Source organism: Anoplopoma fimbria, chromosome 4 (genome assembly GCF_027596085.1).
Source record: "Anoplopoma fimbria isolate UVic2021 breed Golden Eagle Sablefish chromosome 4, Afim_UVic_2022, whole genome shotgun sequence".
Classification (NCBI taxonomy): Eukaryota; Metazoa; Chordata; class Actinopteri; order Perciformes; family Anoplopomatidae; genus Anoplopoma; species Anoplopoma fimbria.
The window spans coordinates 16,679,103-16,787,991 of NC_072452.1; the positions used below are offsets into that span (position 1 = coordinate 16,679,103).

At 41.0% G+C, this 108,889-nt stretch overlaps 6 protein-coding genes and 1 long non-coding RNA gene across 11 annotated transcripts; 4 read left to right on the plus strand and 3 right to left on the minus strand.

Annotated features, from left to right (window-relative positions):
• The first annotated feature begins 42,555 nt into the window (after positions 1 to 42,555).
• On the plus strand, positions 42,556 to 43,944 carry gpr101 (G protein-coupled receptor 101). Its single transcript, XM_054596920.1, has one exon. The coding sequence runs from the start codon at positions 42,556 to 42,558 to the stop codon at positions 43,942 to 43,944; it is 1,389 nt and encodes a 462-aa protein (XP_054452895.1).
• A 2,671-nt stretch (positions 43,945 to 46,615) lies between these two features.
• On the minus strand, positions 46,616 to 55,659 carry LOC129090180 (transmembrane 9 superfamily member 2). Of its 2 annotated transcripts, XM_054597721.1 has the most exons (18): positions 55,375 to 55,659; positions 54,618 to 54,685; positions 54,409 to 54,502; positions 54,184 to 54,311; positions 53,887 to 54,016; positions 53,100 to 53,227; positions 52,823 to 52,937; positions 52,633 to 52,712; positions 52,418 to 52,523; positions 51,855 to 51,905; positions 51,360 to 51,492; positions 50,548 to 50,667; positions 50,388 to 50,445; positions 50,050 to 50,209; positions 49,767 to 49,918; positions 49,541 to 49,652; positions 49,094 to 49,265; positions 46,616 to 47,307 (listed from the first exon to the last, which is right to left on the minus strand). In XM_054597721.1, the coding sequence occupies exons 1-18, from the start codon at positions 55,510 to 55,512 to the stop codon at positions 47,240 to 47,242; spliced, it is 2,013 nt and encodes a 670-aa protein (XP_054453696.1). In that variant the 5' UTR covers positions 55,513 to 55,659; the 3' UTR covers positions 46,616 to 47,239. The 2 variants fall into 2 exon arrangements, with proteins under 2 accessions (XP_054453696.1, XP_054453697.1); XM_054597722.1 differs by lacking the exon at positions 51,855 to 51,905.
• A 1,881-nt stretch (positions 55,660 to 57,540) lies between these two features.
• rbmx (RNA binding motif protein X-linked) lies at positions 57,541 to 62,969 on the plus strand. Of its 3 annotated transcripts, XR_008531169.1 has the most exons (10): positions 57,541 to 57,906; positions 58,013 to 58,138; positions 58,698 to 58,804; positions 58,891 to 59,056; positions 59,199 to 59,342; positions 59,440 to 59,557; positions 59,828 to 59,956; positions 60,043 to 60,134; positions 62,550 to 62,642; positions 62,827 to 62,969. XR_008531169.1 is itself a non-coding variant. In XM_054597210.1 (9 exons), exons 2-9 carry the CDS (start codon positions 58,030 to 58,032, stop codon positions 61,263 to 61,265), a joined length of 1,182 nt encoding a protein of 393 aa, XP_054453185.1. In that variant the 5' UTR covers positions 57,542 to 57,687; positions 58,013 to 58,029; the 3' UTR covers positions 61,266 to 61,592. The 3 variants fall into 3 exon arrangements, 2 of the variants coding, with proteins under 2 accessions (XP_054453185.1, XP_054453184.1); XM_054597210.1 differs by lacking the exons at positions 62,550 to 62,642; positions 62,827 to 62,969 and adding an exon at positions 60,949 to 61,592 and having other exon boundaries at positions 57,542 to 57,687; XM_054597209.1 differs by lacking the exons at positions 62,550 to 62,642; positions 62,827 to 62,969 and adding an exon at positions 60,949 to 61,592 and having other exon boundaries at positions 57,543 to 57,906.
• Positions 62,970 to 63,698: 729 nt separating this feature from the next.
• arhgef6 (Rac/Cdc42 guanine nucleotide exchange factor (GEF) 6) lies at positions 63,699 to 87,565 on the plus strand. Of its 2 annotated transcripts, XM_054597098.1 has the most exons (22): positions 63,699 to 63,973; positions 64,993 to 65,076; positions 66,894 to 66,978; positions 69,690 to 69,811; positions 70,113 to 70,317; positions 71,182 to 71,234; positions 71,702 to 71,796; positions 72,035 to 72,130; positions 73,010 to 73,132; positions 75,051 to 75,189; positions 75,534 to 75,593; positions 77,359 to 77,505; positions 78,718 to 78,804; positions 78,995 to 79,076; positions 79,897 to 80,012; positions 80,168 to 80,347; positions 81,669 to 81,689; positions 84,442 to 84,538; positions 84,706 to 84,804; positions 85,027 to 85,126; positions 85,358 to 85,412; positions 86,667 to 87,565. In XM_054597098.1, the coding sequence occupies exons 1-22, from the start codon at positions 63,809 to 63,811 to the stop codon at positions 86,787 to 86,789; spliced, it is 2,334 nt and encodes a 777-aa protein (XP_054453073.1). In that variant the 5' UTR covers positions 63,699 to 63,808; the 3' UTR covers positions 86,790 to 87,565. The 2 variants fall into 2 exon arrangements, with proteins under 2 accessions (XP_054453073.1, XP_054453074.1); XM_054597099.1 differs by lacking the exon at positions 81,669 to 81,689.
• Positions 87,566 to 89,856: 2,291 nt separating this feature from the next.
• cd40lg (CD40 ligand) lies at positions 89,857 to 92,633 on the minus strand. The gene is made up of 4 exons (XM_054597974.1): positions 92,307 to 92,633; positions 91,737 to 91,779; positions 91,530 to 91,628; positions 89,857 to 91,393 (listed from the first exon to the last, which is right to left on the minus strand). Exons 1-4 carry the CDS (start codon positions 92,505 to 92,507, stop codon positions 91,014 to 91,016), a joined length of 723 nt encoding a protein of 240 aa, XP_054453949.1. The 5' UTR covers positions 92,508 to 92,633; the 3' UTR covers positions 89,857 to 91,013.
• A 2,082-nt stretch (positions 92,634 to 94,715) lies between these two features.
• On the minus strand, positions 94,716 to 100,739 carry tmtops3a (teleost multiple tissue opsin 3a). The gene is made up of 4 exons (XM_054597755.1): positions 100,303 to 100,739; positions 99,043 to 99,371; positions 95,607 to 95,840; positions 94,716 to 95,068 (listed from the first exon to the last, which is right to left on the minus strand). The coding sequence occupies exons 1-4, from the start codon at positions 100,688 to 100,690 to the stop codon at positions 94,844 to 94,846; spliced, it is 1,176 nt and encodes a 391-aa protein (XP_054453730.1). The 5' UTR covers positions 100,691 to 100,739; the 3' UTR covers positions 94,716 to 94,843.
• On the plus strand, positions 100,703 to 106,298 carry LOC129090206 (uncharacterized). The gene is made up of 3 exons (XR_008531186.1): positions 100,703 to 100,787; positions 105,964 to 106,081; positions 106,215 to 106,298. It is a non-coding gene; the product is annotated as an uncharacterized LOC129090206 (long non-coding RNA).
• The last annotated feature ends 2,591 nt before the right edge of the window (positions 106,299 to 108,889 follow it).

Here is a 108,889-nt window from a genome sequence, read left to right on the forward strand (position 1 = left end):
GTGTACATGTAAATTCAGAATCCTGCATGGATTCATCACAACACCCAGATGTGCTCACACTTTGGAGCAGGTATCTGCAGACACCCTGCACATCATGTATGTATGTGTCTTTGTGTCTGTCTGTTCGTTATTCTACTTTTTTCTCATCCTCTGTCTGTCAGTCTGTCAAGCCATCTGTGTGTATTTCCCCTTCGTGGCAACCTGCCTGCCTGCATTTCTCTCCCCCCTTACTGTCCTATTTGCAGCAAAATGACTCCTGTCTAGATCATTGCTCAGGATTTTCCTCGCAGCAAAGAGCACACATAACCCTGTGTGTTATTTGTGCATTCCCTGTTGAACGGACTCTTTTGAGTCGAGGATGCTGCGAGTTGAAGAGATATTGCCAGAGATAGAGGTGTCAGCAAGAATGGCAGCATTGTTAATTAAAACATTCCCCTTGATGGGTCTCCACCTCGGCTACGATATGTAGGGCAGTAGTAACATAAAACAGATGCCTTTGATTGTAGAATACACACTCTTTCTCACACACACACACACACACACACACACACACACACACACACACACACACACACACACACACACACACACACACACACACACACACACACACACACACACACTCAAGAGTACTATACTGAAACAGCGATGGAAATAAAAAGATTTAGAGACTTAAAAAAGAAAACAACTCTCTTGAGTCTTTCAAAGGCTTTGTCTGTGTGTGTGTGTGTGTGTGTGTGTGTGTGTGTGTGTGTGTGTGTGTGTGTGTGTGTGTGTGTGTGTGTGTGTGTGTGTGTGTGTGATGATAAGACTCTTTTAAGTCTCTTCCAGCATCATTGAAGTTCTTGTATTCGGTGCTTTCCCTCAGTGATCACTGTCACTCACTTCCATCCATTCAGGCAAAAATTGACATTTTTACTAGAGCATTCATACCAGTAATAATAACAAAAACTACGACAACAGCAACCAGGAGGGCAACGAATAAGGAATGGCAGCTGACTGTTACTATGGAAAACGTTTGGATGAAGTCAACCATTTCACCTCTTTCCAGTCATTCTATTTTCTTCGATTCCAATATGGAAGAAGTGAGTTGAAACAGTGAACACGATTCAGCTGACTTAATAATGAAAGCTGGAAGAGAAATTTGATTTTTTTAAGGAAAACCCTGTAGGTAAATAGAAACTGTATTTCATAGAGGCAATGAACTCAGAATTTTAGCTACACTCTCTAAGATCTCTGTTTTGTTCTCTTTGGCGGCCCCTATGGCAAAGAATGGTAGCTGCAAGCAGTTTTTTTTGCTGCTTGTGATATTTCCTGAGAATGTCGCCACAAACACCAAGCTCGTAATGCTGCAAATGCAGCCTTGTGCTAATTTGCTCGTTCTAGATGAAAAGTGATTTAACAAAATGTTATTTGTGATTGTGGGTCCCCCACATAGAACTACAGTGTTTTGCAATCTGAATAATGTACATTTTAGTGACAACTGCATGTGACACATTTTTCCTTTTTTAAAGATTTTTCCAGAGACCCAAAGAAATTTTGCTATTGAGGCTTCCAGGAGGTCTCAAGTGTCAATCGGGGGAGTCTCGGATTTCACACCCTGCATTTGACCTTGCAAATTTTGAAGAACCAAATGCAAGACAAACAGAAGGTCAAAGCAGTGCAACAGCTGGCTCCACAGTTTACACATATGTCTACAGCTGCTCTAATTCAGCAGATGAATACACCCATCAGTGATACAGTCAAATAAACAAGCCTCAGAGACCAATGAACTTTATGTCATTTATTGTTTTTGCATGATTCAATTCAAATTTAGTTTTTCCTTTCCGAGTTCTCCTCCTCCAAGCTCTCATCATACACGGAGCAGGTATCGAAAGTTTACACTTCCCTAATGGTTGCCTTTTGGTGCCCATTAATTGCCCAATGATTATCTTTACACTCGGCAAACAGTCACACGTCACCTTGTGTCACCACAGAGCTGACAAACTGGCCAGTGAGGGAAAGGGGCTGGGAGGAGTGGGGGCAGGCTGACCAAATAAAAATACCTGGATTCAGTTGGTCACGGAAATAACTAAATAATGCAAGGACTGACTGAAAGTAGATGCTTTATAGTTCAGGAGGAGGTCACCGAGTAGAATGGTTGTACTGTAAACACTAATCTATTTAACCTATCGACCTGATCCCTGTCTTGCCAAGAGGTAGATTGACTTCACTCTCATGTATGTGGGTTAATTATGGAGCTAAATACGGAGTTAGTAAACAAAGCATATCATAAGACTGAAAGTAGACGCTTTATAGGTCAGGAGGAGTTCAGAGTAGAATGGTTGTACTGTAAACACTAATCTATTTAACCTATCAACCCCTGTTCACTTTCTTGCCAAGAGGTATAAGATTGACTTCACTCTTAATATCTGTGCATTAACTATGGAGCTAAATAAGTAGACAATAAACAAAGCACATCATAAGGACTGGAAGCAACATACTCCTTACTCAAGTTGAAGTACTCCTTTAACACTCTTTCACGACCCTCTCGATAGGCAGTGAGATTTGGAAACACTTTATCCAAGTTAAGTTCCGTAAGTCTAAAAAACAAAGAAAAATAAGAGAGATGAAGATTTAACCTCCTTGGTGAAAGGATTTCAAGTAAAAGGTAAATGTTTACAGATTCAAAACACTCAAGTAGAATGTATCCAGTTAACGGAACAACTCAAAGTACAGCTGTAACTTTGCTCCTGTGGAGGCGACAGGTCGGCATGACACCTCTATCTGTTGACTCTACACGTGTGTAGTGCTTAATTAGCTGTAATCCAATTGAGGGATGCGGCTTCCTTGTAAGAGAGGTGCAAAGGGTCGAAATAAACAGCTTACAAGACTGTTAAACACTAAAGATGCAGTCTACAGCCTATAGGAAGTCAAACCCCTGACCTTACTAACACACTGAGCATCAGTCCACTTCACAGGTGCGACCTGACCTCCGGGGGCTGCTTCATGTTTGTGCTACTCTGGCTTTGTTCGCTCTATAAAAGACTCTTTCCTCATTATTAAAGCAGAGAAAATAGGAAAAGGGACACAGAGAGAAGGGGGGGAAATTGAAAGGGTGAAAGAGAAATGACATGCAAGATCGGAGTAGAGACAATTTTGGGCGTAAAATATATTGTCTTATCTTGTTTTTATCGTATCTTTCCCCCCAAAAAATGGCGTTTTCAAGAGAGATCAAAAAGTATGGCAAGCATGCGATTCTAGCTAGAACTGCTGCGCAAGCAGAAAAAGACTGATGTTATTAGGTCACTATGATAGTGACCTCTTTCTCTCATCAAAGCCCCTGTTTCAAAACTCATCCATGAGCCAAAGGTGTCAGCTTGTAAAGACTCTCTCCAAACCGCATCCAATCAGGCTCAAATCATCATCCAACCCCCCCTATCCTGCAGATTAATGAAATTCTAGTATATACATGATTTAGAACAATTGGTCTGAGAGGAACAACAGTTGGTTGATGCAGAAGGCATGGGCTTTTTTGAGGAATAAATAAAGCTGAATGGTCAAAAAAAAAAGACTGATTGGAACATGGCTAAAAACCATGGCAACAGACTCCTTAGTAAACAGTTTATGGAAGCCCAGTAGGATCCCCGGTGGTTGGGTAAAGACAGCCTTGTGCTAATCAGTGCATACCAACACCTCCATCGCCCAAAACCTCCATGAATTTCTCAGGAACAGATGTGTCAACTGTGCCGGCCTCTATACTGGGCCGCTGCAGTGTCTGAGCCAATCAGAACTGTGTTACTCTAAGAGAATGGTTGCATAAATTACTGTGTGTGTGGATGCATGTGTGCATTAGTGGTGTACAGTATGTTTTATATTCAGACATCCAGTTAGAATCAAAAGTTACTCTTTATCAGTTAAAATCAAAATATAAAACTTCTGTATTTTTTGCAGTCGATGCTAAAGTCTGCGATGGATTCAAGTTCTCTTTTGTCTTTGTGCCACCTGGAGACAAACAAAATTTTAATTATTGTCCAGTGAGCTCTGGCATAATTGTTTAATTCAAACTACAAAAAAAAAAAAAAAAAAAAAACGCAACACAGAGTATTACATACGATTCCTATAAAATTCAACATCAAAGAGATTATTTTGTGTCTGGCAAATCAGAAGAAGAGCAAATGGATAAGAAAATGTGAGAGATACTTAAAACTATAAGTTCAAAGAAAAAATGTAAGAAGAAAAAAAAGGCATCTTGATCTTTCTGCCTATCGTGAGGAGTCACGTCGTTAAACATAACGTTGCCACTCGCTGCACTGTGATCAATAGGCCAGCAGCAGAAAGGCCGAAGCAATCTTGCAGGGTACACTACAAACACAACTCATCTAATCATCTTCAAAGTTTCGTAACCCAACACAAACCCTGAGACCAGCTCTGAATCAAAGATTATCACTCTCCAGCCACCGGGCCGATACAGCACAAGTGCATCCATGTGCGTACACACATATGCGGTTGTGCACGCAGACATGCACTCACACTCACAAAGCAACTTTTAGCCTCAGTCACAGCCCGCTCTTCTTCCAATGTAACACAAGATGTATAAGTCACTCCAATCATCTATCAAAATAATCATCCGCAGGGGCAAGCGGAGAAGCTTGGCAGTGAAGTGACACATCTGAGGTCAAGGGGAATCATCTTTCAGGGGCTGCTCCCAACTGTGGGTTGTTGCCAAGCTGCGGCGCTGGATGATGAGGCGGTCATGGCGACGGTGGACGGGAAAAGGGTGGTGTTGGTGGAGGGGGTTGGGGGGGGGTCTGCCAGTGCAGATGCCCGCAGACAGACCGCCTTGCCTGAGAGGCACGAGAGCTGCCGGAGCCTCAGACAGCTCGCTCCATCACCCCCTCCAACTACCCCTCCCCTCGCATTGCCATCTGTGAAGCACACACACACACACACACACACACACACACACACACACACACACACACACACACACACACACACACACACACACACACACACACACACACACACACACACACACACACACACACACACACACACACATAAAGGAAGACGGCACCACTAACTAAGAGGCCCAGGGACACTTAGCCACGTTAGCAGCCTTACTAAGACTGCTGTGCGGGGTAACTGCTGACAAGCTTTTAAAAAGACTAAGAGAGAGTGAGAGTTAGTAAGGAGGGAGGGAGGCAGGCAGAGCTGCTGAGCCAGAAGGTTAGTCTAAGCTAAGCTGAGCGCCGAGGAAGATTGAGATACCAGCCAGGTGAATTCTCCTCCGGATTTTTTTTGACAGGTGGGCAGAGAAGAGCCGTCTGTGGTTGACTGTGCTGCCATGTTTCCAATAAGCACTGCTGTGTGTCCTACCGTGTGGCATGTGTGGCCGCGCTGGTGGTGCGGCCATTTTTGCGTGTGAATATGTATGTGTGTCTGTTGTTCTGTTTCTGCGTGTCCATATGGGAAGTATGTGTGTGTGTACGGTCACATTGTTTACTTTTCAATGCATGTGCCTCATGTATAGTATGGCAAGCCGTGGCAGTTTAGCCGGGCACTTGCATCAATTACTGCGGATGGTGTTGACAAGTGTAATGACAGAGATAGGGCCTCTAATAGGCCAGACTGTCACTGAGAGGATATGAGCTGTTTTCAGGACTCCTCACGTCTCTTTTCTTCTCTCTTTTTTGTATTCTTACTTTCCCTCTCACCTTTTCTACCCTCGGCTTTTATTTTTACTTCTCTCCTTTCCTCTCGTCTGTTGTCATATTTAAAAAGGTCATGAAAGATGACAACAGAAGCTAAAAGTTGACTCAAATTATCGGTATATATTTTAAAGTTAGTGTGATGAGCTCTTGACTGGTTTTGAAAACCTCAATTTAATACTGATGCGTCTATATGACCTGCATGAGTAAAGGATGCCATCAGTGAGAAGATTGATATTAATCAATCTTGTCATCGACGCCACTGGCTCGGATTCTGAAAGAAATCAGATTAATTCAGGCAGCTTCCCCAGAATATCCTCACGTCCAGATTGTAAGGGGCATCCGGCAGGTACCAGCCCGCCACAGACGGACCCAGATCCAGCTTCGACCTGCAGTCGACCTTAAATGATGCAGCTGTCCCTGAGCCTGGTGGTGCGAGACCAGATGCTTCAGTACCATCTGCCGGATTACAGCAGCAGATCATTTTGTGGCGGGTTTTATTTGGGTGTCTGATTTTCCTGTTGCCCTTCTTCCTACACCACTGGGTGTAGAGGTCCTCCCTGGATGACAGCTCTGGAGATGTGCCGAGCAGTTTTCACAACCTTCTGTAGAGACTTATGGTTATGGGTGGTGCAATTGCCGTACAGGAAATACTTTTGATCATACACCTGTAGAAGTTGTATCTTGGGGTCCATGTTGAAGCTATTACCACTTTTTATTTTTGTTTTGTATCCATAGAGAGTTTCTGTCTGACTGTCAAAGATGTAGACACACTTTCTTCTTTTTAAGTCCTGATCTGGAATCAGTCATGTAGACTCATCCATCCAAAGTGGTTCAAGAAGCCCTGCTTGTATCCAGGGATTGTGGATTGGGATCTTAATATTTTCACTTTAAATCTCGCACTGATGTTGAATCTCTTTGATGACGGCGTAGGTGTAATGGCATTTCATCTGGAAAAAGTATGAAATACTTCTACACTTTGATTTATTATTCAATCAAAGGAGAAGGCCATGACAACTGTTGCAGAAAAAAACAACAGCAGTAAATTTGGGTTTTCTTTTATCACAATTTTCTGATTTGGGACATCAAAGCTAAAGGTACTGTAACCCTCAATTACTGCTCAGACTTCAAACTGCCTGAAAATCCTGCATCTTCCAATCTGACTGAAGACATGATCTTGAACATTTGAGTAAGGATGGCTTGCTTTGAGCTAAATTAGTTCACAAACTCTGACGTAAAACTTATCGTAATTGTCAACCGTTAACTGAAGAAATTTCCAATAAATTTGGATTGTTTGAAAATGTATTTAAGAGCAGTCTTAATCGTTTAACAGTGCATAGCTACTGCATCGATCTGGGACGGCGAGTCAAATCTGCCATTATTTATTAATGATTACTCTGGGAGAGGCAAATGCATTTCGTGATCACTACGGTGAATGGAGACAGTGCACGCAAAAGTGCTCTTGCACAGATGAACTGTGCAGACACACAAACTTGCAAACACACACACACACACATTTGTGTGCACACAGTTGCATTGGCTCTAATCTGTAATGCATCCAATATGTGGAGCTGTTGGCCAGCGCTCTGCTAGGCAAGCTACATGGCACACAGAAATCTGCACGCTAGTCTCCATACATCTATCCAATCAGCATTTCGCCTGGATCCCCGTGCCAGTGGGCCAATCAGATGCCCCAGATGCAGCCCACTCCCCAACCCCCCACGGACACACACACATATCTACAGTAAACACACATGCACACACATCAATCCAGCTGTGACTCTTGGACATAATCCAAGTCGCCTGTCTGGTTTGTGGTGCAAGGTGGCGTCTGCGTGTGTGCGTGAAAGAGATGATCTTTTAACATAAATAAAAAAGAGGAGAATCAGCAATTATTGTTGCCCACACGCAAAACAGAGAGGAGGTGAACACTGTGAGAGCGCAGGCCGCTCTGAAAGATGGCAGAACAATAGACGTACAAGTGAGAATTGGAGAACAAGAGAGAGACAGTAAGTGAGGGAGAGAAAACGTGACTGAGATCAACGGAAAAGCAGTCGTTGAATCATTCTCACACACAGAGCTTTGGCCCAGATCAGCCAGAGAGATAAAGGAAGAGGATTACACTGGCTGAAAGACTCGGAAGTATCCTGAGTCTCCTCTGACTCTCTGCCACTTCTACAAAGTCACCTCTGACAATAGAACTATGTGTTAGCAGAGTGAAAGATCAAAAACACACAAGTGCATTTGGGAAGTATGCTGTAGTAATGTGGAGGCCTTTCAAATGTCCCAAATCAAACAAAGAGATCTATGTCACTACATGAATAGGCAGATGAGCAGAGTCTGTGGGGTTGACTTAGGCTACATCCATACTAATACGTTTTCATTTAAAACAAAAACAATCTCGGTCCACACTAATCAGTACAATAACGGATGCTTCCTATGCATGTCGGCACTTGCTCTTAAACTGCAGAGCACCGTCTACGCTCAGTGTAAACATAGTAAAATATATGCGTTTTAAAATGGAAATGTAGTAGTGTGGACGGAGCCTAAGCATGTCCATGAGAAAATGGAGGAAAAATGAAATAATTTACCGATGTTTGTTTAACGTGTGAGCAGGACTCACCGGTTCGATGCTTTCCAGAGCTGTGCGTGCCGCAGGAAGACAATCAGTCTCTGTTAGGGTTAAGGACAAAAGTATAGTTAGTTTCACCTTAAAGGGATTATTTTACAGATTGGGTCTTATTTAAATGGCTTTGGCCATCATTTGTATCAGTTAGGATAGCAATAGAATTACCAAAATAAATGCTGAGGTTTTGGAAAAACCGCACATTCGGTACAACAAAGTTTTACAAGGTCAGAATGATCAGAAAGATTGTAAAGCAGGTAACAGTCCAGCCCATCTAAAACTATTTTATTTTGGAGAGACAAAATAACTGCTAACGAGCTAACAATCCCTTATTGTACAGGAAAACTGTGTGTGCTAGCACAGTAGGTCAAAGTTAAAGTTAAAAATGTCTTCTGTCTTCCAAATAAGTGTGGCTAATATGTAAGTTTGTTTAAAACATGTATGGATCACAGCATGTTTATCCTGTAGTTACTACCAACAGAAATGAAGGCCGCAGCCACAAACATGTGACCCAGGTAGCATAAAACCTTCACCCTCTGAGCTCTAATCTGAGTTTTTCATGTCATCTACCCAACATTAAAGAATCTAGACAGTGTTCGATTTGGTAATGGCTACTTATCGTGACTGTGTGAAGACATTTGTCAGGAAATATCACATTATTTATGGTATATTTAACATATTTATTTAATTAGGATGTTTGATTTTCTTACTTCTCCTTTAGGCAGCACATGAATATGCTGTTTTAGAACTAGGAAGTGCCAAACCAGGCCAAGCCTATTTGGACTCCTTTTATGGAGGTGTTCCTGGGGGATTGCACCAATCGTGGTATAGGTGGGGGGGTATTTTCTGGAATGCATTTTGGGAAAAAATATTTTGAGTTTTTGAGTAGTTCTGATTACACATTTTTACATGTTTAGTGTGATTTGCTGACTATTAATTATCATATTTATCTGTTGAGAAACTGATAAATCACAGTTATGAGTTAATTGATTTGTTAATTGGTATTTACTGAAGTGTGGGAAGGGTCATAACTTAAAGGGCCTTTTCTAAAAAATATAGATTTCCTTGTGTCAATAATATTTCAATATTTCACAGAACTGTCACTTGAAATACATTTGAAATATTGAAATATTAGTGATTTATATATTTCTGCTTGGATTAACGAGTAGGATTTTACTAAAAAAACAATATATAGACTCATAAAATACCTCTTTAAAAACATTTTAACCAGGTGTCAGATAAGCACACAAAGAGAAAGCTATGATAACGGCGCAAAAAAACCAAACACAACACACACACATTGAGGCATACAGCTTCTTATTTCAACACTGGTATTAGATCGGTACTCAGTATCAGCTGATACCCAAATTGGCATTGAGACTGAAAAAGTCTGATAGCCGCATCCTTTACTCAAATATAGCAAATTCCAAGAAGAGACTAAACTTGTTCCAAAATGACAGAGAATCTGGGGTTTGCTTTCACCCGGCGAGGAGCACCCTACCCGTGGCCATGGGCGTATAAATCTATGAGGTGCCAACTTTGAATGTTGTGTTTACAAATCGCAACCAACAAATCCTACTCATTCAGCCTGTAAGCGAAGTAGTGGCCTGACCATCAGTGCCAACGCAAAATGCCACACTGCTAGTGATTACCTACAATTTATTTTGTTATATCCTGAATAAATGAGCTGTGAGTAAAGGGTTGCATCTTTTCCAAGTCACTTCTTGAGGCGGCATTGATATTTCGTATGCTTTCTCCTCCGGTAGCAGCTGGGTGACAGTGATGTTGCTTTCTGATGACCCTAAATAGCCGTATTGATTTCTGTAGAAGCAGGAATGGACAGACTGCAGTGTTTTTTTTCCCTGCCCACCTCCTTTTGTGTTTTTCCTCTTCCAAGGCTTTGGAATTATCAGGGTCAGATTTATTGTGGTATAAAAAAAAATACTTGTTTACTCACTTTGCCTTCTGCTGAAATAAAAAACACACACATATTAACTGCCCTTGCTATGTTGTCAGTCTGCTGTGTGTGTTAGTGGGGCAGCCTTGGAGTTACTTATCCCAAAGGGTCAAAGGCATAATGGTTATAATCTCCTTGTGGACCACCTTCTCACCCAACAACACTGCTACTTGTAACAAAGAGCTTGGCCCCGGCCCTCAGCTGTCGCTGCCCCTCCTTGGCTTCCACCAGCAGACCTTAGACGACTGGTCCATTGTCGTCCTGCCTATCGACTAGTTAGATGAATTCAAATTTCACATGTCAATTAAATGAGTGTTGCCCTAGTGATTAGCAGATCCCACTAATTGTCGCTCCCTCAATCCCTCCTCCTCTTTCCTCCACTTTTTTTTTTGCCTCCTTCCCCTCCTCCTCTTGCTCTCCTGCCATTTTCCACATGGAGGAGCAGGGAATGGGGCTTTGTGCTGCCGGGCCCCATGCCCCATGTCAAAGATGGCTCCTCAGCCCCTTTCCCCAGCACGCTCCTCCTCTGAGACTCCCAGATCCCCTCTCTCAACTCTGGGGTGTAAGGAAGATGGACATAAAGGGTGTGTGTGTGTGTGTGTGTGTGTGTGTTTGGGGGGCACATATAGATCGCACAAGCGTGAATAAGTATATAGGGTTGAGTGGATATGCATTTCATCCTGTTAGGTGCCACAGCATCAGGATGCAGGACAGGATGCTCGGAAACATCCAGCGCTACAATCCCTTGCGCACCTAACAGGCATGAGCACAGAGACGCGGACGATGTGATGCACACTCCCACACGTGCACCCTGGCAGATAATTACCCAAACAGCCTCTAGAGAGCAGAACGCCCATGTGGGCCCCATAACCACTTTAGACAAGGGCCATGGCACACCCAAGAACCCCCTTCTTTGTCTATCTCCCAAGCTATGTGTTTGTTTTGCTTGACTCGATGAACTTGATTTGTGGATCTTCACAGCATTGTGTTCCCTGTGCATCCCAGCGGCGTTGAAAAATGTCAAATCAAGCCATGAAACAAGTCTAAAAATGCAATATGCAAAAGCTGCCACTTTACATTTATCATGATATTCTTGGACTTCTTTCTCTCAGATGCAACCCTCTTGTGTTTCCAGGTACAAGAAAAGTATACACCTTCACTTTTATTTATTGTAAAAAAAAAACAACTTTAAAATATCATAATAGAATAATTCCAGAAGTATGCATTAATGTGTCATCCAATTGCACAATATTTTTCTTAAAAAGTGCACACTATTTAATAATATTTCCATACTTTCCTGCTTAGTAATATTTAATTCCTTGAGCAAATAAACAAGTTGGTCACAAAGTTGTTTGCCTCCAGCTTGCATTGCTCAAATTCTAAAAGCACAAGATCTTCATGAAATTATTGCATATTAAGTGAGTCACCCTTTTAATTTACTGCAGGTGTTGGATGAATGAATTGAAGTAAAAACTGGTCTATATCCCGCATGAACATCAATACACCCACGCACATATGCCGAGTGTGTCATGTCGGAGCTGTTTGAGAACTCTCCAATATCGGGATTTTAATACCTTTCAAAGCAAGCAAGACGGAAAACTCTCCTCCAGTCTTAAGAAGAGCTCTAATCATCCCTCATCACAATTAAACACAGCGGACAGCAGCTCCAAACACTGGGTGACATCTTAAAACTGTGTGAATGGTCCCTACCCCCAGCAGCCCCCCCCCCATCACCTAATGTTCAACACTAACCAAGCATCACACAGACCTACATTCACAACTACAATGGAAAACACTGCAGAAGGCCAGTCCAGCCCAGACGGTTTCGTTTGCACTTTATCAGACCATACAAAACAGCAACGCCTCATTGAGCCACAATTTGCTGCTAGTTTCCGACAAGAAGCAAAACAAAGAATGGGGCGGCCTGGCCGTCCTTTTTGTGCCAAAGTAGCAGACCAGAGAGAACACACACACATAAACACTCAGCCAGACTAGGGGAAGTACAGAGAGAGAGGGAAACAAGTGAAAGCAGCAGAACAACAAACTCAAGACCAAGTCTGTCACATCCTTCAAAGTACAACACGAGTACGAATCGATGCTCCGCTGAAGTGAAAACAGTGATTTTACGCATCTTTGACACAACCAACAAAATGAGTGCAAAAGGTATGGAATGAAAGACTTTGCTTATAGAAATGCATGTTCATCCCTTTAAATGAATAACTGCTATATAACTTTTATTCCTTACAGCAGCCTTGCTACAGCAGCTACGGGAGAGAACAATGGCTTGTCCTCATGACGGGTCACGGACATGGCAGCGTTTATAAACCGCTTGGGGATAAAATACTTCTGTTGGGGCAATGGTTCTCCTCTTTCCCTCCCTCTGCTTCCCCCCGTCTCAGTCCCTCCTCCTCTTTCGTTGTCTCTCTCGCTCTTCCTCTCTAGTTTTACTACCACGATAATTCCTGAGTGAGTAAGCGGGTGTGTTTTGTGTGCGTGAGCCAGTCGAGGCTAAAGTCCCGTTTGTGCATTTGTGTAGTCATGCGAGAGCCCGTGTGAATGAGTGTGTTGCTCGTGGATGAGTGCTGCGGCAGCGAGTGTGCTGAGGGAGACAGAAGTCTGCAAAGCCAGAGGGGCTTACTTACAGTCCGGCTATCAAACAGGCAAAAATAAATAAAACTACAGTTAGGAGTTTGGCTGTGTCGGCCTCTGCAAACACAACACGGGCAAATTAAAAGAAACCCTGCAACCGCCGCAATTATCTTTGGAATGAGGGTAATGCAAATGGCACAATAACGTCTGAGGGAGAAGGGCTCCACATATCTAAATAAACAAAGGCAAAGGGTTGCTTTACAATGCATTCACAAGACCAGATTCATTAGCATGCAAACTGAGATCAAAAGGCTTTCTCAAGTTCAGCACATCATAGCCTTCTCCTCAAAGAATTCCTTATCAGAGTACAGTCAAGTGCACCCTGCCCTCCCTCTCTTTACCTCCAACCACCACCAGCATTACACTGCAATTTGAAACAGAAGAACAGTCCCTCTGGAGGACAAAATGACATTGCCATGGCAACGCTGAAGAAGTTCAACTATACTGACAAAACAGTACAGATGATGTGCTGATTGTTACTTGTGTGTGTGAGTGTGTGTCGGCCTCCCTTTCCCACCTGACCCCACCCCAACCCCGCTGTAGCCTCTTCTAGCTGGCAGCTGTTGGTCCTGGTAAAGGATGGGCGTGTGTTGTTTTGTCTGCCTGCGTGTGGATAAATAAATGATGAGAGTTGGATCTTTGGGACAGGGCTCGGCCGCTGGTCTGTCCCGCTGCGGCTTTTCTGTCCTGTCAACAAGGCAAAAAAAAAAAGGGTCTGAAATGACTGCTAATTGGAAGTGGCGAGGTGATCTGATGACACTGCAGGGATACTTTGGTTTGTCACAACGTGTAAAGGCCTTCACATTTCAAGGGTGGCTGCCTTCAAGGAGGAGTTAATCAATGCACAGCTTAACGCAGATGACTCAGGACAGAGCACAGTTGCTGGTCCCGGGGTAACCAAGGTTCAAATCAGCAAGACATTTTCAGGAAGACAATTACTTCAACTTACCGACTTTGAAGCTATTACAACACACAAAGTGTACCTTCAGCGATACATCACACAAGAAACTGTACCAACATTTTATGTCAACACTGTCATCTAAAGGGGACAAGGCAGCAGACAAGCTCATGATTTGGGTATTTTACCTCAGCCATAACTGGATCGCAGACAGCAGCACATCCTGCAGACAGTCATGATAGAGAGCCTGTAAAAGGGAAGATAAAAATGCATAAGCTCGGAACATCAATCATGGTCCGAAAAAAGTGTTTCCATACAGAATTGATTTCCACGGTATCTTCACTCCCTACAGCACATATGATACTGGTCTCCAACGACTTTCTTCACACACAGGAAGACATTTGATATGGGAGACAGGAAGATGGAGCAGAAAAAATATATACGAGTATACCTAGGTTCATGCCTGCGCCCATGTCATATGTTCCAACTAATTCCTTTCTAAAGTAAAGAGCATCAGACATAACATCTGTTTCGAAACCTCTCTCTCTTTTTTCTTTTTCACGTTCTCTCTCTCACTCACTCACACACATGCACATTAACCGACCACCATTTACGGTGCGCTACACTGACTTGTAAAGTTGTGATTTACACTTGTGTACTAAAAACAGCTTGAGACAAACAAACACATTAAAATCACAAATGCTGAGGTCTTCAAAGTGTGCCAGAAGTTGGGCTAATTTATTGAGGCACCCTTTATGTAATAGGGAGGAAAAAAGTAATTGTTGAAAGTTTGTGCACCAAACAACTGGGTTTTTTTTTTGTTTGTTTTTTTTGTTCTTTACATAATATACTTAAACTACAAGGAGAAATCTGAGAGTTAACAAAGTTTTTCTGGAACCCTCTGTCACACATGAACCCTGGGTCTCATGCATGTGCTCCCAGACCACCTTCGGTGCATCCCTAGGTGAAATTAAGACCTTTAGAAACCAATTTACATTGTAAACACACCATGCAAATCTTGTTTACCATGATGGGGGTCTGCAGACATGGTGGTTGGTTGCAGGTCTGAGGACGGAGATCTAGGGATTCTCCCTGGACCACCACACAGACATGAACACACACAGGACTCACCCTGCACCCACTAACTGCATGCCCCCCCGGAGAGAGCGCCCACCTCCTGACCTCTTCCGACAGGGGGGGTCAAAGGGAATTTAACACAAGGGTCCCACATTCCTCCAAGGTGATAATTGATGTAGCTGCTGGCAGGGGGTCACCAGGCGCAGGGTAAACAAGCAATGACTTTCTATACCCCCTCCCCATCCCATTCCCACCCCGCTAAACAGTATGCATGGCTGTGACCTGTGTAAATTATGCCATCAAGCCTGGCGTGACAGCGTGTCACCCATTACAGTGAACTGGGTCTGCTTGGTGTCTGAGAACCCAGGTGTTTCAGTGGACTATAACTAAACCATCAGCCAGACAAGCCACTTCACACATACTGTCAACGACACGCTAGAGGCTAAAGAAGAGCTGCATTTAATAGACTGTTGGCTAAGTGGAAGATCCACTAAGAACAACAGCTCAGTAACAGACTAAAAAAAAAAGCGTTGCAGCCTAATCAACACTAAACACCTCTCCATCTTCTCTACAGCAATGCAAACCTGGGAGCAGGTAAAGAGATAGTGATGGATGGAAGCAGGGTACTAGTGAGGTCTTCCTCCTGCTCTCTGTTGCATGGGGCCTCGCCCTCATTTCCACGGTGTCACTGTTTAATAAGAAGAGGCTGACTTCTGTATTTATAGGTGCTACTCTGAACCTGCTGTTCAATTCAAACTAAAAAAAATCATGCTGCTTTAGCACAAAACAAAACAAAGAAAATTATTCAGGCTGGTAATATTTTGTTTTTCTTATTGTCCACTAATCTCATCAAAGTCAAAGTCATCACGGCTGTGTTGCCAAAACCCTGATATATCTTATTCCTCTGTGCCATGGTCCTCCATTGTGGCCCTGAAACTATTAAAAACACATCAAGGGGCCACACCATTGCACTGGGTTACATGCTCAATGATTATGATGAACATGGGCTCTGTTTATTTTGAGTCCCACATACACCATCCTGCTGCTGTAAATACACCAAATGTGTATTAATCCATGGCTGAAAATAGTCCCCAACAAAGGCACAGTTTCATCCACATTATTTCAGGAAATTTCTTAGCCTTTTTAAAAATTATGAAACTACATATTTGTGATTCCTGTTCAAAGATTTCCATCTACATTCAAAAAGAATGCGCTTGAGACTAAGAGCCAGAAAGCTGGAACGACACATTGTTGTAGGTTTTGGTCTTTTCATGGCGTTTGTTGACAAAAACAAAAATATACTTTTTATTATAGGATAACATGAGCCAAAAAACATCAATGAAAATCATTATTTAACATAAAAGCAGAATATGTTTCATGCAAAATGATTAAAAGGAGATGATATATGCGCCAGTGTCCTTTGCGTTGCTAGTGGTGGTTAGCTTTGATAAGGGGAGGGCCTGGCTGTGCGGTTATTTCCTGGTCTCTGCCCACATGTGGTTCCCCCCCAGCCACACAGTAAGGCTTGGGGAGGTTATAAAAGCCGAGGGGGTGATTAAGAAGCAGGAATAATGGCCTCCACAAAACTAGGAATGTGTTTAACTGCTACAGCGGCTCCGGAATCGTTTTAAATCGGACTGCCGCCTTTAATATTAGGGAATTATTCTCCTGCTCTTTAAGCATTGAACGTTACGGGGGCTTTAACATGCATTTTTAAAAGGAATTGGCCTGGGAAAACATGAGAAGCATAGGCAGGATGTTCTGTAGGGTTATGATTTATGTCTGAGGGTGACCCCGGAGGATTCAGTTTAGGTACATCTACAGCTAGGCCGACCTACCCACCAGTCCTGCATTGTTGGAGTTTGGCGGATCCTTCTTAATCCAGGATTAGAAAAGTCAAATATACAAACACCTTCACCTTTCCTCTCTTTCTCACATACAGAGACAGCAAGAGAGATAGAAAGAGTTACCGTTGGCTGCTACCTGCCTGCTAAGCATGCCCAAACCCCAAACCCCATCACTTTCCTCATTACTGGAGCTTCATGGCTTTTTAGGGCTCTGTGCTTTATCTGGGATTTCACATTTCCCAGCCTGCCACTTGACATGGCTCACCCAGCTGCCAGCAATCAAGTAGCAGAGGACAAGCTGAGTCTTCAGGCTGCACCTTGATTTGAGAATTGCACATCACAGCCACTGGCCCCGCTAAGCTTCGGTAATTACAGGCCACACATCCCATCATGCCCCCAACCCTATTTCTACCCCACATCATACACTGACCAGGCATAATGGGTGGAGGGGAAGGGGGAAGGGGGAGGGGGGAGGCACACAGAGAGATAGAGATGGTCACGGGTCAGGGGGATTCTAAGGATGTGGATCTGTGCCTCAAAAGGCATAAAGTGTGACAGTGTTAGTAAAAGGGTTGGAGAATGTGCCCCATTAAGCATCCTTCCTGTCAATAGATTGTCTGCGTGTATGAAACATCCTTGTATGTGTTTTTATGCATTTCTTCGTGCATGTACGTGTGCGCTTGCATCTACAGTACACACATTGTATTTGTGTGTGCCTAATTGAGAGGTAAGCAAAAAAAGTTGCCTTTAAAGTTGCCAATAAATATCCTGCCAGTAATGTTAAACACCTGCCCGTAAAGCCCAGAGGAATGCTAAATGAAACCAAGTTGCAGAGCCTGTCTCCTGTCTGGGGTCTCAAGGCAAGACAGCAGGATTTGTAAGAGCTGTATCCCGGATTATTGAGTTCAAGCAGAACAGCCAGGAAGCAAGAAAAAAAAAAAAAAAGACGCGGCCGACAACACTGCTTTTCCTCCCTCTAACGGCCAGTGCAGCAACTCTTTGTGCCCTCTTTACACTAAAGAATAGTCGTCAATGTGATTGCACAGCAGAATAAATGCTACAACTTTTGGCATCAAAAACTTGTCAAAACACATCACGGCAAACTTTCTTTTTTTTAACCAGCCCTCTCACAGCTGAGTGATCAAAGCTCCTCATGGAGTGTTGTATAATACTAGTGGACATATGGGTGTTTAAAAAAATAAAAAAGTGTTCCCAGTGTTCTTTGTGCAAGTGTGAGCTAGATAAAGTAAGACAGATGATTACCGCAACTCAAAACATGCCCCCCTTCTTGCCCCAGTGTCACACACCCATAAAACACTCCATACACACACACACACACACACACACACACACACACACACACACACACACACACACACACGCATTAAAGGCACACATGCCTGTACACACACAAAGATAACCATGCACACATGCACTAATGCACATACATTCACAGAGATATAGTGTCAGGGCAGGAAGAGGCTCTCGCTGGGCTTTGGAGCCTCCAGGGGTGAAGGAGAGCATCTGACCCCAGAAGCCAGAGACGCTGCCGTTTGGCCTCATCTCTGGTTTCGATTCCCTAAACTCCTGACGCCTTCCTCCCGCTGCACCTGTCGAGCGCCAATAGACCCCCTGCCCAGACCCTTTCACCACAGAGAATATATGGCCCTGCTCCCTGGTCCAGTCTGGCTAATTGCTAGTGGCCTCAAACTGGCCCCCGAACGCCACGACGGAACGGTGCGTTTAGCTGCTGTTGCCACCCTGAGGCCCAGCTCAGCAGTCCTCCCTCTCTCTCTGGTGCCCCTTCCGTTCCTCGACAAGTGCCAGATAAGGCTGACCGAGCACAAGCATTTACTTCCAGAGTCACAGGCTGCCCCATTCAACTCAGAGATTAAGCACCGCTGTCTACACGCAACCATGAATAATGAAGCTATCACTCCAGACAGGCAGGCAACAGCAGCGTGAGTTATATACACCGGTTATCCCATAGGCCGCTGCACACACGTGCCAAACCTATGCAGTAGCAGCACAACTGTATAACTCATGCATTATTTCGCATTGCAGAAGACTCGCTTAGAGCCAATTATAGACCTTCAATAGCCTCAAGTCTGAGTACAAGATCTTTAACGTAGCTTTACTGTCATCTTACAATAGGGCAATTCATTGACGTGAAAAGCCGAGGGGCCCAGGTGCAAAGAAGATTTACGTGGCCCCACTACACGCTCATTTTGTACAAGTGCCTTCAGAAACTACCTCAAATACCAGTGTCTTCAGAGCATGCACAAACAGAAGATTTATTTGTGACTATCCTAACAAACAGCTATCAGCACTGAAATGAAGCATGGTTTTATTGAAAGACATCAACACAATATATCTCTGGAAGCACGACTTGTAGGAGCTACTCATGTTTATTGCTGGCATATTATATTTTTTATTAGATATACCTTGCAGTATCTTTTCACACTTGGTGGTGGTCATTAGATACACAGGGTTGTATATGTATGGGGCATAGGTGACAGGAAGTGGAGGGGTCAGGTAGAGGGAGCAAACACAGCTCTTACCAAACAGACCAGAGGAACAGAGCAACACGCAACTCCAGAATTGGAAAACCTGGTGTGTTCATTCATCCGTTTGTTCAAACGACTCCAATAACCCCAAAATTGCAAATAACGACGGGAGAATCTATTTTATTGGGTTTGTGTAAGATCATCCCTACCTACCTTTGTATAAGGTGACTAGTAGTTCTCTTGAATACCTATGTTGAATACACTTCCTGTAAGTCGCTTTGGATAAAAGCGTCTGCTAAATGACTGTAATGTAATGTAATGTAATGTATAATGCAAACTGGAAAAAAAGTTGAAAATTGCAATTACAGTGTTAAAATTTCAGTTCATCTGTTACATTTAAGCTTGCTTATATGAAAATGTGGCCTGTAGGGAAAAATGCAACATCTGCCAGTAGTAGCTGTATTTATTGGACAGGTGTAGTTAAATGCATGTCTCTATATTATCATAAATAATTATTAACTGTAAAAATCAAACTATGACCTCTTCACCCCATGTAAGGCTAAGTCCTGGCAGTCAGGACAGCAGGTGTTGAAGTGATGGAAATAGTCTTTTTCATCATCTTCAAAAATAATGTCAATCTGTTTGTTTGACGGGCAGCTATTTTTGTGATAAGAAATCTAAACTGGTTTTATTGAATCAAGATTAAATGTAGTAGAAAATACATTTTGGGTTGTGCAGTGTTCAGGTTAAGTATACATTTATCAACTAAAAAAACTATTATTTTGTGAGCAATTAGATTATCAGTGTAGATATTATACTTATTTAAATGCCATTATAAATAACTTGTTATTGGGTTTTTTTTTTTTTGTTTCTTTTACCTTCTAGTAACAATTGTACCATGGTACGAAATCATATCAAAGTTTTACGCAATTCTCTGAACATCCCATGTGTAATTGTAAAATAAAACCCTCCCTCGTGCTGCCTCCTCTCAGCACCTGACGTGAGGTTGGATAATAGCAGACACCACGTGACTGCAGCACTTTCTGTCTGGACACACGGCAGGGTCTGTCAGAGCCTCCCTGGTGAGGACGACACACGCACTGGAGGGATAAAAATAGACGCCATTCATGTTTTCAGAGGACGCTCACAAAGCAACACGACAGAACTTGGCAAACTTGATCACAACCGCTGGAGTTTGACCAGTGGAAGGACTACAGATCACTTTACACAATCTGTTAATTGTCTCCAAAAATGCGCGCAAGAGCAGCAGCAGAGCAGCCCCCCCCTCCTCCTCCTCCTCCTCCCTCCTGCACTTGACCATTCCAGTCCAAACAGTGTTGTTTTCTGTTGCATCGCACCACACACCACACACCTCCACCTCCACCTCCACCCCCCGTCTCTAAAGAGCGACACCGACACAATCCGTTTCTTTCACACAACAAGTCATGCTGCTATGAGCTGCGTCACCGGCTCCAGAGAGGGGCAAAGAGTATGATCACCATAATCTGAACTTGCATGGATGAAAGTGACGGAATTTAAAGCACTCAGTCAGCAGGGCGACTCACTCAGCCTCCAGTGCGTCTGTCTGTCTGTCTGTCTGTCCTGCATCCTTCAGATGAGCATCACTTTGTTGGAGCCGGTGCGAGGCATCCTCCTTTCTTTTTTTTTTTTTTTTTTTTTTTTCCTGGACATCCAGCCCCGTCCTGCGACATATTTTTGGAGTATGAACCCGTTGATGTCACTTCCTGCTTGGGTAATAGCCTGTACACACCAAGCACAGGGATGTGGAGGGGTGCTCGGGGGGAGTTTTTCGAGGTCACGCAGCAGGCAAGTTCACGAGGTCAGGCAGAAGCGACATCTCCAGACCCGGACAAGAAGTGCGTTTAGTCTTTAAAATAGACAGGCACTGGCTCGTTCCAACTGTGCACTATACTTTTATATAACCGGTCACATCCACATCATCCTACCCCCCCTGTGATGCGCCGGAGAGTTTCAATTCCTGGTACGCTGTGCGCATTTACGGCTGCGGTTATGCAATGATGAAGGCGGCATCATCATCACTTTGGCTGTTTAGACTGTGTAACACAACCGGCGGGAATACGATGAAGCAAATAATGCTCTCTAAAAGGAAGTCCATCACAAAGTCATGGGACACCTGTTGAAGTCAAAATGTAATATGTTTTTTTTTTTTTTTTAAAAAAGACTCAGATCCAGGTTTCCTGTTTTTTTTTCTTCAGTTTGGACACAAGTTTACAGCCTATTTGGACTTTTTAACTGCTGAGTTTAAGCTTTAAGTCACTCATTGCTTTAAAAAGTCTGCATGTCCTTTGACACACATTCAAACAGCCTGGAAGAGTCATAATGAGGACCCACGTATTTCTACTCTTGATGCCTGAGGAAGACTGATTGCTCTTGTCTGATGAGACTGATCTGCAGGACGGGTGATGGAAGAACGTCCTGCTAAGAGCGCTATCCTCTTTCCTCGCCCAGGACGAGGATGCTCTCTCCGCTTTAACTTTGAACCCAGGCCCAGCAGCCCATCTCTGATCTACAGAGGGTCTCCTCTTACCCCCGTCCCCTTCTCAGGGCCCCCGTGATAGATGACCATCAGCATGCCAATACTGCACAATATTTCAATTTCCTGCCCAGGAAAGTGGAATTTAAGGGGTTGAGTGAAGTTCAGCGGCACAGTGTGGTGCCTTCAGCTCACAACCAGCCCCCCAGCCTCGCACCACGGACCCAAGATCCAAACATTCAGCCGAGAACATTCCAGAAACCAGGTCCTCTCCGTGTCAACAAAACAACCCCTGCTGCCATCATCCTGACTGACAGACAGCGGAGCAGAGGACACCGACGGGAGACCCAACAGTCTCTCTGAGTGCAACATTCAAAAGAGAATTTTTATTTAAAAGAGAATAACCATTCTGCAGGGGTAGACCTGTTTGCCTGGGATTGGCCAGTTGTGCTAATCACTGCTGATATATTTTGAATATATTTAACAATAATTTGAAAGAAAAATGTGCCCACACTGTATTACAGACACGTGGATAATGAAGCTGTGTTTGCCTTTGTTATATGGATTAGTTATATTTATATGCCACGGTGATTCGAACAAACAGGATTATGCACATTTTATCAATGTGAGTAAGGCGGGCAAATATCCAGTATGTGTATATGTGTAGGACTGTAAACAAGTATACATGTATGTGTGTAGTGTAGTGTTTTTTGATAGGAAGAGTCTCTCATGTGGCTCTGTTGTAAAGGTCTACTATTGGTTGGATTAGTCGGGGGGCCACGGTAAGCATGAGGAGAGGCTGCGAGGCAGGCAGTGCGACCTAGTGGTAGAAGAGGGGTCTGTGGTGCAGAGGGGAGGCACACTGATACACTCACTTCATATTTCGCTCATAAACACACACCAACACGCAAACACAGACTCACAATCAAACACAGACGCTTTGTTAGTTTGCTGTATAGTAATTTATCTCCTTGAAACACATGCTCTTAACCTCGAACCCATGTATTTGATCTAATGTCCTCAATACTCAGGATAGTGTTCCAGGTTTAAAAATAACTGATAATTCCCTACAACCCACCCACGTGCACGACTTAACGCTCTGTAAACATGTTTGTACGCATTTGTTATGTCGGCCCACCCTCCTAGCACCTCCACCTTACACACACCCCAGCTTTTACTGCTGTCCTCCCACAGCCAAGCCCTGCTCTTGAACCAAATGGCACTGATGGCAACTTCAAAGTCAGGAGCTCTGTGACTACCCAACCTTCAAAAAGGAACATCCCTCTGCATCCCTATGGAATATTAGGACAACCAGACCAGCTGACTAAGCGGTGGTGTCCACCTTTTTCCAATCCACCAGCTGACACTTAGACAGGCTTTTGTTGGAGATGTTCTTCCTCGGATCACACTTTGCCCCCCCTCAACTCCGCCCCCCAAAAATGCCAGATTACCCCACCCTTCCAGATGTGTTTTTGCAGAGATTGAGGGGGCAGAGGGAGGGGCTATTAATAAAGAGGGGGCAGGTTAGTTCGGTGGGTGGAGCTGGTCACCAATTTGGGGAAAAAGAGGAGTACAGCATGGACAAGTAAAGTCCCAAAAGCAGGGTTTAGCAGGGGCCCGGCTCTACCAGAGTCACGGACCGTTTTTTTCTTAAAGGGGATTAATAATGAATTAAGGCACTCCCACCCCCTTCTAAAAAGATATTCATGCATGCTAATGCATCCATTATTTATAGTGTTCATAGAGACTGGCTGGTGGTGGCCACATGCAAGTGGGAGGGATGTAAGGATGGAGTGAGGAGGTGGGGGTCTCTTCCCCCCGAATGAAGCTTCGAGGCTCTGGAAGCAACATCCGCCCATTGTGGCTGGGCTGGAGCTGGGTGGGGATGGGATGGGGACTGGATATGGACAAGTAGGAGGAGGTGGGAGATGAGGGGGCCTCGCTGCCAGACAGGCAGCTCGTGCATAGGGAGAGGGCCGCCAAGTGTAATGGGGGGAGGGGTGGATTAAACAAATAAATACATGATAAGAAATAATCATGCCAGGGAGGGAGGGCGCGCTGGAGACAAAGAGGCTAAGAGGGACGGGGCGGGGAGGTTATTTAAGTCAGACAGGATTTACTGTCTGGACCGACCCATTCTTGACCAAAAATGAGGTATTAGATATGCTAACTTTTTAGGTTGTTGTTTTGATTTGACAGTTTGGTTTGTTAGTTTGTTCAGACGATACTCTCACAGAAAAGCTAACTAAAGCTTTGTTACTTTGTCAGGATATCTGGAAATTAAATAAACTATCTCATTTAGCGCTATTTGGGATTTCAATGCCAGGTCTAGCACATACAGCAATACAGTAAGGTAGCAGTATGTGATAATTTAATAAGCATAACAGAAGCTGATGCGGTGAAAGCAAAAGTTGAAATGTGGAAAATTTGAAATAGAGGAAAAGTGTGAAGGTGAGAGATGGAAGAAGAGTGAGAGGAGGCTGCGCTCTTTTCATGTGCGCAGCATGCCAGGTATGTGGTGATGCGGTGAAGAAAGGAGCAGGGCGAGTAGAGTGATAAGATAAAGCGAAAGCACGAGCCAGATGAGCTTTCTGCCCGACTGATCCCCATATTAGCATAGATACAGTCATCAGCATAGCAGGGGACCGGTGTTGTGGAGGTGACACCAGGGCCACGACACCCCAACTCATCTCCATAGATATGACTGGGGCCATGGAGGTAAATCATCCATCAGGCTTATCTACGATACGTCTGTAGTACATGACATTCTGCCAACAAGCTGCCACCTTAAGTTTCAGTAATCCTTGTAAGAGATTCATTCCTAATACTGCTTTGGCTGTCTCCAAAAGGCAGAAATGAAACACAACTTTAAAAAAGGTTGAGGCTACTAAGAGTTCAGTGTTTTTTTTTGTCCTTGCTTCTTAGGTGCATGAATACTCATCTGCCTGAGATGATCTGGGGTAAGAGGTTATCAGTGTGGCTTTGTAAAACCTGTTTCAATAGGATTGCCCTCCAATTTCAAAGTGTTGGTCTGGCATTATACCTGTGACATGCTGGTGAGGAAAATCCCCTGGTATGATGGAGCTACGAATGGTTGTACCATAAATGCACCAAATATTGTTACATGAACTGTATGATTCAGGAACAATGCAGGGAACAGCCAGACGTCCATTAATGGCAGACATGCAACATGTTTCTCAACAAGTAGCACCGGAGGCAAGACCTCCCAGAAGTGACAATCTGCATTGTGCAAACATTGAAACCTTTGTTCCCCCAACAAACACAAGGTGAGGCACTTAACTGTTTTTTTAATACCGAAACCTCAACCACACACAGGAAAATCCATAAACATTGGAATGATGTCAAAACAACATTGTGAGGTTTGACGGTTTTAATTTTCCACTGCTCAAAGTAAAAAATGGCTCCTACAACATTTCCTGCACCCCCGGTGATTTTTATGACAAATACAACAGCAGCTTAATTATACATGCGACCACCGCCATAAAAGCAAAACCATTAACTACCATCTTGTTAACACAGAGGACCTGCCTTGAAAGTGCTAGAGTCGCATTTTAAAATCTTTTCACTCAGCGCCTGTCTGTTGTGGCAGATTGGCACCATTTAGAGGAAATATAAAAATGAACGTGGCAGTGCATTCTAAACATACACCATGGGCATCTGTTTAGAATGAACAGGAAAGTGACCACTGAAGGGTAATTTTTGATGACCTGTTCTTGATGTACTGGCAGTAACGTGATGAAAGAAATACAAGTTAGTCGCATACCATCTAGACACCGACTTATTCAAAGAGAAAATATTAGTACATAGATACTTTCCATGACTTTGAGTTCATTCTACAGCTGCATGGATGCAGGAATAAAGGTGGCTGCTGGTGTCCCTGACCCACCACAGTGTGTCCAAGAAGAAGGCTTTGGAGTTTCCAAATAATAGTGAACTTCCAACCTTTTCCTTTGATTAAGTTTCAAAGGCTTCCTGGTTTTACGTTACTGGCCAAACACGCCCCAGCTGTACACAAAGTGGCCACTCTCAATGAGACCCTATGGAGGCAAAGGGAGATCAGACACCCCGTGACGTAACCAAACATCCCAGTTAAAAGCAAAGTGAACAGAGGAGATTCCATTGATGTTATTGCTTGCTTAAACAGGTCAGTGTTCACTCATGGCAAGTGTGATATTACAGAAAGTAACATCACACTTGTGAGCGATTTTTTTCCAGCCTCTACAAAGAGAATCCAAAGTTTGCCACTGTCATGGAATAGAGCGGTCATCTGAATATTTCATACTCAGTCCTTTAATCTACCTTATCCTTAAAACGTCCATATGGGCTTCATAGAATGTGTCAATCTCTTGAGTGTTAGAATTTAAAACCCACAAAACACCGCCCTAAAGGCAATCCCATCAAGCAGCATTCACTAAGAGATGTATGGCCCTATGTTAAGCAAATGGGCAGAGAAATGGTGACCCACTGAATCCATTATTTCTCCTCCTACGTCCATTGTCTTAAAGCCTGCCTTATGTGCCCGGAGTGCCTTTAAAGACATGTTAAGAGAAAAGAGCTCTCTGCCTTGGAATGAGCTAACTTAATTATCATAGCAACTGGCAGTGCTCTTTAACATGTCAATGGTACTTGGCCTGCATGCATAATTTTGCTGTGTTATTGTGGTGGCCTCTGCGTTTTTCACTGACAAAAAAACCTAAACCACAGGCACGGGGGCCTATTGTCATGGGCGCATCCATCTGGATCAAGGCCATTAGAGGATATTTGCACTTCCTCTGTGGCTCCTGGCTCTTTTTGACATGCGGCAGAAGGAGCAGGCATCACCCACCAGTGCAGGGCCAATTGAGGTGCAGATTGACCAGAGGGACAGTGAAGAAGGGCAGCCAGCAGGGCAGCGCTGCTGTCAACTCCGATGATGGACACCCACGTGGGGGCTGCTAGTTGGCCTGAGGTTTCTGAGGTCCTATAGCAGTTGATGGGACATGACGAGGCGGGCGCCCTGGTTTCATTCTTTTGTCCCTGGGGACGTTGTAGGGTGTATCGGAGTGTCAGAGGCTCTTGGCTACAGCACACTTCTGGTGTCAACTGCCTACGATATACAACTGCCCCTTGCCTGCCCACACATACACGATAGGAAAGAAGATATTGAAGCGGCTGTTACTTACAGGTATACAGCGCCTAAGAAAGGATTTTCTCTTTTTTGTTCAACCTCAAAACATGAATAAAACATGAATGTATGGAACCTACTATATGTTGTGAACAGAGCGCAAACATTCTGAACAGAAATGCATAAATGATGCCCTTTGAAGCAGTGGAAACATGCTGATAAGGCACACAGGTAGGCCTGATGTGGTTAACGCCACATCATTCACAGGGACCCTGACTGTTCCTTCATATGTGTACGTATATGTATGTATGTGTGTGTGTGTGTGTGTGTGTGTGTGTGTGTGTGTGTGTGTGTGTGTGTGTGTGTGTGTGTGTGTGTGTGTGTGTGTGTGTGTGTGTGTGTGTGTGTGTGCCGTTTAGCAAAGGTGAGTGAGACGATTCATAGTAAAAGCATAGATCTCTATACACATATGGGAAAAGAGCTCTCAGACACAAATCAAACAGAACCAATTCAGATCCAACACATAAACACCTTAGCTGTCAATCCATAACTCCCCACATGTAACTTATATGCTTGTCGCGGCACAGCAGCCCCTCTGAGCTGTGTTGGAATGCTGACAGCACAGAGATATGAATCTTGATCTGATTAAGAGTCAGAGTTGAGGGTCTAAACGCTGGAGCCAATATCAATTTGAGCGGGTGGGCAGGGAGACTGTTGTGGAGGAGGTGAGGTGGAGGGGAAGGGGCAGAGTGTGATGTCAAAGGGGGGGGTTACCTGTGGCCCTGGCTCCAACTGGGAGTAATTTGGAACAGACTGCTCCCAACGTGTTCATTAGGTTGTGATTGGGCTGAGCGCAGGTGGGGAGGGCCTGCCCTCCCTGACGCTGAATAGTCCTGATTGTGCCCAGCATAAAACGCCATCTGTTTCAATGAGGGAATGAGGGAAGGAGAGAGAGAGAGAGGGAGACGGGCATGAGGAAGGAGGAGGGAGTTACCGGTGAAAAGTCATGTTTTATGATGTCTGGACAATTTGTGTACTAACAAGGAAGAGAAAGAAGAAAAAGTAATATATGGCGACATTTGCAACTCTCTTGCTTGTCCTAAATTTACAACGAGTACAATAAAAAATGCTGTTCCTTTCAAAGCAAAAAAAGTCCATTAAGTTAATTAATAACTGGTTGTGAAACCGCAAATGGTGACTTATTCTAGACAAGAGGTAAAATGGCGTACGTTTGCAGCTTAAATGGCAGGTTTCAGTCTAGCTGTGGCCTGCCACTGTGAGCAGACGGCTGAAGAGACAAGGGGATTTGAGATGGGGCAGCAGAGTTTATTTATGGGCCTTCTGCTCCAAAGCCGGGATGTTTTTGGTTAATCCTGTACTCATACCAAAAGCAGACGTACAAATGTTAATCTAGATGTTTACACCCGCATTTACACTGACTATTTCGCTGCAGACACAACATTGCCCAAAATCCACATTCATAAGTCTCATGTGGGTAAAAACACAGACGACAAAAAATATCTTTTAACTCAGTCAGCCTCTTTTTTTCCCCTCTATGTAACTGCGAGGTCCTGGGAAGAAAAAGAAGAGAGCAGAAGAGAAGAAGGCCACTGTTTGCTGCTCGACTTTTGAAGCGTCTTTATCGGGCTTGGCAGCGTGGTCCTGCGTGTCCAAGCCTCGTCGTGCTTTTCATCCTTTGTGCTGTCCAAGGTGTGTCCAATGCACTGGGGCTTTGTGTGGGGAGGGAGACGACACATCACATTCTGTCTTCTGTCCCGAGCTGGGGGATGGGGGGATTCGGGGGTGGTGGGGGGGGGACAACAGAGGAGGGACAAAAAGCAAACTTATAGAGGGCCACGGCTCTTCAAAGCTGCGATGCACAAAGGCTTATAAAGCGTTACTTCATGTAGAGTTGTGCCAGATGTAATTGCGGGGTTCCTGGAGATAGAGAATCACATGCAATGCTTAGCCCCGCCCCTGACACCATGAAAGGACTGTGAAGCTTCAACTGCAAAAGGGGTGGGGGTGGGGGGCAGAAAAGTTTGCTTCACTTTGATGCAACGTAAACAAGTGAGTAAATAAGTTATCTTAAAGGTCCGGGTACAAATCCAAACCCTTGCTGCCTCGGAAAGGAAAATTTCATGCACGGAGCTTGATTGATGCAGGAAGACTGCCTGTCCCCATTAGAGAATCAGGGAGGGGGGAATCTGAACCCAGCGACAAGTGATTCCCCCTCCCCTTTTTCTTGCTCCGCCATCAGCTTCATGGTATATAGGCAGTCTCAAGTGTGAACACAGCTTTCCACAGAAAATTATGTTGATTCATTGTTAATAAGCCCAGAGGTGGGAAGAGTGAGCACGGTGCATGGCAAGTATAGGTAGGATGTGGTTTTCCTGATCAACCTGACTAGTCCTCATCTGTTTCCTGTGGCCTCCTGCTGAGACGGTACGAGTGAGGAGCGTGCATTGTTTAATCTGTTCCAGGGCACAAACGCTGCCACTGTCAGGTACATTTGCACAGCCTCCTCCCTGTTCAGTGTGTGTGTGTGTGTGCGCAGGTGGGTATGTGCATGTGTGTGTTTGTCTCACTGACAGTGAATGGTGATGGGTGTGGAGGAAAGGGTGGTGCCATCACTTTAGGCCCGCAGATGGGGCTCCCAGAGGAGGGACACGCCCCGGTGTTTACCGAGACAGAGACGAAGGCAAACATGGCGGCAGATCCAATCTTTGCATCTTAAAGGTTCAGCAGATACTTCTATAGCCAGAGAACAGTAAGTTATTGTTGTCTCTTCATGTGTCGTGTCCAAAGGCCTCCTGCTAGGGCTGTGAAAACCACGGCGTCTGTAATCCACAAGGTCAAGGCTTAGATGTCTTGCACAAAGATTTTCTTTAGCAGGCTTCATTTTGAATGTAACAGAGTACACAAAATCATGTAGAGCTTCATCAAGGTGCCCGAGCACAATAATAGCATATAAATGCACTTCCTCTTTGGAGGATGAGTTTACTCAGGGACCTGTGTTTGTTTTACAGACTTCTTTCTCTCTACTAAGGATCAGAACTCAAGTTTACTCTATGTCTTCATTGCAGTAAAAGGCCCGTGTTTGCTCTATGCTAGCAGAATTACAATGGCTGTTCGTGGCAGAGTGAAACCTTGCCCGTGATTAGAGTGGAAATGAAGGATCTTGTGTATATCCAAGTGATATTAAATGGCACCTGGCAGAGCAGGGGCACCAAAGCCTTAGCCGGTACGCCTTTGCATATCAATAAGTAGGCGCTCCCATGAAATGGAATAATTGAACCACGCGTGTATTTGACTACAATAATTATTTGGAATGTAGGAGACACAACTTGCATGCAAAACAGCTAAGATAACATATATAAAATAATCATCAAAAAAGAAAAAATTAATTGCAAATACAACTGGAAGAGAGAATTCAAACACATTCCCTACCCTTTTTTTGTATGGCAGGGCAGTCAATAACAATAAATGTTACATGCAAATACAAAGAAACATGTTTAAAAAACGTGCACAACGCAACGATGAAGCCGGGGCTAAAGTGTGTAGGACTCATTCGGTGATTCACCACTGCAACGTGTGTCCAGATGAAACTTTCGGATCAGCTCTAAGCTGGCCAGTATTTCTCCACATGTACGCACCACTCTCAGGTCAGAGAACAAAGCACAAGGGCCAGCGAGCAGGTGTCAGGGGTCACGGTATCCCAAGGGGACCTTGAGTCTCATCCCGAAACCTTTAACATTTTTCAAAGCCCTCCTGCAGCCCGGGCCCTCATCAGCGAGTGCCCCCGATGGCCCCGTGAACATATGCACTACCGCAAACTACTCTCTGGTGGTTGAAGGGGGAACCTGAGTGCATCACCTGGAGCCCCCCCGTACGTGAGGAACAGGCTCGGTCTGTCCAAAACCTGCCTGAGACCCGGTAGGGGGGGGGCAGTAATGATGCTGAGGGGCCAGAAACACATACAGGGGGCAGATTTCATTTTCTTTATATTTCACAAAGGCTTTTTCGCACATCTTGTAGGACTCAAACCCCAGCTAGAGAGGGTTTCACCCCATGAGAGATAATTACTCATAACCCACATGGCCCTGTTATTTTGGGTTCACATACACGTTCACTCAAACCTTAGTTTTACTCAAGTAGAGCCACAATAAAACATTTCAGTTTGCTTGGAGTAAGAGAGTGATTTTCCCTTAGATTTCCAACTTTTGACCAGTGACATAAAAATAAGTCAAACTTGAACAACTACGGCCGTTGAAAACAAGGAGAACCATTAAAAAAAGGTAGGCATGGTACTCGTACTTATCCTGCATCGATTTGATATGTCTGTGAAAGTGTGGGTTAGTCCTTGATAAAGTGGTAAAAACTGTTGATGAAGCAAATCTAAACCACCCATCCCCTTGTCTGTCCAATCAACCATCAATTAAGTCTCTTCTCTTTACCACTGAAGACCATTACAACACTGGCCTAGCCCTGCCTTACATAGGGGAAGAGACACCAAGGCCCCACTGTGTCACATGCAAGAAGCTGAGAAAAATTAAGGTGCCCTATCTCTCAGCAGATTATACTTTATCCGAGATGAAGGGTTGAAAAAGAGCGAGCGTAGTTCAGTCAAACTAGCTAAACGGGTGAGAATTAAGATGTTGTAGCGTGGGATGAGGCAGTTATGCATACATAACATGTTGAGGCTGGGACCCCCTACTGGGGAGAGGCACGACAAAGCCTCTCAAACAGCAATACCTCTGGGACAGCTAATGATTAATTAGCTTGTGTCATTAAGTGAGGCAAATGTCACCCGAGCTTCCTGGGGAAGCTGTCACACCATGTGTAGGCTACTCACAAGTTTCCCCCTCAGGTGTTGGTGAAGGATGGGGGGTAGTGCACTGTTACTAGGCAAATCCTGACATCTAGTGGTCAAATATAAAACTGCATCAGTCACCAGATGCTAAAATAAAGCCTAAGTCCATACAGAAAACTCTTTTTGTCCTTTGTCTTGAGCAATCTATCTCCATCATATGGAGAAATGGTAGCTTGTTAACATATAACGTATACCTAACATTTCTAACAATAGGCGGTCAACAAAGAGGTTATCCAGATTCAGCTTTGGGATTACTCCCTGATCTCTGATCCCTGATTACTAAATTAGGTGAGGTGAGGTGACCTTTGACCTTTTAGTGTCATTTACCTCATTGACCGAGGCGCTGACGTCAAAATTAAAGAGCTGATGCTTCCTCACAACCAAGTTTTTTTAGAGGTGGGAGCTGGCATACAGGCGTGCTTGGCAACACAGATATTTTTATAATTGCCAGATCTGGCATCGCAAACAGTTTAGATACAGCTTGCCAGATATTACATTACAGTTTAAAAAAACGTTTTTTTTCAAAGCAGACAATTAAGATTTTCTTACCCAAAATCCGAGATGCAACCTGGGATGGACAACTTTCCCGCACAGTTTGGAACTAATCCAGACAAGAGAGGCTGCCGAAAGGGTTGTAAGGAATCAATTTACTTACTTTAAAGGCTGATTAAATTCTAGTTTCTCCATCAGCTAACTTTTCCCTGCACACATTCTCAAATGTTCTCCCTCTCTCCTTCTCAGGATCAGTTAGTTTGAGTCTGATGGAGGTCTGCATTAAACTCTGTTCTGCTACAAGACCAGACCAAGAAGAAGTGAGAAGGCCCCTCTCTTAACCAGAGAGTGGCAGCGCAACGTGGAGAGGCTCAACGCGCTCACAGACGCACACACATACACACCTCACGTCTGTGCTTATTCCCGTCGGCAAGCACACACACACACACACACACACACAATCTGCCTCAACCTCACATAGACATACGCATACAAAAGCACACCTGTCAGGGCCTTTCCACTGTGTGAGCAAGAGCAAAGAAGTCTGGCCCTCCCTCTGTCTCTCTGTATGTGGTATCCCATGTCTGTTATATTAAAGCAAATCCATTCAGTTCCCACTTTCTCATCTGAAATAATGGCATGAGTAATTTTCACATTTAGGCAAGCAAGGACACATGCAGTCTCTCGCTCTCTCTGTCTCTCCCTCTCTCTGCTTAATGAATGGATTCGGATCTGGGCCCCTGTGGCTGCGCTTTAATCTGCCTTTGAAGATTTCTACAATTTCCCGATAAAGAAATAAACCCGAACCTCCTTACACAGATGTACTCGTTTGCAAAATAACGCCAGGAAATAAGACATTTACTCATACCCACCTCAACATGTACTCATACAATAAGTGCATGGGATTTATGTGTTATTTACCTCAGCTAAAAGGGCCCAGAGGCCCTGCCAGGAGACTCCCGATTGTGCCAGTCTACTAGGGTGTGACGTCCATTTGAAGGGAATAGAATGATTGAATTAAAGTGCACTTTGGTCCGGAGTGCTCTCTCTTTGCCACTTTGCACCATAACATGTCTTGTCCTAAAATAATTAGATTGAGGCCTTGGGTGGTGGAGTGGCCGGATCCTCAATGGTCAAAAGAAGGAATGGCTTTGAATGGAAGCCTCCCATCCTAAAAAAACACTTTATTTCTTTACACTTGAGGTTTGTTGTCTTTTGTGACCATTATCCCCATTCACAATTTGCTTTCATGCAGCTGTGCCCCTCTTAAAAAAAGTCTTTGTGCCGGCACCATGAATACAGGGAATGTGTCCATGGCAGGTAGCCCTTATTGCAAGTTAATCTCCTGAAAGAGCCTCATACAAGTACTTTTAAATTCTCCCCGAGCCACAGAAGGGCTCATCATCAATCGAGCACTTCTCCCCTTTGTAGGGCTGATGAGTGTGGTGCCCGGCCGGTGACAATGGCTGCCAAGTGTGGCAAATAATCACCTTCTGGGGAAAACACTAGTAATTACTTCTAAACTGTTTGGGCTTCGGAGACAACTGCTATTGTGCAATAAAATGAAAGGCTCCCTTTAGAGAGCAGTGCTGTGATGGTTGCTCTCAATCTTTTTGTCATCTGTTTGTTTACAGAGATTTCTCTTTGCAGTTGGCCACTACAACCATGCTTTATCATATGTGTCTGAGTGAGTGCGTGCATGTGTTTTCGTTTACGTTCGTCCCCATGCCTCACGCACTTCTATGCCCGTATTCCTGACCAGAGAGAGAATATAACGACATCATTCATGCTTATAAAAAGTCAGGTTGCATTGTATGAACTATAAGAGTCTCTTAATTTCAATTACATGATTAAACAAGAGTTATGTCCCCCCGTTTCTAAAGAGTATGTTAATTGAGCACATTCCTGCATTCAAACCGTCCTGTATTCATCTTCAATCGGGCTCTGAATGAGAGCGAAGGAAGAATGTCTGACTATTTCCCACTGATGAGATAGTATAGTTTTTGTTGATCAAGCATATGTCCTTTTTAACTCATTATGGGTGGGAGCACTACAGGAGAATAGCAGCAAGATTGAAAATAATCGATATGTATTCTGATAAAAGGCTTTTAAAATGACACATTTCAAAATGTTATAAATATTTATTCCTCTAGCTAAGATATTCAAATGTAATGTTTTTTAGAAATAGGTTAAAAAAGTATTGAATGCGTTATACAACCTCCCACTTTTTTTCAATGATTTTCAGTAACACTCAAGAGCAAATCCATCGCCACTTTAATAGCTCTAAAAACCTTAATGCTTACCTATCATAGCTAACAATGTCATTGTGCCACAGCATAAACAAGTATGCTACTAATTTTCTTTCCACAAGAATACTATATATACTAAAAAATGTATCTTACCAGATCCTGAGCTGGTAGATCAGCAGAGCAGCTTAGATGAACTCCGGTCTCACAATATGCCGACACTGAAAATGAACACAGTATTTATTGATTGGATTGCTGGCACCGCCATATTCTATAAACCAAAATGCATACTAGATCCACTACACATAATATTAGGAATTGCAATATTTACTAGTAAATCCTAATTGTGTTTTTATCACCTTATTTTCTACAGTCAATTTACAGCATAGAAAAAATATATATTAGTATATGTGGGAACATAGCGATGCTGAACACCAAAATTATGTGACATTAAAAGTAAAAAGAAGCCTCTGTGTCAATGTTAACTTTAATAAAACCTGTTGGCCTCTTCTGTATAACTGTGATTATTCTATTTACCGATAACCAGAAATTTGATGCATCAGTTAGGAAAATTGTTGAAATGAGTGTGACAGAAACACAAAGAGGTAATATTTGTAATTTCTAAAATCGTTCTCATGACAACAAGAAAACGGCTCATATTTCAAAAGACCATAATTTTCCTTGCAACCTCTATCAGACATCAAACACGGGTTCACTCTCAAAATAAAAAAATATTCACATGTTTTATATGTGCATGTGTGTGACATATAGAGATTATCAGTAACAAGGATTTTCAATATATATGGAAATAAATGGTATTTCAAAAACAACCCTGGTTTTAGGGATGTAGCTTTGATTTTACTGTTGAAGGTAACACCACCTTCACTTACCTCAGCTTCACCATTAGCTCATCTCATCAGTTTGACACGGCCACGCAGGGCCCGACTGGAAAGCCACGCAGGACTTCTCATGCTGTTAGGAAAAAAAATGAAATAAACACATAAATAAGATTTTTTTATATACAACTTGTACTTATAAAATTCAATCAATCCTGTAAGGCAGTTCATTCTGTGGCAAAACTGGTAAAGTTAAAACATGGTTTTCAAAGGGAAAAATATATTTGCATTCTTAGGTAATTCTTAGGTAAGAAACGGCTTTCCTGCTCAAAATACATTAGAGAAACATTTCCAAAGTGACTGAAATTTTTTTTAACTGAAGCTGTGAAGAGCAGGTTGGTGTGCTGTTGTGTTAAAATGCATCTGAATCGGCAAAGAGAGAAATTAACTGTCTAATGATACCATCGTAAAATGTACAGAATGCAGTCTATGTGCATATATGCATGTAAATAGGATGTGTAATTGTATACTGTATATCTACATATATATGATGCATTTACAAGTTGACTTATCCATATATTTTATCATCATCAAGTTAATACATTTTTGGGTTATGTTTGCTCTCATTTCTATTATCATATTTGTTTATGTTGTGGCTTGTTCTAGCAGCAATAGCTGAAATTCATGAATACTAATAGAGAAACAGACAGAGTTAAGGCCCTTTCTCACCTGCAATAATGCTGGGTGATGTTATCTGGGTACATGGTAGTGGTTTTCCTGACATAATGCATCATCCACTCAAACTCAATTTGACTTTAACGAAACCCTTAAAGCTGCATGAGTCCTGTTTTGGCCACCAGAGGGCAGGAAACATAAAAACAAGCTGACGGATAAACAATCAACAACAGCAGACTGACAGTGTTAGTGTTGTAAGAAAGAACATTAAGCAAGTGCACTCTACTTCTTAGAGGCAGTAGGCCATTTTAGGCAGTGTCCAATAGACAATTGTTTGCTAACATATCAGCCATACTCTTTTCTCTAGTGGCGAAAAAAATGAATAATGCAAACAATTTAAATGAGTAATGTTAGCAAACAATACTTTCACATAAAGCAGTCATGGAGCAACATTTTGGGTCATGTTTCTGGTCACTTGACAACTGTAAGTTTAATATTTACCCACAATATAACGCCAACCTTAGCATTGTTTTGGTCTCCATCAGCTCCTGAGATATCTGGGGCTTTTTCTTGTCAGAGGCCAGTCTTTGTGTCCCCTCTGAATTCAGGCAGCTAGATACCATACAACAAATGGTAAGAAAAGAAGGAACAACTATATTATTTCTCATGAACAGGGGACTTTTAGGGCATTAACCAACATACAATTGTTTGCTAACCAGTCAGCCTCAACATTGTTTTTATGTGGCAATGTGTCAGGGCTTTGTAACTATATGCTTGTATGTGTTAGTTCCTCTGCTCCTTAGTGGCCAAAAATCACAAAATGCTAAGAATTCAAAATGGCTAACACGCTAGCAAACAATTTCCAGTACTTTCAAATGCAGCTGCCACAAACCAACATTAGCATTCATTTGGAGTCCCTTTCTGGTCACTCGACAAATTAAGTTCAATATTTACTCCTTTTAGCTTAGCCCTCGCCTTTATTGTCTCTGTCGCCTCCAGGCTTGAAAAATATCCGGCTCTTAAGCTTGCTAAATAGAAGCTGCTGTGTTTACCATGCACTGAGACATTTTGTCTAGTGCTGGGCAGGAAGCTAGCTAACTATGATGAGTAAAAGTCTAAAAGCTCTTTCTGCCTTTTTGTTTTCATACCAGCAGCACAGGGGGAGCCTTTCTTGGCAAACAGTTTTCAGTTACTACTGTAGGCTTCACTGTACACTGAACCAAACAGCAGTCACACAGTGTTAGTGATGAAAGAAAGAGTAGGGTAAAGACCTAGATTTTTCTCAAAGGAGAAGGTCATTTAAAGGCAGTGTGAGCACATAGGCCCTTTTCACAGCACACATTTTGTCATAGCAGGGTAAACACAGCTGTAGTTCATGAAAAATAATTATTGTCCCCTTCTATTTAGTGTGTCACAGCCATTCCAGTAAACCAGCACGCATAACACCAGGGGTGTGGCCCACATAATCGAAACAGGTTCGTTAGGTCAGAGTTATGTTATTAATTACACCTGTGTTTACCCAGCAGTGACATGTCAATGGGGCCACTGTGAGAAGGGCCCTTTGTTGTCATGTCAGTCCTAATAAGGCAGTACGTCAGGGCTTTATATCTGTATATATATCCGCGTGTTTTCTATCTTGTCTGTTTCACAGTGGCCAAAAATCAACAAATTAAAAATGCAAACTGGCAAACAAGCAATAAATACAACACCAGCCTGATCTTGAATTGTGTCAATCCATCTGTCTCTTAACTTGAAACATTATCTGACATTAAGACCTAGATTAAGTACTAAACATATTATGGTGATCACTTTTAAAAAGCTAAAGAGGAAAGAATATAATGTCCCCAAGGGAGCAGAGACGGCGTTAAAGGTGTCAATTTATGGAGGATAAACAGATAGAGAGATAGATTTTGAGAATTTATTTAAAGTTAGAAAAGAAAACTATGTCAGTTCTGCAAGGTTTATGTTTAAATTATTATTTAATTATCTTGAACAGATCTATAATGTATAGTTTCTCCTTTTCTCCTCATCACATGAATAGACTCATACATTATTAATTGTACAAAATTGTACATTTACAGTCATGCCTGAAGAGCAACTTTTAACTGAAATATAAACTAAATTGAAAATAGACACAGAGAGAGAAAAAATGAGAAAAAGTTGTGAGCTTGCAGGGCTGGTCCTTCCTGCCCATTGTGTGTTTGATTTTATTGGCCCATAGGTGTCAGTGAGTGACAGTGAATGAGAGAGAAACTAGAGCTAGAGACAGAGCGCTGGGCACCTGGTGCCACATTGAACATTCATACAGTATTAACAGTCTAATAATCCCATGAGGCAGCGGGCCTGTGGGTCTGCCTTTGAACCACAGTCCACTCAACAAAAGAACAGGGAAACATCTCCCCATCCCTTTGCAGTCACCAGCATTTCATTTGCAATCTAAATCTAAAACACAGGCTGCTCTAGACTCACATCAAAGGGCTTTTTGATAGCTTGGTTAGAGCAAAGACTTGAAATAAAATGGCTAATTACGAGCGTTGATTAGTAGGCCACGTAAGATACAGACTAATTGGATTGCTATCAACATATTCATAAACACTAAATGTGAAAGCTTTTTTGTGTTAATAGAAACGTTGGAAGTTCCTTGTTCCATTTGAGCTTGGTACAATGGGAACCCTATTTATCTATCAAGTCACTGTTATTTTTAGAACGAATCGAGGTCTAGTTTTCAGCTTCATCCTGTCAGGGTTGTATAATGACACCTGAAAGAGTTAACTGAATACATGCAGTTCATTCCCCTTTTTTACATCAGTAAATAAAGATTTAAAGTTGCTTGTTTGGGAAAATAAATCGTTTGCTTTATGCCATTTATTTTTTTAAATGTTGTCGTATTGATGTAGCAAGTCTGGTACAGTTCTGTTACAGTATAATAGCAAATATGTAGTTTTAGCTAAAACTTTGTAACTGTAACATTATAGGTCAGGTAAACCAGTGCATAACTAAAACAGGTATATACAGCGGGTAAAATAAGTATTGAACACGTCACCATTTTTCTCAGTAAATATATTTCTAAAGGTGCTATTGACATGAAATTTTCACCAGATGTCGGCAACAACCCAAGTAATCCATACATACAAAGAAAACCAAACAAATAAGTTCAGAAATTAAGTTATGTGTAATCAAATGGAATGACACAGGGAAAAAGTATTGAACACATGAAGAAAGGGAGGTGCAAAAAGGAATGGAAAGCCAAGACACCAGCTGAAATCTATCAGTAATTAGAAAGCAATCCTGCCCCTTGTCAGTGCAAATTAATATCAGCTGATTCAGTCCCAACTGATGGCCTGTAAAAAGGTGTCTCATTACCAAGGTGTCACACAAGAAACATCTCATGATGGGTAAAAGCAAAGAGCTCTCTCAAGACCTTCGCAACCTTATTGTTGCAAAACATACTGATGGCATTGGTTACAGAAGGATCTCTAAACTTCTGAATGTTACGGTGAGCACTGTTGGGGCCATAATCCGGAAGTGGAAAGAACATCATTCACCATAAACCGGCCACGACCAGGTGCTCCTCGCAAGATTTCTGACAGAGGAGTGAAAATAATTATCAGAAGAGTTGTCCAAGAGCCAAGGACCACTTGTGGAGAGCTTCAGAAAGACCTGGAATTAGCAGGTACAATTGTTTCAAAGAAAACAATAAGCAATGCACTCAACCGCCGTGGCCTGTATGCACGCTCACCACGCAAGACTCCATTGCTGAAGAAAAAGCATGTTGAAGCTCGTTTAAAGTTTGCTGCACAACATTTAGACAAGCCTGTGAAATACTGGGAGAATATAGTCTGGTCAGATGAGACCAAAATTGAACTCTTTGGATGCCATAATACACACCATGTTTTGAGGTCAAATGGCACTGCACATCACCCCAAAAACACCATACCAACAGTGAAGTTTGGAGGTGGGAACATCATGGTGTGGGGCTGTTTGTCAGCATACGGCACTGGTAAACTTCATATAACTGAAGGAAGGATGAATGGAAAAATGTACCGAGACATTCTTGATAAAAAATCTGCTGCCATCTACCAGGATGATGAAGATGAAACGAGGGTGGACATTTTTGCAAGACAATGATCCCAAACACACAGCCAAGGAAACTCTCAATTGGTTTCAGAGAAAGAAAATAAAGCTGCTAGAATGGCCCAGCCAATCACCGGACTTGAATCCAATAGAAAATCTATGGAAAGAACTAAAAATCAGAGTTCATAGAAGAGGCCCACGGAACCTTCAAGATTTGAAGACCGTTTGTGTGCAAGAATGGGCCAAAATCACACCTGAGCAACGCATGCGACTAGTTTCTCCATACAGGAGGCGTCGTGAAGCTGTCATTACCAACAAAGGCTTTTGTACAAAGTATTAAATAAATTTCAGTAAGCGTGTTCAATACTTTTTCCCTGTGTCATTCCATTTGATTACACATCACCTAATTTCTGAACTTATTTGTTTGGTTTGTCTTTGTATGTATGGATTACTTGGGTTGTTACCGACATCTGGTGAACATTTCATGTCAATAGCACCTTTAGAAATATATTTACTGAGAATAATGGTGACGTGTTCAATACTTATTTTACCCGCTGTATTTCTGTCCGTATGAATCCTTGGGATAAAAGACAGGAGACCTGATCAGAGGTGGCGAAATAAGAAAGATGAAATCAGCGTGAAAATAGCTGATGAAGATGAAGTGATGTGACAGAAAGCACCTGAGCAGCTACTAAATGGACCTAGTGAGAGCATTTTTGTCAAATGCTGTTTCCAAAGTCAAGAATGAACTCTGAGGCTCAACATTTTAAGACAATGAATGGAAATTTGAACATCTACAACTCTTGGTGAGAAATGGGCAAACAATATCTGCCAGTGAAGATAGTGTGATATGATCAAACGCAGTAATTGGACCTTGAGGTGGGATTGTTTTGCCAACTAAATCTTAGTGCTGTGATATTACAAAAGGATTAAATGAGCCAATGGAAAATTGTGGTGTTTCAAGGCTCTTTCAAAATGCTGAAAACAAATCTAGTTTGTATTATAGTTTTGCTATTTTCTAAGGTTGTTGAGCTACAAAAAAAACATGTGACCAAGTGACAGATGCACCAACTAAGACTGATACAAACTTGATATTATGATTCCAAACCTTAAGTGCTTGGGGCTCTGCAGAGATGCATGCAATGGAGGTTGACTTTAGTCCTATTTCGTTCTCCCCTGACAGCCATCCAATTATGTGAAGATCACATAAACAGCCTCTAATTGAATCACTTGTTGTTACTAAGGAGATCTGTGAGACTTGTCAATCAGGCTTTTTTTTTTTTTTTTTTTTTTTTTTTTTTTTATTGTGCGGAGCAAAAGACTGAATTAAAGACATTTCTTGTGAACTGATTATAATGATCCCTATTAATAGGACCATTGTTACATGTTGTTGAAAGGAACAGATAGTAACATGTTCAACCATCATTTTATTTTATTTTTATTTTAATAAGATAATAAGAAAATGAAAGATTTAAGATCATGAAAAAAAAATGGGATAACGGTTGTTGTTGTGATTCCAACGTGTATAAAAAAAAAAAAAAATAAAAAAATGTGTCAGACAGCATCGTGTGAACGCACTTGCACATTCACAACAAAAGGGAAAACAGCGGATGGGAGGGGGTCGATGACAAGCTCCAGCAAGCTTTCAGTGCAGGTGTCCTTGGCTCTTTTTTTTCTTCTTCTTCTTCTCCTCCTGACACCTCGGAGACAAGACCCGACCGTAAGTAGCCTAAGACCGCTGAAGGAGGAATCAGGGCTGATGAAATAATAAATGTCTAATCTGCCATGAAATCCCAAACGGAGCGTCGGAGGAGCGATGTGCTCGTCTGGATGAGAGACCCCCGCTGGGCGAAGGCACGGAGCCTACGCTGGCTGAGCCGTGAGAGCGCGCTGCCGTCGACTGGCGCCGAGACGATGAAACCCGCGCGCGGCGGAGCGAGCATCCTCGCATCACTGATCACTTCGAGGTATTATACATCGTTCACAGATTAGCAGTCCGCGATATATCTCTGACAACTGTCCGGACGTCGTCGGTCGACGCTGACAGCCTGAACGACAAAATTCCAATTTTTTCATTCTGCAGATGTGGGGCTGCTGCGAGGAGAATAGGGCCTGTTCGGTGGGTGAAGGGATTAATCAGTGATCACGATGAACACTGAAATCGGTGTTAATCATCTCCAGCATTACAGGCTGAGGCTTATGGATGAGTCTACTGGACTGTCTTCACGTGTAATGGATGATGTGGCAATGTTTTAGGTGAGGTGTGAGAAGAATGAGAGATGCATGTTGAATTTTGCACCTGAAATCCACTGAAGGAGAAGAAGGAGCAGCTACAGCGTCTTATTGTTGTTTGCACCGTCAAAGAAACACAAACCCAGAGCTGGTTTTACTCTCCTGTGATTCTGCTGATCAAGATGGGATTAACCTGACTGTATGTCAACACGCTGTTGGATGTGAGGCCACACATGCAGGCAATGCCAAGCTCTCAGGCGCCCGATATGGGCACGAATTTCACAGATGTGCCCTGGGAGCCTGGTTTCACCGGCTCCGATGGAGACCTGGTCTGGTCCTCCACGGTTAACAGCGTGGTTAAGATGTTGCTCATATCCCTCATAGTGTGTGTGTCCTTGTTCGGGAATGTGGTGGTTCTGCTGGTGTTCCAGAGGAAGCCTCAGCTCCTTCATGTGGCGAACCGCTTCGTCCTCAACCTCCTCCTGGCAGACCTGCTCCAGACCATATTAGTCATGCCTTTTGCGATCGCGGCCACCGTGCCAAGTGTGTGGCCCCTGGACGCCCGACTGTGCCAAGCTCTGGTGGTGTTAATGCACCTTTTTGCATTCGCCGGGGTCAACACCATCATAGTCGTCTCCGTGGATCGCTACCTGGCCATCATCCACCCTCTGTCCTATCCCACCCGCATGACCCCTCACCTGGGCACCAACCTGATCATCTGCACCTGGGTGCTCAGTTTCCTGCAGAGCACGCCGCCCCTCTACGGCTGGGGGGCCATCGACTTTGACCGGCGTCACCACGTGTGCTCGGTGGTGTGGTCCTCCAGCCTGTCGTACTCCGCTGTGGTGTCCACCTTCTCCTTCTGGCTGCCTGTGCTCATCATGCTCGGATGCTACTGGATGGTGTTCAGAGCGGCTCGGAGGCAAAACGCACTCGTGCACCCCATACAAACACAATCCTACTCTCAGCCCTGGCCGCAGGACTTCCAGGGACCCACCAGTCCACAGCCCCAACCACAGCCCCAACCACAGCCCCAGCCGCCACCACAGCCCCAGCCCCAGCAGGTCAGTTCACCTGATGGTCCCTATTCAACCAGGGGATACCCAGTTCGAGTTAGGCACAGACGCTTCCACTACCACTGCAAGGCGGCTCGTGTAGTTTTCGTGATCGTGGCCTCGTACATCCTCAGCATGGGGCCTTACAGCATACTTAATACTATATCTATGAGTGCCAGAGCGGCTGTACCCCCCTGGCTGTCCTCCCTCGCCCTCGTGCTCTTCTTCTTGCAGTGCTGCCTCCACCCGTACATTTACGGTTACATGCACCGCAGCGTGAGGAAGGAGTTCCTCGCCCTGCTCTGCGGGCTGTTCTGCAAACAGGGCCGCCCCAACCAGAGCTCTGCCGTGGAGAGCTGCTTCACAACTACAGAGGGACGTTTCGGCGCTCACTCCCACCTGCCCAGTCTGACCGCTCGAGTCTTCCCTCTGCGGACTTGGGAGGAGTGCACAACGTCGTCCTCGCCCACTTTTGAGAGGAAGTCAAGGGACAGCCGTAAAGAGACGATCTCCACCAGCGTCAGCTCTGAGAGGGAGCTCACGGTCCACAGCAAACAGAGCACATAGACTGTTTTAAGGATGCATCGGATGGACCGTGTACATCATACAGTGTTTTCACACATATACTAATATGCCTCCTTTACAACAGGGTCATTCATTCTGAAGTTGCTGGTATTAGGAATAGTGGTATATTTAGTTGATCACCAACATAATGTTAATAACTGTTCCTGATGATTGAATAATCCTTGTCGCATTACAAATGTATAATAGACAGGCTGTGTGAAGGAAATCCTACAACAATGACTTTATTTGTTCAAATTTAGAGAAACACAATTTTAGGAGGGTTTTATATGTAAAAGCAGTTTTTAAAGAAGAAAAGTCATGTAAGCAGCTGTTATTTTTGTATTTTAGCATTGCATTATGTTTTGTCTCTACAAACCATTGTTAGTATATTTAAATGTATGCAATTATTGTACTAGCTACTTTTACATTAACTAGGCATTTAGAGCAGTCTAAATTTGTAAAAGATTCAAACTAATGTCAAACCATGAAATGCATTTGTATTTTACATCCTTGCTTATAGGTCACATGTTTTGGGTTTTTTTCAACTTGACTTGCCATGTTGAGACAGAAATGATAATGTTAGATCAAAGTGGTTTGCTCTAATCATGGGCTGTAGATGTCTCTGATAAAGCATTGATCTGCAGTATCTGCACAACAACTATATCTGCTATAAACTCTCTGTGTGATCCTGCCTGAGGGCACAGGATGTACTGTCCTTGTGTAACTGCAAGCTTCGTCTGCAACTAATGAACTCAGGGTATGCGTGTGGTACGATGTGTAGTGTTTGTTCTTGAATCTTGTAGAGCAAGTGAACATATATGTGTGTTTACGTCCCGGTCGCGTTTACTGTTCTAGGTCTCAAAGCGCCTTCTGGGTAACTGAGTAGAATAGTGATTTATTGTTCTCGCCTGTTTCAGAACACACTAGAGTTAGTGACTTCCACCACATTGTCTTAGCCTCTTAGTTACCTTTAACTCTCACTCAACCTAGGTGGAAACTCTGCATCTTACTGCAGTGTGCCACTGTCTGTTTGGACTCAGTATTTGCTGCCTTTTCAATGTCAGCCTTTCTTTGAGGTAGCTCAGTATTTTTAGTGAGAGAATACAGAGCATAGAGAGCAGGGTATGATAAAAAATAAAAAACACCACTCCAGTGGACTCATTGGACCAGTTATTTAACGTAGGCTGCATGCCGCAACATCTTATGTAACACATTTCATATATTCCACTGAACACATGTAGATTTGTAAAGATACCTCCTGGTGCAGTGTTTGTAATGGAAAAAAAACTGTGTGCTTAAAGAGGATAGAGAGTACTTGTGTAACTGGTATATTGCAATGACTCATCTCAGAGAAAGGCAAACTATTGAGTTGTTGGGTAGATGAGGGTGTTGCCAAAGGATGTCATAAAAGGTGCATCACAACAATATGTGCATCATTTGAAAAGTGTGTCAAGTCCAAAGTTTGTCAAGTTTTTGTAGCCTTTTGAAAAGGAGAAAAAAAACCAATTTAGACGAATGAGCCAGGATGCTCTCATTGTGTTATTATTGTAAGACTAAGATAGTTTTCTTGGAAAGTACTCACAACGTATTGGACCTGACTGGAATGGCTTTGATTTTAGCCTTGATTTATTGAAAAGGTCACTGTAGAAATCCATACTACAGTATTATAAATGACAATCAAACTTGTATAAAAAGTTTGTCTAAGTGTTGCTCTGTAAAGCAAAGGGGTACAGTACAGTATGTAAAAAACATTAGAGAAAATAATGTCTTTAAGTGCTTTAAAACTACATATTTTTGTGATTTCTATTGTGCTTTTGTATTATTTATGGTTACCTTATCCAACATCAAAAGTTGTCTGTTGTTTAATAAAGGTGAACTTATTGTTATATGTGTAAAGTTTTATATTCAATTTGACATATCTGTTTTTCGTATGAAACACTTCCTTGAGACTTAGTTTACCACAGGTGTGAATGAGCATGTCAGCGTTGTTCCTCGTCCCAACATCCAATGCCTGGTTTTATAAATCTGAATCACATGTTGGGACAGTTTTTAATCCTCAGCTAAATAAAAGCAAACCTGTGCAGCACTTTAAAAAACTTGCCAGAAATTAAATTAGATGTAAACATACAGTTCTTAACTAGAAGTTTTGTGCATATATGGTATACACAAAGTTCTAAAAGTCAGATGCACTACGCTTAACACCGAACACCATAGCATTATTTCTTCAAACAAAAATTAAGGAGCGGGATTAATTGTGTGAAAAATGTTCATGTAGCTCAAAGAAAAAAAAAAACGTGTGACCTTCATTTTGAATTGATTGCATTTATTTGTAAAAATGTTATCACCTTGGGTGATGACTCCACACTGCTAGAAGCAAAATGCAGCAGTATTTTATGTAGTTACAAGTCAGAAAACTGCTTATTTAAATCTAAACGGGTGACTCTCAATGGTGCATATGTACTTAATCAGTAAAATGATGAACTGTGTTATGATAACTACATGAGAATCTCTCTTGTGGCCAAACAAATCAGGCATGTCATTGAGAGATCGTCCTTCATTTGGAACATACTGTAGCATAAACTTCTATGATACAGATGTGCTTCTTAACCAAGCGTACCCTTTGTTTCTATGCAAACTTAAATGTAGCCATCAAAAACAAGAGAATGGACATGTATCATAGCAAGGTCAGTGTTTTATATATAATTTCTGAACTACATTACAGGCTGATATTTAAGGATGTATAGCCCCATCTTCACCTTACAAAAGAAAAGAAACTCCTACAGATGACTCCATACTGATGACAATCTTTAAGTAGCATTCTCCCGCTCACGCTTTCTATACAGCATATGTACAAACATTTTTTCATCCTTACATTACTGGTAATGGAAAACAAAACATTTAGCGAAAGGGAATAGAAAAGCAAAAATACAGAACATTTTACTTTCTTTAGAAAATGAAAATAAACAAAAAAACATTTCCGCTTTTCTTGTTAAACCCACCAAAACAAAATGCTCACTATGACAGATAGATAGATCATTGGAACCCACACTGATTTACAAGGTGCCACTCAAAATATTACTGGTCAACAGTGAAGACAAAATTATATATATTAAAAAAAAGAACAGAAAACGATAGCAACGTAGGTTTAAAGCACAAAAGAGGACGGGCTCTGCTCTTCGGGTCTTTTCTCTGATAAGTGATGGTTTCAGTTCAGGACCATTCAGACCACTTTATCACCCAGCCAGCACTGAGGAGGCCGGCACTGCGACAGGAAGGAGTCAGTCTTTCCCTCAGTCCTCTAGTCCACCTTGACCACACTGTAGATCTTATTTACAAACCAGAAGGAGGCGAAGAAGCCAATTGTACCTGAGAGGAAAAGAAAAGGTTAGAGAAATGATTTGATAAATGCTATATACTATATAAAAACAACACAAATAACTAACTTAAAACACGCAAGAGAGACAAGCTGTCATTGAAAGTCTCTTTTCAAATATGACAAATATAAGTAAAGCACAAATTTAATAAAAAGGCCACAAGGTCCGGAAATGTCTGTACTTCAGGAGCACAGACACAAAAACTAACCAAAGTGTAAAAGTGTACAGCCAGCTTGCTGTTGCAGCAAAACCAGACTCCATCCAAGAAAAGCTTAAAAAAAACAAAAAACTTTTGACAAGTAAAACTGTTATCTCCATAAGAACGCAATATCACTTGCACTTCATTTTGTCAGGGAGAAGTGCTAAATGTTGAGAAGTCACTTTGGTCAAAATCCTGGATCAATTCTAGTGGGTATAAAAGTCCTATCTGACGGCTCAACAGGGGCCACGCAGCCCTATCCCAAATGATGTTGTGATCAAAGTTGATGAGGTAAAAAAAAAAAAGACAGACAAAAAAATTAAAACTTTAAGATGGGGTATGAGAAAGATTAGGATTATTTCGATCAAACTGGAAGCAAGGAGGGAAACTGATAATCTTTTACTTGAATCCTTGGATTATTTCCTAGTGGTAATCTTTTGACATCTCGTCCCCTTGCTACTTATAGCTCTGTCTTAAGATAGTGTCAAGCAGCACTGCAGTGACAAGCGGGGCTACAGGCTAACTTTTATCTGGCCTAATGACAGTTTAACACCAGAAGAAAAAATGTCATCGTCTGACATCATGGTGAGCAGTCTGTTTTTGGATGTGATAAAGACGAGGCTGTTATCTAGGCCTGTGTGTTATCCTTTTTCTGCACACACCGCTACTCTCATCTGAGTGGGCATGCAAGAGAGCTGGACAGGGCTGGAGAGTGCTGTTGCCATGTAAACACGTGTCAATCTTTTTCCTCTTCTAACATGAAGACAAAAGCAGCAACAATGTTGTGTTCATCCCAGCTTTGTGATGACGTGCGTGGTACATAAATCTACACAACCTCAAGTCACATGAAACGGAGTGCAAGCACAGAGAAATTCAGCAATTGTCAGGAATCCTGAGAGCATATAGACTCATTATCATCCATGGCAACGAGTAAAAGAGGTGCCTGTATCTTTTGATCTACAGAAAAAAAAAAATAATAATTACAAAAGCAGAAGCACCCTGATAAAACTAGGCTCTGGCTTGTCAAACAGCAAATCGTAGAGTAAATAAGTCTGCAAAACTGGATCTGAGTAAACATTCTAGTCTAATTTCCTACAGTCTCTCTGATTTTCATTAAACTTTAAACAGAAATGTTCAAACGGGATCCTTGCAAATGAATGCTCGTTAACTTCATTTGACACGATGCTTACTGCCAGTAAAGAAATAAAAAGGCCAAAGCTTGGCTTCAACTAAATGACAAGAGAAAAAGTATTGCACAATAGTGTGGACTGCTTCCTGGTGTTTTAGGTCATAGAAACAGGATAGAGGTCCTGAATCTTCTACAATCACACCAACAGTGAGCAAATAATGACTTAACACGCCTACAAACGAAACACACCGTTGTGGTGGCACGCGTAAAGTATTGGAGCTCCCTCACTGGTTATACAGACATATGGTTATTCATTTGTATACACCCACTGAGCACACCAATAAGAGAAAGTACTTTATGATAGCCAGGTGTCATTGCAAATGTGTTAAGACAAGCAGGAAATTGTTGTGGCCGCCTAAAGAGCTCACGACACTTATCTCAAAGCCTCACCTGTGAAGAGGAAGAAGATGAGGACCATAATCATAGTGTATCCAAAGTAGAGGATGGTGCTGGCAGCTCCAATTATTTGCAGCTTCGAGAAGAAGTAGTGCACAGCGTAGACAAACAGATAGACTGCTGTGAAGCCGCTGGTCAGGAAGGAACGCCACCACCAGTGGTAGTCCTGGACACACATTACAAAAGATGACATGTAAGGACACGTCAACTGAAACTACACTGTTTAGACAAGTTATTTGCATAACATGTAATCAGGGCTGTGCCATGAAATAACTAACAACTAATATATTCAAAAGGAGAGTTCAAGAGGAAGATCATTTAGTTATTTGCATTTTTATTTCTTCCTTTGTCCACACGAGTAGGACATGATATGACAGATATAGTCTGCACTATTAACAGTGAATTTATTTGAACTGTCATTAGGCCAGATATATCAGTTACCTCAGCACATAGGTGGAAGTAGCAGAGCAGAATTGTGGCCTCAGAGCATGTGATGAGTAGAATAATGAAAACCAGGAACAGGAACCCGAACATGTAGTACATCTGATGAGACCTAAAAGATAAAAGATAAAATGTGTCAAAGAGCCCGACATGCTGCAAGAGTGCAGGCGGTTCAAAAACAGGAAATACAGGCCAAACAGGAAAGACACCATTCCTGTCTTCTTACCAAATGCTGTTGAGAATGAAGAACAGTTGGATGAAGATGCAGCCAAAGGGCAGGATGCCCCCCATCACTATACCAGGAATAGGCTTTGTAAAGAATGACTGCTCAGGAATTTGGCGGGGGATTTGGTTTGTTCGCACTGGTTGCTCAATTGCCTGCAAAGGAACAGAAAGAGCGTGAATAAAGATTACAAACCCTAAAGCACACACATACACATATCATCCATAATCAATAACTTCAAGCTACACAATTTGATCAACTCGATCAACTCGGAGGCCTAACTCACAGCTTTCTTGAATCCAAAGTAGGCACCAATGAAGGTCAGGGGCACAGAGATTCCGAACCACAGAGCCAAAATGGCCACCAGAGTGCCAAAGGGGATTGCTGCTGATGATCCCTCCACCCAAAGGATCAGGTTCATCAGGAAGAAGTCTGCAAACACAATCCTAGGGAAGAGAGATGGATGACCGACAAAAACAGAAAGAAAGATAACTGTGAGAATGATAAAAGCGGTGTCCAAGACAAAAAAAGGAGCATATGCAGCGCAACATGTCACTCCGGGCCAGAAACAAAGAACAAAGATGAGACTGAGTGAATGAAAAGTGGCCGAGCCAGTTGACTTACCCTGGGCAAAGGAGTGCTGTCAGCAGGACGTTTGTCTTCCACTTTTCACCTCCAAAAGCTGAAAGCAGAAACAGAGATGGATGAGGATATCATGAAGAGATAGATCACACTGACGGCAACGGCTCTTGAAATTTTGCGACAGTTTTCACAGGACTCTTACTTTTGTAAAGGCGTGCAGACACATAGCCGGCAGGCGTGCCCAGCAGAACCCAGAGGACCACAGCACAGGTCATGAGCGCCCCTCTGTTCGCCGGTGACAGGAAACCCAGACAGGCCAGGACTAAAGTGGACGAAAAGTCATCAGTGCACTCATTCACACATAACAGCACCATTGCAAACAAGGTACTGGAATATCAATGCAAGACTGCAGTTAATGCTTCTCCTCTATGCTGCCCCCTCACTTTAGTCTGTGAAACCTAAAACTGGCTCGACAATGTATGGGACTTTAAATGCATCTTCTTGGTTGATAATGTTGTTCAATTTATTTCAGAGGCCGCAACAGATTCCTTCAATTTTGTTTTGAACTTGAATCGTCAAGTAAGGGATGTCCGTTACCATGACGGCAAAATAAAACTCTGCAAACAGGGTATGTTTTGGGAGATCATGCAAGTTCAAACTCAGCTGGGTGTTCTTGAAAGTTCCACATCATTTATTTAAATTCAGTTTTCACAAGCCTACAGTTTTATTAATTAATGCATCAATTTTTTTTATACATTTTAACTAAACTGACTGAATACAACAACCAGGCATAATTTAATGTAATGCTGACAGCAACTATAAATAAACTGCTGTAACAAGTTTGTGTGAAAAGAATTTGTGACACTGGTGCCACTACTTGATGTCCTTTATGTGGTGAACACAAAAGGAAGAATGAAAACGATGATAAGACAATAATTAGAAGGAAACTCGAATGCAGTATGTGTTACCATTAGATGTATGGTATATCAAAGCCTAATGTAAAATAGTCCTTACAGAGAGTGATGAAGGTCATGATGAATATCTGGGTGCCCTGTCCGAGGAACACGGACAGCAACATGCCTTTCCTGGGGGGACGGAAAACATCGCCGTGCACCTGCTTCCAGCCCGACTCCTCCTGTGCGTCCTCCTGGGAAGGGAGGCAGAAAGCAGGACAGCAACAGTCACAATCAAGGAAGTACTTAACATTTAAACAAATGATAAAAGTTACGGGTGAACCCACCACCAAGCAGTGACTACTACCTCATCTGTTAGCAAGAAAAAACAAGGTGAGGACAGATAAACTTAGTGAACAAAAAGCTGTAAAATTTGGTGTGAAAAACTGCTTAGTCAATTAATGAGTGTAAACCCCTTTCTTTACCTTTTCACTTAAATAAGTATTCGCACCATATTTTACGTCAAGCTATAACGTGCCGGTTTAATGCAATCACACACCCAAACACCTGAATAAACACAAAAGATTCTGTTCAAACCAGCTTTCGATAAGCTTACGTAGAGTACAGAGGCTTTTTCCTTGGTCGTTGGAAGCTTTATCAAGTCTGCCTGTGAAATGTAACAAAATATTCATAATTCTGGGTACTGTGCACCCAGAGTGCTGGGTGGTATTTCACACTGCAGAATTATAGCATTGTCACAGCCATCAAAATGACCAGTAAACACGCACTTACTGCCAACTTCTGATATTTAGGAGTTAAATGTTTCAGCTAAAATCTAATAATGTGGAATAAGAAGAATGTACAACTACAGGCATTAAGTGGCCTTTTAAAGCCCAATAGCGTAGTCACAATAATGTCTGCTCATTAGCTAGAAACAAGGCTGCTCTTCAAAGTTCCTGAAAAGTTGTTTACACAGAACATGTACCATTTACTTTGAATAGCTAATTTGCCTGGTGGCAACATGTTGGAAGAAAAGGACAGGAACTAATGAAATTAAAATTGTACCCTTAAAAACAAAAAGCTCTATCTTCAAGAAATCTTCACTTGTATGCTAGTGCGTCATATAAACATCTGGATCCGGTCCAACTGAGACTGAGAGAGAGTTTTCAATGCCTTTACCTGGTCCACCTGGTTGTATCTGGCAATGTCCTTGTGCAGGGTTCTCAGCATGATCATGGCAACCATGCCAGACAGGAAGAGGACAATGACCAAGGAGTTCATGATGCTGGACAAACACATAAGAAATACCATAGCATCAACCAACAAGCATCGAGACCCAGGAGGTTTTAGGGAGACTTTTGCTGTGGTGCACAATGTGAAAAATATCTTCATACCTAAACCACTGGATGTTGGTGTGAGGCATGGAGACAAGGATGTAGTCCCACCTTGAGGCCCACTTGATAGAATGGTTTTCCTAGAAAAGAAAGTAAAATAATTGCAATAAAAGATCACACACAAAAAAAGTCAGATAGAAATTGTTATATATTAGTTATAGCACAATAGGTATTTAGTTTTGACGCCTACCTCAAACGTGACTGAGTAGGTGTAAACTATCGACACATCATTTTCAAACGTCCCAGGGACCTCCATCGGATTGCCTCCTTCACAAACTGGTTTTTTTTCATCTGTTTGTTTGATACTGTTGTGCACAAAACACACAAATTCCTTCATGTTAGATTATTAACAAATCTAGTCTTGATTTTGAATGACGAGTTGTATTTTAGTTGGAACATGTTGAGGTAGATAAGACATAAATCGAAATATGTTCACACCATATTAAACTTCTACCAACCACACTTACCTCTTTGGCTCCAGAGTGGCAGCGACCAGCCGAGCCCCTCTCCAGTCTTCTTTTGCTCCACTGTGGTAGGTGATCTTGATGTCCACATGGTTAAAGACGTAAAATGTGTTCTTCTTGTTGAACTCGGACTGAAAACAATAAATAAAAAAACGTTATTCAATATCAGGTTATCAGGTTCCTCAGGGTAAGATTTGTAAAGAAACAAGTATGTTGTTGAGTAACGGTGTTCAGGACAATTGTCAATCTGTGATCCGTATGGAAAAAATATGCGAGCAGGAAATCGGAAAATGTAGTTTTGAATAAACAAAGTTGTTTGAAGAAGATCATTTTAAGTATCTTCTATACTGTAATTGTCTTATTCAAAACATGTCTTCCAACTTCCCCTCTAATCTACGTATGTCAGTTGCACTCTTCTGTATCCGTGGGGCCTCGGCCCATCAATACTGGTATTATCATATTTTAAGTTACATTAGTAACCTTAAACAAAGTGACAGTTAATTGTAAATTATGGATATCATTTGTATTCTTTTAACACAATAAGCTAATATGCTCTATAAATACTCACTAAATTCAGAACAATTATGTTTATTATCATTAAGACTAGAAATTTGAAATTATTACACTAAGTGATTATTTAAAGAAAAAATTATGTATTATTCTCTACATCTTTCTTGGAGAACCCTTGACAAAAATCAAGGATCCTGCCAGAATGAAGACCACTTCACAAGCAGATGAACAATCATCTTAAGTCGACTACACATGTTCAAAGACAGAAATCACAACCCACATTGATAACACAAGCATCTTTCGCTCGGCCATCTGTGGTAACAAGGCAGCCAATGGGGAAGCCGGGGTTGCAGTACTTCTGTCCATCTTCCACATCATAGCACCAAGTGACCGGCATGTTGTCAATGATCCTGAAAAAAACAATTGGTTTACCTAAACAAACTACTTGATACATAAAGCCGGTGCTTGTATCTGTTAGCTTTCCTACTGTTAGCCATCTTTCAAACAAGTCCAACCCTACCATACATAAACTCACAAGTAAAGACTGAAAGGACAATGCAGTATGACATTTACAAACCAGTGGTGCTGGTAATTCAGCTGCATTCCCATTTTAAGAAAATCCAGTTTGGTGGCATCCTCCTGGTTGCCTTTCTTGTAGTTTTTGGTGCACACCGTCTCGCACTTAACATTTTTATTGAAGTTGACCTGTAATAAAGGCAAATTAAAGTTATGTTGTATTAATATAACACCTTTAACAAACAGAAAACACCATGCTGGCTTTTATTGTCTGGTTAACACCCACCTTGTATGGTGAAGACTCAATCCGTTCACCAAACAGCACCTGTCCAAGGTTCTCAGAAGGCCTAATTTCCTTTGCATCTTTGCAAAAGTCAAACCTTTAACAATTTCATAGACGGTCACACACACAGAGAGAGAAGATGTCAATGAGCTGGGAAACATATATCCACACATTTCACAAATGGCATCAAGGAGAAACGAACTGTTACTTACACATCATACTCATAAGGCAGGACTGACTCCACCGAGTCCAAGCGATTTACAAACAGCTGAATAACTGACTGTAAAGAAGCAAAAACAGTTATTCTTCCGGTCTATATTTGTTGTTTACACAGTCCAAAAGCTGACAAGTTGAAGTAACCCATTGTGATCTTGGTGACCTCAAACTTCCAGTCAGTGCTCATATATGGAACAACCTCATGGTGGGTTGGTGAAAGAAACACGATAGTTTATATCCCGTTGCCACAACATCAATAGACAATATTATTGGTAGCTAACGTTATATATATATATATAAATATTTATATTTATTTATACATATATACAGTACCAGTCAAAAGTTTGGACACACCTTCTCATTCAATGGTTTTTCTTTATTTTTATTTTTTCCTACATTGTAGATTAATATTGAAGACATCCAAACTATGAAGGAACACATATGGAATTATGTGGTAAACAAACAAATGCTCAACAAACCAGAATATGTTTTATATTTTAGATTCTTCAGAGCAGTTGAATGAGAAGGTGTGTCCACACTTTTGACTGGTACTGTATGTATATATATTTATATATATTAGCATATTTGCCAGGGCTCCGGTGCCAGGTAATAGCCTGGGCCTAAATACAGTATTGGCGAGCTAGCGAGATTAAACAAGATACCATAATAAAGAATATACCGTCCCAACTACAGACTACAAACACTCTTTCGGTACATTACACACAGTGTGTCAGTCTCGTGAATTCAACATACCTTGCAATCTTCACCGCTTTCGCTGTCTTCACAAAAACTCACTGGGGCTAAACCCGGAAGATAAAACGCAGAGCACGAACAGAAAGACGAGACCAGCAAACAAACCAGCGCCAAACCAAAGTGTGTCCGCCTCTTCATCTTAACGCAGACAGGCTTCACCTAAGGTATTCTGCACGTATGTTCAAGCACAGCTCTCCTTCTTCTCGGGAGAGTGGATGTTTGCTAGCTGCACACTGTTAGCTAGCTCTGTCTTTCTCCTCGGGACGTAAGTCTGGGGCTCAAGCAGCGTCGGTGACGTTTCAACCCAGTCAAGTTATGTGGAGGCCACAAGCAGAGCGCCGGAAGTTGAAGGATTTAACCTTCAAAATAAAATCGTTTAATACGCAATATGGTTAGTATGTCGGATTTATACGCCTGTAACAGTTGTTGATGCAACAGTGGTGTTTTATTTGTGTGATACGTTTTTATTAATGCGATTATAGTCGGTTATATTTTCAAATTAATTCAGGTACATGCCGTAATTGTTTTATGTTGAAAGGAGGAAACACCCAAACGTCCTATTTCGTTCTGAGCGACGTGCTTGACACCGTGGAAGTAGGAATGACGTTGCCTACTGATTCCTCCATAAACATCCTAGTCTTCTTCATATGAACAGTAGCGTTACTGTGCTTAATACTGGCCACCAGTAAGGAACACGGTTATAGGCGTCTTTTTGTGAAAAATATGTAGATGGTATAACAGATAAAATGAAAGTAATAGAATTTAATTTCTATTACTGACTCATTTTAGAAATATTATAAAAACTGTAAGAACAACTCACCAGTTACATTAAAGTACTTATGCAATTCTACAACTTTCTGAAGCCCATTCGATACCATACAATTCAGGTATTTTTTCTAAGAAAGAAAGTCATTTTTTCAAGTTAATACTGATTAATACAGATGGAGGACAAATTGAAAGCGTTAAAAGTGAGGGATTAAACATAACAGATGTCCCCAGTGCTGGATTATGGTACTGCAAGGCACATGCCCTATTAGAACAAAATTAAGTAGCTATATCTATGGAGAACTTTGTGCTCTAGTAGCCAATTATGTGCCTTTGTAAACAATTCATTGCATTGGTTGTATAAATGTAAATGGTGATGACAACGCAAAAAAGATACACCCACAATGCATGGTTATTCAGACAGGGGCTGTGACCTCTGACACTATTGGCACTGATCTCACATTGTAAGCAGTGAGGGGTCTGTGGGGCCTTAGTGGTGGGTTCACATTTTAAACACCAAGAAGCCTAGGGGCCCTCACATTGTAAAAGTTGAGGGATCTCGGGATTCTAGTGGTTTGCTGACGCTAAAAGCATCCAGATCCACATCCTGATACCCTATTGCTAAGAAATGTCACGTAAAACTGATACCAAAACTGGTTAAGTCCTTGCAGATGCCAGGTCCCCTCCATATATGAAGAAAAATGTAGTTATGCTAGAATTTTCTTTTCCTGAATAGGTTTACGTGGCTGGAGGGGGGTTTAATAATCTGCCAAGAAGGAATGTATAGTCTACATTCATGTTAAGAGTCAGGCTGAGAGAAGCTAGAGTGGGCCAACCAGACAGAGATTGAGGAATTGTTCTCTGAATAAAATATATTAAACATCTAATAAAACCCTCTGATGATTTTTTGTGAATGTGTCTCTTGAAAATAGTAAATAGTAGCATAAAATAAAATAATCCTTTATTAGTCCCGCTTCGGGGAAATTTACAGGATTACAGCAGCATAGAGGATAGTGCAAACAAGTACAGACATAGTACAAAAAAAAGATCAAAAATAAGTATTATGAATAGAAAATAAGCAATAAAAACAGTAAATAATCCACAATAACTGAAATATTATATATACTGACAGAATAACTATTATAACTAGTGCACTAGCACGGAGGTGTTCAGAAATAATACTTGTTGTTTTACTTTTTTAATAAAGGATTATCTTATCTTATCTGATCTTATCTTAAATATTGAAATAAAATCACATGACAAGTGAAACAACAATAAGTTACTTTCCATGATTTTGTTACATCACACCTTAAGTTAATATGTCATTTAGTGGAAGGTCGTTTTAAATGTGTCCATGCAATAGGACACTGACCATATTCCGTAAACGTGATTCGCTGTTTCAACTGTAGGTGGCAGTGTTGCGTCTTGGTGCGTCTGGTCTACCGGAAATAGAGAAGCCGAAGAAGAAGAAGAAGAAGGGCGAGAAGCAACCATTGCGCACCGTGAAAGGACACAAAGCCGCGAACAGCACCGTCTGGTAACAGCTGGGTGTGTGCATGCATACTTTATATAAAGCACAAGGCAGTGTTGCTTTTTAATGTTTTTAAAAGTAGCGGGTTTGCATTGAAAAGCTTCAGTTCCCAGATAGTAGCGTTAGCAGGAAAACTTGCTAGCTAGCGTTAGCAGAGTAAATAGCTAGCTGAAACAGCTGGCACGTTTATCGCCATTTTGCGCATTCAACAGCTCAAGACTCTTCCCAGGAGCAAGGTAATCCCCACAGACATGTCTGGATATCGAGGTGGAAATACAGCATGCATGTGCTTGTAAATGCTAAAAGCTGCAATGACAATGTGCGGTGATTGCTCTGTTGCAGGTTGTGTGTGGCTTATCATGGCAGAGGCAGACCGACCAGGGAAGCTCTTCATCGGGGGACTGAACACCGAGACCACCGAGAAGGCCCTGGAGCAGTATTTCAGCAAATATGGCAGGATTGTCGAAGGTGCGCCCGGAAACTACTGTTTGACCATTTTGTTTTGACTTCTTAACTTGTTTAACTCTGGATGAAGTATTCAATATCTTTTAGAAGGATCTGTAAGCTTATGTATTTTTTTTTTTAGAATTGCCCAATTTTTGCACATAAAATGCTTGTAGTGTGGCTGTAATTGTAAAGACATCAAGTGCCTTCCATTTCACATTTAAGGAGGATTACCTTAAGACTTATTTTCGACATTCATCTGGGAATGTATTGGTATTAATCATTATTAATCAATCAATCAATCAATCACAAGCCCATTCCCCCCCTCTACATCAGTCCCCACTTTATCTCCACTTAACATGAAGCCTGTTCTGAGCTAAGGACATTGTTTACTATTAAGTGCATTTTCGTCTTGCAGCAGAGTTTGTAAAAGGGGGTAAAAAATAAAAGCCTGGTTTTGTCAAACTTTTAGTGTTGCAAGATAAATATTAGTTGTGCCTTTTGTAGGACAATAGTGTAATCAGCATTAACTATCAGTCACAAAGCACACGCTGTCCTCTGACTCTGTATTTCCTCATTTCAGTTATTTTGATGAAAGATCGTGAAACAAACAAATCAAGAGGCTTTGCCTTTGTTACTTTTGAAAGTCCGGCTGATGCAAAGGACGCAGCACGTGAGATGAATGGAAAGGTAAATACAATCTTTCATAAACCATAATAAAAATTAAGAAAAGAATCAGTTTGAATTAGTGATTGTAATTTCAACTGTTCCACCAGTCTCTTGATGGCAAGCCTATCAAAGTGGAGCAAGCAACAAAGCCTCAGTTTGAGAGTGCTGGCAGAAGAGGACCTCCGCCAATGCACTCTCGCAGTCGTGGTCCACCCAGAGGCCCCCGTGGTTCCAGGGGAGGTCCTGGTGGTATGAGGGGCCCACCATCCAGAGGTAAGTTCTTAATGAGTTCAGTTGAATTTGTACAATAATGGAATGTGTGTTTTTATATTAAAAATTCTCACTGAATTAAGTTTTTTGTTTTACATCTTTGGAGCTCAGTGTGTTAACATTTGCATTTCTTGTCTGTGAAAAGACTACTACGATAATTCAGGCAGCGAAGAACCCTTCTTCAAAGGGATGTCATCCAGGGGTCCCCCTCCCATGAAGAGAGGACCTCCAGTTCGTAACGGAGGTCCCCCAGCCAAGAGGTCCGCCCCATCTGGTCCCATGAGCAGAAGTAAGTGTTCTGGCTGTGCAGCCTTAAACAGCTCTTCTGCAAGTACGCTGGCATATTTGGTGATTAATCAGCATGTTTTTTGTGTTGTTTGTTCCAGCACCCTTGTCAAGGGACAGGGATCCCTATGGTCCACCTCCTCCTCGCAGAGACTCCATGATGTCCAGGAGGGATGATTATCCATCACCAAGGGATGACCATTACAGCTCCAAAGATAGGTGGGATATTTAGTTAACTTTAGTGATACAATAGGGGTGTGACACTCAGGTTTTCCTGAGCTGAAACAAAAGTTTTTGAAATGTTTGTTTCTGAAATCTCTATAGTGTTTTGTTTTTAGCAACTGTGCTGAAAGTTTTATCTAATTAAAATAAAAATGTCCGTTACTTTAGTGAAAAATAAGAGTTGATAGTAAAGATCGTAGCCAAAAAAACTAAGAATCTATTATAACGTGGTTACAGTTTTGTAGTTATTTGTGTTTTGTTTTACAGCTACACCAGTCGTGATTATAATTCCAGAGATTCAAGGGACTATGGACCTCCTCAAAGAGATTATTCATACAGAGAATACTCCAATTCCAGTACCCGAGATGATTATGGCTCAATGTCAAGAGGATACAGGTATGAGTATGGGTTGATACAAAAAGTTAAAGACTCAGATTGGATCTCACCTGGTCCTTAAATAACAATTATTCCTTTTTATGTAGTGACCGTGATGGGTATGGTGGAGGCCGGGAAGCCAGAAGCTATGTGGACCGTTCAAGTGGTGGCTCCTACAGAGATTCATATGATGGTTACGGTAAGATATGACTCCATTTGTGTAATGACGACAGATAACCACTGTGGCACAAAGAAGAGCTGCACAAATAACCAACCGATTCATACCATTGCCAATGCAATCTCCAGTCACAAGAAGCTGCATCTTTTCTTCTCACCAGAGGAAACAGCATTTCAGGCAGTCACGTTAAGCTTTGTTTCCTGTCCCTATGCCACACCCCTGACCTGCAATCCAAGTTGCATATATGTTATTAAGAATATATGGCCATTGGCATTTCAACTGAAAAACCAAATTACATTCAAAAGCTGTGTCCGTATATCACAGTCCATGTTACCGCTGCATTTGGCAAAAACAAATCTGTTTGTGGCAATATCATGCAGAATATTTAATAAGCGCCAGAGAGTTTGCAACCATAAGGAACCCAAAAAGTCCTTGGAAACATCCGTTGACCACTGAGTATGTGTTGCCTAGCAAAGCACTCCCTCAAGGAGTAACGTTCACAAAAACCATCAAGACAACTCTGAAAACCTCAACCATACCTGCAATTCTGACACTCGGAGCTCTAAAAGGAAAAATGGCTTCTCAAATCAATGGCATGCTGAAATGGGTAACACTGCCCATCTATTCCCTTTGCTTGGATATATTACAGCCCATACCGACTAAATATCCATGTTAAATGTAAGATCGATAACATGACGGGACATTTAATCATGTCGACCACTGAAATTATTTGTCAGCGAATGACTTCTATTGGCAAAAAAGAAAATGAGCACTTCACAGTGCAAGAAAATGTATAAATTGAACATGCCAATTACCTGACCCATTGACCCTGCAGGTAACTCTCGCAGCGCCCCACCTTCACGGGGCCCCCCACCAACCTATAGTGGGAGCAGTGGAAGCAGTCGTTACGATGACTATGGCAGCAGTTCCCGGGATGGCTATGGCAGTCGTGACAGTTACCCCAGCAGTCGGAGTGAGGCTTATCCACCTAGCCGTGGTGAGCGAATGGGCAGGCAGGAGAGGGGCCCAGCTCCCCCTGTCGAGAGAGGCTACCCTCCTCGTGATTCGTACAGCAGCTCAAGTCGAGGAGGGCCACGCGGCGGGCGCGGTGGCAACCGACCTGATAGAGGGATGGCTCGCAGCAGATACTGAACTGGACTTGGAAAACACATTAAAGCAAACTCTAGTCACCGTGCACAGTTAACAAGTGTTGTGGAAGAAATCTGACAACCAGACAAACTAGCCATTGTCTAAAATCTGTGGAATATGAAGCTTAGCCTGTATCCTGACTTTTCCCGTTTTTTATGTGTAAAAGTATATACATTTTTTTTTTTTTTTTTTTTTAGTGTTGCTCTTGGTCGTGTAACAGTACAGTTACCAAGTGAGTGTTAGTTTTTGTACATTCAGTGCTGTTGGAAATCTGCAATGCCCTTTCAGTCTGGCTTTCCTACTCTAATAAAGCTTTTAGTTGTACCTTGACCACTGCTCATCGATTTTCAAAAACAGGACCAGAGACCGTAACATGAATGTAAAGTTGCAACTTGATCTCGTTTACCTCGCTCTCTGCAAAGCATAGGTGAGTCTCTGCCGATGCTTTACAGCTGAGTGACTTGAGTTCCTTCCTAACACAAATGTGTCATCAACTGGACGCTGCTGTTGTCAAAGGTTAGGGAAATGTTACTGTCAAAATGTTCCAATGTAGTTTCCTTGGAAATGGATCCATCACCCTAGAGCCACTTGATGGCATGCAACGACAAAACCAAAGGCAACAACAACCAAATGCAACTCGACTGGTAGTCAACTGCTGGTAAGCAAAGCAAACCTCTTTGTTTCTCATCTGTAAATGAGTTTCTCTTTGTCCTGTATTGCAATCTCCCCACAAAGGGTGGTACTCAAGACAACTTCGCCTCGGAAGCCAAAAAGAAAGGTCAACTGAATGTGCCCTTTTTCATTTTAGTCGGTTTTCACCAGCTAACATTGTCAAAACTGCAGCAACATCCTAAGAAGTTTTGTCCCTTTTCAGCAATGAAAGTTTAACCGCCATGTTGCCAACTTGAGCCCTCACAATGACCCTATTTGCCTAAACAATCGTCAAACTCAGTAAAATGATTGGCAACAGTGCATATTTAAATGCATTTTCTAGTAAAGATGTCCCAAGTATTTATAAGAACTCTTTTCTTGGTGAAAATTAAAAGCCTTTTTTTTTTTTTTTAAATTAAGAGCCATTTTCTCATTCTCAAAACCTTTTCCACGAGCATGCCAATCGAAACAATGGAGACCTCTGGAAGAACGCCATCGTCCTAACTGCCAAACTGGAAACAATCGCCGAAACTAATTCAGTCGGACCAAGGACTAAAAAAAAAAAACATTTTCTGATGTTTTATGAATACATGATTAAGAGAAGGGCAACCTGTTAATTGTATGTTCTTATTGCAGGGTGAATATCCCTCCAAGGCAACTGCCCTTGCAACTTACCTGAATTCTGTCCTCAAGATGTTGGACCAATTAAACCTCAGTGCACCAGTGCAGGTATGTCTACCAGAAAAATTGTAGTACACGTTCAAAAAGTTCTTTGCTAAATACATTTCTGTCTTTTGCATAGAAAAGGTTGAGTATTGCACTTTTGAAGTCTTGCAAATGATTGAATGTATTTATATTGCTGTAGAGTAAAATCGTCGTTGTAATCTTGTTTGTAATGTTTACGGTCTTTCAGATGCTGGCACAAGCTTCTGATCAGAGTGCTGGTGGAATCGTGTCGTCAAGTGGAAATGCGTGTTGAAAGTGGGAAGAACACAGGCCGAGGATTTGATCAAATTTAAGTGCTTATGGTGTTTTCAATAAAGACTAAAAATAACCTTTTGTTCACTCTGTTTTTTCTTATCATGATACAAGAATGCAAATGGCACACTTCTTCCCCTTATTTGTTGCAATAGTTACTTTTTAAAATGGGGCTGATGTGTTTGAGGTTCCTGCTTGTGACAAAACATTTTTTCAGTTTTTAACCTGATTCTAAAGCTTAAGTGGTGATGAGCATCAACATCGGCTTTTACTTTAGACCTATTGAGGCCATCATGTTTCCCTCCTGCACATATCACAATGCAACATACACTATTTGGTTGACATGGCAATAGTCACACAGCCTATTGCTTCAGAAAACTTTAGCACCACTTGCATCATGATGAATATTTTAAACTATACTGAAGATGCAATGGGTTTAAACGCTTGTGTAATAATGAGTTATATCAGAATATGTACATGTCTGGCCCACTGACCACACATCCAGTTATTCCTACAGTACGGTGGTGCTATTGTTTCTGTTCTGAAATATGCTGAACCACATCAGACACCAGCTCCCTGGTGGTGTTTCCTGATCATTGCTGCATTCCCAACTTGTAACATAATATTAGGAGAAAGTGCCCTCTGCCAGCATGTGCTACTCTGCAGAGGAAAGACGACTCCTGTCTATTGTTGAGGTGCCTGTTTGCCAGTAGGGGTGATCATCAGTTTGGCGTGTAGGAACAGCGTCGTCCTTCCCCCACCTCCTCTTTTTTTTTTTTTTTTTTTTTTTTTTTTACTTCTAGCAGAAGTGCGGATGTGAGTTGCATATTGATACGGAACAGGCCGCCAGTTTTGTTTTTTTGTGTTAGTTTTTTTTAAAGCAATGCGTGCTTAGGCAATGCTCGTTGTGTGGAGCTATGAATCCAGAGGAGCAGACGGTAACGTGGCTGATCTCACTGGGAGTGCTCAGCTCGCCCAAAAAGAACATAGCGGACCCGGAGGAGTTTCTGAAAACCTCGCTGAAGGATGGGGTCGTCCTGTGCAAGCTCACGGAGCGGCTCATACCTGGCTTCACTCCCAAGGTGAGTTGTTGATTTAAGTCACTTTAAGTCAACAAATGCATAAACGATCGACGGCTCCTGGTGAAAGGAAGGGAGGGGTTTGATGAAAAAAATACCGACAAGAACTTCTCCTCCCTGCAGCGGGCCTTTTAGTTTTTTTTTTTTTTTTTTGGCTCAACAGTACTGAGCCCTTTTTTAAAGTTTTAATAGTCGCATGTGCGTTTGATATAAAAAGCCTTATGCATTGAATTACAGCTGCATTGGTTGAGTTTGCAATTGGGAGATTTATAAGATGTGGTTTCCTGTGAAGCGAGGAAAATGTTCCGCATTCTTGACATGAGTGACTCGGTGTGAACACCCACCAGAGAAAACAGGACACACTCAGTATGAAGTACTGCATGAAGCACTGGACACAGACGCAGCTTGTACACAACTTTTTTTGACGTGTTTTTACCCAACGTTTACAACACGCTTTGCTTGTTAAGGTGACAAAGTTGTTAATGACAAATAACAGTTGCAGAGACAGTTCGTCACTTCCTCCTGGACGGCGCTCACCGACTCGACCTCCCCTTTGAAAAAAAAGAAAAGAAAAAAAAGACAAGCTGAACTAGAATAAAACCGGAAGTAGTAACTTCTCTCTTTTATGATAAACTCCCCTGCATGGTTGTCGCTCTTTCTGTTTGATTGTCATAAAGTCTGGACAGTTAAAAAAACAAAACATATTTGTCCTCTTTGTTTCATTTTTGAACGTCACATACCACCGGTAATAAAACTTTATTTTGAAAGTTTGCAAAGGGAGCGGAAGTTCTGCTTAAATCCGGTTACTTTGACTATTCTGTGTTGTTAATGCTTATGTATGCGCGAAGGGGACGTAGACAGAATCCAGTTATTTAGTTGACTGCAGGTTACCACTTTGCATTGTTACTTTTGATGTGTCACTGAAATGACAGCAGATACGAGCTTGTGTCACATGTCTGTCTGCTGTAGTCTTCTAAGCCTCGGTTTGTGTTTATATATTTATTTCATGTGTGTGTGTTCAGTATTGCCAGGATCCGAGAACTGAAACCGACTGCATTACCAATATCAAGGAGTTTTTAAGAGGATGCTCGTCCCTGAAAGTGGAGGTAAGTAGTTTTTGTGTGCAAAAGTAGGATTATTATTTGACATGGCCTGCTCTCTCTTTCATTCTCTCTTTACTTAACCATCTGAGCTCACTGCAGTGTACAGTGTGGACTTAAACTTGTGTTGTGATCTGCTTACCCTGCTGACATCTGTTTTCCTCGCAGTCCATGCTGTCACTCACTCCCACTCCCCAGACAATGAGGGGAACTGCTCTGACTAGTTGTTTTCAAATGGACACAACTAACTTTTAAACAGTGTTTACTTCCTTTTTAAACTCAGTTTCTCTTTCTTACTGCATCGACATTGTTAGTGGTTTGTTTTCTGCAGGTGTAAACAACCCCCTGGTCATACACTGCAGGGCTATTTTGGTAAAAAGATGTTCAAATCATTCACAGATGTTGGGAGTTTTCCCTGTCTCTGTACCAGCCTGTTTTCTGCCACACTGGACAGTCATTTCTCCTCCAGCTTTATAAATAATACTTTCTGGTTTTGGGTCACATCAGTTGGTTTCTTTAAACAGCTAATTGAGTCAGAAAGCTTGGCTCAGTGGAAAGTCAAGTGGTTCGGTTGTCCTGCACAGCTGGCTTGTTATGTCTGGGAGGTCCCCTTTGCTTTTATCCACCAACTCTGCCGTAGCCCATAATTACACTTTTTGTGGCCAGCCAGTAGCTCATCGGCAGAAGTTTTTGCCTTTTGTCCAATTTAAAAGTCGGGGGATGTGTGTGGTGTTACGGCAAGCCCTACCCACCCATCCTTTGGTCAGTGATGTGATCGTGGTTAGAGAACTTTTTCTCCCTTTTTTTTCTTGCCATAGCAAATGGTGGCTGCTTGTCCTGTGACTGCACAAAGAGGAGCAGTCATACTGCTTTCACTTCTGCACTGAGATGAAGAAAGAGGAAGCACCAATTACCGCCACATTAAGGCCACAGATTTTTATGCCGCGTTAAAAAACTGCATGAGATTATTTATTTGTTCTGATTTTACACACTGATACTGTCATCCAGAGTAACATGTATTCATAACATGACTCATTGAAACTGCTGGCTCTAAGCATGGGCAAGATGTTCATACTGGCTACAGTTATTTCTGATCAATATTGTGATGCAAGACCTACATGCTCCATTTTGTTTCATCAATACAAATGGGTTTTCCAGTATTTTCTACTTTTTAAACCGGTTGTACAAGATCATTTTGCTTAATGTCATGTTCTAGATTTTTTACATCATGAAAAGTAAGCTGAGTAAATCTAGATAGTCATGTAGACCCTAAGGTTGATCCTATAACCAGAGATGTAACGGTCACACTTGATTTAAGTCTAGATGAGGTTTTACATAACCCATCACCAAGGCTGTACTACTCAAACTCTATATTTAAGATGTTTTATTTAAAATGGGAAACCTTATCTGTTAGAGGAAAGAAGATAGCTGTCTGAGACACAGTGAGCAAGCAGCTTGAGTGTGTGTGTGTATGTGTGTGCGAGCATCATTGTGTGCATGCAAGTGCACAGCAAATTGCAAATGGGTCTGGCACTGTCTGTTTTATTAGAAACCACTAAATTGCAAAATATAGGTCATGCTCAACATGTCACTTTATATCTCTGTCTCTTTGTGTGTTTAATTATGTGTGTGCGTCTCTATTGTTTGTGCTGTCCCTGTGTCCACTTAGCAAGCTTTACGGCTCAGATATGTGCTATCAGTAGAAGAAATTAAATTTGACTTACTCTTTCTCCACATCTAATGGATTCCAGCTTGTATAAACTGTGTTTTTTTGGGGGGTTTTTTTGGTCTGATGCCATCTTCTCTGTTCCTTTTCCATCCAGGGGTTTGAACCAGAGTGTCTATACACTGGTGAGAATTTTGGCAAGGTGCTGACCACTTTGCTGGCAGTCAACTTTGCCACACAAGGTAAGAATTTTGCAGTCTCTCTCTATGTGCGTCCCGTCCCTCATATCGGGGGATTCTGGATGAAATGTGTCCTCTCTGAAAGAAAAGCATTAAATTGAAGAGATTAGTAGCATTCAGTCTCATGTAACGGTATTCTCATGTGTGAAAATAAATCATGACTTCAATGGAAGTCTGTATATTTCGCTCCCTCCCCTGACACTGGATGCAAACATTCCAATACACAAGCTTTGGTTGTGAAAAACAGCAAATGTAGCAACATATTAGCAGGTGATTCCACATGGATGTTCTATGATGGTGGTCATTTTTCACAAACTTTGTCCATGCAGCCATTGTAAATCATGATTTTGTGTGTGTGTGTGTGTACCCGTGGGCAGCTGGCATGGCAGTGTGTGTTTGTGTCATGCTGGGTGCCATATTTACTCGTGTGCATCCATTGATACACCCTTAATAATATCCTCTTTTGTTCGTTACATTATTTGACATTTGGATTGAGCTCAGAATGAAGCTGAGTGCATTATGTTTGTAACACACACACACAACCATACACACATTTCTCAAGAGCATTTATTCAATAAGGACGCAGCATGAAATGGTTTGCCGTGCAGCAGCCCCATAGGCTAATTACTTTGCTTGAGAGTCCTTGTTTTGAGGGGCACTGAAGAGGTTATACCATTCTCCCTTTTTAGTTTCCGACTCACAGCGGCCAGAAAACCAGCAGCCTTAGAATTATCTAGTCAGCGTTTCTGGATCAATCTGCCACCTCTGCGTGCCTCGTGATAAATTATAATGTTCCAGGCTATTTGAGAACACGTGTTTGCGACATTACTGTTGGTAAACAGGGTAATGTGAATATGCCTAAATGACAGTAAAGAACGGAGCATGATATTAGCGTTGCCGCGCCTCATAATTATTTTCTTCTCTGATTAATTGATTACTCCATAAATGAAAGGTGTATAACCCAGATATTGAATGTACAATGAAGTACAACAGACAAAGGCACCAAATCTTCACTTTTCATATGCTAGTTCTTGCAAATATTTGGCATCCTTGCTTGATATATTACTGAATTGATTCATTGCCGAATGGTTTTTGACCCATCAATTAATCGGCTAATTGTTTGAACACTAAATGATGATATCGTCCTTTGGGGATATATTACACTTGCTTTGACTTTGTTAATGCATGATAATTCTCTAGAGTGCACTTAAATGAAGGGGAAGACACAGTGCTACAGTGTGAGATGTGGACCAGAAGCCTCCGTCAGTACTCTGGCTCTGCTTGATATGCAAATCTTTTATAGGCTGGCTGTGCCCAGCAGCTGTTCTCCCATCTTCAAAAGTGAACTTGATTTGAAGTGGATTAGTTACAAGTTAGTTGATGTGATCAAACATAAGAGGCCTATGTGTTTTCATTCGTTATCCTCTTCCAAGTATGGCTTTGCTCCTGACATTTCTCTTCTCAGAATCAATGTTTGTTCAGGGTAAATGCTTTTGAACATAGCCCGCATACGTAAATAGCTTTGGTAACCACAGAGCATAGCTGACAGAAGGGCTTGTTAGGCTTCTCTGTGTGTGTGCGTGTGTGTGTTGGGAGTGGCATGTGGGATTCACCATGAGCCCAACCTGCAGTACATGTGGTCTGTCCATTCTGCCCTCGGTGTCACTTTCATCATATCAGTTAGCCCTCCCTGACGTCTCAGCATATGGACATCAGTAGGGAATCTCCAGCTTTTTTTCTCCATACATTACATAGAGTTCCACATGATCTGCTGATGAAACAAGATTACATGAAGTGTTAACATAGGACATTTTACTGCCTGTTAGTGAAAGTGCACAGTAACATTTGTCAGTTTTATTGCCGTGATCTGAACTCCTTATTGGATGTGTATAAGAGGTTATTAAGGCTAATGGGGTACTGTTATTTATTTTCTGTCTTCTGTGATTTGCACACGGATTAGACAGTGGACTTGGCGAGCATCCAGTTGGCATTTGATGGGTAGTAAGGTATGTGTTTCCGCTTGTTAGCTCGAAAGAGGTTGCAGGGCTGCCATGTGTCACTTTTCAAGTGAGTCCTAGCGACAGAATTGATAGCTGTGTCAGTGGACTTCACTTCTGCTGCAGGACAGCCGGCAGCCACTGACCCTAAATCACTGTAAATCTGCTGCAGAGGCTCAGTGAAGACTCTGTAGAGGAGATGCGTGACAGTGACATAAATTAGATTTTTATATTTCACTGAACTGCACTTCAGATAAGAGACAGGTGTCAAGTAATCAGAATAAATAGATTTGCTGAACCAACACTTAGACAGCCTTAGCAATCACTGATACATACTTTGTATTGTAATCTAAAGAATGCATCAAGCCTCTCCTCTTTGAACTGTTTTATTTTATTATGTAGTCTTGTGCCAGTTTTGGTTAAATCAGACGATTCTAACAGGCATTGTAAATCTGTAGCCCATGTGTGTGTGTGTGCGTGTGTGTGTGTGTGTTTTCTATCCTGGGGCTGTGCAAAGCAAAGGACCAAACTCACATGATTCATCATCAAGATGTCAGCACCCAAAGTATGAGCACCTGCATCAACTGTGATGATGATGATGGTATTTGTGTGTTGTTGGGGAAGTTGTTCCCCCTGATGAGAACAAGGCCAGGGAACCACAAATCAATGTAACCAAAGTCAAATATGATCATATTTCCTTTGTGTGTGTGTCCACAGACTGTGCTGCTGAGAGGTCATGTTCGCAGTCCGGTGCTCACTCTCCTAACCAGTCGACGTCTTCACACACACTCTCCTCTGCCAAATCCAAAGGCTCTCTGCGTAGACAATCCAAATCAGTGGTAGGGTACCTTCTGTATTTTCTGTTATCTGCTCACATTTAACAGGCTTGTTCACTTTCCACATATTTCACATTTTAGTTGTTGTTGTTGTTTACCCAAGATGACTACAGATTTCATTCTCTTGCATAATGAAGAATAATTTTATCAATAGAAGCACAAAACATTTGCCACAAAGCCAAATTTAAAAGCAATATATGCAGGTTAAAGATAGATTTTATAATGCACCCTATATATGTACAAACATACAGATACTGTCGCTGATACACCCAATGAGATTTGTGTTTGACCGTCTCTCCAACAGGAGATGTCTGAGAACGGTGGAGGGGGGCAGCTGTTGGTGAAGGCTCGCTTCAACTTCAAGCAGAACAATGAGGATGAGCTGTCATTTAATAAAGGGGACTTGATCCATGTGATGCGGCAGGAGGACGGCGGATGGTGGGAGGGCACACTCAACAGCAAGACAGGCTGGTTCCCCAGCAACTACGTCCGGGAGATCAAACCCTGCGGTGAGTTTGGCCACGCGATCAGGATCATGGATTCCTGAGTAGGATGGTGCTGTACGTTTCAAAAGGAGTTTATTGTATAACATTTTGCATATCATACAAAATATGCATTTACATAATTTGCATTTAACATCTTATTTTGGAACTGTAATGATGGTGCTATGGTAGAGTTTGATGATGCAGTGGCATTTTTCTGTTTTAAAAAAAAAAAAAGGAAGCTTTGATGAAAAATAGTCGTGTTGCAAAATACAAAGCAGCTTGGTTTAGGTTCCCGGTCAGGGAGGGAGAGCATAACGTGTTTTACATAAGCATGTTGCAACACTTCTTTCGAAGTATAATAATAGATAAGATGGGGTTAAAAGATAGAATTCTGAGGTCTTATTAGTTTGAAAAAAAGGTTTTCGTCATCATCTGAAGCTGATTTCCCTAAAATAAATATTTTTTCATGCCCCAGTGACGGAGACAGATGTGTCCGGGGCCACTATGTTTTTGGGTTGTCCATCCGTACATCAGTCTGTACGTCTGTCCGTCCCACTCTCATGAACATGATATCTCATGAACGTCTGGAGGGAATTCTTCAAATTTTGCACAAACGTCCACCTGAAATCAAGGATGAACTGATAAGTTTTGGTAGTAGGGATCAAGGTCACCGTGACCTCGAGAATTCATATACTAATTATGAAAATTTATGTTTAATAGGAAAAGTTATGAGGTGATGACATTTTGGACAGACATGGAAGTAATATAGCTGAGGAAATGATATATATATTCATTACAGACGGGGGGTTTTTTTTTCATCTATTTTGATCATTATAATGAATTAGCTCTGAGAAGCACTCCAATCCTTTTTACTTATCTCCTCTACAGAGAAGCCTTTGTCTCCTAAAGGCACTCAGCTGACCAAGAACTACTACAGTGTGGTGAGTCAAATTCATGTAAAACATGAACAAATATCATTATTCATTATGTAACTTAGATTACACAAAAAAATGTTTTTATGTGGAATCTTGATAATACATGAAGCAGGAATTCATACATTTCAAATCAATTTGTCATTCTTAAAGCTTGACTGTCAAAATACTGCCAGCTCATACTGACTTATAGTGACTATTTTACATATTTGTTTTCTTCATTTTGTTCAATTTAGTTTAGTTATCTAGTTTGTTACCTCTCAATTTTGAAACCCCGCTCTTTCAGCGGGGCCAAACATTTTCTCACATTTTAAGTGAACTAAAGATAACGAGAGGACTGACGAAGTATTGTGGACTAATATAAACAAACATAATCCATATTTTCATAACTATGAACTAGTTTTACCTGGAAAATTTTACTTTTTTTTTTTAATCTGCCAACATTAACTTTTCTGCTGATTGTGCTGCTTTTGCAGGTGGTACAGGACATCTTGGAACATGAGCGGGAGTTTGTCAAAGAATTACAAACAGTGCTCAGCTGTTATCTACGACCTCTAAAGGACAGCGACAAGTAAGAGCAACGAAAACGAGATGTTACAGATATATTAATGGGCAAAATGCATCATCTAATCCAGAGGGCAATGTGTAATTCTATATGTGTATGCTATGTATGAAATTAACATTTCAGAAATAAGTCACTATTCTTGAATTTACTGAAATTTTAATTGATGTTAATTGATTTCTTTCATCATGCCTGATATAAAACAGTCGCTATTGTCTCCACTGACTTTAAACATGTGTGTGTTCAGGCTGAGCAGTGCAGACAGCGCCACCCTCTGTGGAAACCTGGAGGAAATACTCACCTTCCAGCAGGGACTGTGTGTGGCTTTGGAGGACTGTACCAAGTAAGTCATGCTGGACACGGACCTTCATAGAAACTTTTTGCAGTTGGGTCAGTTTTTTTTTTTTTTTTCAATAAACTAATCTTAGTGGAGAGGAAAGATTGGACCACAGTGTGAACCTGCTGTGCTTGTATTGTACGTAATCAAATGCCTTTTAGAAGACCATTCTAGTATTCATTTAGATTTTATAGGAGTCATTTACTATACTGCACACTCTGACTATACCTTGCTTCCAAGTGTTCCGCAAAGCATTACGTACTTGATTACATTTTTTCAGTCACTTTCTTCCTCCCAGACATTTCCTCCTATTTATTTCTTCATGGCTCGGTTACCAACTTGCAGAGATTGAAAAAAAAGAAAGAAATTGAAATAGGTAATCCATCATAGTCAACATGCAGCCCAATATATTTACTATGGCCTCTGGAAACAAATTCCTTCAAGATAAAAAAAAAAAAACATTCATACATTTAGAAGGTATGGTATGCTTTGGGGAAATGGCTGGTAGGGATGTGAAGTATCTAGAGTTTTTGAAATACAGCAAAATATATAATTTAAGTTTAAGGCCAGGGAATAGCTGTCAAATTCAGTTTAAGAAATTCTTAACATATTACGATTTTTTTTTGGTGTCCTTTTAGTCCGATGAGAAATCAGTTGAATTTCAAAGACCGGTATTTTGCCAGAACGATCTTCTGTTTTACCTTTCAGTAAAACATCTTTGACAAAATCAAATGTAAGTCGCCCTAAATAATGACAGCTTTTCAGTTATTTGGAAATTATTCAGTACATCATCACTGCAAACTTTTTTACTCTCTCCATATCTTTCTTTTGTCTCTCATATCTCTTGTTATTCTTTCCCTAACCCTTTTCGTTCTGTCTTTGCAGAGTCCCAGAGGGCCAGCAGCGAGTGGCCGGCTGCTATTTAAACCTGATGTGTCAGGTCAAGAATCTGTACCTGGCTTACTGTTCCAGCCATCCTTCAGCTGTTTGCATCCTCACTGACCACAGGTCAGTCATACCAGAGCCGTAACAAAGACAAGTCTGATTCTTAATTGTGAAGATATTTTGAGAATTTGAATGGTGCAAATGTAATAGCCCTGCTGTCACATACCGACTCTGTTCAGTCATTTGGCCTAATTTTCAGGCATTTGATTGTCCTAAATGTGCCTCATGGTGGTAGACTCACTCAACTCATGAAGGTTACAACTATGTAGTAGTACATGTTTTTTTTCCAAAACAGAAACAACATCCTTCACCCTATCTTAAACCAGCAGGGTTCACAAATTGATTACTGGGGTCATAACAACTGGGATTTCCTAGGTAGGAAACAAGAGAAAAATAATATTCTCCTCCACAAATTTGGAGTTTTGTTTGACCCCTTCCTGCCCCTAAAATGTATTCAAATGAAACGGTCTGAGAAGGAATAATGACTATTTGATTGAGTTGCTCAAAACTCAGACATGCAGCCTGTAATGTGTTAAGGGGTCAAGGGCAAAAAAGGTTGGAAACCATAAACATAACCAACCTAAATGCCCTCAGACTTTGCTTAATCACTAGTCTATTTCACAGTAATGTGTTTCATAAATTTGAGAAGAGTTGACAAGGTTTATTGATACTTTAACTTCCAACCACAAGGTGTCAGCCTTCCCATTCGTAAATAACCAGGGGGCTGAACTCAGTATGAGCAGTTACACCGAGTCCTCTGAGTGCTGAAGGTTTCCTTCAACCCTGTTTCTATTAAAGAGCATCATTCTCATTAAGTGGGATCGGCTGTTATTAATCTGTTTTGCATAGATCATTGTGTCTGTGAAACAGCAAACATTGTTTTATTGATATTGAGTAATGTAGAAGGAGCTTGTCAGATTCTACATAGTGAGCTGCAGATTAAGTTGAATTACACACAGGAAGCAGACTGTTGACAGGATACATTGTCATTGTGGTTATGTAGACAGGCAAGCGAGGCGCTTATTTCTCAGTAAGCACATTTGCATTTCAGTAGCAGGAGCCTTTTTTTGACATTCACATTTACTAAATGTTAGAAGTTACTGTTGCTACAGGATGCCGTATGTTTGAAGTGTTGTATCATGGAAACTTGTGAATGGTGTTACTTTCAGAGCCCTTTTTTAAGTTTGCAGTGAAGTGAGAGTATTGCAAGCTGAAAAATGCAAAAAACGATTTGTGCTGTCTGTTTAATGTTATTATCACCATTACAGTTATCTGTGGGCCATTCTCGCGTGCACACCAGGTGTGATATGCGGTGTGTTTTTGTAACCGTGTTTGTGGTTCTTATAGCAAAGACATATGAATGGAAACGTAAATAAGTGGTTAGACATTTTTAATTTCATGGGTTCACAGTCAAGAAATAAAAGCTTTTTATAATGCAGCAAATCAGTATAATATATAGTTTTGCCTTTTTAAAGCATTGTTTTTCAGTGATGTGTTCAGTGTGTGTTTTTGTAAATGTATCTTTGCTGTGGATGCTCATATAATGCTCATTGTGTGGAAAGAAATTGCTCCTTTGGGCACATTTAATCTATTTACATATCTATTTTCCACTACACCTACATAGATAGCATATTCGTTAATATATTACTCTCTTGCAATATATAGCACATCCGAAATTTGACAAGATGATAAAACCTTTTCCGTGTGCAAAATATTTAAATCCCTTTGCTACTGTGTGTATACCATCTGGACAGAGATTTAAAGAAATTTATAAACTACATTTTCATCTTAATGCAATGTGTTGTGGAAGCATGAATGTCTTTTTGGTACCATCAAGTTCCCATCATCATAAATCTGCATCTTTGAATAGTTCTAGAGCCTTGACCCGTACAGTCGGGGCTGCTGCCCTGTACACTGTAGTTTACCCTGTAAAATAACCTAAACTGAGCATAAAAAGTGTTTGTTTTTGTGTGTTTAACAGTGAGGAACTAGACAAGTTCATGGAGAGCCAAGGAGCCAGTTCCCCAGGGATCCTGACCCTGACCACCAGTCTCAGTAAGCCCTTCATGAGGCTCGACAAATACCCCACGCTGCTGCAGGAGCTGGAGAGACATGTGGAGGTATAGTAGATAGAAATAAACTAAATAATGTCTAAATATATACTGAAATGATATGTAATTAAATATATTTATTTTAATAGAAGAATTTAAAATACAATCAGAATGTTTGTTTTATGTCTGTAATGTTTATCTGTAACAACAGTTTAGACAGCTTTTAAATTTTGTAGATTGGATTTTTCCCCAACAACTAAACAGACACTAATGTCTGACAATGTATGTCAATGGAAAATTAAAAACCCTTAAGTCTGTATCTCTTGCGTATATTACAGCCTACATAGTATAAGCTGAAACATTTAGAGTTCGGCTGCTATGTTTGTTGATGTGTTGTTTTATTTCCTCCACAGGAAGCCCACCCGGACTATGCTGACATTTTGAAGGCAACAGCAGCATTTAGGAACCTAGTGGTAAGTCTGGAGACGTGCAGAGGGTTCTGCATGCTTAAACTAGTCTCCAACTATATTATCTTTGTTCATAATCACCAGGGATTTGTCCTTTTCACGGTACAGAACAAGGCTGAGTTAAACAAGTTGTAGGCCTCTCATGTTCATTCTCAATTATTGGGTTGTAATTTTTTATTTTTTTTTGTCAATTTATCTATTTAGCTCCTCGAAAAAATGTAAGATACTGCTTTGTATCAAAGAATAAAATGTTGCTTAGAGCATAGGTAGATAGTTTTTTTTTTTTTTGCATCATTGTGTGAAATTCCAAAATTACGTTTCAGCATTTCAAGTGGTCCGAGAGAAAACAGACTTTTCCTCGCCTCCTCTTGGCTCTGTTATTAGGCTTGAGAAAGTTTACCCCGTGATGGGAGACTTTGGCCAATCACAGGTCATTTCAGAGAGAGGGCATATTGGCAGTTATACAAATGCACGTGCACATGCACAGCCCTTAAGATGGCCTCGGAGCTTGCTGGGATGTGTCCTGTCTGAAAAACTCAAATGGTTAACATGTTGAATTAAAATATACAAGATTATTAACCCATAGACCGGCATGCATAAATGGTCAGACATGTTCTCTGTGGTTAACCGCTGACATCCATACTGCCGACCCCAGCATTAAGTTAATTTGCTTTTCAGATGTATGTTTAGTCTCTAATGTTAATTATCTGACCTTATCACTCAAATTAAATCAGTCTCATGTTTGTGACTATTTGTATACATTTTATGATGTTGACTTTGTTGTCAGACGGGTAACAAACAAATGACAGTGTAACGTAACATAGCAATAGATAAACAAGCACAGCGTTGGCAAGAGGGTGAAATAAATGGAGGTGTGTGCTTCATGTTGATGATCATGTTGTTCCTGCAGTGGGTGTGAACTGAAATGCCATCTCAGAAGAGTTGGATTAGAGACAAATGACCGCATTGTACCTGAGTGAACATCACTCTGAGACACAGTTTCCTCGGTAAAGCTGTGGAGTTTCTAGTAAGAATAGATGAGGTGACTCACATGTCTCTTTAGCAGAGTTGCACAGGAAAGCAGGAAAAAAAAAAACATCACCCAATACTGACTGTTGTAATTTGCAAGTTTCATTTTTCTTTGTGTTTTTAAGTGCGTGGTTTGGGTGGGCAGGGGCTTATGAAATGCTAGTTACACCTCTGCAGCTCTCCGTGTTCAGAACCTCATTTTCGCACGATGTGCCGTGGAAAGTGTCATTTTTCCTGTTTGAGGAGGGAGAGCCCCTGCACAGCACCTGAAAACGTGCTACTTTATGTTGCAGGTTACTCCATATAGTTATGACAAAGAGGTAAAAAAAAAGAAAATGTACACATAAATATTGAAGTAAAGGGTAACATTTTCTAAAGCTGTCTCCATAGTGGGAAAATATCCCTGCTGCTCATTACTCAATATTTCAAAAAGACAAGAAAGCACCTTGTTTTGTACGAGGGTGTCTGACATATTTGACATTTTGGTAATTGGACTGGAACTCATCAAATCCAGTAATCTAAAAAAAGATATGAGCAAAACTAATTCCAGATCAGCTCAATTATTTTTCCAATTCTATCCAAAGTAGTCTTTTATATTTATATATATATATATATATATATATATATATATATATATATATATATATATATATATATATATATATAAATGTTACTGTTGTAATGAATTATAAATATTTTTGCATCTTCATAGACTGAACGATGTGTGTGTGTTTGTGTTTAGACGCAGTGTCAGGAGCTGCGGAAGCGCAAGAACCTGGAGCTGCAGATCTTATCAGAACCAGTGCGTGGCTGGGAGGGAGACAGCATGAAGAGCCTGGGTCACGTGGCCTACATGTCCCAGGTCCACGTAAAAAATGGGTCCAGTGAGGTGAGAGATGTGTCGGGTATGATGCAGTAAAAGTAAAAGAAAAGCTGTAGATTAGAATCACCTGTGTTTTATTGAGTCAAAGAGGATAAAAAGAAGGAAAACTCAAAGGATTTATTGCATTGTGAAGCACAACCTTTGCTTTTGCATGCACAGAGAAGACTGTAAGAAGGACTTGATCTTATTTTATCATCTATAATATACTTTGGAATAATGGAGGCATTTCATATTTAGAATAATCATATCCATTTCTCAATGAAGCCTGCTGGGTACCTCTCCCGTTACCATGTAACATATACTTTATTAGCAGTTAGACATGCAGTTCTCATAATTTCACAGTAAAAAATGTTTTGTTTTTGTTTTAAAATTTAGCCAATAATCCAGACAGCTAAATGACCCTAAATAGTTCACGGAATGTGCAATAAATCTTTTGTTCCTTCATGAGTCCAAATTGAGATCAGGCCAATTCTTATTGGCTAATATCTTCACAGCCTGCATGCTTTTATCTTTTATCTTTATATGTCATATATTGTCCTAGATAGAGAATGCATGGGGTGTTACAGGTAAGCAGACAGAGGAAGTGTGAATGGCACCTCGACGGGAAGCGCTCTAGATTAGTTTTGACTAACACCACGCCCTGATGCCAAGAAGTGTGTCATTATTTAAAACAAATGTGGAGCATTTAACTTAGCCTAAATGTGTAATAGGGTTCCCAATGAACTGTTAGTGCAAAATGAGGGCCTTGTTTTTTGGTAATTCAACATCCCCCTCATTTGTTAAAGCAGAAACCTATGTAGGCCACACACATATTGAAACACCATCTCCTCTTTATTGTGTGATTTCTGTGGAGGGGTCGACTTTGAGTCGGTGGTTGTAAGAAAGCCCAAGATAGACATTTGGATTCACCCTCTTTTATGTTTTTTTCTCTGCTAACTGCTTTCCAACCACCATACTCATCACCATACCAACCATCTTGGCAGCCCATCTTATTTTCCATCTATATAACAATCAACAACCTGGCCAAGCCAGTTCCTAGTTGCTAACTTGAGCTAAAATATGCTAGTGTCAGCTATAATGATGGTTTTGCATCAGAAGGAGTTTCCTTAACTAGAACGCAATTGATTTATGACAAGCAACATAATGAACAGGTTCAACTGCAGCCACCTTCCTTTCACTGATTGCATAAACTAAGTCATTTTTGTCCTTTGTTTGCAGGAAAAAGAGGAGCGCTACTTGATGCTTTTCCATAATGTGTTAGTCATGCTCTCCGCCAGTCCCCGGATGAGTGGCTTTATTTATCAGGTGAGCGACATAGTAATACAGTATTTCTCCAACATCAGTCCTTCATGAGTATTATTTCCCATTTGTATGAGCAGTCATTTTTTTGGGCACATGATGTCATTAATTTAAGGCTATAACAAAATATAGTAGACATGTCCTACCTATGATATGGTGATATCTTATTTCCTCTCCCTTTGCTTGTTGCATTCAGGCTAGACTGCCACTGACAGGCACCACAGTAACAAGACATGCAGAGGATGCGGACAATGGCCACTACGCCTTGGACATTACAGGTTTGCATCTGAAGGGACTGTGTGTTCAAAAAACAAAGTTCTTACAGTGTCCAATCCCAGGGAACTAAATCATTCAACAAAACTTACAATTTTAAATGTAAAGTAACTGTCGAGGCAATCCTTCTCCCTGTCTAGTATTCATGCTGGTGGCTGTACACAGTTGAGAAAAAAGATCAGACTTGCCCTACTTTTTCAAAGTAAACCAGTTGCTTCACACATGGATATAGATAAAGCATTTGATTCAGATCATTGCTTTACTTCCACAATTAAGGCCTTTACACATTAATTAATTTGCAGTTCAATATATTTTTTGAACTAACGTTTTTGTCATGAATACTTTCGCATAGAACACGAATAAAGGCATCAAACATTCACGTTGTGCAAACCGGGTAGAGCTGCACCTGTATTCCAAACTAAGACGGCAAACTTTTAACCCTCATAGAGGCAGTGCATTCCAGATTCCACTCATTCCATACTTACCTTTCACAAAGTTGGCCACAAACATATACAATTCAGGCGGGAGTTTCGTATTTTTGTGTGTAGCTCCCGGTGTGTGAAGGACTTAAGAAATGGAAGTCACCAAAACATGTTGCTTTTCTTGCCTTACACTGTTATCTCTTTGTTTGCTGTATCTTTGTGTACAGGTTGCCCATTTTGCGTTTAATCGTGAACATTTGAAGTAGACTTAGACCTCCAAAAGACACCTGCATTTCACTTAATTAGCTTCTCTAGTTGTGGCTGTGACATGTTGACTTTTGTCAGCCATAGGTGACTTACACTGAAGGAAGTGTGTGTGTGCTTGGGTGTTCATGTGCTGCAGGAAGCATGATCGATCGTGTTACAGTGTTCTGCAGCAGTGCCCAGGAGTTACAAGAATGGCTAGAGCACCTTCAGCCCTTTACCAAAGGAGGAAGCCCTGCAGGAACCATCACAAAGGTCAGGACACACACACGTATACAGTGCACCGTCAAATCAATACCAAAAGTGAATCCTGCAACATGCTGAGGTGTGAAAAACATTAGATTCATCTTTCATCGCACGTCTATTCCCACACATTTGCTTGTCTTCTTTCCTTTGATCGTCTCATGTAGACTGTAGAAGGCAAACCACTGAGCATGGTCGGCACTGCAACTCACACGTCCCACCCGAGCAGCCTCAGCACCGCCAGTCGCGGCCCCCTGGAACCGCCAAAGACGAGCAAGCCCTGGTCTCTGAGCTGTCTCCGCCCCGCGCCCCCTCTCAAACCCTCTGCTGCTCTGGGATACAAAGAGGTAAGAGGTTGTAGAGTTGCAAAAACAAACCTACACAAGCTTGATATGCATCTTCTTTTAGCAGTACATTGTTAGTCAGAAAAAACGCAAAAAGTCCTCCACTTCAAGTCCCTCTCTTTGCCCCCTTTGCTGTCTCTTTATTCAGAATTCCACTCTCCTGTTTTACACAATACTTTCCACCGAACATGCAAATAACACAACTGAAGTTAACATACGCCTTTATTCTATAAATTTGACTATCATTGGCACATATTCAGCAGAATTTCTATGGTTATTTGGGTGGCGAATATCACCATGACAACCTAAAGTCGTTATCTATTGGAACGTCAGCCCCCTGTAATGTACTTTTGTATCTTAGTTCCAAAGTAGCCTTCAGTATTTATAGATTAATGTTAGATTTTTAACTTTTCTGCTGTTGCTGAACATTTGCATTCACCTTTATTGACTCCTTAGTGGCGTTCGACATGTTAACATAACTTAAGCTACATGTGGTCACAGACTCTAAAAACGTTGTACTGTGCCGTGATGACATTAGGAAAACCCGCCACATATGTAGAATAGTAATCTGCATGTGTGGGCCACCTAAATAAAGTACATGACTGAAAAGCAGCAACAAGTATTATTAGAATGCTATTAATAATGCAGTAAATAGAATAGATTTAACACAACTTGAACAGTGCCTGAAACATGACAGAGTGTGATTATGTTATAAGTAAGTTAATACCAATTACAAAGTTTAGTTTCAATTACAAAGTCTGACTGGCATTGAGTGTACCAGTGGTTAAAATCTACATTTGCTGTGGGGGTAATGGTGCTCTCACTCTGAAGTCAACGTGGGAGGTAGAAGCTTTCACAAAGTTTTCAGTCAGCTCTTTTAAACTTTCAGTTAGCATGGGCAGTCTAGGGATGTGTTGAATACAGTGCGTCAAGGTACTTTTTTTTCTTTTTTCTTTTAAAGCTCCAATCTAAAAATGATTTAATCTCTGTGCGAAATCAAACTTGTCCTACACAGGCTGATTCTTGTCCACTGTGAGAATGGAACCAAGCAGGCTTGTATATATTGGGCTCTTTTTCTCTGCCCTGCAAAGAATGCATGTATAGTCCTCTGAATGCATAACCTTCTTTCTGCCAAATTCTCCATATATCTCTCTTTTTTTTTACTTGAAGTAATCAACATATTCTGCATAAACAACGAATAGGTGAATTACAGACTGGGGTATAAAAATGTTCACCATTAACTCTCTATCACACCCTTCTCTCGTCGTATTTTTTCATGCACATTTCCCCTTTTTTCTCTCTTTCTCCATCCTGCCTTCTGTAGAGGATGTCTTATATCATGAAGGTAAGGTTAGATCACACTCTGTTTCTATCTGTGTGTGTGGGTAAGGATGTGGGTTAGGGGGTGGGGGTGGTATGCGTTTGGGACGGGGTTGCCTGTGTGTGTGTGTGTTTGCCCCAGTGTCGAGCTGGCATGCCATCGCTCTGTTTGCTTCACTCCTCTCTCATCGTCATCTGTTGGTTTCCTGTTTTCTGTGGCCCTGCGTGTCTGCTCTTTTTTTACTCATTCCCTCTATGGAGACAAGTTAAAGACAACCTTTCTCATGCAACAGTAGTAGACTACTAGTTTCTACTTGGGGTGCATCATTCAGCCCTGAGTTGGTTACTTTGCACATGTGTCACATCTGAATAATCAGCAGCCAAAATATGCTGTCATGGGTAAGATCATGTCTCTTTTTAAAGGGTAACACCAACTAAATTAAGAATTCCAATACGTTATTTCCATGGCCTAGGAAAGTTCAATCAATATTTGTGAACATGAGCTAATGTCTCGCTAAATCAATTTAAACATTTCAAATGTGTCCCAGATGATTTCCCGTTGCAGTGCAACAAACCAGTACCCTGTTTCATTTACACTCTCACAAGGATTATGTCTTGTCATTGTTAATGGTTTTATCACCAAATTGATACAAGACCCCTCCGAAGAGATATTGGTCGCTAACGTTAGCTAAGCAAAGTGCAAATGCAAATTTGGTTCATTGACGAACAAAGTAGCAAGTACTGGAATAAAGGCTGTAAAGGCCCAGAACTATTCAGACACATAAACTTTGCTGATTAGTGCCACCTCCTGACCATTATAGGAAACATTATCCAGCTAACGATAGCCCTCTGGAATATTATTCAATCTCATAAACTGTTTGATGGTTGGAAGAAGAGCATCAGCTTGGCGTTGGAGTTCCGTGACATAAAGACGGTTCCTTCTTTTATATTTTCCTTGTTGCAGTGTATGTGAACGACATAAGCTGACAAGAGATCAACATGGACCTGAAGCAATGCAATTCCATTCAATTGGTCTATTTATTGTCAATGGAGCAGTTCCATACTTAATACTTGATGACATCACAAATTTGAATTTGAGCACTCTAGTTTTTGAAATTGTCAGAGTTGTTCATGTTTACTAATAACATTGGACTGCCTTAGACCTTCATGTATGAATTTTGAAAATAGGCGTAGTTTCCCTTTTAAGTTGATTGCATTTTCCTGGAGAACCAGACTGAAGCTATGTTTTCCATGCATAGTAATGTGCAATTGTATTAGACATCACAATGATCCACATTCAATATCCGCCAGTTGGCTTTAAACAAAACTCCTTTATGTGTGCTCTATGTAGAGGCAGTTGTGTAACACGTCGGACAAAACAGCTTAATAAGGCGATCATATGTCTTAAAATGTCTCTCAAGTGGCCATAAATATCAATCTCGTGGCTGTAAAGTGACTCAAATTTCACAGAACATGTGTGCACTGCGCATATTTCACTATAGATGTACTCCAAGTAGGGTGCATTGCCGTGCGTAATTTAATTGCTCATCATCATACTCCACCTCTCCTCCCACTCTATACAATGAGAACACCAAACCAATGAGCAAAGAGCCTCAGTAAGAAAATGCTTTTTATGCTGTGCGCTTGCATTCAAGTTAATCCCTGAGCCCCTTCAAAGGTTGATGAGGTCAAAACTCAAGAAACACTTTGAATAGGAGTTTTGATTTCTTCAGACTTTTTCCCTTCTCAAAGCACCTTGGAAATAGGTGACATAATGCCATAAACCCCACTCTCCATTCAAATTCACCGTCAACTATTCCTCCTGATTCTTATGAGGGACTTTTAGGAGTCTGTGGAAGAGTTTGTGAAAGAGTTTTGTGAAAGTGGCAATTGCTCACCATCCGTTTTCCTATTGTGTGTTTGACTAAGCCTCTCATTTCCAGCGAAGGGCATGGGGCACATTACTTTATGTGAAGTATCATAAGACTATGACATTTATGTGCCATGAGTTACTCCACCCGTCTGAATTGGCATGATCACCGTGACTAAACCGCTATTTTCAGTGAGTTAATTATTCATAACACCTCAGCGTTTAATGTGCACAGGAGAGGAAACCGACATCGTGCTTGATTTCAAAAATGTTTGAGACCCTTAACTCAACCCGGCAGCAAAAACAAAAAAAAACCATCTCATTCATATAACCGCATCATTGTGGTTTGAGAGATTGTAGAAAATAATGTGATTACATCTCGGCTTCCTTTCCCATGAGTTTGCCACACTGTGTCCCACAGGTAAAGCTTGAATATGGCAAGCAATTTTTTAATCTTAACTTCCCAAACAGTAGTCCGTGTTGGGTAAAATATTCTTGATCTGACAAGTATCGTGACAAAAATGTGTGTTAAATTTTTGTTTCTTGATGCTACGTTAGGCAGGATAGCACTGATAGATGGCCAGGTTGGTCACAGTCATCACCAAACGCTTGCTGCCTTGTTTGTTGATAAAAATGTGTTCTTTCGATGTTGTTTGTTCATGAGGGATGCGCGCCCCCGTAAGCTTGCATTCTGTTTGGTTTGAAACCTCGGCTTTACAGGTGTGTGTGTGTGTGTGTGTGTGTGTGTGTGTGTGTGTGTGTGTGTGTGTGTGTGTGTGTGTGTGTGTGTGTGTGTGTGTGTGTGTGTGTGTGTGTGTGTGTGTGTGTGTGTGTGTGTGTGTGTGTGTGTGTGTGTGTGTGTGTTTTTAGTAAGAGATGTACTGAATTTGATATTGGACTCCTCCAGGACTCCAGCAAGAGCCCGCGGCCCATGAAGAAGTTCCTGCCAGGCAATAGGAAGAAAGAGCGGAAGCCCTCTGATGACGAGGTTCAAACGAGGAAAAGTAGGAGTTTTATCTTCCTATACAATGAGAGATTTCTTAATACAGGGAGTGTCAACTTATATAGTCATCGTATGTTCATTGCTTTAATGCAGTGTGTGACACCATCTGCTGAATGACACTCTTCTCTAGTTTGTATTTATGATATTGATCATCTCTGGTTTTGACAGGCACGGTGGCGCTGGAGGAGGACGCTCAGATACTGAGGGTGATCGAGGCGTACTGCACAGGGGCCAGTCTGCATCAGACCACCACAGGTGTGCGTTTATGTAAGGAAAAGGTTTCTTTAATGCACATCATCATCAGCTTGATACATCCATGAATCAACTCATTAATGTGTGTGTGTGTGTGTGTGTGTGTGTGTGTGTGTGTGTGTGTGTGTGTGTGTGTGTGTGTGTGTGTGTGTGTGTGTGTGTGTGTGTGTGTGTGTGTGTGTGTGTGTGTGTGTGTGTGTGTGTGTGTGTGTGTGTGTGTGTGTGTGTGTGTGTGTGCGGTGAGGAAAGAGTGCGTCCCTCAGGTGCTGCTGCCAGAGGAAGAGAAGATCATTGTGGAGGAGATGAAGAGCAACGGGCAGACAGTTATTGAGGAAAAGTAAGCATATTATTGCTTTTGACAAACTGCTTTATAAATATTTTAACTCTAATTCGATTCAGAAATGTGATATTGATCTATTTTAGGCTGTTGAGGCATGAATCTTCACACAGTATGACATTGTGTTGAAAGCCAGTATAACCTTAATATCCATATAGTGTTTTTACCTGCTTAATACATGAGCAGCTGTTTTTGTCTAGCAATACTTACTTGTTTTTGTATTTCTTTCAGGAGCCTGGTTGATGCTGTGTATGCTCTAAAGGATGAGGTTCATGAACTGAAAAAGGTAAGGGTGATTTTTGTTTGACTAATGTGCCTCCATAACATTTTTCAGATTAGTGGAAATACAACATCTAAAGTATACATTTATGTGTTTATTTTACTACACTTTGTCTAATTGTGTCTGTAGATTTCACCTAAATTCATACATGTATGTAAATATATCAGCAACATTTCCATGTGTTTGTTGACATTTTTGGGCTTACATTTAACCACATTTGGGCTTACAAATGTGGTTAAATGTACTATAGCCCAACCGATATTGGACTTCAATGAAACAAATCTGATGATAATTTATAAGCTCATATTTCTGTCTTTGTATCTTATAATCTTTTATTTTACCACCAAAGATGCATGCCTCTTTCCATTGTACAGTTTTCAACAGCATATAAAAGTGTATCTGGCCAAAAGGTTACAGTAAATTCATGAACATTTTTTTATAAAAACCCCCACCTTATATTAATATCAATTGAGCTACAGATATAGTACATCTGTCATAAACTTGTATCAACCAGTAATAACGGCTTGCTGATACATCAGTCAGTATATAGACTGTATATAAGAGTTTTTGCAAGCAAGTGCCATACCCCTTTTCCATAAAAAGTGGCATGTATATGCAGGGTTTTTTAATAAACTGGAAAACCAGTTGAAAAATGACTTATTTTTCATTGCCAGTAGACGAGTATTCCTTTCTTTTTTTTGTGTCATGTCTGACGTCACAAACGCGGCGGTAACAGGGTTAGTAAACAGTGAAAATGATATGGTGGTTACTTATTTTTATTTTACATTGTACTTATTCAGTCTCTTGTTCAAATCCTCAAACCTGAGCTGGCAATTGTTGGAACAGCGAAAAGACGAACAAAGACAGCTGTGATGAGTTTTATTTGGTTTCTGTCAAATCTGAAGTGTGTTTACAATGATCAGAGAGGTAAAATTACAGTTTCTGTAAATGGAGTCTGGTAGCTGTGAGGAGCACATATAATGATATATAATTTATTTTCACATCTCACTATGTGAATTAAGAGTTTATTTGGACCAAACCAGAGTTGGTGGCTGTCTCGTGGCTTTAAGGAGAGAGTATAAATTGTATTTATTGTATGTTATTAAATCGTAATAATTGTCCAAATCTCTGTTAATTTTATTTATTATGTATTCATTTGAATGAACAGATGTGAGTGGGTGTTAGTGGGTTTTTTTTGTCCAGTGGAAAAGGGGCTTAAGACATCCTGTTAATTACTGTCATTGTCTGTATGTTTCACAGGAGAATAAGTGGATGAAACAGTTCCTGGAGGAGGAGCAGAAATCTCGCAAAGAGCTGGAGAGAGTTGTTCGAAAACTGGCCAAGCAGAAGAATGATTGTGCTTGGGAAGACTGCGGCCACTGAACACATCCACACAATCATCCTCATTCTAGTGTGGCTCTGTGTGTGTGAGTGTGTGTGTGTGTGTGTGTACATTTATGTAAGCGTGCTTGTGGAGGGTCAGGTGTGTGTGTGTTTGTGTGTCTGTCTATGTAGCGTCTCCATATTTCAATCACACACAGCAGAGTGGAACTCCCCTCGCTGGTTACAATGCTCGGAGTTTCTACGTTTCAAGTGCTGGAGCTTGATTTTGACATTTTTGATGAAATCTGATCTGTCTTCCTGATCCAGCCTCACTAGAGGAGACCAGAAATATGCTTCTCCACAAAGCAGCAGCTCAGCTAAACATAGACTGGTGAAGTGGGATGTTTGGAACATACTGCCTCTTGGCGACTGGCACTGTGAACACTCTACCAACCAATGGGACAATTTTGGACGAGGAAAAAACCCAAGATCTTCATTGCTTCTTTCGCTTCAGTTGGAAATAGAAAAAAGGAGTACGAAGTCATCAAGTCCAATAGGTGTTCTTTTGCATGCACTTCCGTAACCAATGGGACTGATTTTCTTTTCTTTACATCATGACTTTTTTTTGTCATTGTCATGTTATATTTGTCATAAGGACACCCAGCGGGGAGATGGATTCATTGATTGATTTTTGTACCATTCTAGACATTCACATCACTAGTTTCCACTGGGTTTTGTTGGCGTTTAAGCAATTCAAACAGGTTAGCTCATCATGCTACATTTAGTTGTTTCCAAAAGCAGCCCTTGTCTGTTTATTAAAAACCTGCATGAATGTACAGTGTTTCTACAGTATGAATTCTGCATCAGAAATGTGATAATCGAGATATTCAGATATATAGTCCAAAGCTATCAGGGATGCAGCTGCTTAATAAAATAGAAAAGGCTTAACTATGTATCATAACGCAAATAATGACACCCCTACTCTTCTTACTAAAATATATTCAATTATGATTTTAACATTAATTGCATAGCCTTGCTTTATTTTGAATTTTAAAAGAATATTCATTATTTATTGTTCACCCAAGCATTTAATTGTGGTGTTAGCCTTATTGATATAGTTTTGCTGCCTTTTTTACATCTGTCCGGAATTTTATTAAACTACAATGCTGTGTAAAGGCAGGAATAAAACATCTTCGTTTTGGCCAAGGGAAATTTACATTTTTTCATCTCAAAAGAGAGAAAATGACTTTAATAATGAGTCTGACTTGAGATTTCAGAGTTGTTTTGGTTGCAGCCTCTGTGGCCTCCTAACAGGGTCCTGCAGAGCTGATGGAGACAGGAAATAAACCAAGAGATTTACTTGTGGGTGTAGAGTCGAGCTCAAATGTTCAAGTGCCTCCCGAAGGGGTTAATAAACTTAAGAGAGTTTAAGACCGGACTGGGACTAAATGCATGATTTATATTGAAAGTGTCACAGGTGGTTTGTTGTAATATTTCAGTAAGAATGACTCAAACTTAATGGGTATATATATCGGGTCTGAAAAACATACAGAGCTATGCATGCTATTTAAGATGCAGCCTCTTTACAAAGACCCGCTGCGGTACATTTCCTCATGAGGTTGAGTGTTTTTTTTTCACTGTCAACACTGTTAGCTACTCTTGCAGCACTGCAGAGCAGCTTTGGATGTTATTGAAATGCAATAAGTGACTGACTGACCTCCGGGTTAGTCTCAGCATGGAAGGCCAGATTTGGAGAAATTGCAATAATAAGAAATATAATTAACCCAATTTATTAACCAAAAAGGGCCAGACCATGTGGTTAAGCCACCACACTGTTAGACTTTTCATCATTTTCCATTTGCCTTTATTAAATCAAGTCTCTTGGTATTGATGATTGTTTAAAGATCACTGTCCAGGTCCCTATTTTCATCACGCATGATCCAAAATATTATAATATTGTAGTAGTGCGCAATCACTGTTGGGAAGTGCTGTTTTTTCGTTCACCTCTTTCCAGGGATGTAAGAGCACTGTGTAGGGTACAAGGCAGCACTGGTACTTCTGCAGCAGAGATGGTGTCTTGCTCAAGGGCACATCAGTTTGGAAAATGATGAGCTTTAATTGTTATTCCTAATGGGATGCTCAGTTAGCAGCCAGAATCTCTTCAGCGTTTCAGAAGCTCTGCTTCCTATAAAAATGTGTGTGTCTCTCTGATAACATGCTCCCTGTTGAGATTTACATTAATGCTGTTCCCGTATCCTAAATTGTTTTCATTACGTACCACATACTTTTGTTTTCGACTCCAAATATCCTCAGCGAGCACTTACTGGTGGGAGGTTGAGCTCCGGTTTCATCTTGTTTATCTCCAGACCACTGTGTGTATTGTTTTTGGAAGGTTGTTCTATGCAATTACTGTTGTTGCTACTATTGTAATGCTTTTTTTTTTTTCTAGACACTCTGTACTTTGTGTTTGGTATGGTCATTCTTTTATTAAAAGTTTAATATAATACTCTTTGACATTAATTTCACTAAGTGAGAAATGGAAAACTCCAAAGGTTTCAAACACGTATCGCCGCACAGTATGAACTGCATGTTCCCTCGTTCACCCTGGAAAATCCACACAGACAGGCTTTTCCATAAAGCAGACGGCACATGTGTGGTTCAGGAATTTGTGGGTTGTTCGGATTTCTGTAGCAAGAAACCCTTCACAGGATGGAAGCAGTGACTAGAATAGATGACATCCTGTGAGAGTGTTCCGCCTCTGCATCTTTACACACCTCCATAGAGATTCACACTTTCCATTCTGCTCAACTCCACGTCTGTGACATGCAAGACGCTCTGCCAGGTTTTGTGATGTCTGAGGTGCTAACTCTAAACTTTCTGGTAGAACCTTTACATTACTCACCCAGTACTTTCACAACCTTATATTGCTCAGCAAACAGGTAGGCTTAGCCAGTGATTAAATATAAAACTAGGTCAAGGTCAAAACAGGCCAGTTACAGTTTATGCTTTACACCATTAATATCATCCTCAATAGTTAACTTACTGATTACTATATTTCAAACCATGCTGCATACGCTTTAGTTGTGTGATGTATGAATGTTTCGTCTGCAATCGTATATGTCAAAGTTTTATTATCATTGCGAGGAAGTGCCTATATATTAAATCAATCTGCATTTAAACAGTATCGCCACATGACAAAGAACAAAAATGAAACATGGGGTTACTCTGATGGATTACACAACTCAAGAGTTTGATAAGTGATTCATAAACTACATGGAAAAGAATGGGAATCAATGGCTGCCTGGAAACAGCTTGCTTGGAATAATTGTCAGCATTAAAATACTGTGGATGTGATTTGTAATCAAGGACTTAATTGAGATGTGAAGATGATATCTCTTGTACCACTGAAAACAACATTCAGTTTGATGCATAGATTCCTTTACACACCACAAAATTACTTTTGGTATTGAGTCTAGTTTCAGCCTCTGGAGCGGTAACCTACATCTTGAGTGGTCTTGTTTTTTGTGGCTTAGCTTCATGAGAAATATATTCTTTGCTATGTGGTTTTTCGTGTCCTAGAAATTGAAAACCAGCGGTACAGACTGAGCTACAGTGAAAATGTGTATGGTTTTGCGCTTTATGCGGTAAATGTTTAACTTCTGTGTAGCCCATGCAGCATCATTTTGGGGTTTGTCAGAGGAACATTGGTAGTCATTTTTGTGTTAATTCCGGTGATGATTCTGTGTATTTTAACCTGTGCAAGGCACCTGATCACCAGTATTTCTGATTCATCCAACCGTGCTAATTTCTTTCCAGCACTAAAATGTTCTTAGTTACCAGAAAATATCTGCACATCTTTACTTTTCACCATTAAAAATACGTGGTGCTTTAGTCTGGATGTTAATGTTCAATGTATGTATCTTCTTAACATTACGTTTAACTAACTCCTGAATGCAAGACAAAGAAAAGAGAAGAAATCTTTTAGATTAAATATCAAAGTTTCATTATACAACCATAGAAGTTCATTTACATAAATAAATACAGAACAACCATTCACAAATGCCACAAAAATAGCACAAAATCAAACAATTGTATCTGAGTTAATAAATTATGTTTTAGGAATGTGGTCTTTGTCTCCACGATAAAAAAAGATCAGAATCCATTAGTTTGATTGTTGATCCAGTCTATTTAACAGCGTTCTCAGCAGATTAAATTCCAAGTACATCCACTTAATGAGTTCCCACTGTTCAGATTATGTCCGTGCACGTGCTCACATAAGGAGTCCTACAGTTTGTACATCCCAAAGGTTGTGGCTCCGTCCTCGTAGTTCACCAGTGAAAGGTTTTGTACCCAGACACTGAGCTGGTTTCCTTTCTCCAGTGTGATCACCTCTCCCTGCGTGGCCGTGCACAGGCGAGGGATGAATTCAGCAATGCTGCCGCTGTCCAGGTTGCAGTAGGCCTGCATCACAGCCTTATCTTCTCCTTCATTCTTCTTCCTCAGCTGCACCTTGCTGACCAGTGGGAGCTGTGGATCTCCCTTGGAGAAGGTCACCCTGGAGTAGACGTAGTAATCACCAGGCTGCTGGATAGTCAACCAACTGCTATGGTAGTAGCCAATGCTCCTACGAAATGAGTGGTTGATGTTCCAGTTGAGATAACCCGCTGGAGAGAAAGAGGTTTAAGTAACATTATTGAGTAAATCTTTTTATTTTAACTTTTTTTATTATTTTAAGATTTTTGATGACTTTTTATTGCGTTTTAAAAAATCAAAAAAATTGTAATTTTCATAATTTCTTACATTTAGATTTCTGATCTGGAGTGTGTGGTCGCTGCTCAACTACCATGCGTGCCATGGCTTTGTAGGAAGTTTCCTGTTTTTCTGATGAGAGATAAGCCACTGGAGAAGAGAACAAACATCTGGTCAGAGACATTGAGATTGCATTTTTTTTGTATGCGACTTAATGTACAAAATTACTTTCAGGAAGTAATAATGAAATCAACATACGTTTTTCTTCTCCCTCCTTTCCTGAGGGAAGCTGAAATGAAAGCTGAGAAAAAAAAAAGAAAAAGAATGTCAGGAACAGCTAAACAATATGGTCAATGTGCATTTTGTAATGATACTTATGATATATGTATAATACTCATAGTTTAATATCAAACTGTGAATTGCACACCTCACTTGTTTGTTCAAGAGCATTTCCTGTGATTCAAACATAGTTTCATTGGCCTGCCTGTTATATTTCTACTTTACAAACCCAAGTGTGGTGTGGTATTGCTTCATGTTTTAGAATGAAACTGAATTAATTTTGCACAAATACATTTAAAGATCTGTTTAAGAGTTTTCTTCTTTTAGCTAAAATTTGAATTTAAACAGTAGATAATAATACGAATAATATATATGTTTTTTCTTTAAGCCATTACCTTTATATAATAGGCAAAGTAAAACATTCAAACTTGTAATGCCTTGGAAGATTACTGTATCATTACCATAATATTACATGCAGCAGTGCCATCAACTATACATCTAAACTGTACTTAGTTAAAAGAAAGAAATATATTTATAATTTTTTTTTACCATTTTGTAATTGTGGTACAGATAGATGAATCCTCCGATGGACAGAAATAAATGCAGCAGCACTACACCAACCAAAAAACGGATGAGAGACTTGCTGTGGCCTCGTAATGGTAGTGGTGCCGGGATGAGGATCGGGTGAGACCCGCTGAGGCGCGGAGGCACCGGCGGTGGAGCCAGGCTGGTCTGGTAGGTGTTGATCATGGTGGAGAGAAGTGGTGAAACCTAGAGAGGCCTGGGGTCTGTGACATCCCATGCACTTCTGAGCTACCGCTCTCTTGGGCAACTGAGTTTTTCTCTTGTTACTTCCTGGAAGCTCTGAGATGCAGATCTGTGACCTCTGAGGGGTTCATGTACGTATGTGTGTGTGTGCATGTTGTTGACATACCTCTTTGCATTTTTTTTCTGCCTTTCTGTCAGATATGTGGCTCTAAATGCCACACAATCCCATGTGGCCTTGTATTACTCAGTATGTCTATGTCAATGTGGCCAAACTTTTTATTTTTGGCTGATGAAAATCAAATTCCCAATGACTTCTGGTGACTAGTAGTTCTCTTGAATACCTATGTTGAATACACTTATTGTAAGTCGCTTTGGATAAAAGCGTCTGCTAAATGACTGTAATGTAATGTAATGTAATGTAATGTAAAGTAGGCAACATTACACAGAGTATACCCAAAGGTCTATGCTTTGAGTGTTAAATGGTTATTCACACGGTGTTGAAGCTGTAGGTATTTTCTGTGACGGCAGTAGCAGCAAATAGATATTTGTAATACCAGAAGCAGGAAATAAGATACAACACAACCTTAATAAAGCATCAATGGAACAGCTCAGTGACCACCAAAGAAAAGCTGGCTGTATGACCATGTGCTGCGCAAAATGTTCAAAATGTTTGTTTGATTATTGCAGTTGTTTACTTCAAGTGATTCAAGTGTCTGTGAAATTTGCTGTGGTGGAACATCGGTCTGAAATGAGACCCACTGATGTTTTTCATTGTACCCACAGAGTCTGGTCAGGTTAATGTGAAACGTTTTTAATGTGGTGTATTAACACAGTATGCAGGGTGCATACTGCAGGGTGCATAATGCAACTTAGCAGATGCAACTTCGATGGTTTTGCCCGTATGAAGTTACAGAATGAGTTGTTGTTACTCATCAAGTCAATGCAGCTTTAAACCCAAGACAATAAAAAAATATATTTACCCGATATCATTTTTAATTACTGTTGGGTTATTTCCCCAAATTAAAATATTGTATGGTTTTGAACCGTTTTTATCCACTTTGACTCTTTTTAAACTAACATGTCATTACTTGTTACTGATTGTTAACATCATGTGTGTTATTGCAGTTTTTAATGTTGAGCGCATCGTTTTTACAAATAACAAGTTTTGTAACAGTTTTAGGGTAAAACTTGAGCTTTTCACTGTACTTAAAAAAATACCACTAAGATTTTGACAAAACAGCCCTTTGATACTGGATAAAATCAATCCATAATGCATCCATGCTACGGTGACTCAAAGCAGATACAATTGTTAGTGTGGTCTTTAACTGCATTATTTTATGCTTTAAACCTCCTAAGTATTAATGATATACTTTACACTATGTATGCTTACTGTGTTCACTCTACAGTTATTGGATAGAGCGTACAATAGAATACATTCATGCATTTTCATAAATGCTTCATTTTTCTGAATAGTTACATTCTTACTTGAAAAATAAACCTAAATCACTGCTCAAAACGACTCACACACATGCAGTGCAGCAAAGCAACATATATTCTTATCATTATCTTCTTATTTATGCAGCACATGTATAGTTATGGTGATGCAACCATGATGCTCATGTAAATGGCATGTTTCATGTAGATTTTTCTTGGCAACAGCTTCCCCTGGTGGTTAAAATATATTCTCAACTGTAAATACAGACCGAGTATTTTATGTTCATATATAAATTCACTGGATATACCAAATGTCCATATCAAATACCAGGATTCCCTTAATCAGTTTAATGTTTCAACTTTTGCCTGTGGTGTCACACAATATGTGATCATTTTATGAATGGAATAAAGTTTAGGTCTTGTAGTTGTTGTATCAGCAGTTGTTATATTTACTACTGAATTCAATACTCCTGTTTACTGTGGTTGCTGTTTATTGTGGAGACAAAAAATACTGCAAACTCTAAACAGATGGTTTTGATTGAAAGACATTCAATCATTCTGAAATGCATCTGGATGTCTCTGGGAACTGGGTACTGCTTTAACTTGGTCAAACTCACAGCAAACGCATACATGTATTTTTAGAGCATTTATTCAAAACACATACATTGGCACTTGCATATATGGATGGTCATCACATGACCTAATTAAATATGCGTTTAAGCAGAAGCTGAACTATATGCCACTGAGTTTACATTCAAATGTTACAGAGTTCAGACTGACATACATCTTCACATGTAAAATCAATATCAGGGTGTCTAGAAATGTGTGTCCTTTGGTTGCAACATGAATTTAATGTTCACAGTCTGTCAGATGAAAAATACTTTTTAAGGGGCGTAGTGGACAACGAGAGTGTGGCGGTCATTGTTCCGGCTGCAGAGGGCAGTGCTTTTGGAGTCGCCGAGGATCTGACGCTGTGAAGAGCCGAGGGAGGCTTGTCTGTGGACGAAGGAGAATCCAGAGAAGTGTGTCCTCGGAGTCGGGTGCTCCTCTCCTTGAACAGACTGGGATTCAGAGCTGCACTTCATGAAAGCCACAAAGCATCTGTAAAACTGTGTAATGGTACAAAAGACTATGGTCATATCCAGTAAGCTTCAATTTGGTAATTTTCAGGAAAAATATATCAAGTTAAAACTGGAATTCATTTGCTTAAAAAAAAAATGTTGACAAAAAACACATTAAGCCGTTTTTAAAAAAGCGCTGAAAAACCGATCGTAATGACATCCACCAACTTCCAAATGTCAGCTGACCAACAGATCACCTAATCAAAGCGTACAGTGTTAACTTTAGACAAATCAGCAAGAACATCTGGCCTAGAGAGAGCATTTGTGGCTAAACAGACAGAAGGATGCCATCTAGTGTGCTGTATGTAGCGCCTGAGAAGTGGCACCGAGGAGACACTAAGAGTGATAATAATAACCCAGATTGAGCTGCATCTTCAATGTCACAGAGATAGTTGCCGTTGAATTCTCCTCTGTGGAAGAATCAACTCTATTTTCCTCCCCGTTTTATAGTTAGATAAGGCCCTACTTCAATCTGGTAAAAAATGCCATGGAGACAGTAAATTCTGGGTCGTCACTTTGCCCTCACCTGGTTGTTGAAGAACATGTAGATGACGGGGTTGATGACAGTGCTGAACTTGGCCAGGACAGAGGGAACCACACTGGCCATGGGAGTGACCAATCCAGACCTACCAAAGGTGGCCGTCAGCGCCATGATGCCGTAGGGCATCCAGCACAGCATGTAGCAGGACACCATGGACAACACCATCGTCAGTATGTGCTGCTCTCTGCGCTGAGCGGCCATCAGATTGATTTTACCCACCTGGAAAGCAGAGGAGAGGAAAAGGGGCAAAGATTAAACCAGCCTTGATGATAATGTTTCCCAAAGTTGAGTTTAATACTGTTATTAAAATAAAGGTTTGGATCATGTTGTGTCATTTGCATCACAGACTCGGGTCTGAGGTAGGAGGCCAATAGGAGAGGTAGATAGGATATGTTTTTCATGCCTCTCCCACATTAATTTCTGTGTTTTTATTTTCATCAATATTGTCTTAATGTGACACCATCCAGTGGAAGGATTAAAAAAAGACACACAGCAGGATCCTCGTGGATCAAAACCCAGGGACACTGACAAGAATGAACGAGTTGATAGCAACAGACCGACTGCACCCATCTTCACTGAGATTGTTTTATTTTTCTACAAATAAAAACTTAACCTGTCAGAACAAATATGACAGAACCTATAATAAAAAGCAATATACATTCAACTTCATTTTACACATGGCTTGCTCCATTTGCTGATCAGAGCTGTGAGATGTGGTTGAAAGCTCTGAAAAAGCTGTTAAGTTACCCTTGAGTTGGAAATATTATGTAGCTCAACACATAGTAGATTTGAAAAGGGATACTTCATGCAATTAAGTGTTGCTCTTCTGTAAAGAGACAGATTTGAAAAAGAATGGTCAAAATCGTATGGTTCAAGCTCCCAAAACATTAGATCCTACATTCCCCATAATGCAATTCCATGGATTATTTCAATAGACCTCCCCTGTATGGCCTTATGTATAAAAACAGCCCAGATGATGTCAACAGCGTTCACAGTTAGGAAAACTCCCTCCAGAGCCACAGAAGACTAATCGTGACAAGTTAACTGAACATAATGTAAGAAATAAGTTGATTAACATTTAATATCTATGAGGGCTCCATCTCAGACAGAAAAAAACTTTTAATTCTGTGCTTTTTATCAGTTGTTCCCAGACTTATTTTATAGAAAAATTAATTGTTTGCACTTGATAAACTTGCAGTGTAACTTGATAATGATTGCTGGATCTAGTAAATCAGAAGAACAGATCTAACTTGTATGACTCAGTAATGGTCATGTTACAGAAGGCTAACCATAGGAAGATTCGTTAAAAAAAAAAAAAAAAAAAAAAAAAAAAAAAAAAAAAAATACTGCATGATTAAAGTTTTTTACAACAGCAGGGAGGCCACTACACATTTCCCCTGCTTGTTTCATCTGATGTACTGAAGCGCTATAGCTGAAGGCTAAAATTAGCTCATGTATCACATCCAAGATGTTACAGCAGCATACCATCCCTGGTGACTGTCACCTCCGCATTGATTTCATACCCCTGTGCTCACAGTCCTGTTTAATTAGCACTGTGATGCTCATCATGGTGCTTCATGAATAAATTAGTTTGTCGGGCTGGTGAAGGAAATTACAGTCAAATTACTGCACACACTCTATTACACTTCACCCTGTGTGGTATTTGGTCACAACCTTTGTTGCTCCCTCTACTCCGTGTCCTGTCATGTAATATATATTCTGACAACGTTCAATTAGTAGTAATTTCTGCATGGCTTAACTTTTGTTTGGAATATTACCCACATATTAAATCTGAGTAGCATCACTAAATACATAGTTTGTTTATGTCTCATCTCATCCCAAAGACTAAAACATGTCCGATAAACTCAAGGATTGCTGCAGAATTGAGCTCCAAATAAATCTATTTGGAAATCAATGTTTTGTTCTTTTGTTTTGGAATAAATTGGTATGTATTTGTTAGGAAATGCATCTATTGTCAATTCAACAAGTCAGAATTATGGAACAGTAAATCTCAAAAGTGTGTGCGCTTTATAAACAGCATCATGAATTTATTCTAAATGTGATGCTGTCATGCGGAGAAAAAAAGATCCAAGCTTGAGCCACACTGTTGATATAAATGTCATCTCTCCTTCTGATGTGTCACTTTAAGCCACCTTTGAGAAACCAGCAGAGGCTCCATGAGAACTGATTGCTCAGTTTCTAAGAGAAGCCTAAGGCGGGGCTCCAGTCACAGGGAGACTGAGCCCCCATTCATTGAACCAGTAATCAAGTCGGCAAAGCTTTCTGACTCACTCGGGTGCTTAGAGTTTCCACTCCAAAAAGATGGAGTAGCTTATATTATAGCAGGTCTCCAATAGTAACGGGTTGCTTCCACAGTCTAAAAATATCTTCTGGGTGATTCTTTGATAGGAGTAATACTCGCAAAGTGCAAGCAGGGGTCCAACATCGTTTGGGTGCCCCTAATTGTCAATTATTTGTGCGAGTGGCAGGTTTATGTAAGCCCCCCCAGGGTGGTGATGAGTCACCACAAACTGGGGGCGAGGGGGTTGTTGCCCTGAAGAACACAGCCAGCCCAGAACAAACCTGATGCACTCTACTGAAAACGTTGCCCTCATTCCTTCTCCTGCAGGATAAATTGACTGTATGATAAACACAGAGCTGTGGCTTCTAAAATTATCTGTCTTGATGTTCCTTGAAATTACTTTGAAAACATGTGACCAAGTGTGAGTGTGAGTCTTACACCTTTGACTTCTGAGCCACAATCTTATGTCCTAGGAACACTTTGATAGCCCTAAAGCCACATCTGAGCCCACTTTAGCAGAGCTGAAGAGCTATTGTAGCTCCGTAGCAGATGGACATGGAGAGAGGCGGCGTTTTGAGAACATTCCTGGGAAAAAGACAACTCTATGCGTGCAATCTGTGATTTATACTGAACCTTTGCAAATGTTTCAATTGTTTACAGCAATTGTAAGTAATGACACAATGTGTCTTGGGCCCAAAAGATGCACCACTTAGGAATGACAGGTGTCTAAATCTATATACAGGTCACTTTAACTCTGAGCTGTCATCTGCTATTCTGTGACTTTCTCCTGTGTGCTGTTTTATTGAAAGATTGGTTTCCATTCCGACTTACACGTGAGAGATAATGATTGTATAAAGTGTACCCACACCGCTGTACCCACATAGGCAATGCCCTGTGACTTAAAATGTTCATTATATGTGTTTTGTGTAATATATGTTTTCATAACCCTGCTTTTATTTGTATTTCTGTCCCCATAAAACACAGTGAAAAGAACAATTCTTTAAAACATGACCTTCAAAAAACTTTTTTAGTGTTATTTTTCTTGTTTTGTCAGTGAATTTGTGAATTAAAATAGTTAACCTTGTTAAGAGTGCAACAGGTTAGTATAACTTCACTCACCCTCCTGATGGCCACCAGGATTCGGCCATAAGAGTAGACCATAAGCAGAAAAGGCAGCAGCAGGCAGAAGATGAAGAGACACAGCACATACGAGACGCTGGTGGGTGACCGGAGGTGCCACTGGACGGAGCACGTGGTACCGGGGCCCTCCGGTCCATAGCTGCTCCAACCCAGGAGGGGCGGCAAGGTCCAGAGGAGAGAGTAGAGCCAGGAGCCTCCAACACAGAGCCAGGCCTTCCTGAAGTCCGAGATGTCGATCTGCGAGGAACGCAGCACAGCGGTGTAGCGCTCATAGGAGAGGACTGACAAGGACACCAGGGACACAATCCCTTAAAGATCAAGAGAAGGAGAGGGTGAGAGTTCAATTCTTAAAGTGATATATCCTTACAAGGACCCCTCTCATTTAACTCCAAGCAACTCTAAACTCATTGCTCTGGATGGAGAACAGCTATGATGTTCTTGGGCTGTTGGTTTAATTGAAATAAAATAGAAACTAATTATGTGAAAAAATGTGTCAAAAAACAATATGTAAAAGAAGACTTTGTGATGTGATTCCTGATGTAAACGTGTGTTTTTTGTTATATGTAGAGTAGATGGGAAAGTGATTAACTTAAATCTATGCCAGGATCATCACACAAGATCTTCATGGCAATATCTACAGTGTATGTGAGACATCATGCAAACAGATAATGCTGACTAATAGATATTCCTTTATTGATCCCCATGGGGGAAATTCGGGTGTTGCAGCAGCTCAAGTACAGAGAAACAGATTAAGATAATAAATAAAACATATTATACAATAAAATAAAAATAAAAATGTACAGTATATTTACATGTGTGTAATGTGTGCAGTGTGCAATATTCCACATGAGTCCAGTGCAGGAGAAAGTGGGGGGAGTAGACATTTACAGTGTTATAAGACCAGATAATTGGACCTTAGTGAAGACCAGCCTGTCATTCAGTCCACCACTTTGGTCCAGACTGAAACATCTCATCAACCATTTGATGGATTGCCATGACATTTTGTAACAGACATTTATGGTTCCCACACACTGAATTCTGATGGTGCTGGTGACTTTTCCTGTTGCGCCATCATGAGGTTTAAAAATCTTGTTTTGAGATAAAAGTCTCAACAACTACGAATGCAAAGCGGTTGCAACAGCCTTTTACTTTCTTAACCCCTCATAAAACGTCCTACATTAAACACAAGTTGGTGGAAAATGAAAAGTTGTACAGGTTATCTTTACTCATCGCACTTACCAAAGAGGGAATTGGCGAACCCGTACCACTTGCAGCCGTGCTCTCCAATGAGCCATCTTCCGTGCAGACTCGCAGCGAAACTGAACGGTGTGCCGAAAACGCACACGAGGATGTCGCTCAGGCTGATGTTCAACAGGATGACGTTGATGGGCGTCCAGAGGGAGCGAAACTTTGCGAAGATGAGGAGAGCGAGGAAGTTGCTGAGGATCCCCGCCACCAAAATGAAGCCGAGGCACACCGCCACCACCGTGTGGCCGGTCCGGCTCAGCCCTCCGGGGCCGTGGGACGCAGGGGAGTCCCGCAGAGTGGCCACCGTGGAGAGGCTCGACCCGGAGAGAGGAGAGCTGTCTGCGGTGCTGAAATTGCAACCGCGCATGTGGACGACCATAGCTGAAGAGAAGCACAAAGTCCTGCACAGCCCCACTGCAGAAGCTCCACACAGTGTGAGGGGTCGATATGTCACTGCTATTAGAGTGTGAGGAGAGGTGAGTGTTTATACCTCTTTATACCTGCACCCCTATAATGTATGGAAATACCCCCACCCACCCCCACCCAGCCCTGCTGTCTGCCAGGCTCAAACACTCACTGTTAGTCTCTCAAGTTATTATAACGACTCCTTCTGAACACAATGGCCTGTGTAAATAAAATGTATTGCTTTCCAGCAGCAAATGCAACTCCTTTCAAGGCTTGTGCTGTGCTCTTTTTCAGATTTGCATAGTTACACCGACCTCCTTTGGCTTTTAGGATTTTCCTTTGAAGATACAGGCCATATTAAGTGATTGTCCAAAAGGAAGTTATCATTTTCCAGTCTGGAGAGAATTAGTCAGGGCGTTCTGCTCCAGAAACACAAACTTTGTTTGCATGGTTTTGCTAAGCTGTGCGTTTTTTATTCATTGCTGCTTTCTGTGCCAGACTGTTCCTGCTCTGCAGCTTGTTCAAAAGCGCACAAAGTAAGTCACCAACAAAGACATTTTTGACACCTGTTCAGCATTTTCTTTTATTCACAGCATCTTTTAAAAATAAACCAACTTCCACAATAGCTTGAAAGGACCATCAATGTGTTTTATCCTATTTAGATTGCAAATTGTCCTTACAGGCAGTGACTTGTACCTAATCATACCTGCACTGTGTGAACTTATAGAGGCGTGAAACTCACTCGAGATGAGGTGATCCGTGTTGAAAATCTAAGTCTGAGTTGCCAAAGTTCAATCATTGTTGCATGTTAATGAAGCGAAGACATCTGCACTTCCAGCCATTGCAGTGAAATGCTAATAACCTTAATTGATAAGAGCAAAAAAATCAGCCACAGCAATTTAAAACTTCACTCAAGCAAGTTTCAAATTAGTTCAAACTAATTAAAAAATACAGATTTATTACATCAAATGAAAACAAATGGATGCCTGAAAAATATATAAAACACTTTGGTATGCCCTTGGAAGCAGTTAGATATAAAGTATATGAAGGCTGTGTTAAATGGTCTTAAATATGCAAAAACACTATGGTCCTTTAATGCCAAAGTCATTTTTGAGGGCATATTCTTCTCTGTTGCCCCTGCTTTATAATTTTTCATTAAAATTAAAAAGACATTAGATCCAGCTGAAAGGAAACAAGCACTGATAACACATTAAATACAATTATTAGTACCCTTATCTGACACAGCACACACCCCACTTTCTGTATTCCTTTGCACACATGAATTAAAAAATGTTTTTGGTACATGCAGAGCAAATCAGTAGAGAGATACGGGCTGATACCGAATGAAAGGTTACATAGTGAATGGATAAATTAATAATAAAAAGGAATGTGAGTTATTATTTCAGACATATTAAATAGAATACCTAAAAAGACAGCGCTATTGTTCAGCTACTGAGATTATATCACTGGGTTGCTGTGCTGAGCATAAATTGTCTGAGTTGGCTCTGAAATGCTTCAGAACGATGTTGGCGTAATGGGATTCTGCAGGAAAACCAGTCCTGTTCCCAGGACAGTTAATTGGAATCTCTTAATGATCCCATTTTGTTAAATACCATCTTTAATACGTTTCCATTGCTGTCAAATTACACATTATCATATGAATAGTTAATTTGCTAAAACTCCAGGGTAAATTGTAATATCATGTACATGCAGCTTATTGTTCCACATTAATTTCTTATTAGATATTTTCTGAATAATAGAGGCATGAAAAGGCTATAAAACATAAAGTGAATCGTTTTAGAATTGCAAGTAATCAAACCCTATCTCTAGCTTTTTAGTAAAGCTACCACACAAACTTCAATGTAACACCACAACATTGTGTTTGTACTCTAATCTTATATCCTACCCCAAATCATGTGTTCAAACAATGAAAATTAGAATTGATCTTAGAGCTGGATGTAAAGTTAAAGGATCACTATTTAAATTCATCCTCAAGTGGACATGGGTGTGCGTACCTACTTCTGAAACAATCTTAGTTGTTAATTCATTCAATTCAAAACCACAAATTTCAACCTAATGGTAGCACTGGATGAAGGTTCCGGAATATCAAAAGTCAGTAGAAGTGGGTCAGTCTGACTAACAAGACGTGGACCTGATGCTATAATTCACTCTGCAGGAAGTGTTATTTGCAGGAGATGGTGCTTCTGGTCCTGAGGAGAGTGCTGTGATAGCACTCATTGTGTTCCCATGTTTAATGGGAACTTCAGGTCAGAGATCACTCGATCAGCCTTTCACCTGGAAAAACTGTAGTTGTTGATGAATCTCCTGTAGATGATGATGTGCTCAAGGGACTTGGAGTGGGCCAGATGGTGACTGGCTTTTTGGGTCTATCTGAATTTTAACTGCAGAGAAAAACCTTTGCAAACGGAACATATTCCTTTGAATGTTGCTGACCTGAGCCTGGATGTCGGTAAGGCTAAAAGTCATGAGCAGATACCTGAAGTCATCATTCGGCGTCTTAAAAACAATCTTTGTCGCATCATCTATGCTTAAGTGCACCAGCTGGTAGATATTTTAATGAGTGATGTTTTACATATCCAGCGTGGCAGAAGGTGTTCATATGTTATCTAAATAAAGACAGTGTAGGCATCCAATGCACATATGCTTTGCGCATATTTTTTCCAACAAATGTGTTATGTGAATGTTCCTCAGTGATGACAGTTGAGATGTTTCCCTGCTCTTGCATTGTTTCATTTAAAACACAGACGTTGGTTTATGGCTTGGCTTGATTATGATAAGTTTGGCCCCTGAACACAACATGAAAAGCCTGAACCTGAACCTGGCTTTTGGCCCACAACCCTTCGGGAACAGTGCCCGTAAGCCCATTTGGTAACACTCAATGGTTAATGAACTACCAGATGCGAGGAAACTAATATTAGCACAGCATCATCAATAATCCATCCTCATAATGTGGAGATGGCTACTCCTCCATCTGTATGTATGAAGGGTGTCTGCAGTAAAATATAGAAAACGTAATCATGTAACTCTGACTCATTAAGAAAGAACATTTCAGACAAAATCAACTTAACATGTGATGATAAATGTCAGTGTCACTTTAGTTAAAAATGGACATAAGGCAGCAGAAACTGTTCTAGTCTTAGTGTCCAAATGATCCGAGGGGAAAACAAAGCTTAGTATTTTATTGACTCCCTGTTCTCAATCTTTCAAAAAAATGCAACACATGATGCATCTAAAATTTTCTTTTCAAGAACATACAAGTGAAAAAAAACATGATAAATTGTGATCCATTCACCTTTCCTCCAGCACCTTCATTTGTAAATTGGAAATCCAATCATCCAACTACTTATATCAACTGATTTAATAAGCTTTTATCTTGGAAAATCTTTGAGGGATGGCAAGCTATTACTGTAACTGCAAGAGATGATATTGTTGTTGATTGTTATGTGATATTGTTTGATTGTGTGTCATATATGTGATTTTAATGTATCTTGAGTTCTTTAAAAAATAGACCAGTGCTCTACTAGACCAGTGCTCTAATCTAGACTTTAGATGATGAACTTCTTTAAATCTAAAACTTTCACTTGTCTGAGGTCAAGATAAACTACTTAACTATCTTGTTTACTTCCAAAGTTCACACCTTTCAAAAAGTGTCATCAGGGTGTAGAACTTTAATTAACCTCATCACAAAGCCTCAAGTGAAATTTGTGTTGGCAGAGCCAAACTCAAGGCGTGAACATGCTCCAATAATGAAAACAGCATCTGAAGTTTCGACTAAAACACCACCCAGTGTAGTCTCCACATTTATAATTAGGATACTTTTGCACCATCTCCGTCTTGAGTCACTTAATGAAATAGGTCATGTGGATGTGTGAAGAGGTAGTTGAACAAAGAGGTGAAAAGAGCTGAGGAAATTACTGATGGTGGTGATGATGATGAACATTGTGTGTTCTCAAAAAACATCTTGTAGGCTCTATTCAGTCACACTTATTGTTGGCAAAACTATCCTTTGGTTAATTCACTATTTGCTTCATAGACTTCATACAGCAGCAGATCTCCATTCAGCAACTCTGTAGGGAAAATGTCAATTAAAGTGCTCAATATTGAATACTTCTAAAGGACAAGTAGTCTAGATTTTTAAAGTCCATTATATTTCACAACGCCATTTTTACCAAAGATCATTTTATTTTATATTGCCATCCTTTATCATCAAGTCTCGGTCGGTCAATCAAGAGAAACAGTTTATGTTTTCCTTCATATAATTATTCGTTTCATAATATCTCATTTATACCTTGGGATCTCCACAATATCAATAACTACAGACAAATATACATTATAGCAGTGGTGGAAGCTGTATTAATACCAGTTACTTGGTAAAAATAGCAATACCACACTATAAATATACTTCATTACAAGTAAAAGTCCTGCTTTAGTAGGAGTTCAGATGTACTGGCAACAAAATTAACTTAAAGTATAAAAAGTAAAAGTAATCAGTATACAGAATGGTGCCTGTCAGAATTATATCAATATATGTTTGGATCATTATTTAAACATTAATATGTAAGTGGTAGCCTACATTAATGTTATAGTAGCTAATTGTAACTAGTGGGAATAATTATAGCTGTGAGATTAATGTGGTGAAGGAAAAAGTACAGTATTTCCCTCTAAAATGTAGACGTATGAAGTAAATGGAAGTTAAGAAGAGATGTACTTAAGTTCAGCAGGCCTACTTGAGTAAATTAATTTAGTTATACTTTCCACCACTGATCATATGTCTTTTATGTATTTGTATTAACAATATTTTGTACAAAACATAATCAAGTGTCAGTATTGTTCATTTTGTGTGTCTTATGCTAATGACTTTACATAGTATGGTTTTTCACACTTTTCTTTTACTTCAGAGCTATTTAACATTTTGAACATGTTAAAAATCTATCTGTGCTCAACACAGATATGTTTTATATTATTTTGTTTGTGTGCTTGGATATTTATTTAAGTTTGTATATGATTCCAGTTTTGTACAGTGCATGAAACAAGTTTAAGATCACAGAAAACACGTCATTAACATAACTATCCTTCATTTCTTTCACTGTTTGTTTGAATATATGAAATATTGTCATAGCAATTTAAATGTATAAAGGTGAACTGTAGATATTGACATCAATATTTTTAAACTCACAAATGTTCATACTTTAACTTACTGTAATACTGGTCTATTTACTGGTGTAGGCCCACTAAGAGAAGTGCCTGATAAAATCACAAGAAAAGAAGGCCCTTCATCCAACAGGAGCAACAACGTATACCGTGCTTTAAAATCTACAAGAGGAGTGACGGAGTTGAAGAACAGGTTTGTCAAAAAGTGTTCCCTTTCGGAAAGCTTGCTCCACTTTGTTACATGCCGATGTACTGAGGTCATTTCATTTAGATATGGAGGCGAAGGAATGGAAGCGCTGCAGTGTTTCACTTGTGTGTTTTGTCAGATAACGATCAGTGAGGCCTGTTTGACGAGGAAACATCTGACAGCTGAACAGAACGCCGGGTGGCTTTGCAGAGGCACAAGTATGTGGTGCGGTTGAAGCGGTTGAAACCGTCCCCTGGCTCCTCTCACTTCAATACCAGTACAAGTCCTTCTTGTCCAGACGCCGTCCTGACAGAGAAGAGACAAAATGTAAATGATTTCCTACCAGCTATAATTGATGTACATGAAAAAGTTTGTAATTAAACATGCTGAGCAAAAATAAGCTGTTATACATATATTTCATCCTTTTCACACAGAAGCATTTCTTAAAATAAGATGTAAAAATTCAGAAGTGTTTACCAACTATTGAGTAAGGAAAAGGTCATTAAAAAATACCTAACAAATAGTTCCTTAATAACTAAAAATAGCACTGAGTAATTATAGGTAGTCTATTGTCTAATGAGCTTAGTGAACCTGGCACATAATCACTTACTATTTATGTGTCAATAAATCAGCATCCTGTGAGAATCTACTGGCAACCATGGACGTCCCTTAGGTGTGTGTGAGACTACATAGAGGGGTGACTGTTCATTCTAAACAACAATGGTGGGTCCTGAAGAGGTTTACAAAGATGCTGCAATAGTGTCAGTTATATCAGAACATGACAGTATTTCATTATGGATAGAAGAGCAAATAATGACCCTAGAGGCTTGATGTAAAATATGTTTTTGCTCCTCTTCCAACTCGTTTTGTTAAGAGTTTGGTTGACAGGTTGTTCATCCAATCATCTGCCACGTACTTTTATTAAAGCCCCTTTTACACAGTTTCCATTGACGGTTTCTCTGATGGTTTTGTGTGACAAATCATCTGGCGGGTCAGGTTACCAGTTTGGTGCTCTTTGTTAACAATTTAATGTCTAAGGCAAGATGACCTGGACAGACACAACTACTGGTGTTTAAACAGCTCCTGTAGTGCTCCCCATGACTACTAAAGATGGTTATAAGTATGCACACCCACAAATATCAAGAAATTCATCATTGTTGAAAGGCAGTTTTAAAGATGTTAATTGTAGCAGAAGGCCTACCAGGTTCAAAGCCGGCAGTGGGGTCCACGGAGTCTCTAAATCCTTGAGGCACCGTCCAGCTGGGATGCATTTCTGGCTTGGAGTTGGAGGCCATGCTGGGTCCCATCTCACCCCGATCACTATGCAGTAGGTTGAGCAGGGATGTGGCGTACTGCTGTCCGGTAAGACTCAACCCATTATTGGGCAGGGGGTAGGAGATGGACGGCAACCCCGGGCCCTCTCCTGCCCTGGCAGTGAACGAGTGCCACGAGCCAAGACCGTCTTCTGCAGGGCTGAAGTTCAGGAGCCGCTCAGGAGGAGGAACCTGTGACTCTGAGTAACAGTCATCAGAACTCCCCTGACAGGGGTTGGATTCCTCTGTGGGGGAGAAAGAGAGAAGCCACTTAGTGAGGATGAATGTGTCCTGTTTGTATTCAGGCAGGTCATACACTGTTGATTTGGCGTGCTTACCCAGTTTAATATTTTTACGGATTTTCTTTGTCTTTGCTGCAGGCGCTTTGGCCTTGCAGACTTTGCTGAGGGCACGGCTGAAGTGAGCATCCACCATGCTGTTGATGTCCCCCTGGAAGTAAGTCAGAATGACACAGCGAGAATGTTCCTCCACCTTCACAGCCATGGGACTGTCATTTCTGTCCTCCATGGGTCAGCTGTGACTGAGACAATACAGGTTTCAACAACAGATTTTATATTTCCGCTGTATTTACAGTCACACAAAAGACAACTTAATCCATTCAAGGATTATGTACCACATCACATTTTCACTTGGTCTTTTTTTGCATATAATGATAAAATAGTTTTATTTATTGCATCCCTGATATCACTATAACACTTTCCTCTTTGATGCTAATTATTGGAAGCAATTCAAACTCAACTTGCCCTGGATGACTGACATATGACTGACATATCCTTGAAGCAGAGTGATTATAGTTTCCCATAAAATGTACAAACACTTTCCACAAACACATTTCAACATCTGGAAGAGTTTGTAATTTGCCAAAATATGGGCATTGTGGTTGGACATTTAAAAATTCCTGAGAGGAAATATATCGTTTGAGTTGATATGCACAATGAATGTGGCCCATTTTGGGGAAATAATTATGTCAAACACTGTAACTGAAAACTATATGAAATTTAAATAATCAGATTATAGAAAAAAACCCCAATTTAAATCGACAGCTCTTTGAGAATTATGAACCAAAGCATTGTGTTAGTTATATTTTAAGTAACTTGCTTCTCTTACCTGACCTGATGATCGACCAAAGATGAGCAGTGAGTGCGTCCTTGCATTGACTGCTTAATCAAAGCGGATAAGTGCACCTAAATGAGCAGCAGCCGAAATTGTTGGAGAAAAAAAGCATCACCTGGCTTGAGTTTAAACATCGGAGTTGATGTTGATTCGAAGAACCAACATCAACGTTCCTCCTGGACAATATATTTTGCTCACTAAGCCTCCAAAGTTAGATGATGTGTTGGACTGTGAGGGCGTGTGGTTCCTTAACGCAGACAGATATGAGCAGAATGTCATCCAGCGAGTTCCTCCAGAACCTGACCGACACCTTATTAAAACATTCCTCAGGAGTACTGTCGAAAAGTTGCACGCAGTTTAACAGCAG

Excerpts from the sequence above, each read along its gene's own strand:
- LOC129090180 (XM_054597721.1), bottom strand. The coding sequence starts at position 55,512 with ATGAAGAGGCGGACACACTTTGGTTTGGCGCTGGTTTGTTTGCTGGTC. Across the intron at positions 54,017-54,183 it reads CTGAATTACCAGCACCACTG|GATCATTGACAACATGCCGG; the intron begins GTTTGTAAATGT and ends TGTTTTTTTCAG. Across the intron at positions 50,210-50,387 it reads ACAGCACTCCTTTGCCCAGG|GATTGTGTTTGCAGACTTCT; the intron begins GTAAGTCAACTG and ends TCTCTTCCCTAG.
- gpr101 (XM_054596920.1), top strand. The coding sequence starts at position 42,556 with ATGCAGGCAATGCCAAGCTCTCAGGCGCCCGATATGGGCACGAATTTC.
- cd40lg (XM_054597974.1), bottom strand. The coding sequence starts at position 92,507 with ATGATCAACACCTACCAGACCAGCCTGGCTCCACCGCCGGTGCCTCCG. Across the intron at positions 91,780-92,306 it reads TGTACCACAATTACAAAATG|CTTTCATTTCAGCTTCCCTC; the intron begins GTAAAAAAAAAT and ends TTTTTTTCTCAG. Across the intron at positions 91,394-91,529 it reads TCCAGATCAGAAATCTAAAT|CGGGTTATCTCAACTGGAAC; the intron begins GTAAGAAATTAT and ends CTTTCTCTCCAG.
- rbmx (XM_054597210.1), top strand. The coding sequence starts at position 58,030 with ATGGCAGAGGCAGACCGACCAGGGAAGCTCTTCATCGGGGGACTGAAC. Across the intron at positions 58,139-58,697 it reads ATATGGCAGGATTGTCGAAG|TTATTTTGATGAAAGATCGT; the intron begins GTGCGCCCGGAA and ends TCCTCATTTCAG. Across the intron at positions 59,057-59,198 it reads GAGGGGCCCACCATCCAGAG|ACTACTACGATAATTCAGGC; the intron begins GTAAGTTCTTAA and ends GTCTGTGAAAAG.
- tmtops3a (XM_054597755.1), bottom strand. The coding sequence starts at position 100,690 with ATGGTCGTCCACATGCGCGGTTGCAATTTCAGCACCGCAGACAGCTCT. Across the intron at positions 99,372-100,302 it reads GTTCGCCAATTCCCTCTTTG|GGATTGTGTCCCTGGTGTCC; the intron begins GTAAGTGCGATG and ends TTGATCTTTAAG. Across the intron at positions 95,069-95,606 it reads ACATGTTCTTCAACAACCAG|TTTTACAGATGCTTTGTGGC; the intron begins GTGAGGGCAAAG and ends ACCATTACACAG.
- arhgef6 (XM_054597098.1), top strand. The coding sequence starts at position 63,809 with ATGAATCCAGAGGAGCAGACGGTAACGTGGCTGATCTCACTGGGAGTG. Across the intron at positions 63,974-64,992 it reads TACCTGGCTTCACTCCCAAG|TATTGCCAGGATCCGAGAAC; the intron begins GTGAGTTGTTGA and ends GTGTGTGTTCAG. Across the intron at positions 84,539-84,705 it reads CGAGGTTCAAACGAGGAAAA|GCACGGTGGCGCTGGAGGAG; the intron begins GTAGGAGTTTTA and ends TGGTTTTGACAG.